General features: G+C 37.0%; 8 protein-coding genes and 1 pseudogene across 8 annotated transcripts; 5 read left to right on the top strand and 4 right to left on the bottom strand.

Annotated features, from left to right (window-relative positions):
• Positions 1-3,572: 3,572 nt before the first annotated feature.
• LOC103716327 (putative kinase-like protein TMKL1) lies at positions 3,573-7,557 on the top strand. The gene is made up of 2 exons (XM_008804284.4): positions 3,573-4,404; positions 5,563-7,557. Exons 1-2 carry the CDS (start codon positions 3,906-3,908, stop codon positions 6,147-6,149), a joined length of 1,086 nt encoding a protein of 361 aa, XP_008802506.2. The 5' UTR covers positions 3,573-3,905; the 3' UTR covers positions 6,150-7,557.
• A 2,966-nt stretch (positions 7,558-10,523) lies between these two features.
• Positions 10,524-21,326, bottom strand: LOC103716326. Its single transcript, XM_039120167.1, has 8 exons — positions 21,014-21,326; positions 18,435-18,614; positions 14,334-14,547; positions 13,952-14,118; positions 12,009-12,133; positions 11,278-11,338; positions 11,057-11,105; positions 10,524-10,903 (listed from the first exon to the last, which is right to left on the bottom strand). Exons 2-8 carry the CDS (start codon positions 18,600-18,602, stop codon positions 10,821-10,823), a joined length of 867 nt encoding a protein of 288 aa, XP_038976095.1. The 5' UTR covers positions 18,603-18,614; positions 21,014-21,326; the 3' UTR covers positions 10,524-10,820.
• A 1,753-nt stretch (positions 21,327-23,079) lies between these two features.
• Positions 23,080-25,642, top strand: LOC103716348 (annotated as a pseudogene).
• Positions 25,643-37,518: 11,876 nt separating this feature from the next.
• Positions 37,519-53,034, top strand: LOC103716325 (putative uncharacterized protein DDB_G0270496). The gene is made up of 14 exons (XM_039120163.1): positions 37,519-37,610; positions 38,459-38,666; positions 38,749-38,852; positions 42,912-42,984; positions 47,618-47,692; positions 47,799-47,909; positions 48,020-48,062; positions 50,375-50,471; positions 51,294-51,396; positions 51,493-51,588; positions 51,690-51,722; positions 52,233-52,332; positions 52,507-52,591; positions 52,679-53,034. The coding sequence occupies exons 2-14, from the start codon at positions 38,475-38,477 to the stop codon at positions 52,803-52,805; spliced, it is 1,239 nt and encodes a 412-aa protein (XP_038976091.1). The 5' UTR covers positions 37,519-37,610; positions 38,459-38,474; the 3' UTR covers positions 52,806-53,034.
• A 1,431-nt stretch (positions 53,035-54,465) lies between these two features.
• LOC120104395 lies at positions 54,466-55,099 on the bottom strand. The gene is made up of 2 exons (XM_039115397.1): positions 54,982-55,099; positions 54,466-54,832 (listed from the first exon to the last, which is right to left on the bottom strand). The coding sequence occupies exons 1-2, from the start codon at positions 55,085-55,087 to the stop codon at positions 54,558-54,560; spliced, it is 381 nt and encodes a 126-aa protein (XP_038971325.1). The 5' UTR covers positions 55,088-55,099; the 3' UTR covers positions 54,466-54,557.
• Positions 55,100-60,645: 5,546 nt separating this feature from the next.
• On the top strand, positions 60,646-70,751 carry LOC103716323 (peptidyl-prolyl cis-trans isomerase FKBP20-2, chloroplastic). Its single transcript, XM_008804275.4, has 7 exons — positions 60,646-60,934; positions 61,076-61,139; positions 61,238-61,470; positions 66,926-67,035; positions 68,125-68,233; positions 68,319-68,395; positions 70,451-70,751. Exons 1-7 carry the CDS (start codon positions 60,889-60,891, stop codon positions 70,568-70,570), a joined length of 759 nt encoding a protein of 252 aa, XP_008802497.2. The 5' UTR covers positions 60,646-60,888; the 3' UTR covers positions 70,571-70,751.
• A 656-nt stretch (positions 70,752-71,407) lies between these two features.
• LOC103716322 (uncharacterized protein At3g06530) lies at positions 71,408-108,724 on the bottom strand. Its single transcript, XM_008804274.3, has 39 exons — positions 108,397-108,724; positions 108,076-108,289; positions 107,887-107,982; positions 107,676-107,793; positions 107,414-107,587; positions 102,959-103,129; positions 101,163-101,218; positions 100,925-101,014; positions 100,699-100,847; positions 100,403-100,485; positions 100,166-100,294; positions 99,988-100,062; positions 99,454-99,622; positions 95,589-95,728; positions 95,377-95,484; positions 92,187-92,367; positions 91,843-91,943; positions 91,612-91,761; positions 91,312-91,468; positions 89,155-89,309; positions 88,888-88,969; positions 88,617-88,794; positions 87,366-87,441; positions 86,703-86,876; positions 86,510-86,569; positions 86,278-86,382; positions 85,123-85,212; positions 83,215-83,423; positions 82,918-83,128; positions 82,621-82,803; positions 81,959-82,054; positions 81,808-81,875; positions 81,360-81,717; positions 80,842-81,057; positions 79,894-80,580; positions 79,401-79,810; positions 74,972-75,224; positions 72,762-72,932; positions 71,408-71,887 (listed from the first exon to the last, which is right to left on the bottom strand). Exons 1-39 carry the CDS (start codon positions 108,554-108,556, stop codon positions 71,657-71,659), a joined length of 6,534 nt encoding a protein of 2,177 aa, XP_008802496.2. The 5' UTR covers positions 108,557-108,724; the 3' UTR covers positions 71,408-71,656.
• A 2,461-nt stretch (positions 108,725-111,185) lies between these two features.
• On the top strand, positions 111,186-122,067 carry LOC103716321 (nucleobase-ascorbate transporter 11-like). The gene is made up of 10 exons (XM_008804273.3): positions 111,186-112,093; positions 113,120-113,217; positions 113,301-113,471; positions 115,219-115,319; positions 117,468-117,603; positions 117,745-117,795; positions 118,016-118,303; positions 120,174-120,408; positions 120,614-120,894; positions 121,548-122,067. Exons 1-10 carry the CDS (start codon positions 111,346-111,348, stop codon positions 121,767-121,769), a joined length of 2,331 nt encoding a protein of 776 aa, XP_008802495.2. The 5' UTR covers positions 111,186-111,345; the 3' UTR covers positions 121,770-122,067.
• A 1,911-nt stretch (positions 122,068-123,978) lies between these two features.
• LOC103716347 lies at positions 123,979-125,049 on the bottom strand. The gene has a single exon (XM_008804308.2). It carries the CDS (start codon positions 125,047-125,049, stop codon positions 123,979-123,981), a length of 1,071 nt encoding a protein of 356 aa, XP_008802530.2.
• Positions 125,050-130,768: the final 5,719 nt, after the last annotated feature.

The following is a 130,768-nucleotide window of genomic DNA, read 5'->3' as shown; positions in this document are numbered from 1 at the left end:
ATAATGCATATACTCCTGGACAACTTCATGCGTCTATCTCCTCTCTCTGGTAAATTAAAACTAGAAATAAAGCATATACTCTTATCGAACCGCTCCGATCCAAATGCCAAGTTGGTGGTGGCCGCTGGAGTACTCGGCTAGTCCATCATATGGATCAGAGGGATCAGAATGGATTGTTGCACATCTCTACAACAATGCTCTAGTGGAGTCGGATGACGGAGGAATGGTTTCGGATGGCGCTAGCTTCAACCTGAAATAGGAAAAGCAAAAATATCTGCCCGCTGAAGCGTGTTTCGCGAGGAATGCTCTAATATTTAAGTCAGACATAACTTTCAGAAAATACAAGAATGCCTAAGAGTTATCTAAAGAACCTTAGACAACATGATATATAGACGAAGACCAAAATCCATCGTCGAATAATTGGGAGGCTATAAGTTGGTTAATAAAAAATGGCCATGTTGATGCCATCTGTGGAGAGAGATTGAGATACAGGGTGACTCAATGCACGAACTTTGGATAGGCTACACAAATCTAGATGGTGAGTTTTTATTGGTCGAGCTTTTATTGGTCGGTTCATCGTGCTGTCATAGGTCCAATATTGCGGGTACAGGTTTGGCTCTTGGTACAGGGAGTACAGGGAGCACATCATGATCGCTAGGCTTTCACCCACCTCGTTAATTAAACCTATTGTCCGAGCACCCACAGGATACCAGAATACTTTCACTCGATATCAATCCATATGATACCAGAATACTTTAACTTTCAGTCGATATCACGACACTTCTACTCTTTTACTTTTATCTGAGTCTCCTGGTTCATTGATTGCCACATCTCTTTTGAAGTTGCCGCAGTGCTAGAAGTGGTTTTTTTTTTTTTTTTTTTTTTTTTTTTTGTCTAGAGGAAACCAGAGTGCTAAAGATTACCTTTAAATCTTTTTGAGGAAAAATCAATATATATTAGTAACAAGGTTGTTGTGATTTGGGAGGTGGTCTGTGGAAAGTGTCATTTTATTTTTTTAAAATTCCAAATCAAAAAAAGTTCTGTATATATATTAATCATTTATCAGCTCTGCTAATTACTGCTTGACTTGTATATACGAAACCAGCAAATTGTTATCCTTGGTTTACTCTTTGGGTCAGAAGTAGAGGAAGCAGTTAAGCAAGGGAGCTATGAGGCAATTATGTTTGGATCTTTCTTTCAAGAAGCGACTGAAGAAGATTTGTTTTAACTGAAAAAAAGTAAAAGAAAGGGAAAAGGCTTAGTTATATAGAGGTTTTTATTTTTTTGCTTAGATGGGTGCTTCATACTATTCTGGTGTGAATACATCCAAGAAGATCAAAAAACTAAATATCCCTTAAAACTCTAGGTACAAATGCCTTCGAAGTTTAGAATAATCCACTGAAATGACCAGCCACAAAGGAGGCCATCCAGTCCGCATCGCCATTTTCCTCCCAATAAACGTGACTCGCCCCAAAAGAGATACATTCTCTCGCCAAGCACCAGATATTCTGAATTAGGGGATGTGACCCCGCCTTCTTAGCTTGACCTTGGATCAAACCAATTACCATCGCCGAGTCATCCTCAATTAGGAAGTTATGCAAAGGTTTAACTAAAGCTATGCTGACCGAACATGCACATACCCACATTGTAATTTAGAACTTGATTGAGCCAAATGTGTTTCTTGGGTAAAATTTGGATTTTGTCATTTTGAAGCCTTGAATAATCCTCATGCAACCGAACTTCAATGCAACCCAAACCTAACAAGCCCCATCCTACCTGTACCTAATCCCTAATATTTCCAACTCATCCTTCCAACACATCTCATAACTTTCTCCCAACTCATCCTTGCAAATAGCAATTCTAAGCCCGAATTCTTAGTTGTAGCATATGCCTATAAGTTCGAACTAATTTAACTCGACATGCTCCCTAAATTTTGTCATGTTTAAACATCAGAGCTAGGGTCAATTTTGGAGTTGATGTGGCTGGGTGGGCTTCATTTTAATTCGAATCGACTTAGAACACGATGCTTGCTTGCTATGTAGAACATGGTTCGACCCCCTAACCTGATGGCTAATGTCAATTCACTCCTCTTTTACCTGAAGTAGAGGCCTAGTAAGCTTTTAGCAGTCTCCAACTAACAAAATGAAGCCATCAACTGCGGCTGATCAATAGCATGACAATTGGAACTGGCCAAGGGTGTGTGTATTAACACAAAGTGGGAACGGCATGATAGTTGTCTAAGCTACATTTTTCCTTTTACAGCTCACGACTTCTCCTTTCCACCTTGGGTCTTCATTGTGGTTATTAAAGGCCCACCCTAAACTTATGATGTTCAATTTAACCCCTACAAACAAACCCACCCTACCAACCTCTCCCAAAGTATCAACTGAATCCCTCTCCTCGCCCAAGCCAGGAGCCAACCACCATCTTCCCCTTTTTAAAATCCCATCATTTTAATCCACAAACTCCATTAAAAGCCTCTCAAGCCATTTCTCTTGGTCTCCATTTCCTCCTCATGAAGGTTGGGTGGCAGGCCCAGCCCAGCCTAATTTACTGTATCAGTTTCCTGCCAGCTCGATGCATGTCCTAAAGACATTTGCCGGAAGCACCGTTTTGTGCAGTGCACCACAGCAACTCCTCCCTCTTAGGGTCAGTTGGTTGAAAATAACCATTATTTTCCATTATGATACTTGTTATGAAGCAGAAATAATTGCCATTATTTGATCTTTTCATGGCTAACCTGATTAAAAACACTGCTTTATCATATATACCAGTATAAAAATAATATTTTGGATAATAAAAATAATATCATCTTTTAACCATAAGATGTTTCATAATAAAAAATATTGGTGTTATACTACCATACTTACCAAAATAAATAAATAAATAAAGTGTTTTGTAATTCTTGATATTAATTCTTACATTTATTAGCAGTACTTGGCTAGCCTACCAGTGAAAATGTAAAATCAACCTGACTACTTAGGTGGGAGCAGGTTAAGTACAGTTCTACCTCTTTACCTCCATAAATAATAATAATAACAATTATATATTATATATTATATACATTATATTATATTATATTGTATATAACATATAATATAATATAATATAATACTACATAATATATTATATTAGGATTAGGATTAGGAATATTTTTGGGACAAAATAGAGAAATTATTTTTAGTCAATGGAAAATTAATTTACCTATCTTTCAGATAAATATTATTTTATTTTATAAATAAATGTTATCTATCAAAAATTAATTTGTTCATATGCTAAGAAAAAGTTGATCTGCTCCCCTATCGATATGCCCATTAAAGAACGGGCAGTAAAAAGTTAAAAGCATCTCTTGGAAGATGTGCGTGAGTGTGTATATATATATATATATATATATATATATTAAAAAAGATGTTTGCTGTTTATTTCCAAACAGCTACAAAGATCCCATTTCCAGAGGAAAATAGATTTTCTACGCCCGCTTGCCTCCGCGTTAAACTACCCACTGATCCCACCAATCAGTTCTTCCCACGTAGCTCCCACAGCTTTTTTAACCAAACTAACTCAACTCCTTTCCCTCTCGCACTCCTCTCCCTCTCTCTCTCTCTCTCTCTCTCTCGAACCAGAGTGGAAGCTTTTCTTCACTCCTCCCAAGGAACCTGAAAGAATCCCTGGGGTTCTCAGCAATCGATCCATCCACGCTTCCTAAAGGAATCCCCAGGGTTCTCTGCAATCGATCCATCCACGCTTCCTCCCGAGCCCGAAAGGTATCGACTTTCTTCTCCTCTTCGTCTCCTCCCAGATCTGAAGCTTCCAACCCCCTCAAAAACCTCGATCACATCACATTTTCCCCCAAAACCATCAGAACTGGAATTTTTCTGAGAACACGCCGCTCTTAAAGAGAAGAGATGGAGAAGCACCAAAAAATTCAGATGACTCTCGGTGTAATGTCTCCATTTCTAGTTCTGCTACTCCTTTATGCATTGTACTGCTGTTTCCGGAGGAGATTCGGGTGGAGAAGGGAGAGGGAGTCGTTGGAGGGCGGGGGATTTGGGTATGAAGAGGAGGAGGGAGTAAAGGAGGCGGAGGAGCTGATCGGGTTCGCCGGAGGGGAGCATCTGACGGTCCACGACATCCTGGACGCGCCGGGGGAGGTGGTGGGGAAGTCTGGCTACGGGACGCTCTACAGGGCTAGCCTCCAGCGGAGCGGCTCAGTGATGCTGCTCCGGTTCGTCCGTCCGGCCTGTGTCGGCCGGACCAAGGACATCCTCCCGGCGATCCGGATGCTGGGGCTCGTCCGGCATCCGAATCTGGTCCCCTTGAGTGCGCTGTATGTCGGGCCAAGAGGGGAGAAGCTCTTCGTCCACCCTTTCTACGCCGCCGGGACTCTGTCTCGGTTCCTCCGGGGTGAGTTACATGATCCGTTGGTGCTCTAAAGTTGATATTTTTGGCTGAATGTGGTATAATGTTTGCAACTTTATGCGATATTTGGAAGATATTGAGTATTTTGATTGAGAAAAAGGAACTTTTTTATTGGAATTCCTGGGTTGGCATTCTATGTTTTGTGCTTCATTCGTTTTTCTGGACTAAATCGTTTAACCTTCTCTCTCTTTTTATCTGCAATGTCCTTTTATTCTTCTTTTGATATTTTTGGCTGTTTTTGTTATAAAGATTGTGTCCTTATCTGATATCTTGAAGAAATGGAGGATATGGAACAAGATAAAGTTCATTTTTTTTTGAATGTTTGGATGGGCTTATTAATTATCGTGCTTGGTTCATTTATTGAACTTTATGATTCTATTTTCTCTTCTTTTATTTGCAATGTCCATAAAGAGCAATTCATTTCTTTGGTCTTTCCATTTAGAAGGTCATGATGCTCCTTCTGCGAATTTAGAGAATGTCATCGTAATTATTTCATAAATTCTCATAAATGTTTTGAGGAAGGGATTAATCATTTGGGCTTTTGTGCTATAGCTTTGCAGTATGAGAAAGAAGATCGGGAAAAACAAAACATGCTTTTAGAAGAAATGGAAGAACTGGATATGTCTGGAACTACAATATTCTGTTTGCTGATTAGTTGACATTATTTTTTTCCTGCTTGATTTGTTGACAAATTAAGCTAGATTTCAAAGTTCTCAAGCTGTTGTTTACAGTAGGATCATTTTAGATTTCTTCTTCTGTTGGCAAGGATACTGAGATGAGTTTTATCTTCCTTGGAGTTTCATTATTAACTGATTTTTCTTAGTTTTATTTATCTTTGGACATAGAACGTTTTTTTTTTTTTTGGTAAAATGTGAACTGTAAATGGTTAATTATGTCACCTTCCGTGCTATTGGAGAAAAGCCGGCCCATTTGATGTTTTTCTTCATTTTATGTTTATATATCTGGCTACAATGCTATTCCTGTGTCATGTCTTCTTGCCCTTCAATTACCGATCAACTGTTATTCTTTTGTGTGTGTGTGTGTGTGTGTTCTTCATCTCTTGATCTCCTGTTTGTTTCCTGATTTATCCAATTGAGCTTAATTCCAATTGTTAAAGGACCTATTGTGTTTTAACATTTACAGACGGAGTTGCTGAATCCCAAAGATGGGACGTTATTTATAACTTCTCTCTGGGTATCGCCAAGGGACTCGATCACCTCCACACTGCCCTGCAGAGGCCTGTTGTCCATGGCAATCTCAAGTCGAACAACATTTTACTTGATGCTGATTTCCAGCCTCGCCTCTCAGATTTTGGCCTGCACCTCCTCTTGAATCCAACAGCAGGACAAGAAATGCTTGAAGCCTCTGCAGCTCAGGGCTACAAAGCCCCAGAGCTGATTAAGATGAAGGATGCCAGCACGGAGAGCGATATCTACAGCTTGGGGGTTGTCTTGCTTGAGATGCTTACTCACAAGGAGCCTACGAACAACAAATTCTTGCATTCTCAGGATCTTCATCTGCCAACCTCCTTGAGAAACTTGGTACTCGAGCACAAAATCTCGGATGTGTTCAGCTCCGAGCTCATTAATCAGAGTAGGAAACAAAATTCCGCTAATGAGGACACTTTGTTGATGTTCTTCCAACTAGTGATGGCTTGCTGCTCTCCTTCACCTGCTTTGAGACCGGATATCAAGCACATTGTCAAAAGGCTCGAAGAAATTGGGCAGTGACAATTGGCAATCTTTTGTGTTGGCAGCAATGGAAGTGACAACTTTTCTTTGTGGTTTGGAAATCGATGACATTTTGTTAAGGAAGCCATCAAGAACCACAGGGATATTGACAAAAAAGATGGGGACTAATTTAATCTTTCTTCTGAGCAACCAACCTACATGCCTCGTGACCGTTGAATCAGGAGCCTCAGCAACCAGATGTGGTGTGGACCATATGTTGGTTGCCGAGCAACAAACAGTGCAGCAATCAGGGGATTCCATTGGGTCCTCTCTGATTCTACCAGTTGAACCACTGACATGTATAGCTTTTACAGATCAAATTGAAGAAGGAAGGACACACCACAAGCAGTGTGTAGAAGAGCAACAGATCATCAAGTGCTCGAAGAATTTTACTGCAGAATTCTTCTGAATCACCCTTTAGGCTCTGCTGAGAAATAGCTTGAACTTTGGAGTTGTCTGTGATGAAGTACAAAACCAACACAGGCCTGTGACATCAGTTTACTTTCATCTTTTATCCCAGATTCTGGGTCCGCTTCTTCTGACCGCTTCCCTTTGTGCTGAAGCATTATAAAGAAGAACCATGTGACAGGGAAAAACCAATCCTGGGCCTCTTAGCCAAGCTGGCTTGGCTGGAAGCTGAGGACCCCATCCCTTCTCTGCACGGTTTGTTTCGATAATTATGTCATCAGCCGAGGAATACTAACAGATCTAAAGCACATGAGCTTGCAGGCTTCTCTCTCTATCCCACAAATGGTGACAAGCAAAAATCAGTTGTTTAGATGGACAAAATAGCCAGAGATCAGATACTGAATTAAGTGGAAATTGTTGCATGCATTCGAAAGCCAGACTGATTCCAGGGGTGCATCTGGTGCTCATATGGCCACATGTATGCGTCAAGGATGATTGAATTTTCCAAGATTCCCTCTTAGATCTCCACAGTTGAAGGTTTGTCCTCACCAGCATCGAAACTTTGTCCTCATGGATGTTTGCAAGAATGCACTGTTGCCAACAACTATGTGGGTCTTATTACATTGTTCCAAAACCCCCACTTGTATTGTATACTGTGTTTGCTTTTCCCAATCCATCCTCAACAGTTCTGCCGACTGGATATTCTGTTCACATGATTTGGTCAGTTCAATAAGCTTTCTTCCTTATTATGGCGGACAGATTACGAGAAACCAAGTCTTTAAAGTAATAGCCAGGGTTGTCCACTCCTAAGTTACACAAGAATAATGTTGGTGAAATGGAGATCTCAGCCAGAAGATATATGCAAGATATATGCAGAAGATATATGCAAGATAATTTGATGTACCACTTAGAGGAGTTGTTGTAATGATGCTAATACCTCCATTCATGTCGTGAATGGGTGCACACAATTTGCAGTATAACATTTTAGTTATGTGGTTAATTGGCTGTTATGAGTTGGATATTATAGCCAAGAGAATTTTTGTACCACAAAAATAAAAAGCCAAGACATTTTTTTTTGGGACATCAGACCATGTCCAAAGCACCTCTCTAGAATGACAAGCAGCGAAGGAGGCGATCTAGTCTGCTACCTTGTTCACCTTCCAGTATACATGAGCAACCTGAAATGAGCCACAATCTCTCGCCGACCTATAGATATCTCTGAGCAATGGGTGGTCGTTGCCTCGCCGCTCTATATCCCGAATCCACTCGATCACCATAACAGAGTCTCCTTCCAAGAAGATGTTGTCAATTCCTAGAATACTCCTCACGTAAGTGATGCCCTCCCATATTGTCCTGAACTTTGTCCCTATAACTGTCATGTCACAGGTGTGCTGCTCTAGCTACAATCAACTTGGAGTTATAATTTCTAATCACAAACCCCGTCCCTCCTCTCTCTCTCTCTCTCTCTCTCCATTCGCTAACGCACTACAGTTGAAGTTTATCTTGATATGGGTAGGGCTTCCAAGACTTTCAATAAATCTATCGGCCAAGATGGGAGAGGCTTCCAAGTTCTTTCTCAGCAATCCTTTCATTTTTCATATTTTTGTTGTACAAAGCTATATCGATTTTTTGTATGAAAACAAAGGTATCGCCATCATCCTTTTTATTCTATTCTTAATCATTACGGGGCTGTTCTCCCTCCTCGTTATAAACTTCACAAACCTTGCAATTTCTATTTGATTTCAGACATTTGATTGGATCATTGGGGCCCTGCTTGGTTTGGGGCTAGCAAGCAAGTCTTCTCAGTTCTTTTGGTATGTGGCAAACCCCCAAATAAGATTCATGAAAATTTGGACTCTATTATCTTGGGTAAGATAAAATCTATGGTATCAGTTCATATAATATCTTCATATTGGCTATATTTTTAATTAATTTTATTTCTAAATTAATTTTTAGTTAATAAATTTCAAAATTAATACTCAGGTTTAATTGATAATCTCATATTTACTGTATTATCGAAGATATCAATATAATTTCAGTCTTGACCAATAAACAGATAAAATCCATGATATCACCCATACAATATATTCACATCAACCATTTTTTTTAATTTATTTTTAAGTTACTTTTTTAACTAATAAATTTTGAATTAATGATTAAATATAATTAATAATTTCAGTTTTACTATGTTTCCCAAGATATAAATGACTGGATCCAAGATCTAATGGTTTAAGTTTTTAGGCTAATATAAGTTCCGATATATGTATCTAGCCTTTTGTTTTGCCTTCCGTAGTATCAGCAGTGACATAAAAACTATTAGAGTGGATACAGGACAGGTAGACTTAGATGAAGCCACAAGTACTTGAAGAAGCAAGGCAACTTACTTTTCTTAGATTGGAACAATGACGCGATCAAAACCCATGAATACGCCACAAATTGCAAATGATATAACCTAGAATTTCATTTGCTTTCTTTTTAAAATTTTTAGACCATCAATATCCTTGAAATTCCATGACTCAAAAGATCGCAAATTTCATATTTAGAATAAAAATGGCATACGCATTATACCCACAACCAGTACGTGGTGAATAGTTGATAACACTGTGAAATTTGAAAGAAATGCTCAAGCCTACCTTAAAAAAAAAAAAAAAAGAAACAGACATTTTTAATAAAAGAGAAATGCTACTATAACGGGTTGCTGGATCCAAGAAGATCACAAAAGTAAGAGCTGCGCATGATATAAGGCACCAATTCATCCCTATTGTTGTTATCTAGATTAGGCTTATAGATAATTGAATATTCTAGGATTAAGGGTATCAAGAAATAAGGTTTTTTAGAAGTACCCATCTTTTTGTTGGCCCGACCAGTACAAATGCAATAGGCCATCTATCAAACCATTATGTGCTATTTATGTAGAGTGTCATGCATACAAACATTCCTCTGAACAGTTAACAGATTTTGATGTTTCTAAAGTTTCTTCTACATTTTGGCCAAGAGACAGAACCTTTTACTAATCAAGTATAAAAGCACCTGCAAGCATTTAAACAGAGCTCTGTGGCCTCATTTCTTTATCTGTCTTCATATGATGAATTATCCTCTCCAATCTCCCCTAGAATGTGGAAACATATATGAAACATGATCACTTCATCGACAAAATGTAAAGAAGCTCATCTTTTCCCTTTGCATTTCGGCATGAAGGCACTTGAACAGGTCGACAGCCATGGGAGGTGGCAGGTTCTCGGAATGTAGTCAGCTAATTGAACTTTCCATGAAACTAGCACTTATCCATGCTTGTATCTTTGCCTAAGGTGCATGAGAAGAAGCCAAATCTGTTTAAAACATCAACTTCGCGGCACTAGTTACTGTATGGTGCAAAAATAGTTTTGGTACAGATGCCTGTAGACATATCCCTCACACAAATTAAAACAAAATATATGCTTTCGACATGCGAGCAAAAATGGCTGTTTATGTCCTGCTGCCATGGAGGCCCGAGTTGTTCCCAGGATTTTAAATTTTTAACAAAATCTGAAATTGATGATTGATCAAACAACACAAGATACTTCTTTAGTAGACTCATGAATCAATTGCTTGGCTGATGCTCCCATTTTGCCACAATCTTTTATAGGCTCAAGCAAGAATTCCAGTTTCAAACACTAGCAGCTGATACAGCCAACCAACTGTTTTGGTTTCTTGATGCTGCTTACAAATCAAATACTAGCAGAAAGAGCATTACCCTCAAAAATTGACTCTTCATTCACATACTGACCATCCAGAGGAAGACAATTCCCATCTTCAGCCATCATAATGAACCAAATTTATGTAAGACACAGGAAGAGGTGTCAGGACGGACAACTTGTGGGGGAAGTATGGTGCCAATAAAGCAAATAAGATAAGCTCATCGTACTGTGGCCACCCCCAGGGGGAGGGGAGGGGGCTGCTCAAATTTTCCATCAAACAATACTCACAAGCCAAATATTTTGTCATGTATCTTCCTACTGGAGCTTGACATTGATCACATAATGGCTGTACACCAACTATTCTCTGACATAGAAATGTTTACTAACTTACAAATAATTCCACCGGATATTTTGAGGGCACTCAAGAAAATAAAGTTCCTAAGTGAGTTGGAATGTATCCATCAATGCAAATTACAAATAATGAATACCCTTTTGTTCCAAAAAAAGTCAAAGGCCGGACAAATTTTTATTCAGCATATGATTTTGTCGCTCTTGAAACATACTGTTCTCCCAAGGCACATAGGGTTCATTTGGTCGGCTTCTTTTGATTAGATGTTTGGTTTTCCAATGAGGTGAACGTGAAGTTGCCAGAGAATATTGCTTCTCCATCTGTCCGTGCAAAGATTGTGTTAGTGAGACCAAATTTTTTGAAGCGCGTTTTCTTTGCTGACGGAAATTTATCAGAACATTCTTTTTATATGAAAATGCTGCACAGAGGCTAGAGTCAAGATATGAAAATATCCAGCAAAATGAGTGATTTGCCTGTCAATGAAAGGCAGGTAGACTCCCTCCTTGTGTATCTAGCCATAGCCTAAAAGCACAAGAAAATTGAACCAAGTTTTTTTCAGCGAGTGGCAAATAATGACTAAAAGTAAACCCATGGTAGTCAAGAGTGGCATCAGACAAAAAAAGCAGGAACATGGCGCATCTATCTTGTAGATACCCGTGCAATAGTGAATAAAGAAGATAGACAAGGAACATGCCTGGACTGCAGTAGCAGCAGTATTATTTAATATCTCTGAGCCATCATCAGAAAAAATATTCCTGAAATAGCACCAATGTAAGATTTATCACAAATTGTTGAAAAAACAAAAAAATTGTTTGCTTTCACCAAAAAAATATGTTAAACTTTTGAAATAATGTCAATTTACAATGATTTACCTATCTCAACAAAAAAAAACTTTTGCATTAGATAATGATTATTACAAATATTTTTCAATAAAATCTGAAAAACAATTCAAATCTTTAATAAACAAATAATCTAGGCGCGTCTCCACATTGATATTATTATACATTTAAATATTTTATTAATATGATTCATTTTAATAAATATGAGTCCTGGTGCAATAGTAAAGTCACTTCATTGTACCTAGGTGTCACAGGTTTGAAACACGAAAACCACTTCTTCTGCATGCGGGGGCAAGACTGCGTTCATTAAACCCTCCCTAGACCCTGCAATGGTTGGAACCTTATGCACTGGACTGCCCTTTTTATGATTAATTTTAATAAATGATTGTAGAAAATCTTTTTATGAATTTATTTATTATTTTATTTCACCAAAGTTATACTACTTTTATCATTAAATTGTTCAAACTCTTTTCTTGCTTTATCCATTTAATATTATGTGTTACTGTGTGGGAACTGTTGACTTCCCAAACTTCCATAGATATTCCTGTTGCAAAATATCTAGATATGGTTGTAATAGATATCTCACCTCCATATCACGTTTGCAAGATCATCATGTTTAGCTTCAGGACTCATAGCAGCATCATATGCAACAATATTCCCATAGAATATCTTTTCTAGATCCTTCATCCACTTTGTCAACAGCAAGTTAACCTGCAATCCAGCAGTAATAATCCACAAATATGTTTCTAATTGTAAGATTGGGCAGTTATTAGAGCTATTAGGACCAGAAAATCATGAAATAACAAGAGAGAGAGATGCTGAATTAGTTTTTGAGGATCAGTGAGCATAACAAGATCCAATTTAGTTTAACTTCTTGACCTCTCATCTATTTCTTGGTTGCACAATCTTCAACTAATTTTAATTATGCACTTTCAGCACTCATTTATAAAATTTTATTAACCAACATTAACTTGCGCTTCCACATGGCTTTTATTTTGCAAATTTTGACCTGTTTACCATTTCAAAGCAGAAAAATTGTTCTTTTACTTAACTGGCCATCTGACTTTAAAACTATATGTAGCTAAGATTCCAGACTGCGATATTGCAGACTACATAATAATTATCTACACCAAATTCCACAGCAATACGAGTACAGATAACAAGTGCTTTTGTCAAAAAAGTACAAAGAACTCGCAAATGCAAGCAAAGATTGTCTTCCACTGTCAACAAATAACATTTCATAATCATCGAAAAACGTAAACTATGCAATCTTTTAAGGAAGGAAAGTCCTGATGCACAAGAGCATTCATTAATATAAAAGAAAGCATGAGCAAGATGAGCTTTGTTTGTTTTGCTTTATTTTATTTTCCACATCTGACATATCATAGACAAGGGCTAAGCTAAGTTGTTACAACACATGAAGTCGACAAAACTAAATCAGGTCGGACAGCTTTTATTAGCAGCAATACTACACAAGACATCCAAAAATAGTGTAACATAGCATGGGATGAAGCAATATTTCCTTGCTAGTAAAACATTACTCACTAACACATAAATATTAGTTCAGATGTCTACTCAATGAGCAATATCCAAGGTGCAACAGGAAACAAGGAGCACAGGGCTAATGTCAAAATATAGCACTGACCAATGTCCTTTATCTGTTTTATGGTACTTTTTCACAGAAAAAAATATACTCTTCATTATAATCATGCACATTCTGTTTACTCTACATGATAGCACAGGGCTAATGTCAAAATATACACAAAATAGTGTAACATAGCATGGGATGAAGCAATATTTCCTTGCTAGTAAAACATTACTCACTAACATATAAAAATTAGTCCAGATATCTACTCAATAAGCAATATCCAAGCGCAACAGGAAACAAGCAGCACAGGGCTAATGTCGAAATATAGCACTGACCAATGTCCTTTATCTGTTTTGTGGTACATTTTCACAGAAAAAAATATACTCTTCATTATAATTATGCACATTCTGTTTACCCTACATGATAGCACAGGGCTAATGTCAAAATATACACAAGACATCCAAAAATAGTGTAACATAGCATGGGATGAAGCAATATTTCCTTGCTAGTAAAACATTACTCACTAACATATAAAAATTAGTCCAGATGTCTACTCAATAAGCAATATCCAAGGTGCAACAGGAAACAAGCAGCACAGGGTTAATGTCAAAATATAGCACTGACCAATGTCCTTTATCTGTTTTATGGTACTTTTTCACAGAAAAAAATATACTCTTCATTATAATCATGCACATTCTGTTTACTCTACATGATAGCAGGCGCAAGAAGGATATCTATGAGTCGGTGGCATTGCAAGCAACATGACACTGCAAGATGAAGGATTCACGTACATGTACAGATTGGTCCACAACACATGATTTGTAGTCTATAAGCAACAAACTATGTCAAAACTCAAAAAAAATGAAAGGAAGTTAAACTGAACAGAAAACAAAAACTCTGTTACACTAAAAGACATCAGTTAAAAAGAAGTGATCACTAACCCCAGCCTTGGACACTCTCAACTCTAGATCATGATTGTAGATCTCATATAGGTATTGTCCGAATTGAACTCCTTCCTTACCCTCTTCTCTTAAGCGACGTAAGAAGAGCCACATATGAAGCACAAGCAAAGAAAATGTAGTTTTAAATGTTCTTTCCAAGTGAAATACTGCAAAAATATAAGTTTATAATTAATGTCTGGGAAAATCATAATCGTGCAATATGTACTGTTAACTCAGTAAAACTTAATAATAAGCGGTCAAAGTCAAACTAACATATATGTACATTGCACGAATGAGAGTCAATTAATGCAAAGATGAAAGATCAAATAAACGAAGGCAAATAAATGTTATATGCTAATTAGTGGTTACTAAGAAGGCACACCATCATAAATAGCAGGCCGATCGACCTGATATTTGATTCGTTGATATACCACATTTGCCCCTCTAATGGACTTGCTCTGCTTACTATAAAACAGCAATAGCTTGAGCATTATTCGTCGGATGCCCTCAAATTGTGGTTCTTCTACTCTCAGAGGCAAGTTCGGAGCCAAAGCCAGAGAACAGGGCTTTGACCAAAACAAAGCATTTAGTCCGACCTGTCAAAACATATGAAACTCCAGCTTCAGTGCATTCAAACACGGAGCCAAACATGATACGCTTTTCAAAAAAGAAAAGGAACATCTTTAATCCACAGTATATCAAAAGCATCGATAACATGAAATCAAAGGTTCAAAACTGCACAATTGAACTTGTTGACAGCCTGAGGAAGCAGTAAGGCTTCAGTCTAATATATAGCAGTTAACATTAGTTAATATAGAAGATCTGGTAACTTATAAAGCTTAGTTACGCTGATAACCTGTTAAAGTCCAAACAAATGAGTTTGTAACGAAGTTATTTAGCCACTAGTTCACATGTAGGACTAACTGAAGCAAAGAAAAACTAACAGAAGGGATACAACCAGCCAACACCATAATATTCCACTACATATGCAATTAATTAAATACAAGCAATAGATAAAGCTGATAGGCACAAATTTTGATGCGCCAAAAAGCTATGCTACAACACAGGAATGAATATGATTTACATGCACATTCATTACACAACAGAAAAATTGATAATAACAGTCTATTTGAAAGGATTAATACTAAATAACATGCTTGGAATGAAGATGGTACGATAGGGAAAACATGGGTCCAAATTCCTGCACCATGAATGAAAGAAGAATAACCAAAAATTTTAAGATAAATCCCTAAGTTGTTTTATAAAAGAAAATAAGTTGACCTTTTGGATCTGCATTGTTTTCATATAATCAGTCCTCTGTGATAATAGTTGTACTCATGTTGCAAAAGTATTCTTGCATAGCATCCTAGAATATCCACTCTTTTGCACATAATTCACATTGATGTATGAACTGGCAATATTGCATTCTACTGTGAGTGCAATTATCACAGAGTTAATCCTAACTGTAACTATCAAGCTTTAGACATGTAATTACTGGTTATTTAAATCCCATGGCGGTTTGACCATTATAGGTGTGTTACGAATACATACTCTTAAATAGACAAAAAAATTACAATTAGTTCTCAAAAATGCAAGGCCGTGAAATTAAGATATAATGTCATGATGCATCACTCACCACCTTGCAAGTCAAACATTAAAAAAGGGCATCTGAATGAACAAGGCTCCCGCTATTGCAAGGTTTAGAGAGGGTCATATGTATGCTACCTTATCCCCACGTATGGAGAGGTTATTTTCATATTTCAAACCTGTGACGCTCAAGTCACAATGGAACAACCTTACCATTATACCAAGGCCAACCCTCTTTTAGACCATCAAACATTAACAAATGAAAAGAAAAATAGAATTGTGGCCACATTAAAAAGCTCCTTAATATAGGCTTTAGGAAGAGTTATTACAAATATTAGTACAACATATCCACAGATTTAAATTTTATAAGTTATGTCAATGGTACTATAATTGTTGGAGATCTGTGTCCATCATTTCTATCTGAAGAAACTTTGCTATTGTTGGTATCAGTCAAAGGTCCGTGGTCCACTCTATTAATTTTGGGCCTCAACCTTGCCTCCATGAGGAAAACTGTTGCCACAAAAGAAGCACGACTTTGAGATAATATGTTGAAACTATGAAGCAAATACTTATTATATATAAGTGAAATTCTTTGTAATTTACTTAATGGTACTTTGTATATTGGTATGTTATTCACTTTTTCAATTCATTTCTTTGATGACTGGTTATGTTTATAAATTGTAAACCTTTTTCAATGCCTATTGAATTCAAGTCATTTTCTTCATTACTTTGTACTAGAATTCACAAATATATTGAACTTGGGCATTTCTTCATCATAAATTTGAAGTTAAGGGGTTATTTCAGAACATGTAACAATATTAAATTAGCTTTATATTTAGAAAAAGGGTTTTTTGCGTATATACCCTCTTAAATATTTGAATTTGCGTGAATACCCCCCAACATTGATATTTGCATGTATACCCTCATCAAACACGTGTTTTGTATGCATACCCTTCTTCTTTTTTTTTGCGTATGTATCTATGCCATGTAACGTTGTTAAGAAGTTAGCGGTTTAAAATAAAAATAACGAAAATACTCTTAATAGGTAAGCATGCAAAAAGAAACATTGATAAGGGTATACATACAAATAGCAATTTTGAAGGATATTCATACAATTTCACATATTTAGGAGGGCATACACGTAAAAAATTCTTAAATTTTTGCATAAATATCCTTCTAAATATTGAAGTTTGTATAAATACCCTCCAAATTGATATTTATGTGTATGCCCTCGCAAAAAATTATTTTTGTATGAATACCTTTGACATAGCGATTCAGCTGACATAATTAGCCAAAATTATATTTATTTAAATTAAAAATTAATTTAAATTATGAAATTATCTTTTTATTCCTGAAGCGGGTAACATGTTAACAAGTAAGCTAGAAATTAATATCTCTACCTCCTTTTACAAATTTTCTTATCTCTCTTTTACGTTTCCGTCCAAAATCAAAATCATTCTCTCGACCCCTTTCTCCACCATAGACAATCCTTCATAGTATCTTTTTTACATGAAAATGGCCAGGTCCTACCTTTAGCTTCATGAATTATTTAAAGAAAGGTGTTGTGACAGATTTTTTTAGTATATAAGATTTGCAATGTTTATCTTTTAGAGCTGTAAAATTTTCCGTGTGCAGGCTGGTGGCTAATTTAATATTACTGTGACAAGATATGCCCCATATACTAGATCTTGTTTTCTTCTAGAAAATTGAAGCTCCAATAAAAAATGGCTTAAGATACAAAATGTAAGGGGCGACCTTCTACCACATGGCCACAAAGGTTGTTAATAAATCTGAGAGGTTCTGAAGTCCTTCAATAAATTTTCTTGGGAATGATTGATGTTATTCTTCCACCCATGAGTATAGCAGTAGCAAGAAAGCTTGATCATTATAATCTATCGTATGCCTTTAAGAGATTCTAATCTTTTTTTATATTCTAATACATGCCCTTATATATGCATCTATAACAATAAATATTACAAGACATATTTCGATGAAATAAGATATAGTGGTTGTTATGAATGAAGAAGAATAAAATGGAATAATTTCATGATCAGTGAAAGAACTTTCTTAACTCCTTTTATTATCTAATTGTCAAATCAATCTTTTTCTTGAGCAATATTTCTACAAAAAATATTGAGCAGGTACTAGACAAATCTAAGTGTTAAAACAAGTTGAAACAGAAAAAAATAAAGTTAGAATTTTTTGCATGTAAACTCTTCCAAATATGTGAAATTGCATGAATACCTTTACAAAATTGTTATTTGCATGTATACCCTTATAAATATTTTTATCCATTAAGGATATTTCAGTTATTTTTAATTTCAAACTGCTAATCTCTTGACAATGTTAGATGGTGTGGGCACATATGCAAGAACATGCAAAACAAATATTTTATAAGGGTATATATGCAAATATCAATTTTAAAGGGGCATTCATGCAAATATCAATATTTAGGAGGATATTAAAAAAAAAACCTTATGTTGTTCTTGTGAATAATAATAACAAGTCCTTTTATATAAATTTTTAAGTCTTATAAAGTACTGCAACAAGAGCCTTACCAAATCCCTTAGTCGATCAATGGTTACTTTTACCATCCATGAGTAACTATCCACTCTTTTCAACACAAAAAGAAGAAAAAAGAAAAATGACCCAAATTGCCACTATTTAGCCTAACCCAAATAACCCAAATTTAATAATAAACACCAAAATAAAGCAAGGGCAATGTATCATAAAGATACACTTGCATAGTCATTGCTCACACAATACATAAAGATATCATAGAGGGAAAAAGGGCAAAGCACCACAAGCCAATAAAATGGATGAATAAAGGAGGAAATGAAAGCAAGGAACCCATGCCAATTTACCGCACAGCAAGAACCATAGTTTTTGCTCATACCTTTGGGCTGCTTGGAACGCGCTTGGGGGGCGAAGTAGGCGGACTCGAGGGAGCGGTAGCGGCAGCAACCTTGGCATAGCTCCGGTCGACAAGGCGAGCTCCCAATCTATTCTGCTGCGATGCGAGGGCGGAGAGATGGGAAGCCGCCCTTCTCCATATCGGTAACATCCTCTGAAAACCCTTTTAAGAAGAGGAAAAGAAAATTTAGAAGAGTTTCAGAATTCCAAATCAAGATAAGAAAAGTGGAGATCATATTAACTCGACCGGTACTAGTGGGAGGAGAAGAGAATGAAAGGTGCGGAGCTGGTACACATCTACTAGTTTTCCCAACTCCGACTCGAAGGGCCCGAATTGAAGTACTTTGGGTTTGGGTTAGCTGATAGGATCGGGTACAGGCATCATCCGACAACTCGAATCTTAACAAAATCTGCTCAAATCCGAGTAGGTGCAAAAATCCATCTAATCACAAGTATTCTTTGGCCCCATTTGGGAAAGCTGTCGGCAGTAGAGCTTTTGAAAGTAAAGCTTTTGAAAGTAGAGCTTTTATAAAAAGCTATTTGTTGTTTGGTAACTACATTTCTAAAGTGTTGTAGAACTTTAACATGTGTTTGGTAAACAAACTGAGAAAATATTTTTGGCATAACAAAATGACCATGAACAACATTATATAGTATTATACAATAGAGCATAATAAAACCTCTCCAATACCCCCAAAACACGAACAAAGCCACAACTAATAAAAGTTACTGAAGATTCCTTAGAAGTAACTTGCAATGAGTGACAGTGATTTCAGTCACAAAAAAAAATCTCTTGCCATATAACAACCATCCAAAAGAAAAATAAATTTGCAGTTTAATTTCAAGCATAATTAACTCAGCTACACCTTTCATGTTTCTATTTAAGCATTGGCAAGATATATAGGATGGAACAGTTTCATGTGTGCATGACTATTGTTTCGAAAGTCAATCAAAAGAGAGTCAACTGAGAGACGAGTGCTTCCAGATGCATCATGCATGCTGACTGCCTGGAATGAACCAGTGGGATGAGAATCGCTGCACATCTCAAAGGAGTGAAGAAGTACTCTCAGTACAGCATATATTACTGTTGGAACCAATGGACATCACAGCGGGTGCCTGAAGAAACAAGGTCTTAACTTTGATGGCAAAATTGACAATGCAGCAAGGCTAGCAAAATGTGTGACAATGGCAACCAGAGTTCTGCATTCTACTTTAATTTCATTCTACTTTCATGAGAGCATGCATTTCAGTTTTAGTGATAAAGACTTCTCAGAAGTCAGAACCTTCAGGCTTGAAAGATAACTTTAATATATGGTGCAAGTCACTCAGTCAGCTCTCACATGCTTTAATACTTGTAGATATAAAGTCCATGTGAGAATTGTATACAAATAGTTAAAAAATGATGCATTGGCATATGATTGAACATATATAGACAGTAGTTTGATGGTATTTTCAAAGAAGGATGCCCAAAAATGAAAGCAACTATAAATTCTATTCTCAGAACCATTAATTCTTTCAAAAGGTTGGCAATTTGAAGTATATGTGCGGCTGTTTCCAAAATTAACACAGAGTTAAGTTTCTATTTTCTGCAATACAAAAATGCAATATAATCATTTCAATGGGACAACCAAGAGATGAAAAATATAAATACTGTTTAATGAAGAAGAAAGTAGAATAACATCAAGACTACGATGAATAGTGCTGGTACCACACCAATGAAACCACAAGCAACCATTGAATTAGTTACATTGAAATCCATTCATTCACCGCAACACAAGAGTGGACAATGTTATGTTCATTGGATCATTTATCACTATTGCCCTTATGACCATGACTTCCAATGGGAACCCAATGGGGAAAAAAAGGGCAACAAATACATACATTGAAGGAATAAAAGATCGCAAGCAATGATATGGATTCCCAGAGTACATCGAAGCCAAATGTAATACATCTATTGAAAATATGCTACCGCACATTGCTGCATGGGTGATTTGTCTTCTTATCTAGGTTCTTGTATAATGCTCTCTTGACAGCATGGTCATTCTATTAACTCTTGTCTCAAATAGGGAGCTATAGGACTCCATCCATGACAGCTTTTCTTCTTTCAATTGCCCTGCTTTCTAGAATTCAAATTGTTCAAAGTGAAAGAAAGAAAAGGCGACTCCTCCTGAGCTTCACAATAACATTTAAAACTGCTAATTCAGTTCATTGTATGATCCGCTGATTCACAAAAAAAAAAATAAAAAAATCACACTCGACAGCAAAATATAAAAAAGAGATTTATTAATGTTTTCGACACTAAGGGAAATATGGCTGCCTTCAAAACAAAACAAAACAAAACAAAAAAAAAAAATCCAGGCTGCAACTCTAAATCAATAATAATCACACAGAATAACATAAACCCAATCCAAATACTTACTCTCTAAACTCGGAGAGTTCGTAAATACAGGAAAACCCTAACTTTCCCACGGATTCCCCAATTACACCCTCATAAGTCATATCCAAACTCCAGGAGTAAGAAACTAAATTAAAAGAAAACGCATGAAGAGCTTTCAAACTTACGGGCGAGGCCGTGGACAATCCGGTTATGCGCCAGAATATGTTGACAGGCCCAAATGAAACAGATCCCGATTGCTTCCTCGATTCCTTAAACCTCAGATGTAGGGTTCCAAGCGCCGGAAACCGGATTCCGGATTGCCCAAGGAATGCCCTAAAACTCCAGGAATGAACCAAGAAACCTAAACAAAATCCTAGAATTCCTCCTCCAGTGCCTCCAATCTCCCCGCTCCCAGAGATCAATGATCGAAGGCTTCCATCAAGAGGGTTTGGAAAAGAGGGGGATGAAAAGAGAAGCCGGGGGGGGGGGAGGAATATTTTGGTAAAAAAAATTAGCTCTCAGTCGGGCTTAAAAATATTTTTTCGGAAAAACTCCAAAACAGATTTTTTTTCTTTTTACTAAATATTTTTATTTCTTCTAAAAATACTAAGCTTTTCCAAATGGAACCTTAATACCCGGGGCAGGCTGGGTAGGCCAGCTTGCCCGTCATCCGCTCAAATCCAGACCGGCAGCTCAGGATGCCGGTCTAATAGAGTCGGTCAATTTTTTGGTTCAGTCGAACAACGTGTGAAAATGGTCAAGTCGGTTCATAATTGAAGTTCGTTTTTAGGGTACATAAACTATTGGATTGACCCGAATCCTGCAAGACCCATGGAGCCTAGGCTGAAATATCCTATAGATGGGCCCCTCCCCCTCCTCCTCCTCCTCCAGCCAAACCCCTCTTCCACTTTTGATTGGCCCCTTTTCGTCGAGTCCATCGCTGCCCGCCGCCCCATTTCTAACAGAGCAGGTGATTGCCGGTCTCTGAGGCTCCAACCGCTGTGCCACTCGACCAATCATAACATGCTCCACCTCTACCTTGAGGCCATAGCAGGGGAGCACCTCGAGCTCTCCATTGCTATCGAAGTTGACCCCGAACCAATCTAGTCATCTGCGGAAATCTATTATGGTAGGCATACGTCTCATTAAGTTGTAGGGAGAACCACGGGTATCGGACCCTCCAAGTAGAAAAAATCTAAAATTATTATTTTCTCACAAAAACACTCTCAATTATATTATATTATATTAATATTTGATAATTATATTATATAATTAATATTGGCTATATTAATACATATTATATTAATATAATATAAATATTTAATATATTGATTAATAATATTTAATAATATTATTATATTAATATATTTATTAATAAAAATATTAAATATTAATATATAATTAACAAATAATATGATAACATTTATTTTTTTATAATTATTTTTAAAATAAATAATTAAGGGGTGTTAGGAGGCCAATCGGATGGCGGGACCCATTTCTAGAGAGCCAGTGAGAAGAATCTGTTTACTCCGGGCCCAAACCCGATGGGCTCTGGCCGATCCAGCAAAGAAAAAGATTGAAGTCCACGGAAGGGCATCAAGGGATGGCTGGCGATGGAGGTGGGTTTGGGTTTTCGGGATCACAAAGGAACAGAGAAAGAGCGGGAGACCTGGTGGTGATGGTGGTGTTGAGGGTTGGAATGGGCTTAGATGGGAGAGGGATTATAATTGTCATTGACTGTGAGAAACAGAGGGAAGATAGACTGGAAACTTTCATCTGACACAAAAGGAAAGACATTTTTTGTGTTCAATGCTGGAATTATTCGTTACATACTATTTGCTGATGGACCAGAAATTTTCTTCCGAGACAAAAGGAAAGACAGCTCTTTTGTGTTCAAAGCTAGAACTAGTTGTTATGTAATCTTGAAAATTTCAAACAGCAGAAATTGTGCCAATCATATATTTTAATATTAATCAAGCTATAGAAAAATTTTCATAGTTCAGTTTGCTTGTGATCCTTTATTATACATTACTGGTAATTTTTCCTAACTCACGGCAGAATTTCTCATTTTTAGTTTGCTATTTTTCAAAATTGCCTTTTGGATTGTACACTCTTGAAAATCACTACCACGTCACATTACCATGTTACCTTTAGATCAACATTTCCAGATTTGTGATTGTATGTATATTTGTGTATTTATCAGTTTAAATAATCTTCATGCTGGTCGGCATCTGTTGCTTGTGAATTGCTTCATACTAATTGATTTCTACTGTTAATATGCTTTGATGAAGGAAACAGCAAAGAATCTTGTAAGGATGAAGATTGCTCTAATAATTTGAAGGGAGAGGAAGATGAGGAGTGGCTACAAATACACAGAATGCATCAAAGGTATCTTCTCACATTCGCATGGGAGCTATTGTAAAATTCCTCTAGCCTCTTCAATACAATATATTCGGCTGAGTTCATAGGATACAATTCCAGAAGAAATATTATTTCTTCCCAATACTATAAAACTGATGAAGAGCAACAAATGCACTATATAATCCAATTGGAATCTGGTTTGGCAAGTATACGCTATAAATATACTATTCAACAAGAAAAATAATATAACAAAGCTTTTATGGCAGAGTTCTCATGCCGGTGATAGTCTCCATTTTCAGCTGTTTATTTTGTAAATTATTTTCACAAAGCAAGCTGGAAAGTTTATCATGTTTCATATTACTTGCAGAATACCACAATTCAGGAATAACTCGGTAGACAAATGGCAGAGGAAGACACAGGTGACAACTACTGGTGCAGCTGCTTTTAAAGGCAAATTGCATGCCTTAAATCAGGTATTCTTAAAACTATTTGATGGACAGTCTGTATTTATCACAAAATTTCTAGCTTCGACCGTTTTCATGTTCCTTTCTACCTCCCTTCTACGAGTGCAGAACATTAGTGAGCAATTAAGAGAGTGATTAAGAGAATGCAATTAAGGAGGTCTTCTGTTGGCATGTTTGGAAAAGTAAGTTTCTCTTAATATCTAAAACAATACATAACATTTTATTTTCTCTATTTCTCCAGTTCCTGACATGGACTGCTTCCAATATGTATGCGTCACTGCAGGTTCCTGAGGAGCTTGAAAGTAGAAAAGAAGAGGTCTCAGCTGATCCTAAATCTCGATCTGTGCATTTATTTTAGTTATCGTTCTGTTTTCTATGAGGCTTAGGAGTTTCCAGTGGCTGATTTACGAAACATGAACTGTGAAGAATAAAATGGACACTTACTGTAGCACCAAAACAATTAAAATAGATATGCATTCAACATCAATGGGACTCCTGTTGGCCCTACTCAATCCTGTTTCATGAACTTTTTGTCATTAGTTATACCAGGCCTCTGTTCTACTTTGAAGTCACCAAAGTATTTGAATGGACTCGAGATGCATCTACCAAAGTATTTGAATGGACTCGAGATGCATCTAAGCTCAGATTGCACTTAGAAGGGCATCTGGGAACTTGATGATTTTTTCAGTTCCTGTATCAGCATTAGCAATACTACCAAATATTTCATTGTAGTACCTGTACATGGATTAACACTAAAATATCTTTATTCCTTGCTTTATAAAGTGTGCGCATGTTTCAAAAATTCACAGGCTTGTTCTGATGCATTCTTATTTTATATATGTTGATCCAATGTCCAGGATGGGAATGTTGATGGAGATCCTGAACTTCTCGATGACTCTGAATTTTACCAGCAACTCCTGAAGGAATTCTAGTCATGCAATCTTGCATCATCTGGTCAGTGCCTGTGAGGCCTTTCATTCTGCACATTCTTTCCCTGCAAAAGGTAAATTTTAATAGCAGCTCACGAAATTATGCATGAAAAGAAAAACCTTAAATATTTAAAGTTTGGATTGTAGGCTATCATATCATGTTTATTCAATTGCATCCTTGGGTGTCGTTATTTGCAGAGACAGCATTTTATGCTTTGAAAAGATTGCAGCCTAAGAAACTCAAGGTAGTTGACCGTCGTGCTTCTAAGAGCCGCAAGATAAGGTGATCATTTGTAACAACCCAGGACCTTACCCAAAATGGCTAGCCGGAAGATATTATTTGGGTTTCTTGATCCTATATAAGTACCGAAGATCTACCTAGCAAATAATCGATGTAGGACTAAACACACGCCCGCACGGATCCTCACATACTCCCCCCGTTCAAGCCCTGACGTCCTCGTCAGGCTAAGGGTTCAAATTTATTCAAATCTAATCACAAACACCACGATTGGCCCATGGTCAGCTCCGATGGATCCGTGCTGCAGTGTCCCCTAGTCCACATAGGTTATGGGCTTGGTCCACTCTGATACCATTTGTAACAACTCAGAACCTCATCCAAAATGACTAGCCAGAAGGTATTATTTAGGTTCCTTGATCCTGTATAAATACTCAAGATCTACCCAGCGAATAACCGATGTAGAACTAAACACACGTCCGCACGGATCCTCACATCATCACTATCATCATTCTTTTACTTAGAGACTTCCATTAAAGTTCTTAGACTGATTGCTACTCATTGAAATCTATGTTCAGGTACAATGTTCATGAAAAGATTGTTAATTTCATGGCTCCAGTGCCGGCGGTTCTTCCTCCTATGGCCCCAAAATTATTTGATAACTTATTTGGCATGGGAAATCAGAAGTCAGCCACTGTAGTTTAATCTAGCTGTGGGAATGCCATGAGATGCAGCAATCATTAAAATTACAATACTTGTACCTCTCTCTAGGAAGTGTGATGCTGCAATTTGTAAAATATAGATCTGTAATAAATTTAATTATTTTTAGGATGCTGTCATTGCCAACTAGTTTTGCTTCTGTGCTATGATCTGTGTTTGAACCAATCTCTCATGCAGACATTCAAATACGTCAGACAACATATCCAACTCATACATTGATGCGGTGACTGATATTTTGATAAGAAGCGCAATTAACTGTCGATATAGATATCAAAAAACCAACAAAAAACTAATGGATTTAGATTCCAATTTTAGTCTTTGGCCATAAAAATTTAATAATAAGTCAATAAAAAAACAAAGGTTAAAAATTTCATGCTGATACGTACCTAGTGATAGCTTAGCTTACATGAGTAGGGATAATGATGATATTTCATATATAATGTAAATAAACTCTGCAATTTTCTCTGCTTCACTTTCAACTTCTAAATTATCTAGATGCTAAGATAACAAAACCGGGCCTTGATTATGGCATTCTTTTTTAAAGTGTGAGTAGAATTCATCCTTAGTGTTTCGGCCTTTCCATTGGCTCGAATCTCTTCCACGTCATCTTTTTCTGGATCTTTTCTTACAAATAAAGGGAGAGAAACTCTTAAATTGTTCCATGAACTGTTGGATTGCTTGAGAATATAGGCCAGGATGAAAACCGTATCCTTAAATACCGTGAGCTTTGTTAACGGGGAATTCAAATACTATCTTAGAGCTGATGTGAAACGGTGGCGTTGCTTCCCGATCCGTGCGAGCCCCCAAATTAGCTCGTCTGTTTTGGACTTCCTGGTTTTAAGAGTCAATGGCATGCTAATAAGATGCGTTGAAAACGTAGTCGCCTAGCTAATAGTAATGCCACTGAAACAAAAGATCTATTACTTTCCTTCTGCAATCCGCCTTAGCTATTTATTGTATATCAGCAACAGCATTGAACATATATAGCGCTAGCTCCATGGATGAGAGAGAGAGAGAGAGAGAGAGAGAGAGAGATTCCTGTTCATGAAGAGATGCCAGTATGCTATAAAGAGGTTCATGTCTACCATGTCCCAGGAGGTGTCTCAAAAAAAAAAAAACAAAAAAAAAACTGAAAGTTGAAAACTTTGAATCCCTATTATGAGGAAATATCAGAAAAAATAAAGAACGAATTTAACATAATTTCCTTCTCTTAATGAATTGGCGATGGGACTTCCCATCTAAAAACAAAAAAAAAGGAAACAAATTTAACGTAGTCCGTAATACTCATCTACCCAGATGAGCCATCAAGGAAAGAAGGCAAAGGCAAAAAGTACAGCTGAGAATGGTCATCCCAAAGGTCCCGGCAACTAGTTCTGTAGCCTCCAAGGTCTCGGAAAGCATTGCACTTCTCTTGAGACTAGAATCATACTGTTTTTGATAATACCAGCCCTCGCCACCATTGCACCACCTTTGCAATCTCTCCTGCGTTCTCAACTTCACCATTCTCTCTCTGAGCGCACCCATGTTCGCATCAACGATGCTTATTGACGAATTCCCTACCAGATCCAACCCCCACCCCCCCCCCCCCCCCAGAAAAAAACATTCATCAAGTTAGAAGAATGAAGGGAAAATAGTGCTTGAACTGCTTATCCCACCATTTAATGGTCAGTTCAACTTTTAGGTGATGACACGATCGACTTACCTCCATCTGCTGAGCCGTGAGCTCTTGTTTGCAGCGCTAGACAGACCTTGCTTCTAGGAGTCAGTCTTCCAAGGCCATAGAAGGAAGGTAGAGAGGCTGCAGCCATGGCTTTTCCTGAACTACTATTTCAATGATACCAACTAGGATTCATTTCTCATACATATACACGGTTTCCAAGTGTGACCAAGCTAGATCACGGCACCACTCCATCATTAAATAATGTTTCATGGTTTCCAGCTAATCAATTAGCTGTGGTGTGATAAATATATTTCTTTTGATATAAAATAATAGCTTAGGTATCGGTTTCGGTCAATAGGTCATGCGTTGAATCCAGTTGGCCGTAAATTAAACCATACTAAATTCACTGTCTGGCTGTTGTTTCCGCCACCATGGAGGGACCAAGTCAACTCCCAGATCGATCTGTTCGAGGGATCACTCTGGGTTTGCGGTCACAGCTGTTGCATTTGATGAAGAATACGAGATTATTCAATAAGTTCACTTTCCCCTGCGATTTATGAACAACGGCCCTCTCATAAGGGACGGCCGGACCGCGTATTGATTGTCTTCTCTGTTGCACTCCATTCTCATGACTCATTCAAGAGGAGTCGAATCTGGTTAAAATGGAGGCAAGACCAAATGGAAGCAAACAAAAGTTGGTATGAATACAATGTGGAATGATATGAGGCTGTCAGCCCTCGGCAGCGCTCTTTGTTTGTTAAACATGTACTCCTGCTACTTCTCTATGTTCCACCAGCTTAAACAAATCAAGATAAACTTTGGATTCATGCAAACAATCTACGTCGTTTGATGATGAGATCGATTTATCGCAATGTGTGTCTGCTGAGGGATCAGCTCCAGATTAGTTTAAGAGGCTTCCTTAGCAGAGCAAATGAATGCACTTCCAGTCGAAGGTTCTGAACTAAACAAAAGCTTTCGAGAACAAAGACCATGCGAAAATGTGTGATCTTATTGGTTGCGCAAAGTTTTCTGCATCCAAGCGAGAGGTCCGCATAGGAGTTAATAACCGGAGGTGTACACGAGGACAAAAATAGTATGAAAAGAAGAATGGTCAAAATTCTAAGCATTTTTTGAATAGAAATCATAAGCTTGGTAGTCTTATCTATTCTATGATACTAAGATCTTTGGACACAATACGGGGGACTCGAGGCGGTGGGATGATTCTAAGAAAGTCTAAATTTTTTAGATTGACGCACGTACATGCATGCATATATATATATATATATCAGATTTTTATCCAATGAATATTATATATATATATATATATATAATATTCATGGGATAAGGGCCTGCTATTTATAGTCAAGTTGACCATTCAGAGATTATGATATCAGATATTTCATTTACACTTGTAATTTAGTATAATTTAGTTGCCTCGCTCTTGGGACAAGGCATTAAAATAGGCTGCTTATGTCCATAGATATCCCTCCAGGTTTCAAGTGCAAAAAACTGATCAAAAAAATCCTCTAGGATCCGTTAAATCCGAAAAACACGAGTATTCTTCTTGAATATGTGGCGGTGAGACCAATTTGGATCCACTATATTGTGTCAACTTAACAAAATTGGTGCTCCAATGGCGTGACTTTGGTTCGGGAATATCGAGGAGACTATAGGCCCATAGTATATAAATTGATACTTATGCCAACCAATGGAAGATGATATGCAAATTTTTGCGGCCTAAAAGGCCACACATAATTTTCACTTACTATTATATTTTAGAATTTTTTTTTGCATACATACCCTCTTACAAAAAACTGATAAAAAAATCCTCCAGGATCCCTTAAATCCAAAAACCATGAGTATTCTTCCTGAATATATGGCGATGAGACCAATTTGGATCTACTATATTGTGCCAACTTAACAAATTGATGCTCCAATGGCATGACTGTGGTTTGGGAACATCGAGGAGACTATAGGCCCCATAGTATATAAATTGATACTTATGCCAACCAATAGAAAATGATATCAAATCAGACCAAATACAAATTTTCACTGCTTAAAAGACCACACATAATTTTCGTTTACTATTATATTTTAGAATTTTTTTTGCATACATACCCATCTAAATATTGAAATTAATATGAATATTCTTCCAAAATTGATATTTGTATGTGTACTTTTATTAAATATTTGTTTTGTATATATATCTTTTCCTTTGTTTTTTTTTCTCTGCATGTGTACCAACACTATTCAAGGCCATTAAGATAAATTATATTCTAATAAATTATATAAAATTACTATATATATCTAAAATATTAGCTATTAGTTTTTTAAAATAACTGAAATATTCTTAACAGTTAAACATAAAAAAAATATTTATTAGAATATATATATATAGAAATTTTGCAGAAAATTTATATAATTTTGTATATTTAAAAAATATACATGAATATTTTAATACTGAAACCAGTAATTCTTGTTACACCAATCCAGTACTGCTTCCTGAAGGATAGGATGCTTTTCACTAAATATATAGGAACCGGAGAAGTTTGGATATGGACATTTGAACCTAATAAAAGTAAGCGCCGATGGCATGCATACCATATAGTAAAGCAAATTCTCCCCCCTTTTGGAAAGGAAAAGAACGACGCGAAATGAGAAGACTGTGAGAGATCAATGAATTGACTCAAGCTGCAAGTAGTAAGAAAAAAAGAAATCAGAAAAGATTCGATCAATCTGGAATGACGTGGAGTTTTGAGTTCCGAGCCTGGCCAGCAGCGTCAAGTAATAATATGTCCAGAACATGAGAAAACTAGCTTTGAGTTCCAAGACGGGCAGCAGCGTCGAGTAATAATATGCCAGCAATCAAATGCCTCCAGGGCATTGCGAGAAAACTACTTATCAGAGGAACTCAAAGAATCACAGAGGCAGTAGCAAGACCTAACAAGTGCTTTTGAAAATAGGATTTTTAGATTTAAAAATTTTTAAATATTTTTTTTATAAAAAAGCTATTTGATGTTCGATAACTACATTTTTAAAATTTATAAAATTTTGATATATATATTTGATAAACAAACTGATAAAAAATATTTTTGATATAATAAAATAACCATTAAAAATATTACATAATATTATACAACAGAATATAATAAAATATAATATATATTAATACATAAATATATAATATAATATAATATTATTGTAATATAATATAATATTATTATAATATAGTAATATAATATTGTATACTATAGCATAATAGTTTTATATAATATTTGTTGAGGTTGGGCTTCGGCCCGCGCGTCCAACTCTACGGGGGGATTTTCCGCCCTCCGACCTCACCATTGATGAGGTCAAGTGAGGTCGGGCTCCAGCCCATGCGTCCAGCGCTGCAGAGGGATCTTCCGCCTTCCGATCTTACCATTGATGAGGTCAAGGGAGATTGGCCTCCGGCCCGGAGGCGACTGCTTCTCCTCGTAGCTATTGTCTGCTTTGAATGGGGTTTTATAGTCTCTTCCCAACGCACGATTTTGCCCCTCAAAAGGCACCTCTGAAGAGAAAGGGGTTGCCCTCCTCCATTTAAGGAATAGACCGCTCCGCTATCTAGTCAATGTGGGACTAAGTCCGAGACCGTTTATTCCCGCAACAATATTAAATTATTTAACATGACATATCAATGTATTATGATATAATGTAATATAATATTATATTTATAGTATTGAGAATCTTAATGTTATTTTGATGTTTAAGTATATATACATTCAAGAAAGAAAGAAGCGATACATACTCGATACATCCAGGATACACTTTTTTACTACGTTTAAAAAAGACTCTCAAGAACTCATCATAGGATAAATTTTTTAGAAGAACTTGGGTAAAAACCTAATTTTCAGTTTGACAAAACTAAGAGTGAAGTTTTCTTGACAAGGGGCAATTCTATCTTTTTACTAGTCAAAGAAATGAAACTTATATGTGCCATTTATCCTAGGTTCATTGGAATATCTTTTTATTGATTTAGTTAGCTAAACTAACCTTAAGATGCAAAAAAATCAAGGTTAGAGTCGACCCTAGCAAGTTTGGAGTCGACTCTGATACAATTGGCACGTTTTGGCATGCTATGGCATCCTATTGAACACTTAGCACAAAGTTAGAGTCAACCCCAGAAGAATTGGAGTCGACCCTGGCACTTCTGGCACACTTGGCACAAGGTTTAGGTCAACCCCAAAAATCAGCGTTGAAGATTGAGTCGACCCCAACAAGTTTCATAAGAAAGCAGTTCTCTGGATTTAGTGTCAGAGCTGACCCCAAGATAGTTGGAGTCGACCCCAGGCAAGGTCGAGTCGACCCCAATTAAGCTCGAGTCGACCTCAACTTGAAACATCAGAAAAAACAAGTCTCTAGATTTTCTGAGAGGGCCGACCCCAGCCAAGCTCGAGTCGACCCTAAGAACAGTTAAGGCGATCCCAGCCTGAAAGGTCAGAAAAACAACTCTCTGAACTTCCTAAGAGAGCCGACCTCAGCCAAGCTCGAGTCGACCTCAAGAAGAGTTGAGCCGACTGTAGCCTGAAATGTCAGAAAAACAACTCTCTGGACTTCTTGAGAGGGTCGACCCCAGCCAAGTTCGGGTCGACCCCAGAAAAACATGAGTCGACCCCAGCCTATGGAACAGTAACTCGAGCCAACCTCAGATTTGCTTGGATCGACCCCAGCAGGATTGATAGCATGACGACTGGTTCTGCAGATGTACTTTTTGGTGCTCCAACGGCTAGAAACGACTAGTTTCTCCATTCCAACAGCTAACAAGTGACTAATAGGGGTTGAAGAAGTATTTAAGGGACACTATTCATCAGGAAAATGGATCTTTTGCAAAAATCAATAGTGCATTCAAGAGAAAAGAAAGTTCAAGTGTTTTTTATCAATTTGCTTCATTCAAATTCTGAAAGAAGGTAGTTGAGAAGTCTTCAAGTGTCTTCAAGAGCTCTACCAACCCTTTGAGGAGTGAAGCAACATTGGCAAAAAAGAGAAAAGCAATCTACAAAACGATAACTATTCTCTTACCTCTTCTTTAAGTGCATAATTGTATTACTTACTCATTTAAGAGCTTTAAATTTCTTCTCTATTTCTCTTTGTAAGGTTTATTGGTGAGCCCATAAAACTAACGGTGTAGGTTGCTGGTGAGCCTGTAAAACCAACGGTTAGGTTTAATTGGTGATCCCGTAAAACCAATTATAGGATTTTTGGATTGTGAGCTCGGTAAAACAATCTAACTGTAATCTGAAAGATTATAGTGAATTTCCAAGGGGACGCTTGGGGAGTGGACGTAGGTGCTTTGGAGTGCACCGGACAACTATAGCTCTTTTGTGTTTGCATTGTGTTTATTTTGCTTCCACTGCACTTATATACTTAAACACAAGTCAAAACAATTCACCCATCTATCAACTTGATTAAGGTCATAAAAAATTTAGAAAACCCAATTTGCCCCCCCCCCCCCCGGGTTGTTATCTTGGGCAACAAGTATAATACAATAATAAAGATATAAAATATTATAATTATTAGCATAAATTAATTTTTCATAATATACCATAATATTAAATTATTTAATATAACATATTAATGTATTATGATATAATGTAATATAATATTATATTTATAGTATAATACAATAATAAAGGTATAAAATATTATAATTATTAGTGTAAATTTATTTTTCACCCTTCTGTGGATTTTCAGAATTATAAAGGAACATTTTGTGTAATTGTTATATTTTATCATGGATATTTTGGTAAAAAAACAGCTTTCCGATGGGGCTAAAAGTGCTTTTTCGAAAAGCTTTAAAATGGAGCTTCTTCCAAAAAGTTGTTTTTAGCTTTCTGAGAAAGCTAAAACAACTTCTCAAAATTTTTATCAAACACCTCTATTTCATCTAAAAGTATTTTTGGAGTACCAAAAAGTACTTTTTGGTCCTCCAAAAACTTTTCTAAATAGGCCTAAAGTCTCTCTAGCTTGAGAATGAGGGCCTGCAGGTTTCAAAGGAAAGGTTTTTGATGCAAAAAGAAAAAAAGACCCAAAGAATGTGGAGCAAGCCAAGAGAACTTTTGCACCAAAAAATAAAAAGCCAAGAATTGCAGTAAATCCATCGACCAAGGTGGGAGAGGCTTCCAAGTTCTTTCTCAGCGTTTCCGCAATTCTTTCTTTTTTTTTATATATATTTTTGTTGTATGAAGCTATATCGATTTTATGTATGAAATTTCAGACATTTGATTGGATCATTGGGGCCCTGCTTGGTTTGGGGCTAGCAAGCAAGTCTTCTCAGCTCTTTTGATATGGGGCAAACCCTGAAATAAGATTCATGAAAATTTCGACTCTATCATCTTAGCCATGATAAAATCTATGATATCATTTCATATAATATCTTCATATTGACTATATTTTTTAATTTTTTTATTTCTGAAATAATTTTTAGTTAATAAATTTCAAAATTAATGCTTAGGTGTAATTGATAATCGTAGATTTACTATATTATCGAAGATATCAATATAATTTCGGTCTCAGGCAATAAACAGAAAAAATCCATGGTATCGGCCCATACAGTATATTCATATCAACCATTTTTTATTTTTTTAATTTTTAAGTTAGTTTTCTAACTAATCAATTTTAAATTAATAACTAAATATAATTAATAATTTCAGATTTACTATGTTGCTCAAGATATCTATATTTTGGTCCTATAATACCAGCCCAAATCTCAAAAAAAATAAAAAAACAATAGTTCCTTCCAAATTATTACTCTTACCATATTGGCTAAGATAAATCAAGACCTTAATCCATCCCGATGTCTGTCACCCAGTAAGATAATTCAAATTCCGGGATCTTAAAACTTTCTTTTTTATTTTTTGGCCAAATATTCACTTTTACTTGCAACATTTTTGAAGGGAGGTCACATGGTGCTGAGAAACCAAGTGAAATTTTCGTTCCATGAATAAGTAATATAAAGAATGAGGATTCATATAAGTGACTGGATCCAAGACTCAATGGTTTAAGCTTTTAGGCTGATTTAAGTTCCGATGTTTTGCCTTCTGTAGTATCAGCAGTGACAGAGAAGCTATTAGAGTGGATTCAAAACAAGTACACTTGATGAGGCGAGGCAACTTACTTAGTTTGGAACAATGATGCTATTAAAACCCATGAATACACCGCATAGGCACAAAATTGCAAATGATATAACCTAGAATTTAATTTACTTTCTTTTTTTATTTTTTAGACCATCAATATGTGAAATCTAGCGAAACAGACGCCACATATCTGTATAGCGGATCATACAAGCATGCAAGGCTACAGATCATATCAAAACAATAATAATTTTTAAAAATTAATTTAATCAAAGCTCATCAAAGTGGTTCTTACTATCATAAATAGCAGGCCGATCAATCTAATATTTGATTCATTGATATACCACATTTGCCCCCCCTAATGGATTTGCTTTGCTTACTATAAAACAGCAATAGCTTGAGCCATTATACGTCGGATGCCCTCAAATTGTGGTTCTTCTACTCTCAGAGGCGAGTTTGGAGCCAGAGCCGATGAACAGGGCTTTGACCAAAACAAAGCATTTAGGATCGGGCACGGGCACCATCCGACAACTCGAATCTTGATAAAATCCGCTGAAACCCGAGTAGGTGTAAAAATCCATCTAATCGCAAGTATTCTTTGGCATTACATCAAACAGATAGCGTAGATAAAAAGTAAAATATGTTCATGTGCTTCTTCTTCTTTTGGGTACAACGGCAGCTCATATCTATCGGATATGAATACGATCAACAAAATCAGAGAACAAATGGCTACAGAAAGGCTTTGGCGTAGATGTGTAGTCTATCCAGATAAAATTTTTCGAGTGATGTGCAGCAAAGGAGGCAAACCAGTCCACAACATAGTTTGCCTTCATATAAATATGAGCGGCCAGGTGAAAGTCACTCCTCCAGAAGTCGGCATATGTCATGGAGCAGCGGCCTCTTCTTCTCTACAGTGCACCCCTGACCTCGGACCCACTCAATCACAGTGGTCAAGTCTCCCTCCAAATGGATGCAGTTCACGTCCAGAACGCATCTCGCATAGGTAACGCCCTCCCATGCTGCTCTGAGCTCGGCGCACGTAACAGACGTGTCAAGATCCACTACCCCCTGCTGCCACCAGTCTGGCGTCATGATCTCAGATGACAAATTCTACGCTTCCACATCTCCCTCCCTCAGCCACACTGCCATCAAATTTCATCTTGAGGAAGCTAGGGGTTAAGAGCATCCAGAAAACAAACACAATCTTGAGCACTATGGTAGCTGAGCGAGAGCCCCAGATTTTTCTAGCTAACCAGTCTGGCTTCAATGGTGGAGCCAGAAGAAGGCTTCCGGTGGTGGTCGATGGCAAGGAGGTGGCGCTGGTGGTGGAAGGAGCGGCAAGCCAACGTGGAAGAGGGGTTGAGGAAGTGGAGGAGAAGAACGGGCACTTGGTGATTGTGGGCCTTGGTCGGCAGCAGCGGTGAGAGAGACTGGGGGAGAGATTCACCTGGGAGATGGCCGGCGGCTGGCGTTGGCCTTAGACGGCGACCGTGACCTTAGATGCGAAAATGAATGGGGCATGAGGGGAGAGCCTGATGAACACCGGGGACAAAAGAAATTCTTTTTCTTTGCCGGATCTTCCAGAGCCCATCGGGTTTGGGCCCAGAGTAAACAGATTCTTCTCACTGGCTCTCTAAAAATGGGTCCCGCCATTCGATTGGCCTCCTGACGTCCCTTAAATATTATAAGTGTTTCTTTGGCTGGAGTATATAGATTATAGGATTACCTCCCAAAATTTATTTATTTACAAAAATAATTATAAAAAAATAAATTTCATCATATTATTTGTTAATTATATATTAATAATTAAATTTTATTAATAAATATTAATATAATATATTATTAAATATTATTAATCAATATTAATATATTAAATATTTATATTATATTAATATAATATATATTAATATAGTCAATATTAATTATATAATATAATTATCAAATATTAAAATAATATAATTGAGTACGTAGATGACCAAATTGGTTCGGGGTCAATCTCGATGGCGATGGAGAGCTCGAGGCGCTCCACTGCTGTGGCCTCGAGGTAGAGGTGGAGCATGCTATGATTGGCCGGGTGGTACAGCGGTTGGAGCCTCAGAGATCGGCAGTCGGCTGCTCTGTTGAAGATGGGGCAGTGGGCGGCGATGGACTTGACAAAAAGGGGCTAATTAGAAGCAGAAGGAGGGTTTGGCCGAAGGAGGAGGAGAAGGGCCCCATCTGTAGGATATTTCAGCCTAGGCTCCATGGATCCTGCAAGATTCGTGTCAATCTTATGGTTTCCATACCCTGAAAACGAACCCCAATCACAAATCAGGGGACCATTTTCACGAGTTGTACGACTGAACCAAAGAATTGACCGACTCCATTAGATCGGCATCCTGAGCTGCCAGTCCGGACTTGAGCTAATGACGGGCCTAATTCAGTTTCTGGTTGAGGCCCAAGGCCTGATTCAATTTTTGGAAGGACCTACTTGATTGAAGCTAATCCAATGCAACTTTAGATTGGTTGCATTTTTTTCCCCTTATATAGCATTTTGGCATTTCATGGTACCAAGACAAGCCAATCATTTCAACATTGTACAACAAAGATTTAACTTAATAAGTTAGTTAAAATGGTTACTGGCTTAATGTTTTGTGATTATTATACTACAAAGACATACGTAGCTATTTTATTTGTATTTAAATTAATTTGCACTAAGAGAATTTATAAAAGTCTACTTTTTTGTCGAAATTCTTATCCCCTCCCATTTTTCTATACCTCCAACATCATCCACCACTACACAACAAAGAACCTAGCATCCGACCTACCTTTCAATTGGACTTATTGTACTCATATAGGATTAATAAACTGTCCGTCACAAATCACTTCTGTTTATTTTCCATTTTTACTTTGCATTGCTTCATCAAATTTATTGGAATTAGGTCAATTTAAAAACCATTAAATCATTAACTCCTAGCTATATTATTCCTACAGCATAGTATGCGTAGCAACAGCTGAGGTTCTACTACCATGAATGTCACAGTTGGTCTGGGCTTTTCCTTCAACTTGATGCCAAAACTGTGAGGGCCCGGTCCATTGACCGGCCTGCACACAGTTGAGCCAGTGGGCTAGCCCAACCTGGCCAGCCTAAGGGCCATACTCGAGAATCTCTCCAGGGGCTATAAAAGCGCCCCCCCCCCCCCCCCCACCTCCGCTCCCCCCCCCCCCCCCCCCCTCTCTCTCTCTCACTGTTTCTCTTCCTCCTTCCTCAGAGATAGGGTTTCTGCCGCCGGAGAGGGGCGTTGCAGCTCATTCCCGGAGCAAGGTAAGGGTCTCCGCTCTCCTTTCCTTTCTGCACTGCCTTTCCTCCTCCCGATCCACTCGGGAGGATAGATCAATTTAAAAAAAGAGAGAAGAGAAGAAGAGGAAGAGGAAGAAGAAGAGGAAGAAAAGGAAGAAGGGACTCACCGCGTGTGCGGACGCGAGCGTCGCCGGCGCTGCTGGCCTCGGCCGCGGGCGCCGCGACGCCGCAAGCCGGCCGCGGCGGCCCCGCTGCGGGCAGCCCGGCCGTGAGCTCCGCGGCCGCCACGGGCTCTCCTTCTCCCGAGCTCTCTCTCTCTCTCTCTCTCTCTCTCCCCCCTCCTCGGGAAGAGAGAGGGCCGACTGCCGCAGGCCGTGGCCGCCGCGAGTGCCGCGGGCGCCGCAGGCGCCACTGGCCGGCACCCTCCCGAAGGCTCCGTTCGCCCCTCCCTTGGGTCGTGGGTGAAGGAGAGAGAAAGAAGAAAGGAGAAGAAAGAAAGAAGGAGAAGCTTCGGGAAGAAGGAAGGAGAGAAGGAAAAGAAAAGAAAAAGAAAAGGGAAGGAAAAGAAAAGAAAAGAAAAAGAAAAGAAAGAAAAGAAAAAAGAAAAAGAAGAAAAGAAACCCTGGCTATAATAAAAAAAACCCTGGCTACTCGTTATCTAAACCCTAGGCTACAGAAGCAAAACCCTGGAAGAGCCTGTGAGACGGGTAAAAGTCGTCACCAAAAGCCTTTCATAGGAGTTTTTGACCAAATTCTTGAAGAACAACTATCGTTCACAAGAAAGTTCAGAAATTTGCTTATGATCTGTTCTTTTTTTGTAAGATTTTTCTTGATAATTTCTTAATTTCTCATGGTTCTACGGTTTTATCTAGATTCCTTGAACTTAGAATGAAGGCAGCTTCGAAGCGAGTCAAACGAGTAGATGATGATAGTGAAAGCGGCTCAGGAGCCGAGAGCAATCCAGAAAGCGAGATGGAATTGGATCCTGCGCAATTGAAAGTGGATGATGATGATGATGATGGCAATGATGATGCAAGTGAGAGTTTCTCTGAAGGAGAGAGCAATCAAGAAAGTGAAATGGTATGTCAAGTTGACAAAACTTCTGCTTTTGTTTGCTCCTTTTGTTGCGTTTCTGTTTTAAGTATTTTGAGTTGTGGACCAGGAGGGAGAGGATGATGGAAGTGACGCGGAGCACACTGAGGGACAGAGAGATGCAGAGATGGATGAGCTTGAAAAGGAGTACCTCAGTCTTCGCAATGAGGAGCAGTAAGTCATTTTTTTCTTGATCTATAACTTTTTGCACATACTGTGGTAGTCTGGAGATGCTGTTCCTTTAATTTCTTGATTTATTCTCAGTATAAGATGGCCTTTCTTTGGTGCATTGTTTCTTGCTTTTTGTTTTTTTTAGGAAAAAAGAAAGAAGTGGTTTAGGTAGGGTTCTGAGTGAAATTTATCAGTTTTGGAACCTGGTTCGTCCTATAGCTCACTTTTAAACCAAAAGACCTGCATAAGATTGTATTATGGTACATAGAATGGCAACATCTGAGAAACCATTTTTTTATAAGGATGAAGTTAAAACTACTTTGAAAGATTGGATCTGCAGAAGGGTTGAATGTGACTATACATTCAACTTTTCTACGAACAATTGTACCAACATTCCCAGCTTAGAATGGGACAGGGGGTATTACCTGATTGATATTTGACGAGGAACAATTACAATGTTTGATCTAGGCATGTTATTCCTGCAATAGTTTTTCTGAAAAGTGCAAAACTTTGCCAAACTTACTCAGAATAATTGAAGTAGCTTTCCAACTACGCTAAACATTTCTAGGATTAGCATAATTAACTCCCTCAATGTATTCAAATAATGGAATCACAGGCATGTATATCGAATTTATAGCTCATGTCAACTTAGGTACCATAAAATTAGTAAATTCGAAATAAATTATGTAAATTTGTGAAAAATGTTGGCTTTGCATTCCCGTAGATATTGAGGTGAGTTCCAACAGGGAAAAAGAAAGAATAGTTGGCTTCATAGAAAGAAAAAATCGATGGATGAGTCACCCATCAACTTCAAACAATTGGAAATTGGAGACTTCCATGTTGCTCTAACAGCAAAATCCAACTGTACAATCATCTAGAATGGACATCTGCATAAATCAGCTACTTGAAGGAAATGCAGTCTGGGAAGGTTGCCAAATTCTCCCTGGAGCAGCTTAGATTAGATTAACAGATTATGTTGGATAAAAAATTATAGAACATTGTGCTGATCTTCCTTCAAGACAGTAATAAGGGGTTTGGATCAAATTAAAAAATAATACATGCAAAAAGTCATCATATATATAGTTGTTCTGCTTTATGCAATCAGAAAATATGATTGAAGCTGCCCATGAGACTAATGATCTTTTATCCATTGTTTGCTCACATTCAATCAGAAAATACAGTAAATTGTTCAACTCATTACAGGCTGACCAAGAATAGTCTTCACCATTTATGGTGCTCCTTTACAATAAAAGTCTAGATTTTAGTATTTTAGTTTCCGGAATAGGTCTAAAATATTCACTGCAAATCAGAATCTCTCCCATTGCGATTAAATAATCAGAATTTCTCTCTGGTTGCAGTTAAATTTCTGTGGAAGGAAACATTTTGATTTTGTGCAAAACTATTTGATAAGTGTTTGTGTGAGCATATGGGCTGTGTTTGGACATGGAACAGATAAATAGGGGGCAGATAGACTTAACCATTTATAACCACCTCCTAACTAGCTAATCAGCGGCTAATGCTATCTGCTGTTTGGTTGACATTCCTAGGGTTGTTGGAATTAGTTGTGGAAAAAGTGAAAAATTAAAGAGATGTAGCTTTAACAAGCTTAAGTAGTTAATTGTGTTTCACCCTCCCCTATGAAATAAATTTACCCAGGTTATGTGGCTTTTGGGGCCTTTGGCCAAATAGCTTATTCCATCATTTTTTGGCATGCGTCTGGTTAGTTAAATTGATAATCTGACCTTATCCACCATTTAATCAGCAACTGAACACAGCCATGGATTTTGGTGTCCGGTTTCAAGGAGGAGGGAGGTAGCATATCAGGCCCTTTTGCAAATATTTTGTGGTAGATTGAGTCCTTGGTTATTCAAGGCAATTCCTCAAGCAAGATGGTAAAAAATGAGCTTCACCATCCATAAATGGTAGTTTTTCCCCTCTGGTCATAGGTTTAGCCCAGCCATTTATAATCTGCACCTTATACAGCAACTTCCTACATCCAATTGTCTTTCCCTTGCTAGTCATTGTGCCCAAGAAAAATCTAAAAAGAAAATTATCGGTAAACATAATTATAAAATTCTATACTGTGAAATACCGAGACCTAATCCTATTCTAACCCTTTGACCTGGTTGTACGAAGATTCTCTTTTTTTCCAAGGGAAAACATTTAAGTTAGAGAGAGGATCCAAACTCCCAAGGGGGCGACGGAGGCAAAACGCCCAATTTGTTGAAAAGTATGGATGTGTAAGCCTTAATTCAATTTTTATATGGTTTCAGCTGATTATGGGCCACCAATAAGCTAAGGTCTGCCTTTGAGCACTTTGGAACCATTTCCCCCAACAAGAATTGAAACAGGAAAAAGCCACTCATTCTGGAGCTGTCATATGACTATGTTTCTCGGTCACTTTGATATCATTTGTTGGCTGGGTAGACTAAGATTCTCGAGTCAAGCAAAAGACAAGAATAAGCCTGGCACATTCATATACCTGAACACAAACTACTAACCAAAATTAGACAGAACATGTACTTTAATAATTCTTATCAAATACAATACATTGAATACAAGACTTTTGAGGATTCTTCTTAAAATCATCTTTAGCCCTATTTTGCTAAAAAAATCAAATGAAATTTTACATAACTGCAAACTTCAATCAGAGGTGATGGAGCACCTTGCCGGACATAGCGATAAAATAAGGAATTTTGCGAAAGAGAAAAACCCAACCCCCTTTCCTCCACCCAAATAAAGGTTTAAAGAAAAGCAATCCAAGCCAAGTAGTTACAGTGCACACAAGAAAATAAAATCCTTTTTTAGAAAGAAATATGTAACATATATGTAGGAGATGGAAACTTTCCGAATATTAGCATCTAATACGTCAACATATACTGCTAGTGTCATGCAAATGCGAAATTCTCTGCACGTTCCCTTCACAATGCTTAGATGTGTACCCAATATGCAAAACCTTTCAAGAAATTTATATTCTGCACACCTCAATTGTTATCGATGCAAAAGCTCTAATCCATGCTGGCAGCTTCTTATTTGAGTCTCACCAACCTGTGGCATGGCACATGCTGCTCTCCATTTCCTTGTGGTTCTACTTTAGTGTGATAGAATATAGGGACTTATGACTTGTGGGCAACATTATGGAAATACATGAATTAGGTATTTTTACCAAGTTGTCCATGATGTACATTATACCAGACTCCAAAGAGGTAGAAAAGCTTGTAAGCTACAGTGTTGGAAGAATGCTTCCCGCATAATTTCTCTGTTTCTTTATAGATCAGTATATTGTCTTGCAGTTTGTTTAATTCTTGTGATGGTTGGCAAGAAATGAAACCATTTCTTGCCTTTTTTTTTTAATAAAAACAACTAATGCTGCTATATAGAAAAGGGAGGGATACTGAAAGAAACTACATCTATGGTCAACTATGTCATTTACAATATCAAATGATTAAGTATTACATAAGTAAAATTGTCCTTTAAAGTAGAGTTACACATTTAAATTAGAGTTGCACAAACATAAACCTATTAGTCTGTCATTGTGGATCTTTAAGTGCTATCTCTTTTTTATGGTTCAGGTTCATGCTGCTTCACAATTGGTAAATGAAAATTTGCGTTGCATATGCTGCATGCGTGCATGCATGCATGCTCCTGTCCTGGCTTTTTTGTACTTAATATGCGCAAGAAAGTCACTTTCTAGAAATAAGAAATATGGAAGCTTATTAGTTTGTCATTAATTTGTATGTCTGAGGTGCTTTCTATTATGCTGTCAACAAATGTAACTTCTGTGCCTATGCTGCAAATAGTAATTGCTGATATTTTGTTTTATTATTTGTTTACTTAATAATTCATTGGTAGGTTTTCACAAACATTTTTTTGATGCATGGCACTTATTTCATCATTGTCCATGCTGCAATAGTTTCTGTCTCGCATCTTTTACAATTCCCCATAGATTATGAAACTTGCTCCACAAATCAGTGGGAAAATGAGTGTAATCTAGCCTGTTTAGATGTTCCTTGCCATGAGTAAATCTTATTGAAATAATATCTTCCATATGGTGTCATTTAGAAATCTTTTGAAGAGTTTGAAGCGTCATAAGGATGAAGATGCTCTAAAAGGACAAGCAGTAAAGAATCAAAAGGTATTTATGTTCACTGTCAATTTACTTTTTACCTTGCTTGCTTCCAATCAGATTATTATCTGTTCGACTTCTCTGTATATGCAGGTGTTGTTATCCAAGTACATATAATAATACATGAACATAAACCAAATTATTTTAATGCACAAATTGAACTATAAACAGTAATTTTTTTTTGCGAAGTTAAAAGATGAGATTAGTCTTGGTTCTAAAACAAGATAAAGTAATTTGTAGTTATCATCCCGAAAGCAGTTTTTTTATTTGTGATTAATAAAAGCAAGCTCTATGTGTTATGAAATTAATGGTTTATAGGTGGTGAATATTAAGCAAAGCTCATGTATTGATAGTACCTTTTTTATGTCTACATGATTCTCCTACATAAGTCTCTACAAAGTCCAAAATCAACATATTTTGATCTATCTCATCATTGATGTGAATTGCAGTAAGGCTCACCCATTTCCGGGACTTGGGTTTTTCTTCTTTCTCCTTTCCACCACATGTACATAGAATATTACCAATTGTGAGAGGGAAAAAGGGAGAGGACTTTAATTTTTGTCAATATAGATTTAGTCACATATCATTTAAGAAATTGTAGATATGAGAAGACAAATTAATGCAAACTAATTGGGATAAGATGTCAACGCTTGAAATTTTTGTTGAAATTGAAAGACTGACCAAAATGGACTGTTTTGGTCTAAACTATTCTGAAACTGTTGGTTTCATTCAGTATTAGCTCAAACTACTAAAGCCTTTGCTTAGATTCAGTAAATTTGGTGGTTTCAACTAAACCAACATATAACGTGCCAAAAGCACCATTTTGAGGTTTCTCTTGATACAATGAGTTGATTTTGCTCATGGATGATAATAAACTATTTAGGAAGTTTAACAATATTGTAGTCAAATTTTGCAATTGTACAATCTTTTCAAGGTATTGACCGACCTTTTTTACATTTCATGATGTATAGTAATGTAAGCAAAAGTAACTAAAATTCACTAACTAGGTGGCTTTCATGCATGCATGTAGAGTTGGGCACTGGGCCGGGCCGCCCACGGCCCGGCACGAAGCGGGCCGTGCCTGGCACGGCCCATTTAAGGGGGCCGTGCTGGGTCACGGGTTTCTGGCCCGCGGGCCGAGCCCGGCACGGCCCGCTTCGGGCCTGGGCCGGCACGGCCCGCTCTTGGCCCGCGGGCCAAGCACGGCACGGCGCGCGGACCTAGCCCGGTCCGGGCCTGGGCCGGGCCAGGCACGGCCCGTCTCCATAAAAATTAATGCTTCATAAATTTTTTTAATAAATTAATACATATTGAAAACTAAGGATTTATTAATATAAAGCCACCTTAATGGTGGGGGGTTTGGCATAGACCCCTACCAGCTTATTAATTTAAATCAAAATGGTACATGAAGGGAGGTTTGGACCTTGGTCTGACCTCCAGAATATAATAAGAAAGGGCCGAGGTTTGGACCTTGGTCTGACCTCCAGAATACAATAAAAATGTACAATTATAAAAAATTAAGAAATCTTACTAATCATCAGTGATTCAGTGAATCAGTATTCACTCTTCAGTAGTGTTTGTATCATCATCATCAGAGGATGTTGTATTATGTCCACCTTTATCTTGAAGTCTTGCCTCAGCATCCAACCAATCTTTGAAGCAGAGAAGCATCTCCACCGTTTCGTCCGTCATCCTACTCTTTTCGTCAAGAACACGCCGACCTGCACTAAAAGCGGATTCCGATGCTACCGTGGACATCGGCACAGCTAAAATATCGCGTGCAATTGCAGACATAACAGGATATTGATTTCTAACACTCTTCCACCAAGATAATACATCTAGATTCTCTATTTGATTTTCATCATATGCAGATTGAAGATCATTTCATAAATAAAATTCTAGTTCACTACTTAAAGATGAAGAAGATGAAGATAAACTTGAAGCATGTGTGTGTTTTCTCTGTGCAATGAATGAAAAAATAGATGACGAACGAGAACTACTAGAAGAAGAAATAGAGGTTTGTACGGAAAATCTAGATCCACGAATTTTTTCATCATATATAGCATAAATATCATAAAGAAGTTGTTTTACCTCATTTTTAGCAGGTTCAGGATCTTGATTCATATTTTCACAGTATGCATCAAGTAAAATTAGCACGCCATTTAATTTAACTCTAGGATCAAATACAGCAGCTGAGTTATGCATAGGACATATCTTGTCCCAATACTCATTCCATTTAGATTCCATTAGGTCAATAATAGGCATTAAAACATCATCATATCTATGTTCTGCAAATTTTTGACTAATTATATATGCTTGTTGTAAAAATGAACATGAAGTTGGATAATAAATACCAGAAAGAACATTGGTAGCATTATAAAAACTAAGCAAAAAATCTTCCAAAATTTTTTCTTTATTCCAATCAGTTTCAGTCAATGTAAAGCCTAATCCACGATCATTAATATATGCACTTAATAAGTTTTTATATGGATATGCATCATGTATCATGCTATATGTTGAGTTCCAACGAGTAATTACATCAAGTTTAAATTTTTTAAAACGTTTACCATGATTTATACATAGTTCCTTAAATTCTTGAAGTCTTGATCTTGAAGCATGAATAAAAGAAACTGCATTTCTAATTTTTGAAATCACATCTTGAATCATGCCCATGCCAGCTTGAACAGAAAGATTTAAGATATGACATGCACATCTAATATGCAATAAATTTTCATCTAACATGGGATGCAATGAGTCTTTTAATAATGCAACAGCAGAATTATTATTAGATGCATTATCAAAAGTAATAGACATAATTTTATCATTAATATTATATGAACATGCAGTTTGATAAATGACATTTGAAATTTGTTGCCCAGAATGTGGAAAATCAAAAGCACGAAAAGCAAGAATACGTTTATTTAATTGCCAATCATTATCAATATAATGAGCAGTAATGACAATAAAACAATTACTACCTACAGATGCTGACCAAATATCAGAAGCTAATGAAATTTTTATATTTAAATTAGAAAGTGTTTCAATTAAACTTTGTTTCATTGCTAAAAAGTTAGTCATAGCTACTCTTCTAAATGTACGCCTACTAGTTCTTTTGTAAGCAGGTTGTAGGTTTAATTGAACATATTCTTCAAAATTAAAAGATTCACATAAACTAAAAGGTAATTCATCCTTAACTATCCATTTTACAAGTGCTTTTCTTTGATTTTTATGATTATATGCAAAATTACCTACAAGTAATCCCCCTTGTATATTAAGGGTACTTTGAGTTTGAGCATGAGAATCATGCATCCTATGACTCTCTTGATGTCTTTTTAAATGCCCTGTTCCCCCACTACTACTACAACTATAAAGTTTGGCACATTTTTTACATTTAGCTTTCCAGACTCTATCAACCATAACTCTATCAAATTCATTCCATACAGCACTAGTCCTCTTACGAGAAGAGGTTTGATCTTCACTCGGTTCACTAGTTCTAGAGGAACTAGGAACATGGGGTTGGGGATTAGTTTCTTCTTCCTCAGAAACAGGAGGAATGCCAAACTGACTTTTCTCAAAAGATGACATATCTAAATTGATGAATTCAAAAAATAAAAACTAACCACAAGGAGGAATTGAGTAGAGGGTCGGAGGGCAGAGGCAGAGTCGAGATTCTGAGCTTCCTCTTGTGCTCTCAACAGGAGTGACCTTCTCTTCTCAACAGGAACCTCCTCTTGTGTAGCACTTGAACACTTGCTAAATGCAAACTAAAAATTAAATTGCTAGTAGAGCACTTTAGAAGAGAGAAATAATAGTAGTAGAGAAGGAGAGAATAGTTGGTTTGGTGTGGTGAGAATGAGGGAGGAAAGGGCTATTTATAGAAGCCCAAAATTTTTTTCCCAAAATACCCCTCAATTTAGCCGTTTTTGGACTGTTGGGAGGGGCAAAATTGGAATTTTTCCAAAATAGCCGTTGGAAACGGCTATTTTTCTCCCCCCCTCTCCAGACGGGCCTTGCCAAGCACGGCCCGTTTGGAACCGTTGCGGGCCGTGCCAGGCACGGCCCGTCTCGTGCCGTGCCCGGCCCGGCCCGCCAATAGACGGGCCTGGGGCCGGGCCGGGCTACTGTTCTGTGCTGAACGGGCCGTGCCCGGCACGGCCCGTTTAGACCTCGGGCCCGGTGGGCCTGGGCCGGGCCGGCCCGGCACGGCCCGATGCCCAACTCTACATGCATGCATATATGCATATGTATGGAAAAAGTTAGACAATTTTGTTTCTTCACTAGGTAAGATGCTAGAGTTTCAAATTTGTTTCCTAATCATTTGTGTCTAGCTTGTATCCTTTTTTTCTATTGTTTAATATTTGCTGGAGTTCTTTTAAATAAATCTGATTGTTTTCTGTAACATTTCTGACCATCTAAATTATAAATAGGGTCCAATTATATTCCTGCTATTTTTCTCACTAACTAGATGGTTTTCTGTGCCTTAGTTGACTTGTGATTTTTATGTGCCTTAGTTTCTGCTATAGTTTTGTTCATTATGATATTACAATTATATTCATGTTCCGAACATGTGACTTGTTGCTTCTGTCTCATATCAGTATGCTATTTCTGATCATTAACCTTTTATCCTATTCTTTTTTTGAAGGCTCTCTGGGACCGAACCTTGGAGGTCAGGTTCTTGCTGCACAAAGCATTTTCAAGTTCAAATAGACTGCCACAGGTGTGATTTACATGAAAGCCCACCGCAAGAAAACCTCTTAAGCATTTTTTTGGATCGACATTTTGGTATTTAGATGACCTAGTAGTTATGATGACGTTTGTATCAGGAACCTATTAGATCCTTATTTCACAATTCTGATGCGGTGGTTACTCAAGCATATTCGGACCTGATATTGTCATCCAAGCAGACACTGAATTGTATGTTGGAGCTACAGGAGGTATAGTTGTTTCACCTCAGGGGTTTGTAAAACAAATGTATTATTAATTAAAGGTTCAATTCGTTGCTAAAACCTCTGACCTGGTACTTTGTGGCTAATAATGTTTACAGGCTTTGATTGAGCAAAACCCTTCAATTGTTCAAGGGACAGATGGTATGATTTGTAATTTTGCAGTCTTTCTTGCTTCTAGTTTGAGTCTTCACACGTGGCATATTCTGACATGGTGCCTACTAGCTCTGTGTTCCATGATGATACTGTTGTTATCCCTGTGATATTTTCATGGAACTACTACTTCTACTTCCTGTCTACCCATGTCGGAACTCCTTATATTGTTGTCATGAACTGTGCTTAATTAGAATGGTCAGTTGTCAAAAAGCTAAACTGATTTTTTGCAATATGACTTGCTTAAACTGAAGCAGCTCATTAGGATTGGGTAAAGTCTTGAGTAATATCTCATAATTTATTTAACTATATTTTTAATATTGTGAGAGGAAAACATGAAATCTAATTGTAAAAATTGGAGAAAGGTCCTAAAATTTGTTTATTATCTTTGTAACAGAATTTTAAGGTAATTACTGTATGCAAGTTTTAGGGGAGGGGGTTTAACATTTTGACATTTTGGATAATACTTGTGTTATATATCAACTTATAGTTTCTAGAATTGCAAGTTATGAATAATATGCATGACAAGTAGAAGCCATGTAACGTGTATCTTACTTGTTTCCAAATAACAGCATCTCTTTCACTAATACAAAATTTTTGGACCTTTAGAATCTCCAAACCATGTATAGTTGTTTTTCCAATTGCTAGGTAAAATTTACTAACCACTATTATAGAATTATCAGACTAGATCAAGGTGACTTAAGTTCAATTGGTTCATGAAAGAAGGATAAATTCAATCCAATGTGATAACCTGATGGATTGGTAAGAACCCAATCCAAACATGAAGCTACTATAGACTAATGCAAGGTAAATGTCTGGTATAATTAGCCATGAAGAGTTGGTGTAGCAACAGAGAGATAGGTAATCACAGATTATACAGTGGTGGTCGGGGTAAGTGAAGGGGTGGGACTTGGATCGATCTAATCCTGTTACTGATGATGATAGAGGCAGCCAATAGAAGCACGAAAAAATGGTTTCCTGCACACACACACAAGGTTTGATTATCTATAAGAGGGAGCAAGGGATGGCTGGTGATGAAGGTGGGATGGGTTTTTGGGATCACAAAAGAACAGAGAAAGAGTGGGGGACCTGGTGGTGATGGTGGGGTTGAGGGTTGGAATGGGCTATAGGTGAGGGGGATTATAATTGTCATTGGGGGTAGGGGCGGAGGTGAATAAATGAATGAATAAAGGTAGAGGGAAGATAGAGGGAAGTGATGGAGGGATGAGAGGGAAGATAGAGGGAAGTGATGGAGGGATGAGAGGTAATGCTGACAGGGTGACTGGGTACTTTTACGATACATCTGCATAGTAGCCCCAAATTCCTTTGCAGGGTCATTCGCTTAAACAAAGTTATTTTACATATTTGTGCATAAAAATTTCTGTGCAGGCACTAGAATCTCTTATCTATGCTGCCTGTTTATAGCGTCATATTATGTGTTACATTTTCCTGGTATTAAGCCATGCATGTGCTAATAAGTCATCTTCACAGGGGCAGTGTGTACTGCAAGTCTGAAGCCTGCATAAGAATTTTTCTGCATGCTTCCAGAAGATACTCCACCTGATTTAAAACTAGCTAGTTCGTCATGTTGCTTTTTGACTCTTTTTGCCCTTTGATTTTACCAACTGCTGGATGCCAATAGTGCCAACACTTTTCCAAAAGAGTGAAGACCCACCTGATCTCAATTTTACTCATAAACTTTCCACATCTGTTCCTGACTTGAAAGGATTTCCTTCCATAGCAATTATCACTTTTTCAAGATAGACTGGAAACTTTCATTTGACACAAAAGGAAAGACATTTTTTGTGTTCAAAGCTGGAACTATTCGTTACATACTATTTGCTGATAGACCAGAAATTTTCTTCTGAGACAAAAGGAAAGACAGCTCTTTTGTGTTCAAAGCTAGAACTAGTTGTTATGTAATCTTGAAAATTTCAAACAGCAGAAATTGTGCCAATCATATATTTTAATATTAATCAAGCTATAGTAAAATTTTCTTAGTTCAGCTTGCTTGTGATCCTTTATTATATATTACTGGTAATTTTTCCTAGCTCGGCAGAATTTCTCATTTTTAGTTTGCTATTTTTCAAAATTGCCTATTGGATTGTACACTGTTGGAGATCACTATCACGTCACATTACCTACCATGTTAACTTTAGATCAACATTTCCAGATTTGTGATTGTATGTAATATGTATATTTGTATATTTATCAGTTTAAATAATCTTCATGCTGGTTGGCATCTGTTGCTTGTGAATTGCTTCATACTAATTGATTTCTACTGTTAATATGCTTTGATGAAGGAAACAGCAAAGAATCTTGTAAGGATGAAGATTGCTCTAATAATTTGAAGGGAGAGGAAGATGAGGAGTGGCTACAAATACACAGAATGCATCAAAGGTATCTTCTCACATTCACATTGGAGCTATTGTAAAATTCCTCTAGCCTCTTCAATACAATATATTCAACTGAGTTCGTAGGATACAATTCCAGAAGAAATATTATTTCTTCCCAATACTATAACACTGATGAAGAGCAACAAATGCACTATGGGCTCATTTGGTTCGTGGGAAAAGAAGGGGGGAAAGTGTGGTCAACGGGAAAGTAATGAGATGCCTCTTGTTTGGTTGGAGTTTTCAAAGGAGAGAGAAGGGAAAGTTGTATTCCCATGGGAATGTGATTCCTACATTTCATGGGAAAGTCTTTCCCATGAGAAACATGGGAAAGTTACTTTCCCATGAGGCGGGAATCACTCCATTTTTACTTTTTCCCAAAAAGTCCCTTCAGCATTAAAGAAGCATTAAAGAGGCATTAAAAACCTAATTTTTATTAAGGGCATAATAGGAATTATATATAACTTTCCTAGGAAAGTGGATGGCCAACCAAACATAAGCACCTTGGAAATTTGTCAATTTCCCATGGTCAACCAAACATGCCAAAAGTACTTTCCTAGGCATCCTCTTCCTAGGAATTTGTTTCCCAGGAATCATATTCCTAGGAAGGAAAATGCTTCCTGCGAACCAAACGAGCCCTATATAATTGAAGAGGAATCTGGTTTGGCAAGTATACGCTAGAAATATACTATTCAACAAGAAAAATAATATAACAAAGCTTTTTTGGCAGATTCTCATGCCGGAGATATCTCCATTTTCAGCTGTTTATTTTGTAAATTATTTTCACAAATCAAGCTGGAAAGTTTATCATTTTTCATATTACTTGCAGAATAGCACAATTCAGGAATAACTCGGTAGACAAATGGCAGAGGAAGACACAGGTGACAACTGGTGCAGCTGCTTTTAAAGGCAAATTGCATGCCTTTAATCAGGTACTTTTCAAAACTATTTGACGGACAGTCTGTATTTATCACAAAATTTCTAGCTTAAACCGTTTTCATGTTCCTTTCTACCTCCTGCGAGTGCAGAACATAAGTGAGCAAGTAGCTGGTTACATGAGGGATCCGAGCAGAATGATTAAGAGAATGCAAATAATGAGGTCTTCTGTTGGCATGTTTGGAAAAGTAAGTTTCTCTTAATATCTAAAACAATACATAACATTTTATTTTCTCTATTTCTCCAGTTCCTGACATGGACTGCTTCCAATATGTATGCGTCACTGCAGGTTCCTGAGGAGTTTGAAAGTAGAAAAGATGAGGTCTCAACTGATCCTAAATCTCGATCAATGCATTTATTTTAGTTATCGTTCTGTTTTCTATGAGGCTTAGGAGTTTCCAGTGACTGATTTACGAAACATGAACTGTGAAGAATAAAATGGACACTTACTGTAGCACCAAAACGATCAAAATGGATATGCATTCAACATCAATGGGACTCCTGTTGGCCCTACTCAATCCTGTTTCATGAACTTATTAGTTATATCATGCCTCTGTTCTAATTTGAAGTCACCCAAGTATTTGAATGGACTCGAGATGCATCTAAGCTCAGATTGCACTTAGAAGGGCATCTGGTAACTTGATGATTTTTTCAGTTCCTGTATCAGCATTAGCAATACTACCAAATATTTAATTGTAGAACTTGTACATGGATTAACACTGAAAGATCTTTCCATCTTTATTCCTTGCTTTATTAAGTGTGCCCATGTTTCAAAAATTCACAGGCTTGTTCTGATACATTTTTATTTTATATATGTTGATGCAATGTCCAGGATGGGAATGTGGATGGAGATCCTGAACTTCTCGATGACTCTGAATTTTACCAGCAACTCCTGAAGGAATTCTTAGAGTCATGCAATCTTGCATCATCTGGTCATTGCCTGTGCAAGCCTTTCATTCTGCACGTTCTTTCCCTGCAAAAGGGAAATTTTCATAGCAGCTCACGGAATTATGCATGAAAAGAAAAATCTTAAATATTTGAAGTTTGGATTATAGGCTATTATATCATGTTTATTCAATTGCATCCTCGGGTGTTGTTATTTGCAGAGACAGCATTTTATGCTTTGAAAAGATTGCAGCCTAAGAAACGCAAGGTAGTTGACCGTCGTGCTTCTAAGAGCCGCAAGATAAGGTGATCATCACTATCATCATTCTTTTACTCAAGGGTCTTCCAATGAAGTTATTGGACTTATTGCTTCTCATTGAAATCTATGTTCAGGTACAATGTTCATGAAAAGATTGTTAATTTCATGGCTCCAGTGCCGGCGGTTCTTCCTCCTATGGCCCCAAAATTATTTGATAACTTATTTGGCATGGGAAATCAGAAGTCAGCCACTGTAGTTTAATCTAGCTGTGGGGAATGCCATGAGATGCAGCAATCATTAAAATTGCAGTACTTGTACCTCTCTCTAGGAAGTGTGGTGCTGCAATTTGTAAAATATAGATCTGTAATAAATTTAATTATTTCTAGGATGCTGTCATTGGCAACTAGTTTTGCTTCTGTGCTATGATCTGTGTTTGAACCAATCTCTCATGCAGACATTCAAATACGTCAGACAACATATCCAACTGATACATTGATGTGGTGACCGATATTTTAATAAGAAGTGCAATTAACTGTCGATATAGATATCAAAAAAAAAATAATATATGGATTTAATACAATTTTAGTCTTTGGCCATAAAAAATTAATAATAAGTCAATAAAAAAATAAAGGTTAAAAATTTCATGCTGATGCCTGATGATAGCTTAGCCTACATGAGTAGGGAGGATGATGATATTTCATATATAATGTAAATAAACTCTGCAATTTTCTCTTCACTTTCCAACTTCTAAATTATCTAGATGCCAAGATAACAAAACCGGGCCTTGATTATGGCATTCTTTTTTAAAGTGTGAGTAGAATTTAATACAATTTTAGTGCAATTAACTGTCGATATAGATATCAAAAAAAAAAAGGATTTAATACAATTTTAGTCTTTGGCCATAAAAAATTAATAATAAGTCAATAAAAAAATAAAGGTTAAAAATTTCATGCTGATGCCCGATGATAGCTTAGCCTACATGAGTAGGGAGGATGATGATATTTCATATATAATGTAAATAAACTCTGCAATTTTCTCTTTACTTTCCAACTTCTAAATTATCTAGATGCCAAGATAACAAAACCGGGCCTTGATTATGGCATTCTTTTTTAAAGTGTGAGTAGAATTCATCCTTAGCGTTTCGGCCTTTCCATTAGCTCGAATCTCTTCCACGTCATCTTTTTCTGGATTTTTCTTACAAAATAAAGGGAGAGAATCTCTTAAATTGTTCCATCAACTGTTGGATTGCTTGAAAATAGAGGCCAGGATGAAAACCATATCCTTAAACACCGGGAGCTTTGTTAACGGGGAATGCAAATACTATCATATAGCTGATGTGAAACGGTGTCAGGCGCTGCAATCCCAAACTCTGCTCATGTGGCCCACCAAATTAGCTCGTCTTTTCTGGACTCCTGGTTTTAGGAGTTAATAGCATGTTAGCATGCTAATAGCAATAGCCCAGCAAGGACGTCTATTTTTTGTTTTTGTCCGCTAGAAACTTCCAAGCAGCTGTTTGATGACTATTTAATTTGGTACATACATTAGAAAATGGAAACAGTCCATCTACCATCTTAACACATGCTACTAAAACGAAAGGTCTATTACTTTCCTTCTGCAATCCATCTTAGCTATTTATTGTATATCAGCAACAGCAGCTTTGAGCACGTGAAATCAGTTTGGGCATGATCTTTCTTAGACGGTTCGTTATCACCTTTGTTATAATTTTCTACGCGACGTTACATAGGAAGAGAGATAGAGAGAGAGACTCCTGTTCATGAAGAGATGCCAGTATGCAATAGGGAGGTTCATGTCTGCCATGTCCCAGGAGGTGTCTTAACAAAAGAAAGAAAGAAAGAAAAACTGAAAGTTGAAAACTTTGAATCCCTATTATGAGGAAATATCAGAAAAAATTAACAACGAATTTAACATAATTTCCTTCTCTTAATGAATTGGTGATGGGACTTTCCATCTAAAAACAAAAAAAGGAAACAAATTTAACGTAGTCCGTAATACTCATCTACCCAAATGAGCCATCAAGGAAACAAGGCAAAGGCAAAAAGTACAGCTGAGAATGGTCATCCCGAAGGTCCCGGCAACTACTTCCGCAACCTCCAAGGTCTCGGAAAGCTTTGCACTTCTCTTGAGACTAGAATCATATTGTTTTTGATAATACCAGCCCTCGCCACCATTGCACCACCTTTGCAATCTCTCCTGCGTTCTCAACTTCACCATTCTCTCTCTGAGCGCACCCATGTTCGCATCAACGATGCTTATTTGCGACGAATTCCCTACCAGATCCACCACCCCCCAACAATGAAAAAGAAAAAACATTCATCAAGTAACAAGTTAGAAGAATGAAGGGAAAATAGTGCTTGAACTGCTTATCCCGCCATTTAATGGTCAGTTCAGCTTTTAGGTGATGACATGATCGACTTACCTTCATCTGCTGAGCCGTGAGCTCTTGTTTGCAGCGCTAGACGGACCTTGCTTCTAGGAGTAAGTCTTCCAAGGCCATAGAAGGAAGGTAGAGAGGCTGGAGCCATGGCTTTTCCTGAAGTACTACTTCAATGATACAAACTAGGTATCATTTCTGATACATATACACGGTTTTCAATAGTTGACCAAGCTAGATCACGACACCACTCCATAATTAAATAATGTTTCATGGTTTCCAGCTTATCCATTAGCTGTGGTGTGATAAATTTATCTTGATATAAAATAATAGCTTAGGTATCAGTTTCGGTCAATAGGTCATGCGTTGAATCCAATTGGCTGTAAATTAAACCATACTAAATTCACTGTCTGGCAGTTGTTTCAGCCACCATGGAGGGACCAAGTCAACCCCCAGATCGATCTGTTCGAGGGATCACTCTGGGTGTGCGGTCACAGCTGTTGCATTAGATGAAGAACATGAGATTATTCAATAAGTTCACTTTGCCCTGTTAAGGTGATTTATGAACAACGGCCTCATAAGGGACTGCCTGACCGCGTATTGATTCATTTAAATTAAAGAAGATTGTCTTCTCTGTTGCACTCCATTATCATGACTTATTCAAGAGGATTCGAATCTGGTTAAAATGGAGGCAAGACCAAATGGAAACAAACAAAAGTTGGTATGAATACACTGGAATGACATGAGGCTGTCAGCCCTCGGCAGCGCTCTTTGTTTGTTAAACATGGACTCCTGCTACTTCTCTATATTCCACCAGCTTAAACAAATCAAGATAAACTTTGGATTCATGCAAACAATCTACAAATCGTTTGATGATGAGATCGATCGCAACGTGTGTCTGCTGAGGGATCAGCTCGAGATTAGTTTAAGAGGCTTCGAAGTTTTCGGGCCTTATGAAGTGGATGCATCTGAGGCAAAGGGTTAGAAGATTTCGCTTTCTCGATTGCAGAATTGTTGTTTATATCCACTATAATGCAGATGCAGACATAGCCTCGCAATATTTTGTCTGGTAAAACCAGAGGTGACCTTGCCACCCTGTTACTTAAAAAATTAAACACGAGAGAAGTTTCTTTGTTTTTTTTTTTTAATAATCGGAGAAGCTTCTTCGCAGCTGCCGTGTAGATTCTAATTATAGTGCTGTATGAAATTAAATAATCTGATTCAAGAGTTAGAGAAGGTGAAACTTTTCTGATCATGGATAAAATAATCTCAAATGCTATCATCGTGATCTGCTGAAATTCTGCTTAAATTGAGGATTCTAGTTTATTTTATATTCACATAAACTTGAGAATTCCAACCTTCTCACTGCTAGACCAACTTTTTCTATCTGACAAAGGATTCGATCCTGTGATGGAGCCCATGCTTTTCTGTTTGGTCAATTCAAGGAGGGTTCCTTTCAGAGCTTCAGCTAGGATGGATGTGAGTCTAAAACGGGGGGCCATGGATCCTTGAATTGGAGTCAGAAGTCGACAGTTACATCAGTAGGCCTTGAATTGGATTCAATAGTCTACAACTACACCCATATTCCCTCTACTTCAATCATAGAAAAAGGTGACACGTAGCATCTTCAAATCTTAGGACCGCAGGATCAAAAGCCACTCTAATCCCTCCTGCTCCTTGGTATCTCCTAAGTTGAATTGAAGGCTTCAAATTATGTATGGTTAATATGGACAAGATCGTTCTATATCTCAGCCTCATCCAAAGATCATTCTCTCTCCCTCTCTAGAAGTTAGGCCAAGCTGGAACATCAACATGATACTTGAGCTTAAGAGAAGCATAAGCATTGAAATATTGATTCACTGCATTTCTTTCCCCTTTTTTTTGTTTGTTTGTGTTGAATCCTAATCAATTATACCTTGAAGATAGACTTGGCCATACTTAATAACTCTGTATATATATAGGACCATAAAATTTGTTATAAGGTCAACAAGTTGTGGGCATGTGTAAATGCACTTGAGAGGGCACATATGGATGCTGTCATCTTTCATCCAATTAAAAATTCTTTACTAGTGCAATTGTTTCTGCTGTCGTTTGAAGAGATTTAGAACTGAATCAAACTTTTTCTTTTTAATATAAGAGTATTTAGTGATATGACAGATGAAACAAGTAATTGCTGGTAGATAATACAGGATTAGGGGAGTTTGCACTATAATATAATAAAGAGATAGGCCAAGTCATATAACATTAAACACTACCTCGTGGTCATGGGAGATTATAATGTTTAACAATCAAATAATTTGATGTTTATGTTGCTTAAATCTTCCTACAAGCCATCGGGGAAATAGTTTCAATATAGCTCGTTCCGAAGTGGTGGAAGAAGGGTGGTTCTTTTGCCTTATGCTTCCTCAACAGTCTAAATAATAACAGAAACAAAAGAATGAATATATATATATATATATATATATATATAGATATATAGATCAGTGGTGATTAGTGAATTTGGCAAACTGATGAATGGTTTTTACAGGGAAACTAAACGAAAGACGAATGGAAATTTGAATATTCCTTAGCAGAGCAAATGAATGCAATTCCGGTCGAAGATTCTGAACTAAACAAAAGCTTTCGAGAACAAAGACCATGTGAAAATGTGTGATCTTATTGGTTTCGGCATAGGAGTTCATAACCGGTGGTGTACACAAGGAGAAAAATAGTATGAAAAGAAGGTCAAAATTCTAAGCATTTTTCGAATAGAAAACATAAGCTTGGTAGTCTTATCTATTCTATAATACTAAGATCTTTGGACACAATACGGGGGACTCAAAGCGGTGGGATGATTCTAAGAAAGTCTCAAATTTCTATATCTATAGCAGGTCCTTATCCAATGAATATTATATATATATAATATTTATTGACTAAGGGCCTGCTATTTATAGTCAAGTTCACCGTTCAGAGATTATGATGTCAGATATTTCATTTGCACTTGTTATTTAGTATAATTTAGTTGCTTCGCTCTTAGGGCAAGGCATTAAAATAGGCTGCTTATGTCCATACGATATCCCTCGAAGATCCAAGTACAAAAAAACTTTTTGCTGCCTAAAAGACTATGCATAATTTTCACTTGTTAAATTTTAAAATTTTTTTATATACATATCCTCCTAAATGTTGAAATTAGTATTAATACTCTTCTAAAATTAATAGTTATATATATAGTTATATCAAATATTTGTTTAACATGTGTATCTTTTTTTTTTCTCTCCGCATGTGTATCCACATTATCTAAGGCCAATAAGATATTAGGGCTTTAAAATTAAAATAATTGAAATATTCTTAACATGTAGACATTTAAAATTTTGCAAAAATTATATATAATTCTATATATTTAAAAAGTACATATGTAAGTGCCGTTGGCATGCATACCTCATAAAAGGGAAACCCATCCTACTCCAATCACACACAGAAAAAAGGCAATAACAAGGAAATGTGGTCAACAATGACGCGAAATAAGAAGATTGTGAGAGATCAATGAATTGACTCAAGCTGCAAATACGAAGAGAAACAGAATTTAGAAAAGATTCGGTCAACATGAAATGACCAGGAGTTTTGAGTTCCGAGACGGGCAGCCGCATCAAGGAATAATATGTCAGCAATCAAAAGCCTCCAAATTATGCACAGAAAACTACTTGCCAGAGGAACTGGAAGGATCACAGAGGTAGCAACAAGACCTAGTTGATGAGATTTTGCTCGAAATGGCGGACAAGAAGAAGCTAGATGGAGCAGCATGTATGTGAGCAATATAAATAGAAACTCGTGCAAGTCTCTCTAACCAAAGAACAGGTCTGCACATCCACGAGGAATATTCTTCTTTTTTTTATACTTTTTTACTTTTTTTTGATTTAACAAGATATGCTTATATTAGAGTTATATGATATACCATTTTTACCACAAAAAAAAAAAAAAAACAAGAAAAAGAACAAGACATGCCAGCTTCAAAGGAAAGGTTTTTGATGCAAAAAAAAAAAAAAAAATCCAAAGAATAAGAAGCAAACCAGGTCTCACTAGATTTATTTGGTTTGCAAAAAAACAATTAATAAAAAAATAAAAATATATTTCGTATTTAGTTATTTTGAGAGATGTTGTGAAAAATAATTTTTTAATAAAAATAAAATTTTTATATTTTATAAGAAAATTATATGAGACATGACAAAGTTCTTTTTTATGAGCTAAGAATTGTGATGAATTTATAAAAGAGCATCCAAATGGCTGGCTGCACCGAAAAAATCTGGTTCCCTGCCAATTCTGAAGTTGTTGACTGGTCCGGTAGTGCATCAGCAAAGCTATCGATAAGCTCTCTGCCAGTAGAGCAGACATTTCAACTAACATGGCAACTCTTACCTACCAAATTAAAATAGCATATCCTCCATCCCAGTTCTTCTCTGTCATAATTAGCTTTCATACTTTAATGCCTTCACGGACAGCTCTTTTAGCTTGCCTGATGGCAAAAAAAGAATACAGAGAAGACTTCTGATCATTTGAGTTGCTAAAATGGGCTTTGTGCCACGGGCCACGGCTATCATTTTAATTCTGGGAAAGAACTGCATCCAATTGAAACTTTAAAGACTCTTCTAACTAGGTGAATGAGAGGATACGGCGATTGTTAATCAAAAAGATCAGTCAGAGAGGTAACAGCTATAATCTATCATCTTAAATCTACTCCACATCTCATAATAAGTAACCAAGATATAAAAGTGTCATAACCATCTTCATTACAGCAGCTAGTAAAATTAAGATGCGGCTTTACTATCAAAAATTCTTATATATCATGATGTTGGATTATGAATAGAATGTGCAAGAAAACACGACAACTCCAAGAACTTATATAAGAGGTATGTATAGATAATCACCATACCTATGAAACAGAGAAAAAGATCCAACACTAAATCCAGTTCAATGATTGCAGGCCTCATATAAACAAATTTGGCCCACAGCGCCACCGTGGTTCATAGTGCTACATGCCATTGGGCTCAAAAAAAAAGAAATTTTTACTCTCTTTAAATTTATATTTATTTTTCTATCCTCATAAAACAATATTTTTGCACAAATGCCCCTAATACAATGATTTTTCTAACACCGTTAATAAAAACCATATTTATTTTAATTAAAAATAAAATAAAATTTTAAAATTACTTTTTTGTCTCCTATCGTGATCGCGTTATAAATATTTCTTTTTGCACATCTACTCATTAAGAATATTTTAGTCATTTTAATTTAAAACAGTTAATTTTTAACGGCGCTAGATAGCATAGGTACATATGTAAAAATAAGAATAAAAAAAAGAGTAAAATAGCAAAACAAGTGTTTTACGAGGGTATGCATGTAAATATCAATTTGAAAGGATATCCATGAAAAAAAGCAAAAAAAAGAGAGAAAGATTTGTATTTTAAAATTATTGTTGATTTTAATAAAAAGAAAAGATGGCAATGACGACAGGTTGCCTGGAACCATCATATATGCTACCCACCGGGCACACCGGTGTACTGTGATGCAATTTAATCAGTGCCCTTGTGTCATCAAACGGCCAGCCCATGTGAGTGAAGAAAGCCCATCAGCTTTGGAAAAACGGGAACAGAGGCAATCAGACGGCCCAAACGGCCAGCCCATGTGCGTGAAGAAAGCCCATCAGCTTCGGAAAAACGGCAATCTGACGGCCCAATCAGCCCCACTGGAGATGGGGAGAGGATAAAGTCACGAAGAGGTGGTTGCCGCGGCTTGCGAAGGAGAAGCAGGCTTGCAGCTGGAGCTGCCACCCACCCCTTCTGGCCTTCCGTCCGCTGCGAAGGACGGAAGAAACGATTCCACGGAGATAACGCCGGATGCCGCCGCCGTCGGTGGCCTGAAACTTTACAAAGAAAGGGGGAACAAAGAAAGAGAAAGAGAAAAGAAGAGAAGAGAACCATGCAGATTACTATTTCTTCTCCTTCTCTCTTACCTTCACCTCCTAGTACGTCCCTCTTTCCCTCTATCTTCCCATTTACATCTTCCCTTCTTTCGTTTTTTTGGGCTTCTTCTGTGGGCACGGATTCTCATGTTTTGCGCAAATTGATATAATTCTTGGTGTTATTATACGATTTCCATGTCGCAGGAAAATTTCTACCGATAAAGGTAGCCATTGGGTCTTCTAAATTCCAAAAGAAACAGGCACAATGGTAAAGAAATCCTCACGGTTGGCACAAGTTGATGATTCTTGGCGTTTTTATACTAATTGACTGTGTTGACTGTTTGATGCTTTGTTTGTGAGAAATAGTTTCTTGGGGGGCGAAGAAAGGAGTGTTGGTACATGGAATTGGGAGGAGAGTAGAAGCCGGAGAGCTATCATTGCGCTCTCGTTTGTTTCTTCGGGCCTCTTGGTGGCATTAGCTGCCTCTGGGAAGGTGAAAAGTAGAAGCCCGTATGATGAGAAACGCTTGTTTGAGCAGAACAAGAAGATGCAGCAGGCAAACAATGCGCCCGAGGACTTCCCAAATTTTATTAGAGAAGGTAAATCTTGATTCCTTTTGCCATTCTTTTTATATGCATGCATGGATAAAATTATTTATTGTTGAGGGGCTACTCAAGAATCAATTCTAATGAATGTTTCAAAGTTGAAGTATGGTTAAAATGATAACGGAGGAGGACTATTGCTTTATGAACTATCTTGATGAGACATTTGCAATAGTTTAGTAGTTCATGTGATGTCTTATTAAAAAAAAAATCAGGAGTAAATTGGAGAATTAGTATTAGTAGATGACACGACTCACATGGGGTAGTAAAACACCATTAACTGCCAGCTTTTTGAGGAATATTTACTTTTTGATTTTGGAGATTTTCGTTTGCTAGAGTGCATTTAACCAGTTGCTCAAGTCCATTTGGATTATGAAGACCACTAATATAAGAAATTGGTTGCCGCATATTAGAGGACTAATGACAAAAGGGATGGATCTTCCTCACACTTATCTTTCGTGGATGTTTTTGCTTTAGTTTGTAATTTTCGTTCTACTGTTACAAATATAAGTCGCAACTTAAGATGACTTTGTCTAATTATTAATATGAAGTTTCTGAACAAGTAAAATCTGCATACTTTTGGACTTCTTAGGATATTTTGCTTCCTTTCAAATTGCAAGCAACTTTTCCAGACTTGGATGAATCAGACATCCAAGCAGGTTTGGCACAAGACTTAATGTCCTAGGGCCTGCACCAAGATCATTTTGCTGGTGTAGTGCTAATTGACATTTTTTTCTCTTATCATATAACATGTTATCCTTTAGAAAACATATGATGCTTCACTTATTTTGGAAATAACATTCTTGGCATCATAAATTTGTTCATGTTTTTGCCTGTTCATTTATTCATGAGTTTGTATAAAAAAAGGATAGATGCAGAGGCAACGCACATAATATCATGGCTCTAAATGGAAACACAGAGGTTGATGTACATCATTTGTCATCTCTGGTGAGTCTGGAGCCAAAGGCTTCATGGGTTTCAGTTGTTAAGTTACAAACTTGAGTCCACAAAGGGAGCGTTAGTTATTTTGTCTGTCCAAGGGAATGCTCAACAATAGTCAATTTAATTATCACCCCTTATCTTTAATATCTTTCTTAAATGTGCTAATACCCAATATCTGCAGAACTAACTTGAGCCGCTCGGGTCGGGACATACCGTACCAAACCAATGCAAAAATAAGCCGGTTTTGCAAGTTAGTTTATTGCAGCACATAAACTGGTTAAAACTGGTATGGACCGAACAGAATTGCCCAGTTCAGCCCTGTAACACCCCGATTCAGCTGGGCCAAACCAATCAGGGTTATAAGTACCCCTCCCCATCCCCCTAAACCCTATCCCGACTTCTCTTTTCTCACTTCTCTCTTGCTCTCTCTCCTGCTCTCTCTCTCTCTCTCTCACTGTTGCTCACTCTCACCATGCCCAACTTCTTGCTGACAATCTTTGCCTCTGAGACCTTCTCCATCGCCACCGGCTTCTGCTTCATTGGTGATCCACCTTGAAAACCCCATGTAGTGGCTTAGATCTAACCCGTGGCAGTCATGGATCGATAGGATGCTGGACCACCTTTCCTCCCACCCTCTCTCTTTCGGATCTAGGAAAAATTCTAGATTGGTGAATCAGAACCTGACCGGCATCGGCATGCATATTGTGTGTCAATATGTATGGTACTATAACATACCAACCTCGGGTCGCAATACCGATTTCACGAATCTTGTTAAGACCTTTAAAAAGGTACATAATTATCATTAAATTCATTTAACTATTATCTCTTTATTAAAAGTAAGTTATACAAAAACAAAATGATGACTGTTTTTATTTACCTTGAAAATTGTTTATCCCATTTCTCACTTTGCAAAAGTGTAAGCCCTTATCTTTTTTTTTTTTGAGAGAGAGAGAGAAAATGGAAGAAGTAAGTAGCTTCCCCCTATTTATTGAAGTAAGTAATTATGTAGAAGAGTGGAGAAGAGAGGAAAGGTGATTGATAGGAAACAAGTAAGAAAGGCCAAATGCAACAGAATCGGTCCACATCAGTAAAATGATTGTTGCACCAAAGACCCTAGGCTGCTGCACAATTTAGCATGACCCTCCATCAGTATCTTGGAGCATAACTTCTCCCAAGGGTCGAATGTGTGTAGTGTCGTTAGAAGAACAAAATAAATGGATGAATTCTTCTTAGTGAAAATTCTTGCATTTCTTTCTTTCCAAATCTCCCAACATAGAGCCGCACAAGTGTAAGCCCTCGTCAGCATTAAATGTTAACCTTTTGGCAGATGCCTCAATATTATTATCCTTGCCTTGCCTTAAGATGTGAGCTTTTTAGACCTTGAAGCATAATTTTTAATGTTTAACAGGTGTTTCGTATTCCAAAACTCGAAAAAAGGATGAGAAAGTAATTTGTGAGACAATATGCCTATGATTGTACCAAATACCAATTTTACTAAGTCCAACAACTTCTATTTCTCCAAAAGAAAGTCATTTTATTGTGGTTAATGTTAAAAGATACCATCTTGTGATACTTTACTTACTAAGATGGACCATGTCCTAGCACGATACCATAGATTTTGTGTTAATATCCAAATGTTAAAAATGCATACATCAATCTCCTATTAAACTGCATCGTTAGACTATCACAAAGCAAGCACCTCTTAGTGGCACATAGAGCCTTGGAGGTAAAGCCCATGTCTGCCAAATTGTCAGGAAGATGACAAATTTTTCCATTAAACATGAGCAGCAACTAATTGATTTGATGTTGTTGGCAGTTATGTTAGGATAAGGCATAGCTAGAGCTGGAGATCTGATATAAGATAAATGAGTTTCAATTGAAGTCATCGTGGTCATCCCACATGACCCTTCTAACAAGATGAGCACATCATGGAATGATATGTGCACCTAATTTTTTTCATTGCTTAGTTTAGTATTGGGTATCCATGTATTATATGATGGTAGGAGTAAGCAGCCATAACAGTAGAACCTGACACCTGGGTGGATACAAGGCAAGAAATAGACGTGGAGTAACATAAAGGATCAAAGAAATCAGGTTCTTCATTGAGATTACTAAACCCAAAATGGGTGAAAATAAGAGTAAGAAATGATTCATCAACAAATCTCATATAGGAAAGATCATATTGACACCTAGAAATGATTTGCAAACCAAGAAAGGGAGTAGATAGACATGCAAAATGGGTGAAAAGTTTTAAGAGAAATTTAAGATGCTAAAGTTGTGTGCAAAAGAGGGTCGGGAAGAAACACGAAATGGAGTGTTTAAACTTACATGAAATAAATACAAAGAGCATAGAAAGTATTTTGAATAAAAAAAGAGTACATTGAATTTGAACAAATTTGGATTCATTCAAGTCATATGAAGGGCATATTCTACAGAAGAATTAGTAAAACTCAAATGAAAGAACAAAAAAAAAAAAACCTATTTAAAAGATTTGGATCACTTAGTTTCCCGAGCTTGAAGGAACTATGACTTTTCTTTTCCGGTTCCATTTGTTCAATTGACAAGGCGTCGCTTAACTCATAATATTCTGATAGCTGATAACTAATTAAATACAGTTTTGTAAGCCCCCTGAAGGAGGCTGTTATGACCCCCAAAGTTATTAGTGCTCAAAGTACTCAAGAAACTTGTTTTCAGACGATTAGGTTGTTTGGTACCAATTACTTTACAGAAGCATTAAAAATTGAACTTGGTATTATTAAAGGAGATTGATGGCTGATGTAATTATCTCTGGTGCATCTATCACACTGAGCCTTTTTCAATTAAAGCTTTACTAAGTCTGATGGCAAGTAAATAAAGTTGCATGTGTGCAATAATTCCACTATTGAGGGTAGTAGCATAGCATTTAGAATTATAAAAGGATATGGCCCTCAAATACAAAATGTGAATGCAATAGACAACTAAAATAGATGGGACTATTCCATTTTTATTCTTTAATTTAACATTTGTGAACGCAAGTCGGGATGCCAAAACTTGTTATCCTCCGTTCTCTTGATTCTTCAAAGTCTAGGGTAATTTTGAAGGGTTGATCCTTGGTTGCATAAACTTAAATTGTGAACAACCAGGTAGGTTTCAGTACCACTAGTTACCTAGGTTTCACAGCATGACCCCAACGTTGCCTTGGCCATGCACTTGGAAGTAAATGTTACAAAGTTGACATTAAATTAATCCAAGGAATGTGTAATTGTCTCGAACCACCTGGGGCATACCGAGTCGTACCAGCAACTGACCGGGATAGTTCCGGCATTCAAAATGAGAAACTAGTGAAGGAGGGGGAGAAGGAGAAGGAAAGAGAGAAGGAAAGAGAGAGAGGGGGAGGGAGGGAGAGGGAGGGAAAGAGATGAAGGGTGGGACGGTCGGGGAGGGTTGCGGAGGGGCGGAGGAGAAGCTCCACCCTCCGGACCTCTATTTTGTTCAAAACAAGGGTCTCAAATAGGGTTCTTTTTTATTTTAAAAATATTAAGTAAAGTCGGCAAGGGGCTAGCCATCCACCACTCTGCATCTCTCTCCCTCTCTGCCCTCCTCTCTCTCCCTTTTTCTCTCTCCCGTTCTTCCTCTCCCCCACCCTCTCTACCATGTTTGGACCGCGCTTCACCGACCTTTGCCATTCCTCTCTCTCCCTCTCCCTCCCTCCCCCTCTCTTTTTCTCTCTCCCGTTCTCACTCCCCTGCCCTCTCTGCTATGTCAATACGGGTCTGGCATGGGACAGCACGGGGGTGTACTGAACCGTGCCGCCGGTCAACCGGTACAGACCTCGGTACTGCTACAACGATCCTTGAATTAACTGCTCCAGTTAAAGTTCTGCTTAGTCATTCCCTATAACCTTCTAAACTAGAGTTGCATTCCATAGCAAATCCTATTTTCATGGATTAAGGCCTGGGCGGTGACGGTTCATTTAGTGCAATTATGTGTACGATAAATTTTGAATATTAGTTGTTTCTTTATTTGCTTTCACATGCTGAAAAGTCGATGTTGCTTACTTAACTTTCAGTTAACACATGCACAATGGTTGGTGATGTTTCTATATCTCCATTACTCTGATAAACCTCTAATTGAGCAGAAATCCAGCATATTGGGAAACAAATTGGAATGGGTGTTTCATATGTCAATGATGAATATGCTATATGGTAGACTATTGGAGACCAAAAAACAAGCAAAAAAAAACAAAGAAAGAGGGGATGACACACTTAGAATGGATATATATCTCGTCATCCACAAGTCATGGTTGAATAATATTTGCAATGATGTCGTATTAAAATATCTCGCTAAGTGTTATGGTGCCTAAATGGTGATAATTGATATGCAAAATTTCTGTGCTCTACCTGTTCATTTTATTTCCCTGTTAGAGGTGTCCATGCTGGATACATGTAAGCTAGGTCATCTAAATTTGATATAGAGAGACATTATTTCTAGAATCTATTAGACTAACTCTTGCCCATGGAACATAATTCAGGTTTTCAAGTCAAAGTTGTGACATCTGATAACTATGTAAAGCGTGACTCTGGACTGATATATCTTGATATACAAGTTGGTAAAGGTGATTGCCCAAAGGATGGTCAACAGGTTTTTCCTTTCATTGTCTTGTAAGAGTCATAATTTTATTATGCTTATTAATGTTGTTGATCAGAATGAAAGCAGAAAAAAAGGATGTCCTCTTCTCTTGCAGAGATGTTTTAAGAATTCGTTCTGTGACTTTAATAATGATTCAGTTTACTTATTTTTATGTGTTAAGTGAGTCTACATGTCATTTTTTCTTTTGAGGTGCAAGAAGACACTGCCGGGGCCATAAAATTTGATAGAGGGAACGCAAAACTCGTTGATTTACATTGATGTGGATCACTGGCCCCCTGTCATCACAGTACATGTCTTCTCCTACCAGCTACTCATATAACAAAAGCCCCTTTTCCAAGTTCCAACTCCCCATGTCTTCTGGTTTCCTACATCAAGACCTCAGTTCTGATGGTCCTGCTGCTCTTAAGTTCCTTTTTTCAATCCTGTACCTGCAATAACGACCCCCTATCAGACAGTCGCACTTGTCAAAAGTTTCTAGGACAAAACAAGTAATATATATATGAGTCATAAGAGAAAAAAGGGCTAACATAAATGTAACACAGAAATCTTGCAAGGAAAAGTTAGATGCTGGTGTGTTACTCTTCTGCTGCTCCATAAAGTATATTTCAGCCGATTGACCTGTCACTTCAGCACTGCTCATGTATCAATTTATATTTTCCTCCCAGTGCAGTGTACATTGTGAAACAAAATCCGAACAAATCCCTTCTTCCCAAGCTCTTTATCCTGTTATTTCGTATTTGTCATGAGCTTAATGATTACCTTTAGTACCCTGCATGGCTTGGCTATAATCCAAAGTCCTGAGCCTGTTGTTTCTCTCCCTCTGGAAATTTGAAGGGACATTGCATACTTCACCCTTCAAAATGTGGCTCGTACAGGCCATAGTTGCCAAAGTACGGAAGAATATCTTCTATCTGATGTTATGAATATCTGGGAATCAAGCTTTTGAAGATAAATGAGCATTTTCACCTGGCTCTGTGATCTTTTGTAGATGTTTAGTTTAGAGATTTCACTATTTTCATTTGTAAATTCTTCTCCTAGGCCTTAAAGGAGGTAACTGACGCTGGTTCCTTTGGATAATAGGTGACATTTCACTACATTGGTTACAATGAATCAGGCCGTCGTATTGATAGCACTTACCTGCAGGGGGCACCTGCCAAAATTCGGTTGGGCAATAAAGCATTAGTCCCAGGCAAGACTGTTAGGCCCAGACGTTGAGCCATTTTAGCATCTTCTTGTACATATCTATTCATTAAATATGATATAAGTCAATGCAGGATTTGAAGAAGGAATACGAGACATGAGACCAGGGGGGAAGCGAAGAATCATCATCCCTCCGGAACTTGGCCCTCCAGTAAGTCCTATACTTTGATGTTTTCTGTAGTTCTTATTCTCTGTTTTTTCATAGGATAAGTATATAAGGTTGTTAAGCTGCCTAGTCCTGTCTATGCTAGTTTCAGGCCTGGAATTCTCTTGCATGGATGGTGTCTAAGTTGATATTTTCATTTTTTTGTAAAACATAGAGATCAGATATTTTAAGTAAATTAATGACGTGCTACTGTGAAAAGATCATTTTTCCATATATCAAGTACTGGTTTATATTTCAATCAGAATTTATAAGCTGCATATGAACCATTTCATTCCATTTCCCTTTTCTTTTTGTCATCAAGGATTTATTAAAGCTTCAAACATGTGGCAATTCCACATAAATTTTCTTAAATGTGTTCCTTTAATTGTTAGAAGTCCAATCTCTCTCTCTCTCTCTCTCTCTGCGCGCGCGTGCGCTCGTGTGTGAAATATACACAAGATTTTAGAAACTTGACTTATCAGAGATTGTTCTGTTCACAGGCAGAACTTCTTGGTTGACATAGCTTACTTAAATTACACCAAAACAACCCCATGTTGGGAAACATTGCACAAACTCGTGTAGTCAAGTGACCAGTCTAGACTAGCAACATCATGATTGATCATTCTGTTTTGAGCCACAGCCATCAAACATGTTCTACATCCACACAAACATTTTTGGAACAGCATATTCACCTCATTGCAGCAATATATGTGTTTCTCCCATTAAAAGAAAGGCTTTAGCTAACCTCCCAACAAGAAATCCATAAGCATTCTATACTCATTCCTATAAATCTGATGTCCTCTTTCATATTCTGGACAAGATTTGATCAGATATATGAAACAGACAGGCAAAAGGAAGATCAATGATTAGAGGATGAAGAGGAAGGCATCTCAATGGAGCTTGCTCTAATGCTATGGCTATCTTCAATATGGTTGATACAACTACTGACCGATGCCTAAATCTTTTCAAGGAGTGACTGTTTGTTGGTTAAAATTCCTGGAACAAAATCCCAAAAGGGAAGGTAGGAAAATAATATATTAATGATAAAAGAAGAGATAGGAAGAGCAGAAGGGATGATTAGCAAGAGACAGAAGAGAGGAAGATGCATAATAGAGTGCACGGCTTGAACCCTTGGTTTTGAAGAGAGTTATAGGTTCTGATTGCTACCGGGAACAAAAGTGAAATAGTGTGCATGTGTTTGAGAAATTTTGCAGAATTGTAAACATTATGTTTTGGTGCTTAACTACTTGACATCAAGTTCTGGTCCACCAACCATAATATTTTCCAAGAAGTTTTCTTCCCTTGGAGTGTTAGGTTACAAATACTAGTAAGTTTGTTATGATATATGGCTTACTGAAATTGAATACTTATAGAGTGGCATTTAATGAATCATCCCATGATGAATTCCCTGTATTCTCTATTTGTTCAATTGTTTTATTTGGAGTCCTTACTTTGTTATCATCACTTTTCACTGCATGACATGCTCTCTAGTACCCAAGTCATCATACATGAAACAAACAATAGTATACAATATTTCTGCCATTGATCAACGAATTCAATGTTTTTTAGGTCCTAACCTAGCTACAAGCAGAAGTTACACCTTTTATCATTTTCTTGTTTTTTTTTTTTTTCCCCTAGATGTTATCAGAAAAATTCTCTCAAATTTTCTACATTTGTGAAGGATAATTCTGCATTGAGCCGATTCTCATAAAGTTTATGCCTCCAAGCACTTTGATTTTAGGAAAAAGTGCTACCTAGTTTGCTGTGAGACCACTGTGAAGAATATTTTGTGAGCATCTGAATGTAGAACTAAATTTTGATCATGGCTTAGAATGATTTTTAGAAACGCAAGTCATGATTTTTGCAACACCAAGTGTTTGATTGTGTGGTGAAATCTCCTGAAACACCTAAATTCATGAAATTCAATATGTTCCATCAGCCAAAGAAAACAAGGACTGGGATAGTAATTAATGGGTATAACTCGAGCAAGCAGCTCTATTGGTTGACAGGTCTTATGCTAATATCAGTTAAAAATTCTGACGATTATACTTTTCATTACAGGTTGGACCTTCTACATTCTTCAGTGCAAAACAATTCGAAGTTTTTGATGTAGAACTACTCAATGTGCAAGACTGTCAACGAAGAACCATAGTGTTTTACTCTGATGTCGTGTGCAACTGAGCAACCTTCATAATTTCCTTGATAGTTAAATGAAAGTCCTATCGTGCTAATTAATATTGTATATTCTAGTTGACCGGAGAGAGGATTTTTTCCAAAAATTTAGATATCGGTTTGACAATTATGTTGCAAGGCGTATAAAGACTTCTTGAGCATAGTTTCTATGCCACATGAGCAGCTGAAATTCTTGTTATCATCATCCTCCTCCTCCATACGTGTCCAACAAACATGGCATCAGGTGTAGAGAACCTCTAAATTGAGAAGACCCTATGGAAGGATTGGATAAATCATACCAACCAGCAAATTTTGTCAATGTTTTAGGTTTCCCATTGCGTAACCTGTCAACGATCCAAGGTCCACTCTCTTTAACCCACCGCTCAGCTTGCCCAGCTTGTATGTTAACATTATCACGAGTCATAGCCATTAAGAAATCTAAATTGCAACAGTCCAGCTACCCATCATGGACAAGACATGATTTGGTTCGTTTTAAAAGAAACCATCGATATTTTTTGCATTATCTCTGCAATCAACCGGGTCCTCAAAGTCTAACATCCTCGGCTCGCATGTTGCTAACATGTTCTAATTTGGTAACCATCAAATCCCAAGGGAAACATAAACAGCAGTATGTGTAAATTATTCTCTGTATAATTCTAGTCACCAGTCTCCCGAGTTCAATCTGAAGCCAAGTTGAACTGTTCTAGACAGTTAACCTTTTGATTCGACCATAGCAAAGAATTCAGCTACGCATTTCACCTCACCATTGAACTATTTTAGGCCCTCTCCGACCTGTATAAGCTATGCTGCCAAAAGGGCTACAAAGTCAAATAGACGATTAGGAGATTTCCATCAAGAAATTAACTTAAATTTTTAGTCAAAAAAGCTTGGTGGGTTAATTTACATTTGATCTCTGATAAAGAATTGATTAATTTACATATACTAGTTTGTATGTCATCAGAAAGATGAAAAATTCAGAAAAAGAACTAGAATAATGATGGCAGTGAGGTAGCTCTTTCAGGCTGGCTCCACCTGCAAATATGCTCGACCTTTTACATTTGATCAATGAAAAAAGAGAACGAAGTGTTGAACTTCTCAGAGGTACTGCCGAAGGCTTTCACCACTAAGGGTCTCCATCTCCTTGAGAATCTCTTGGGCTAGAGTTTTCACAGGAAGCTCCACATCCTCAAGCAGTTCACCAAGAAATGGGATCGTCTCGGGCAAGAACACCAGATACTCCTCTTTTAAGTGTCCTACCAAGTACTTGACGACCTTCAAGCCTAGAATCCTTGGGCGGACCTTCTCATTCCTTGTCTGCATTAGCACCTGCCAAAACAAGCAGACAGATTAGTTTTTACAAACAGCAGCATCCTGCATTAAAATAACCAATAGTATCTATGTACTAGAGATCTGATGCCAGGGTGAGAAAACAAACTGAACCTTGAATATAGTCTCTATAAGATGGGATCAAAGACAACATTAACCAGTTAACATGAACTTCCCTCAAAATTGAGTTAATGAGTCCAATAACAAACATTTTGCTGTCTATTAGTAAAATAAGTTAACAAAGAACATGAAATATAACAAGGTAACTAGAAATGACAAAATGGTTACAGAGTCTCGACACCATTCCAAACTCCACGCACTGAAAATATTTCTAGGGAACCTCACAAAAGATGACAACATTAACCAAAAATGGCTTATTAAAACCAGATGATTAACTGCCGGCCATTCTACAAGTGAGTTGCCTCCATTACTATATGAAAGTAGAATCAAGGTGGTAGCATTTTTCATATTCTTCGATATGCCAACCACAAAACCAAATTTATGACAAAAAGTGGAATAAATCTCGCTTTGCTGGCTAAAATTGGGAATAGGAATTTCACTTCCTACGCATGTAATATCTTTACAAAGAACAAAATGACCATAGTCTCCATCAACTAATAAAACTGTGAGCTTTCTTAGCTTTCTTACCCCCTCAAGGAAATTCGCTAGGTCCCTGACAGGTTCTGAAATTCACTAGAATCTTTTTCGCTAATAAATAAACATTTGCAATGCGAATAAGTCAGTGAATTAGCTCATGAGAACTGTCTTTTCAGAAGCACAAGGACATGAAGCTCATCATTTATTATATATTCCAACAAGTCACAATGCACATTAGAGTAAAGAATAGGACTCCACAAAATGCATCTATGCTCACCTCATGGTTCAGTGGCTTCCATAGAACATCAGAGCGTGCCGTGACAGCCATCTGTCCCAGGCACAATACCAGTGATTCATCAACTTCTTCCACAGCAGGAACATCCACCAATTGCTCAACATAGGCAGGGGGTTCCACCACAAGCTGTGAAACAATAGGTCTCAGAAGAACCTGTAACAAGAAGGAAAAGGAAACCATTTAAAATTAGAACACTTAGTATTTTTTCTAAAAAAAAAGATATAAATGATTTTAATTCTTGGTGCTACAACATTCCATCTTAATATTTTTTTTTAAAAAAAAAAGATATCAATGATTTTAATTCTTGGTGCTTCAACATTCCATCATCATCATTTCAAAGTTAATTGAAGGGAAACATATACCAATTATTATCATATCATGTAGTTTAGAATAGGTGCTGTGTACTTAAGCCAAGTGTAGTAATGTCCCAAATGTCTTGCATGGCATGCTTGCTTGTTTTGACATTGAGTAAAGAACCAGTTGATAAGTCACTAATACAATTCAATTAATATATTTCAACAAAAATTATTGAAGTAAAAATCATGGTATTATATCTTGGCAATCAACAGTTAAGTGTTCTAATATAGAGCTGAAACTGATCCAAAACCAAGGCCAGTTTTGGCATTTGGTCAGAACCGATCCTGTGTGGGGGGAGAGAGGGTTTCAGCAATTGTGCAAAAAGGAATAAACTTGGAATTTTACAAACTCACAAAATTGGAAGCATTAAAAATTTAAAATATTCAATTTACAAGGGAAACAAAAAAAATATGTAGAAAGAACATTTTCAAGGTTTGGGGGAAATCTTAGCTGTTCCCAAAGTAGACTGGACCACCCAATGACTGCATTAGTAAGATATGAGATCGGATTTCTGAAGCTTAAGCTCAAATCCATCTCCCAAGCTTCCAAGTTTGAAGCTAAAAAAGCTCATTACAATTAATAACTCCCTAAAGATCTCCTAAATCTTCATGGACAAATATTCTGGATACAAAGTTTTCTATGTGACAGACTTGCAACTTCTTCATGAAAGTATATATTTTTACAAAAAAAAAAGGTTCTTATTGTTTCATTAGCATGATCGATAATTCATATCCTATAGGCTCACAATTTTATACACATCCATATTGTCATGAATTACATTGCCAGCAAACAAAGGAACTATATATCACATAGAAAACGTGAAACAAACATTTTTAGCATTTTATTTTGTTGGAATAATTTTTTGATAATGTCAAACTAAACCAGGCACTGATAAATTAGACAAAGATTTTGAATGATACAATACAATCTAATGATGCCTACATTTTCCATACTTGTTTTACCCAACAGCATGTGATCCTCCTGTGCGAGCGAAAGAGTGTGGGACTTGGTGTTGTTTATACTGTGTAATACCTATTTCTCTCTGTACTCTTATATTTTCTAACTTTTATCATATTTAAATTCCTTTAGATCTTTTGTTACTTCCAGATGTCCACTGCTGCAACTTGAGACAATAATGGGGAAACAACCACAAGAATATGTTTGGCTCGGCCAAACTGAAACCAGCTCATGGGCCCTGGTTGGGAATAAGCAAAGAAAATAAACACTTCAATTAACACGCTCAAAAATTTAGATTATGAGCATTTGAAAAGTTAATGCAAGTTCTATATAAGGTGCCATTAACAAGGCACTCCACATATCTACCTTAAGTGTTGTGCTGAAGACAGCATAAGTACTATCTTAAGGATCATCCAACAATTCAATGTCCAAGTATTTAATTTTCATTCCGAAATTATTTTAGAAAGTGTCCAGGCATTAGAGTAAGTTTAAAAAGTTGTAAATCCTATTTATCTTACCATGATTTTATTTTCAACAAAGTCCGAAGCTGGGATTCCCATTGAAAATTAATAAATCAAGATTTGGCACTAAAAACTTGCCTAAAATGGCAAGAGTTGAGGTAGATGATACTGTCAAAAACGTATAGCAAAATACTTCCCCTAAAAGCGAAGGCTGATTATAGATTTAATGACAACCTTTCAGGTTAATAAAATAAATCCATGTGAAACGTAACTTCTACTACACCTATATAAGAAATCCAGAATTTCTAATGGAGAACAATTCTAAATTTCTTAGGGAAGAGAAGGATATTATGACATGAACATATATCAAAATGCGGCTGTATGTTTTTCAGATATCTAAATGGTGAAAAGGATAACCTGGAAGTTAGAGGAATCCAAAAACTTCAGGTCAGTATCATAGAGGAAGCACTGGTATAAGGACTTTAGAATCAGTGCTCTCAAATGCCATTGCTTTGCTGACAAAACATTATCCTGTCCACGATTATGTGTGTCCCCAACTTTGGCCTTTTTCCTCTTTTGTGTTGAAGTAGGTAAACCTGCATCTTGATCTTCAGTTAGATATCGTATGCAACCTTCAAGCAAGTACTTGAAGTAAGGTACAAAAAGGGACCTGCATTAAGAAAAGATGTCACCTGGATGTTAACATGAAAAGGGGGGAAAAATAAAAAAAAGAATAGACAATAAAGAAAACATTTAACTGACAAGAATCAAACTTCATTACCATCAAGATTAAGCAAACCAGCTCCTAACATATTATGGTTATAACAGATGGACATATTACTATGTTTTATATATTGAAACCCAATTGCTAGGAATAAGCAGGAAAATGACATTAGTAATTAATCAAAATCAGTCAGAACTTATAGCATAAAATGTTTTCAGGAACTCAGTTGGCAATCATGTTTACAGTCCTAGATTGCTTTCTACTTTAAAGCTAGAGGAAGCAATTGCAGGTCAACTACTTTAACTGAAGGAAATATTTCAAATACCAGGAAAGGAGGTGCTATAGCAGTCCCATTTCTCTGAAAGATCCAGCTATCATTATCTGACTTTCAGGGGTTCCCTTCATTATTGGAGGGAAAGATTGGACAACTTAGTGCCACATGTCTCAACATAATTATGGACAACTGTTACTAGGAGAAATTGTGTTGGTGAGAAACCTTGGCAAAAAATGGGTATATAAATGGAAAAATGGGAAGTATCACCTGTGTCAATCGAAGGACAGGATTCTGGAGCACATACTCTTCCATAGTAGTTTCAGGCAGGCCACTCTCGCATAGTAGTTTTAGACAAATCACTGTTCTCAGATGCTTGTCATTAGTTACTGTAGATGCACGGATTCTTTAGAAACACTGCAGCTAACTACCTTAACCCTAACCAGTAAGCCTTATCACATTTATATGGCCATATTGCCGTAAGATTTCAGAACATCTATGGTATTGAACCTTAATAAGAAGGCATCAATGTGAAATTATGACAAAGACTTGGATAAACATGCTGCACCAATAGATATAGCAGACAATCATCCTTCGTGGTAGATAAATTATGAAGCTACATTGATTTTAACCAGTAAGTCCTGTCCTATCCATATAAGATCAACTTTCGAATGAGTATTTAACAACCAACCCTCAACCACATGGGAACCCCCTACAGATATTAGTTTCAAGGCCCTAATGGACGGGTACCATTCAGCGCCATATCATGCCGAACACATGCTAAGCCACATGCCAAAGCTCATGCTATAAAATTAAGCCCGTGGCGAACTAGGACATACCACCAGAAACCTAATACAGGTACAACACATGGGTACATACACCGGAACTCTGACCATATCTGGCCAATGCAGTACATGCGATACAACAAGAACAGGCAAGACCATATCATGGTACTTGAATCCATAACTAGATTTAACTTCCTAGGTCAGATAACAAAGATGGGCCAGCCACAACTCTTAAGAAGGTATACTGAATTAAGAAAAGCTACCTTCCTAGATAAGCTATTTATGCTCATACAAAAAGGGATAACCCTCAAACATACCCTTGACAAGAAAGGAGTCATAGTAGAGGGGGAATGATTAGACTAAAAAGTCTTACCTTTCTAGTTTAGTTTAAGCTCAAACAGAAGGGGACAACCCTCAAACATACCATTGATGGAAGAAGTCTTAGCAGAGAGGAAAATGATGATATCTGAAAAGGAATTTTTATACATCTTCAGTGAACCATGCTATCTTGCCACAGGTGCGAATGTATTTTCCTATCAGAATGTTGTCTTTTCTCTGTCTAGCCTCTAATGGACCAAAGAAGCAAAAGAAAAATAAAGTAATAGCGCAAATTCAAAGTGTAAGAATATTTTAACAAAGTTGAGCTTTAACAAAGTGAGAAACTAAATTAATTAGCTTAAGCTGCTATGACAGAGGCAGTTCTCTTGTTCAAAGAAATTTAATCATGGGCGTGTATTTGTTGTAAGTGCACCATACAGATTTTCACTCAAAAGGACTCAAAATCTTCATTTCTTAGTCGCAACGGTCTCACACCACGCAAGAATAAGGAAACTTTATTCATAAGATATGCTATACTTCAGGAGCTCTAAACAGCCAATATTGGAACTACACCACATAACTCAAATTACAAAGAATGAAACCAAACTCTGTGCTGGTCTATGCTCAATAGCAACTACATAATATAACTCAAGCTCATCAGATAGTAAATAAAGCATAATTTTGGGAGTCTGATCTAATATGACTCAGACTACCTAGTTTGCTAACATTAGCCTGATTTCTTGCTAATATAAGCATCTGGCAAAGGAATATGAGTGCCAGATTCTCTGATAATGTAACCTATACCAAACAATGGTGACTAACCATTAAATATCTTCTGATATTAGACTGTCACATTGGATCATATTGTTGGTTCCCACATTCTTATAGTGCCCTCTGGTTAAGTCGTTCTGGGGCTTCAACCTACATTGGTTGTGACATGTGACCACCACCTATATCATCTCTTTAGTGACAGGTCTAAAAAAGGCCTATGTCACTGAAATTAATTGTTGGAAAATTCATGGATAAAGCTAGCATCCTTAGAAAAGCTGAAAACTCCCGAAGTGTGAAAAGAACTAAATGAGATAGTAAAATTGGTCAGCTAAAGTTTTATGAACAAGGACAGAATCAGTGCAACCCAAAAGGCAAGTTTTTGTCTAAGAGTAACAATCAGAGACAGAGGCAATGGTTTCCAGAAGCAAGTAATGGAATCTAAAACTCCATCTAAGAGAAGGGTTCACCATTCCAACATATTTTGAATCACTTCAATCGGTGTTGCATGAAAATGTACAGGTTTTCCATAAGTCTGTCATAGTGTCAAAACAGTCACCAATTACAATTTCCCCCTCATGCAAGATATGAGTGTGAAGTAGTTTTCAGCACCTCTCTCTCTCTCTCTCTCTTCAGGGGTGGGAGGAATGGGAGTCATAAACATGAAATATTCATGTTCTAAGGCTTCCTAAATGCACTAGTTGGAATCTAAGTTTGCCTTAGAATTTCCTTGATCCAAAAATAGAGAGCTACAGGACCCATGTTTTCAAGAATCCTCTCTTGGCTGAGTTGAAGTTCCCCTTGACCCTTTGCATTAAGGAGATCATCTTTCACTAGTCAATTTAAGTCTGTGGATTAGGTTTCTAAAATACTTGTAGAAGGACCAAGTTCTACACATACTTCAATGACTCAACAACAAGACATCAAATCATTGTATCAGATGAACAGAAATGAATTTACAAGAGAAAAGACTTGAAATTATCTAAGGGTTCGTTTGGTTGGGCTATATCAGATTACTGGGTACTCTGACGATTCCTAAGAATCATTTATCTAAGAAAATAATTGCAGGATAAAAAATTACTTTGGAAAATGGTATCAGAAAAAGATTACTATATTTAGTTAGAAGTAATCTTATATGAAAATTTTGCCAAATTTCCAACAATGCCCTTAAATAAAGGGTCCAAGAATAACATTTTTTCTCAATCCATTTGTTGGGCATTTATGGCTCATTTACATAAATGTTATCAATATTGGCCATTTCGAATATTAAAATATATATAAATGCTGTTTAATTTAAATATTTTAAATCAATTATACATATAATAGAAAATGTATTTCTTATTATAAATAAATTTTAATATATTTAGGTATATAAATAAATATATTTATTATTAATAAATCCTATGCTACATTTATTGATAAGTAAATATATGTTAATTATTTATTAATAAATAATATTTATTCATCAATATATTCATATATTTATAATATATTAATATAATTTTGATATAATATTATTAATATAATATAAGTGAGAATTTTTGTAACGAAATGATATTTTCAGATTACCTCATTTGGTAATCAAAACAAATACCACCCCTTGATTGTATTTGTTTTACCTTCAAAAAATAGATATGGGATCTACCATTTGTTTTACCATCTCTTTTGTCTCCTTTTCGTACCAAACCTAGTAATCTGACATGGGATTTATTTTCCCATGCCAGAGTACCCCCCAACCAAATGGACCCTAAGAATATTACGAATATTCAAGAATCAAGTAGGTTAAAGAACTTTTGAATCACAAGCTATCACAAAGGACCATCCCCAACCAAACCCTGCAGGTGATAGAGGAACATTTCTTTCTTCCCCATCAACAATATTCCAGGTAGCATCATGGTCATTTTGCGTCACTTCGGCAAAGAAAATAGACACCATAATCAGAAACAGAAACTGGGAAAATCAATATGCACGAGGGCTTACCTATGATGCTCTATAAGTTTGCTCACCAACATATAGAAGGAAATGGTTCGTTCCAAACTTCTGCTTTTCGTAAGATCGCTTCCTTCAAATTCAGACTCTGCCCATTCAAGACTGTGAAGGAAAAGAGGCCTGAACATGGTCTCCGTAAGTTTCATTGTCAGAACAATCATGGCATGGATGACACTTTGTTCTACCACATTTATGTTCCTGACTGATTGTGGGCATTGGCGGCGAAGATCAAGTGCTATCAAGCACTGTTCAAATAGCTTTGCATGATAAGTTCCTATAGATGACCTATCCATAGCACCAATCATACTAGATAACATTTCAAAAACCAAACATAGGCTTGATTCTCCACATTTGAGAGAACTGGAGTATATTTGCAGCAGAGGTTTGAGCATAAGGCGAACCTGCAATGTAAATATTTTCATGAAAATTAACAAGGGTAGGTAGTTGTACAGTATCTGATAAATATTTATGAGCAAAAACTTACTGGAATTTTCTCTGACAAAAGCTTTCGGACTGTAGCAGCTTTCAGTTTCACTTTCATATCTAATTCTAAAGAATATTCCGGATGAAGTACCAAAAGATCCAAGATATCTCCAAAATATGGATTCAGAAATCCATCAAGCTTTTCTACAACTGCCTCCAAAGTGACAAGTATGGACAGCAAGAGAGACACTTTGTGGCACGTAACTTCCTTAGAAACATCAACTTGGTTATATTTGGAATTTCCAATGGGGCAATTGGAGATTTCATGAGCTCTGGCTATCATATGCTTCATAACAAGGGGAAGATGAGATAGTGCTTTGGAGCCAAGCACGCTGATCAAAGCACCTGTGGTTCGAATGCACCCAGAAGAAAAGGTCAAATTATCGGAGCCAATGTGCTTTACAATAACTGTGAGGCATGTGCCGTATATTAAGTTATCAGATGGGAACTCTTTGGCCAATATTTCAAGGGAGGAAACTGCAGCAAGCTTCACAGGACTGTCTGAACCGTCCATGGTGTTATCAATCAACTCAACTATTTTTAAACACAACTCATTGAACGATGGAGCGGAGCTTTCATCTATATAAAGTGGAAATGCTATAAACTTCTGCTTCATTTTTTTCAACTCCTTGGGATCCTTCTGAACCAAACTATGGTCCTTAACAGTTTCAGATAGTAGTCCAAGCGTCTGTTCACAAAGTTGACAATTAATCAATTAGAGTCTTGTAAAAGAACAATTCACAGGCATCCAGATTAATATAGAAGATAATCATCAAGAGAAATGCTGGATAAGTAAAAGCATTTGAAATCATTAACAGAACAAAAGGTGAAGTTGTCTTCAGTTTATAACTTCCATTCCTACTACAATTAAATTTTCACTTCATGCCAAGCATGCATAACCACAATGTGCATATTACAGAAGAATGGCTCATGTAGCTGAATAAATTACCTTCCTTTTCACCCTTCCATCTGCATGCCCCAGTAACTGAGTTATTCCTTTGAAGTATGCAGAGGGCAACATCCACCTTGTAATAGTTTTTAGTACTTTATTAGCACAATCTTTAAATGCTTTTATGACATCTGAAGTGATGCTGACTTGTTTGCATCTCACAGTGACAAGTTGCGAGTGCAAAACAACCTGCTCCATAAGTTTTCCAAGTGTAATCTGTAAAATTACATAATTCATCAACCATATCATTGGAAAATTGGCCCAGAATTTTTACATTGATAATGAACAGAGAATTTAAAATTAAGAATGACCATAAGTGAACCGCCAGCTTCGCTGATGCAGTACTCGCTCAATGCAACAGGCATGCAATGGCTATATTCTACTATACAATGGTCTAAAATTCAGTTATTAGCTCTGCATATCAAGGTCAAATAATGATGCTTCTGGATTCAACAATTCTGAAACAGTTTTCAAGCTAAAATTGAACTTTGATGATCCTTTATACAAGAATAACGTACCTGCAGATAATCCACATCTTGCCCAGACTCAAGCTCAAAAACCAATTCAGTATCTTGCAACTTATATAGAATAAACTGCATAGCCAAATATAGTTCATGCAATAGCCATTCCTGTTCACTATGTGCTCTTATTTCTTGCAGAACCTTTACCAAGCAAGGAAACCATATTTTACAAGAATACTTATCGAATATTTGTGCTGCAAATTCATATTCCCACTCATTGAGGATTAAGGAGGATGAAGAAAAGAAATCATGCAGATCCCTCAGATGTTCAGAAGGAAATTTTGTAATCCGTGAAGCCAACGAGTGGAAAAGATATACAACAAGCACACCCAAGCTACCTTCTTCTCCTAATGTCCTGAAAAGCAATGTAATACAATTTGTTAAATAACTTAAGCAAAGTGCGAAGAAGAAAGCCATCTAAACCAAAACTTGAATTTCTTGGTACCTCAGAAGGTACACCATTAGAGTAAGTCTTCGGTGTTCCACGACATCTGGCAAAGCTTTTATGAATATCTGAAAGCAGCAACCATGCAATCAACAGGATGATAAGAAAGGCAAAATCAAAGTTCATGTGAGGACTTGCAACATCTTAATACCTGAAGCAGCTCTCCTACACTGTTGGTCTTTGATAACCAACAAGGTACCAGTGCTGATATCATATCCTCCAAAACTTGTTGGGAATGACTGTCATTCTTTGACATCAATGAGAAAAATAAAGTGGGAATTAGTTAATTCCTCTGTTTTGCTTCTTGTATTACTGAATCATCACTAATAATCAAGTAAAATTCTAGATTATATTGTTTTGGAAGTCTGGACAACATAATACCTAAAACATGTTAGTAATAGCTGAATGTACACGAGATCTTCAAGACAAATTAAAATAATGTCAAACATATCACTTACATAATAAGGTTACAATTTTTAATTGTTAGGTTTCTTGTATATAGTTCATTAACCGTAGCATATAGTTCATTAACCTTAGCACACAACTTCATTAACACTGAATGTTTTTATACAAAAGAAGTCTGACCCCAGGAGTACATACAGAAAGCAATCAATATACAAGGACTAATGGTGTTAGCATCAATCTGCAGTAACCACCAATTTAACAATTTTTAGTAGCAGTTATTTTCTTACAGAACTCTCCTACATAAATGTCAATATCTTCCTGAGGCCAAAGCATTTCATGGAACACAACAAAATTGAAAGCCATCCAGATGACAGAAATAATATTCAACTTAGAGATGTGATGACCAACCTGCTTTACAGCAGATTCTCCAATTACAGTAAATATATCAACGATATGTTCTGAAATCCATCTAGAAGAAACCTTTGCAACAGATGAGAGCAACAGGAATACATGATTGCGAGTTGCGACATCCCTAGCAGTATGGGCACATTCAATCAGAAGATTCATGTTGACCTTATCAAACATGTCATCCTGAAAAATAAATGTAAAATGATATAAAAATTAAATGTTTCTGATAAGGAAGAAGCAGATGATAAGAAAGAACATGCTAAACTAAAATCATCACTACAAGAAAATAATAATTACTTTTATTGGATGATCCAGTAAAAGTGAATCACTAATATCCTTAAGAATTAATAATGTTATTTGTTGAGCTTGATAGACAGCACTGATGAGGGACTCAGGAACTTCTGATAAGGCTCCGCTTCCTTTTTCACCTTGACCAATCAGACCAAGAAGCCAATCATTAGAAAAAAGTTTTTCTAGAGCCTGGAAAAGTGGTTGTACCAAGGATTCCCTGCAAATACAGAAGCAACCGGTGAGATATAATGGTAAGACTAGAAAAAGGAGGGGGGAGGATTGACAGGTATGGTTGGCACAAACCTTTTCTCTATATTCTTCTTGAATAACAAAATATCAAGAAAAGAGACAAGAATGGACAGTGTTGGTTCTTCTTTACTAAATGTATCTCGAGAGATGCCAAAACTGAAATGAATCAGATTTTTCTTTCTCTTCACTCTTTTTGAGGAGCCAATCTCATGACCTTGTAAGAGAATAAATTCAAGAAACCTAACTATGGTTGAGTGGTTGATCTGCCAAAGAAAAAGCATAACCATCAATTATATCATACAGCATAACCAGCACTTTAGACAAGGGTAGCAACGGACTCCAAACAAGAAGCATAATGCTTGGAAGTGAATCCAGTATGTTGTTTAGTACTACTGTTGATTTACATTAGTCAAGAAAAACAGATACAATTACATCAATTAACGCAAAGAACAAGCAAACGAGAGCAATGGAATAACGCTAAGAAAACTTCTTAACTCTTCTGTAACAACTCTAATGTATGAAACTACAAGTATGTGCCAAGCTTTAGCTATGGGGCAACATGCCATGACTCATTTCTAGGAGAGAGAGGCACAGAACCATCTCTTAATTCACAATTCATCATGTATACTTTTCATATTAAACTAGCTACTTCATCAGAATTTTCTTCCCACTGAATGAAAGTCCTTTTTCATGTTGTATGCAAAAAAAGCTAGAGTGCTTCAATAATTATTCCATTATATTCCAACACAAACTGAAATATGTGTAAGTGTGTAGCAGAGAGTGTAATTGATGGAGCACAGAACAACCTACAGAAAGATCTTAAAGACCTCAAACACTCTAGGTCCAAATACATATGAACCAGTATTGAGAAAATATGAGCAAGTTGTTGAAGAACTATAACAGGTATATAAAAATTCCATGCAATATGATACAAGATTCATCAAAACATACATTAATTAGAATAATTAAGTGAATAGAAAAATAAATGTCGCAATGATTAAGTCTCCAAAAAAAATCTCATGCATGATTCTAGCATTTAGTTACTAACGCATATCAGCATGATGTCCATGATCGGTTGAAAAATAGCAAGTCTTCCAGTACCCATTAGTGACTTCAACGGTAACCTTCAATTATCAATATATCAATTTATTACAGCAACAGATGCCAGCTTAGTCAGTGAGTTGCATCAATCAACAAAATCAGTAATGAATTATCGTATCCATTACACAACCTTGTAAGTTGGCAACATATTGCATGTGAAAGCTCTGCACTAGATTAAAAAGTAATATTTAAATGGTTGATGATAATAGTCCCAAGGCACTCCAATCAAAACATATAAACAAGGATTATACACTACATGAAGCAGAAGTTTAAAAAAAAAAACATCTTACTTTCACCTAACATCTTTGCTTACATATTAGTTTAGTCACCTATCATGCTAGGACTTGAGAAATTGACAAACGTCCAGAGCCCAAATTTCCCTGCCCTCAGTGAATGTGTATAAAGAATTTACATAAGATACTCATTTTCCAGGTGGTTTATGTCAGCAGCAATGGAGTTTCCCAGATTCTTCTCCCAGCACTATAATTTAGTCCAACCTAGCAAGCAGTCTTTAACATGTAGCATCATTGTATGTATCAAAAAGGACAAAATATAGGACTCCTGTACTGCAGTTCTCCTATGCAGACTTTTGTTCTAGCATTACATTTTTCAGCTAGAATCTAGACTGCACAAATTTCTTGAAATGAATACTAAACATATCAAACTAGATAACCAACAAAAAAACCTTTCCAAGTAAACTAGGTTTGCTAACTCATGATAGCATGCATTTAACAACAGAAACAAAATCAGTCTTATTAAAGTTGAAATATAGAAGGCTACAATATGATATACCAAAAGCAGAAGAAACTCGACTACATAAAATCTCAGCAAACAGAAAAGTTTCTTATAGAAAGTACGCACATTTATTCTCAACAAAGCTTCTCTAGCGGCATTTCGTATGTCTCCATTATCATTCCGGAATAGCAAAACAAGGTTGCCAAAAAGCTGATCCTGAAAAATTATATAAATGTCAGATCATCACATGAATGTCAGTTCACAATCTAGTACATGTCACTGCAATTAACATGCCAACAACAATTATATAAATTCCTGCAATGATTCCCAAACTTATTTTCTAAGCAAAAGATGGGAGATATTTGGGTATCAGAAGACAAAAAGAAAGAATGGCAATCCAGAAAAGACTACCTCCAGACCAAACTAGCAAGGTAACTATATATTCTCCAGAATATTGCTAACAAACAAGCTTGACAAGAGATTGCTGACTCTCAATTTAACAAACAAGTACAACATGTACAACATAGATACAACCACTTTAAGCTATTACTCCTAAGGATGCATGGAAAGACATGGAACAATGATTCATTATGTCACTAGGTGTTTGAATAGCATGTTCTGCAATGCCTGTGGATTTGAAGATAACTTCATACTGATCTCTCACATTAAATAACTTGGAGAGAGAATAAATGGTGAGGGACAAGACATCAAGAGAGAGAGAGAAAGGATGCTTATAACAGAAAACAAGAAGAAATATTGATTGCATAACAAGTGAACACTACATGTAATGGACAGCATAAGGAATCTAGAGGCTGAGAACAACTGAACAAACTTAGTACTCTATCTTGCATTTCCCATATTAAATATATCCAGTCTCATACCACATAACATAATGACATGTGCCCAACTATCTGCAACTACATACTTTCTCCAGGAAAAGTTGAAAAGTTGATGATTGTTTTCATATTTGTATTTTTGGGTTATCAAGAATTAAATTTCAAAAACACCAATCCACTTCAAGTAAAACATGAATCTTTTCTTATATGTATGTTGCCTTTGCATGTCTATCTGCAAATTATTTGATATGAATATGGCACAAAGTCATGGTAAAACCACAGTATCACCATCAGAAGTTACTAGCTAGTTCATCAAAAGAAAAGTTTATGTAGTGCATACAAACAACTGCATAAGAAAAAAATAAACGCTATGGGTCTTATGGCCCTGAGCTTATTAGCTCAAAGTACAGTCTGACAATATGGACTAAAATGATTCAGCATATACCTGTCTTTCAGTCTTCAAACAACCATACATGGCAGGTGTCAGAGATTGCAAAACAGTAACGCATGGTCGTACAACAGCAGCATCATCAGGAGACGAAGCATCCACCTGAAAGTCGCAACATTCAAGGAGATAAAATAAAGATAGACCAACTAGAATATCGACATATATGATAAAGCTGTCGCAAAAGAATGAAATCACAAAATCAAATAATATCGATGGCCCTTCAACTTACTCTTAAACAATCTACGATGTCAGCATCAATATGCGCAGAGCTTGATACTGGAACACAAACCTGCAGAAACATTATAAACATTAGAAGCTTGACTTAAAGCATCCTAATAGTTAACAGGCGAGGCATGTTAAAGGAGGAACCACAGTACAATACAGTGTGAAAGGATAGTTTCAGGTAATACTGTTAAAATTACCTCCAAAAGCAAGCATAAGGTCTCTACTTCAGTCTTTGACAGTTTTTGCTGCACTTTGTCAAGTCCAAAGTGGTATTTATTGCGTCTTTCCAGAAGTGCTAACAGTAATGATGTGACTCCTTCTACATGTAATATTCTATCTCCCATTCCTTTGAGCAATGATAATACCATTAGCTGGGAAAAGGTATAAAATTCATTAGCTTTCTATATGGACCATTTTATATATAGCTAAACAGTAAGAAAGTCGTTACATTTATATGCAAGCAATGCACAATTAATTTTATAAAAAAAATAGAAATTCTTGAATGGCCAACAAATAAAACCATGGTCCACAATCTCAGTACCGGGTACCATATCGGTACCTTATCGGTTCAGTATGGTACGATACACTCCTATACCGAAATAGCTCTCTAACCATTCTTAATTTTTATATCGGTACGCCCTGGTCCATATTGATACGCTTCGGTACAGACCAGTACATACTTTGGTACGTTTCGGTATGCCTCGGTATGGGGCGGTACGCCTCAGAACGGATAGTACGGAGCTCGTACCAACTTCAAGTTAAGTTTTCATACCGATTTCCTCTCGGTATGGTATGGTATACCATGTACTGCCAGCAGACCATGAATAAAACTCATTGTATTAACCCAAACTAAGACAAACCTTTCCATAAGAGGAAAATCTGAGAGCAAAACTCAAAATAAAAAGCAATATGGCATCCTTTGTAGGCTGATCAAACCTGAAAAGAAAACACAGATAAATTGTATATTAGGATGATAAAAGGTCAGACAGCCAATGATAATATGAATATCTTTTTTCAAGAATAGCCAGATTTCCAAAATCTATGCATGGCATGGATGGAGAAGTTCATCCTTAAGGTCATAAATTGAATAATTTTTTCAAGAATGGTCAGATTTCTAAACTCTATGCACCAGCATGGATGGAGAAGTCCATCCTTTCCAGTAGATCGCAATAGCAATCAGTTAATCATCAACAATGTCCTGATTCATTGAGTGTCAATTTTACAGAAAGGTTCCAGATTGGCCAAAGAAACAAGAGGAAAAAATAGATGAAGGTTAATGCAGAATTTGTCTGGAAGATTTTTATTGCAGCAAACATGAAGCCAATAAAATAGATTAATATGAAAGTTGCAGCAGTGAATCTTTAGACTTGTAGTGTGATTTTGTGGCGTGTTTATATAAATGCCTTGTGACTTGAAAGAGGAAGGTTAGAGTATGAATCATTATGTTTTGCTGATGTAAGTTGCTTGTATTATAGTCATTCATAATGAAGTTCTGTCAGGTTGTATGCAGTAACTCTGAGAATTCACAGTGATGACCTCACCCTAACAAGTTTTCTGTCAAAGTTCACAAATTGCTTTATACACCATGGCAATTTAAGAGTAATAAGCGGTGCATATCTACTTAACAATAACCTGGGAGTGATGACATTATAGATCTGCATGTGGGTTTAGGCATATAAATAGCCATACATGTACATGTCAAGGCCAAAGCAAAAAAAAAATCCATTGGTGACACTGTTCTTTTTGCTCCTTTACTTTCTAATAGCAAGACTAATCATGATAAGCCTATAATGCATAAGACCAATCCTACACCTTCCAACCAGCACATTACAAGAAATCTGATTGCAGATATACATGCAAAGAAACTAAAAAAGTAACACCACAGCATGTCACTCCACTAGTATTACCTTCATACTAGATGGGAAATAATTCATCTAAAACCCAACTAACAATTCCAGAAGACTGTCCAATAGTAATGAATATGATATGGAAATCATAAAAGCCATGAAAACTAGCAAATGACCTATACAGTGTGAAGCCACAGCATACCGTGATTTTCAATACATCAAGAATATTTGGGGGGAAAAAAGGAAAGAGAAAAAGAGGTTAACCTATTGTGAATGCTCTCAGGAACTAAGAAGTTATGTCCAGACAAGCTTAGCATTGATGTCAAATATGAAGGAAGAAAATTCACATCCGAGGAAATCAGCTTCTTTTGGCTCACTATAGACTCTAAAAAGTCCCCAAAGGTCGGTGATGATACACAACGAGGCAATATGGTATCATTCCCTGCCAGTACAGCATATTATAACAGTCAGTTACTCATGAGAATCATTTAAGTTCAAGATGTAAAAAAGAAAAGCCTGAAAAGATTTTAAAAACCATTTCTTAGCCGAGAAACATCAAAAAGCCGCCACATTTTGTAGAGTCCTTCAACGCAATTCACAGCAGCTGTTCTTACATCCTACACAAAAAGCCAGTGTTGACTCTATAGTTGGAAAAGAAACAAAAGGTTGCAACTGAGTGTAGATGATCATATTCACATCTAATATTCAAAACCTTCATTTTTTTTCTTGAAAAAAACCCAGATTTTCAACACTTTGTAAGAACTGGAAACAAACAAGAAGCTCCAAGAGTCAAAAGCAAAACCTTGTCTTCATTTGAAAGTGGAATGAGAAGTGAAGGAAATCCCAATAGAAGCTGTAAATGACTGTTTTCATCAATGCCTCCTTCAGATAATGCACTCATAGAACAAATAGTAGAAAACAAAAGAAGGCTTTCAACTTGAATTTCAACAGGAACACCTGCAAGGCCAAAGGATACTCAGAAAAAGACAGCTGATGTCAAGTTCTATATAGCATGTTAAAACCCCAAAAAAGAACTCTCAATTACAAGTACTGTGTAGGCATGCAGAATACAATGAGCTCCCACTTGTTCCTTTATGAGTAAAAAAATAATAATTTACTTATAATGATTATTATTCACCAAAATTAGCATTGTTATTGCAATGATCTCTGCTCCCTGGTCTAATCATATTTTGCAGTGAAAACATGACAAAATTTGGAAATGAATGCACCAAAAATCAATGATAAAATATTGAAGAAATCAGGATAAGCCAAAAATAAGATTTTGTAGAATCAGTCAATGAACTGGTTTAAATTTTGTAACGATCAGTTTAAATAAGTAATCCTAATTAAAAGAACTGGCTTGAATGGCCAGAATATATTGATATAAGCTCTTGAAGCCATTGAATACGAGCAACGCACAGAAATCAAGAATATAATGGCAATTAATTCCAAAACTCACTATTTGCAATATCTTTTAAATTGCTATAGTACAATGACCCATAAAAACCATAAACATAACAATGAGATCATATTATATGACACATCTCCAACTTGGAACCTTCTATTCTAGATAGCAATAGCCCATCAATATAATAATATATGAGAGGCCTGGATATCCAGGTTGAATTTTCAAATTTAGTCTCAAACACAACTAGGTATTGGTTCAGAGTTATAGTAACAAAACACAGGTACACATAACAAAGTCCACTCAATGTTCTGCATTCAGTACACTGCTAGATCCAACATAAGCGCAAGCATCAATTCATCTAGGCTCACTTTATAATTTCTACATATCAAGTGTGAAGTTAACCAATATTGTGATATGCACACGCATGCACATGGTTGGTCCTAATTTTACAGTTTCTACATATCAACTAGAGAAATACTGTGATACTCTCTCTCTCTCTCTCTCTCTCTCATGCACACATGAGAGCACCTTCGCACTCAGCCTCACAGACCAATGTGCAGAATTCCACGCCCCGCCAAACAGGAAAAAAAGGGAAAAAGAAAAAAAGGAGTAGAAAACACACAAATGCACAAGAGAAATTACACCCCGTACCCACTCGTTAGGCTACCCAGTAACATGCATACACAAACATTACTTTGTGAATCCTTTCTACTGTGGCAGGAGGGGAGGGGGTGAGAGAGAGAGAGAGAGAGAGAGAGAGAAGGGGGGAAGGTAGGGGGTAGAGATACCAGACTCAATATGTTCCAACATAAATGCTTGCGGTGGTCGAGAAATATAGACAGGTGACATATATATGTGCATCCTATCAAATATATAAATGCATATACCTCAACAATTTATTCCTCGACCACTGCAAGCATGACAGAACAAATCCAATCTAGTAGCAGGCATACCCATCTCCATAGAAACAAAAATAAAGAATCTGCAATGATATAACACAAACGTACGGCAATTTCAAAGGCCATTCCAGATCCCACAAGCCAAGTCAAAAAATATATATTTTATGTGAAATATAAAAAGAAAAATTAAGCTATCAGAAAGCCCTTTAAATTAATTTGGATAAGCTAAATCCAAAAAAGCCCTTTAAATAAATTTGAATAAGCTAAACCTTAAATTAGAATGAAGCTTTACAATAAACAATCATACATGAGTAGAAAGTAAACACAGAATGACAATGGTTCAATCCAATTACACGAGATCATCCTGGAAAGATACTATAAATAGAAACATATATTTTCAAAAAGAGCATCACAATAAGTAAAAAAGGGAATTATTCAAACAAATCAGTAAAGAAATGCAAGATAAAAACTGCTATGGCTTTTTTGGAGTTTCCAAATATGCAGCTGTTGTTGCGGATGAGAAATGAAAGAAAAAGAAAGGTAGAAAGATCCAGAGAAAGGATATTTTGCAGTAGATATTAGTTTAACTGTTTGAGACATTACATAATTGAACAAGTGCTAGGTAAAAGGAAGATTATTTATCATCACAAACCTTCTTCTGCAAAATATTTCGAAAGAAACTGAAAAGGAGCTTTGCTGCAACTAGTCACAAGAAATTGAAGATGCTTTTTAAAAACATTCTTCGACAGTGAAGTTACGAAGAAGACAAACAATTCATTTAGTATAGAGAGCCATTCATCAGTAACCGCCTGCATGTAAAAGAATGTAGATACTCGTTAACAAGAAGACCAAATCACCAAAACCTAGAATGGCAGCATTTACTTCAAGCATCCAAGGCTTGTGTTCTACTGAAATTCTGGGGAAAAAAAGGTAATATTAAGAATCCACACACCGTGGTATTCTGTTTAATTATTTCCATGTATCTTTTCAGTAGGCTCCAAAAAATGCAAATTAGGATTTTGACATTCAAAATGTCAACATCAGCATTCAGCAGCTGGTTCACCAATCCTATGCAAGATTTATCAAGTTTGTCCAAGTTGAGCTGCAAATAAGGTGCAAGAGAATAAGAATAAAAATAAAAATTAAAAAAATATACATAAAAAGTCTGACACTACAGATATACCTCATCAACAAGACTAAAACCACCCTGAGGTTCCATCTCATGCCACTCATTCTTGAGTGCAGAAAAGCAAGCTTGATATAGCTTCAATAGGCTCCCAGATTCTAACAGCATGAGATATAGAACACTTGTTAAAAGTTGTCACATCCAATAATTAGGCAACTAAAATAGAGCAACTGCATGTGCTGATTCCAATTTCAGAAACAGGTCCTTAGTAGCAATGGTAGATATATGAATCAGCACGAATTAGCAGGACAACAACAAATAAAAGTTAATTCCAAATGTGACAGAAAATCATAGCTGGATTTAGGTGCTCCCAACAAATCATTAATAATTAATATGCATACCTTCATTCTGCACCATTAGTGCCTGTAACATGATGAGATAGAATAAACTCTTTGACAATCCACCACAGTTGCTGCATTCAACCAACCACTGCATATGCTCTTCAGGATTTGTTGCAAACATTTCTGCTAAAGCTCCAATAGTTTTCATGTTCATGGAAGTGGCATGAGCAAATTCCAGATTCTGCATTAGGTTTACACTTATCACAGTTTAGAATATGCATCGTTAACAAGTATGACGAAAAGAAAACACATGCAAAACAAGATGAATACAAATGCATGTAGATACACATACAAAGATATAATGCACATGCACCCACGATATTAAGATACAATGACGTGCTGCATTGAATTTTATATGGGCATTCTAATCAATATTTCATTCTTCTTTGTTGTTTATACAACTTTTGCCCATCAAGTTTCAAGAAACCAAATTGCTTCCAGGCTCCTGTCATGTAGTCATGAGCCTTGTTTCGTTCTCAGGGTTAAAAAAGAGTAGGAATGACCATCAGAATGGGAGGGAATGGAAAATAAGGAATCGGAATTGACGTTATGAAAGAATGCACAGGAAATGAATAGTGATTCCATTCTAAAGTTCAATTTAAACAGTAATATTCTAGAGGGGAATCAATTTATCAATATTCTGAATATATCCTTGATTAAGGAACACAAACAGTAACCATATTTTTAAAATTTTATCTTTAATTGAATGATTTGTATTCATAATATACCCCAGATAGCACTAATTAATTCATACAAAGATATCTTCTGTTCCCATTTTGTACCATGCATGCTGACGACTAATTCATATTAAACATATCACTTACTCCCAAACGAATACGAATGACCATTACTCGCATCTAATTTGGTTCAGAGGAATAACAAAGAATTGTAATAGGAGCCACAATGGAACAGGAATGGAACATGAGGACTTGAAATCAGCATTTTGTTCCATTATTTGGGATGATTCACGAGAAGAATTAAGATATCAAACAACCCACAATAGCAGATGATATTAGACAATTTATACTAATCATGATCAAAAAAGCACACAGTATCTGAATAACATATTAGATAAGACAAGTTGACAGGTGTATCTATTTATAAACACAACACACAACACAATCACAACATCCAAAATACCTTTAATCAAATCTTAAGTCTGACAAACTTCATCACTATGCATCAGGTGCTCCCAAAATATACAATTTTAATGGCATCATGTAAATATTCTGATTTGGTTTATGCTTTAAAAGCATCCAAATAAGCTGAGTTTTTACATGTTTTAACATTTAAAGATCATCAACACTGGTTTGAGTTCTCAACTTGTGGCTTAAATATATTATAGCATGGTAACTCTAGGTTTTATTTATTTTGTTCACCTGATGCAAGGGCAAGAGACCACCAAATACATCATTTTTAGTGTTTTTTCTTCTTGGAAGATCATGAACAACTGCATAAATCCTCAATTTAAAATGCCTATCACAGATTTTGCATGATTATGATTTTTGCCCCAATCCTCCAGCTAGAATATATAAATTTTTCAGTATTTATGAGAGGCCAAGCAGAAATAGAGCCTTGATAAAACTTCATTGTGCCGCATTTTTTAACAAGTCCACTTTGAAACCTCCAACATTTTATCGGTTCTAATTTGATCAATTACACAACTAGACATGTATGAGCCACAAGAATGTCATGACTCTCACCTTGACCAAGCTGTCAGGTAGCATCCTTTTCAAGCAATCACAGAGTTACACTTTATGTTGGCTTTTTTCTTGCCACAACATTAATCAATATGATATCCAGACCTGCTTCACAAACTCCTCCCTTTGGGTTCACATTTTTTTATGTTTTTGTTCCCTTGTCCTCAAAATCCAGAAAAGGTGGGAAGGGTTTTGCTTATGTCTCTTTGGCATTGGATTCTGTTTGCTCAAGGAAACAGGTGGCATTCAAGCTCTAGCGGGAGCGAACTCCAAAGAAAAGTTAAGAGGAAGAGTTGTAGGTACGAGGAAGGGATTAAGCAGGACTTAAGATGGTCATATGCCCTCAATAATATATATATATATATATATGAATATACTAACAGTTATCGTAAGCATTCCTCTATTTTTGAGAAAAACATCATAGTTTAGGAATGTTTTTCCAGTTTTATTCTCTCTACAAAGGGGGAATAGTTTTGCTTTACTTGTATAGTTTTGCCATCCAATTCCAATGGAAGAAGGATAGAAAAAGAACATTTTCTTGCAAAGGTAGGTTATTCACTTTATGGAATAAGAAAACAACATATGAACAGGACAAGAGGTAGGAATTTGAGGGCAAGAAAAACTCTCTCGTGACGAAGTTGGGTGCCGGCTTCGTATCACAGGGCATACAGCACTGCATGGAGGAGAAAGGAAGGGGGGTGCTTGGAAATTCAGATAAAGAAAAGAGAGAAATTACAAAGAATCAGGATAAGAATGGTAGAGAGATTTGAAATGCAATGAAGGCAAGAGACTTGTGGGAGATAGTTCATCTAGTCATGACAGAGATTCGACCTCAAAGCTTGAGATGTAGAAATAATCCTGATACAAAAACTGGATTGTGATATGAGCAAGAGATATGTGTGAGAGAATATTTGTATGTTCAACAACTTAACAATCAAAAAGCTATGGGTGCCCGGACAGAGTCGACAATCCAAATGCTGGATTGCTTCTGGACAGAAAGGGGTGCTTTTAATTATAATATAGACAAACGATGAGATCCAAGCACACCCCAAAACATTTTTACTCACATTCTTTCTAAAACGAATTTCAAAGAAACTAGAATTCTAGGCATTTTCACATATCACAAATTTTATAAATCATATGCCATAAGGATATAAAATACAGATATTCCATGAAATGGTCCATGGAAATAATTCAGAGCATGCTAACAAGAATATTTTTGCATGAATTCAAGCATTAGTATTTGGGAAATAGACAGCAGGATGGAAGCGAAGATGAGAAGATAGTGAAAAGGGGCAATCTTCAATTGGTTACCAACCCTTACTTCTATATCTGAGCCATGACATAGTTGATATAAAAGTTTGTAACGTCAATGTTCAAGGATGATACACAGCTTACCATCAGAAAGCTTACAGTAATCAAAAAGATATGCATACAATAATCAAAGTATGATAGTAGTCATCTGAAGTTCATACATTCAAGGTATTTACCTTCATTTGATCAGAAAAAGATGAATCACATACAATTGAGCTTTCAATATAAAATGGCCATTCTACTTGCTTAACTAATTCCAGAGCCTTCAAATTCACCCTCCATGTCTGTGAAGTACGGAACGAGGACAATTTAGTAATCATAACTAGATATGCATCATGAAAAGAAAGGTGTACAGGAAGATAACAATTGAAATAGAACGAAATGTGACCTTTGGAAGAACAAGAAGCAAAGGGAATATAGTGGTAGCAATTTCCTTTGAACAATCTAAGTGATGCGATCGAAACTCCACAACCAAGCGCTCGAGGCATGATACAGCAATATTGCAAGCTCGTGATGTTTTAGATGTATCTAAAGAGACAAGGAAACGAATGAGAGAGATAGAAGAAAATGGATGCATATAAAATGAACATTACAAGAAAGTAGCACATAGTATAAGAACTCCTTCCAAGCAATGCAAAGTTCATTGATGACTGTGATGAACAACAAAAATTATTAAAATAATTAAAAACTGCAAAAAATTAGCAGACAGCATCCATCACCAAGGAAAAAATGGAATAAAAAGAGGAAAAGTGCAAAGCAGCAGCATTGTAATATCCATCACCAAGTAAGTTATTCTAAGAAATTATCTACAAGGATTTCTAAGTCGCAGAAAATTTTAATATAAACCTCAGACACCAAGCGGAAACACCTATTTGACGTCTCAGCAACTATGTAAGAGCAATTTAAAAAGGTTATCATTGTTCTTATTTTTATTGGCCCAAACCAAGATTGAGTACTGCATCTTGCACCCTTGTCTGTCAGCAGCCAGGAACGTACTTCTAACATGTCATACCAAGTCCAGACAGAAGAAATGTAGAGAAGTCACCTATACACTAATAATACATGAGGATATAGAACCCTTTTTTAAAGGGTTTTTTGCATGAATACCCTCCTAAATATTGGATTTTGCAAGAATACCCTTCCAAAATTGATATTTGCATGTATATCCTCGTAAAACACTTGTTTTGCTATTCTACCCTATTTTTATTTTTATTTTTGCATATGTACTCATGTTATGTAACGACGCTAAAAGATTAACGGTTTTAAATTAAAATGATTAAAATATCCTTAATGGATAGACATGCAAATAGATCGCGATCCCGATGGTAGGAGAAAAAGGCAGGGACAATAGCAGAATTTTAAAATTTTATTTTATTTTTAATTAATATAAATATAATTTTTTTTAACACCATTAGAACAACCGTTATATTAGGGCCATTTGTACAATAACAAAGTTTTACGAGGGTATACATGCAAATATCAATTTTGAAAGGATATTCATGCAAAATCTGATATTTAGAAGGGTATCTATGCAAAAAATCCTTTTTTAAAACTGAACACTATATTTGCCATCCTTGGAAATAAACATGTTCTAAAGCTTTAAAATACATGTCACATGTTGGAATTAATTTTATTTTACGATGACATCAATAAAAACATGAACCTCATTATTAGCAGCTATGAACAATGGTTTTATTTTATGACAACAACAACTAAAGCATGAATTTCATTATAGCAGCTATTAACTACGATATGATTTAGTAATGTCCAATTCCTTAACTAAACAGTCTCTCCTATTTACTAGACCATGTAAATCATATAAAACATCCATTACAAAAGGACCAAATTATCACTTCAGCGAATGATTTCAATCCCTCGCTGGCAACCCTAACAAAGTGGGATTCCTCAAAACTTCTATCTAGAATCACACTCTTTGGCACTAAGAATACATATCTCAGCATACTTGAGAATGCATTCTGATAGCCTGACACTGAAATCAAGATAGAACAAATGCCCAATCTGGAAATCACACACAAATAAATACGAACAGAACAACAAAGCACAGATGCAGATACAGGATATGAATTTGACAATATACAAAAATGCCAATAGGATAAACTTTGAAACATAGGAAGCTGTACAACTGGATATATCGATGAACAAGGTTTGCCATACCGAGTGTACCGTACCATATCATTACCAAACCGGTACGCAGTCTCATACTGTACCGATGCTCGATACAACTCACCCTCTTGTACCGAACTGCATACCAATATTGTAATAAGACGATACCAGTATCCAATACCAAGGCGGCGAACCTTATCGATGAATATATATTTTATGCATACATCCATGCATAATATATGGACGTAAATATAAATATATATACATATGACATAAACACGTATGTAAAGTGGAAGAGATCAAAATTCAAGTGGACAAGCAAGAGGCATTGAATACTGAACCAGGGGAAATTTCCAATAGCTTTTTCTTGCACATTTAATTGCTATTCCATTAGACCGTATGTCAGCAATTTCTTAAGCTAATATTCGTTTTGGCATTCAAATAGATTTTATGTTGTTTTCTTATGTTATTGCATGCAAAGCCTGTCCACTGATTTCCGCCTCCTCCTAGAATATCCACTCTTCACACTCCTATAAGTGGTTCCAACTTTACAATAGCTGGTCCCCTTAGTTCAGCACTTGCTCTAAGGTAGGAAAAAAACAGCTAGAAAGAACAAGAAAATCCACCAAAGAGAAGTGGAGATTGTATTTATCTAGTTGCATAAAATGATTAAAGGAAAGAAAAATATCTTATCAAATAGATGCTAGCTATTTATGCTTCCCTTAATGTGCCTCACACTTTTAAACCTACCATGAATATTGTACATACATAGGCTTCATACTCATGCTAATAGATTGTCAGAACTTTCCAATTTTTTGTTTGCAAAGTATTTGCAAGATATTAAATGAGTAGACTGTAAGCATCTCTACTTATTAAACATATACAATGCCAATTCCTTTACATGGATTGATAAACATCGTCGGTAAGTCTGCTGAAAGACTCCTCAAATCTCCACTCTCTACACCTAATTACAACCCCCCCAAAAAAAAAATAATAATAATAATAAAATAAAATAAAATAAAAAACCTTTAACAACCGTGCTTATCCTGATTCACCCCTAGCTCTCTTGAGAGAGAGCAACAAGTTCACTAGTCAAAAATGGGAATGTATTTAGCCAGTTAGACTAAAAAAACATGACAATATCACATCTGATGGACTATAGATGTTCATGCTCCCACTTACATGCATTGTATGCATCAAGTGCTAGCATAGATAGCCACTTTGCTTTTCTAAGATTGTAAGAATGTGAAACCCTTTCGACAATGTTCAACAGTGTAGTTCCAGCAGTGTGCAGTTCAAAACATCATTTAACTGCATTAGCACTGCAAATAACAGCTTCAATCAACCAACCATAGAACCACATTCAAATAACATATATCTTCCATGCAAAATTGACAATAGAGAGATACATGAGGCTTCCAAGCAGAACTGCTGTAGACAATTATAAATAGTACCTAGAATTTAGTAGCAATAAGATGATTGGCAAGGATATCTAGTCAAAACAAGTCTCAGAAAGACTACCATAAGGATGCAAGTTATGCGGACAAAAACAGCCAACCATTGACTTTTGTTATAATATACTCCAGGCAATGGACAGAAAGCACAAGCAAGAAACTATGAATAGATTTCATCATTCATCGCCAATCACTAGAACAAACATCAAAAGTCATATCCTAAAGAAACCTGAAATGAAAACAAGGGCAAGAGCTGGCTTAGGTATGGAAGAACAGATATAGTTTTCTAACAACTTTTTAAGATTGGTTAGCGCCTAGAGAATGTCTAACTGGAATAACATCAAATATTACCAAAAGAAAATTATGGTTGACAAAATAAGTGGTCTTATTTTCTTTTCTGAAGGTGAGTTTGATGTTCTGCATCTTTGGATACGCATGGATCTGGTCATCAAACCAATGATAATCAATGGGAGCAATACCAGGTTCTTGCTGACGAGATTAGAAGAGTTGGGGACAAGGTGAAGGGTTCAATGGAAAATATTGAAGTTGGTAAACCACATCAGACAGAAGATCTCAGCTATTATCATGCAAATTTGACCGACAAGAAAAGATATATAAAAATATAAAATTGATAAGTAATACAAAAAGATTGTAAAGGACATGGACAGTACTCACTTTTATTAAGTACATCAGTGCATCTGGAAAGAACATCACGATAAGCTTTGACAAGACAAGGAGCATCAACTATCCCAGCCAGTCCATCTATGGACAAAGCCGCTTCAACAACACTTAGATCATCATCATGAAGCCCACGTATTACTGCATTTGTTAAATTTATAGCCTTCTGCGCCATTTTTGAAAGAAAAGAGGCAGAGAGCCATCAATTTTAAAGATCAAATCAGTTAACACACAAGAAACCCAAAGAGCTGATATACATATAAAACAAAAAAAAGCAAATACATAGATCAAACAAAACAAATCTAAGTCACACAAAGGACATGGTTCAGTTACAGTTTCCTGTGAACTAGCAATCATGCGACGTGTATCACAAGGGGACATAGATCTGGGTTACATGTGGCAATTCAAAGCAGTTGTCGGTTCTGACCTATGGCTCCCATGATATACATCACAGTTTCTAATTTTCAGAATTGCAAACTAAACAGCTTCCTACAGCAAATGTTCCATACATTAACAATAACAAGAAACTACCTGTGGATTAGCTGCCATACTTTTCAGGACACCAGATGCAGCTATATTTGATAGTGTAGCTCGACGAACCGCCACCTAGGCCATATTGATGAGAACCGACAATTGGAAGGGCAGTTAACATCAATAAATTAGCTGAAGAATTAGTTTTCCAAAGGTGACATTTCAAAAGAAACAATACCTTTGGATGTTCTAAAGAGAACCATATTTTAGGATCAGAGACCTCCATTGGGATGTCTAAACTTCCATTGAACATCTGGGATAGTGTTTCCAAAATGGACTGCTCATCACCTGCATCGATTTTGGAGTTCTGGTGTACACAAGCAAGACAAACTTAAGACCGTGCAAGGCAGAAGAAGACAGTGCAATAAAAATGCAACTGCGGTAAGAAAAGAAAAACCAAAATACTGTGACAAACCTCAAGAAATTTGCAAATAGCTCCACGAAGTTCACATGGGTAGTGCTTATCAATCACAACCAAAATTTTCTTTGCCCAGTTACCTAATGTAAGTGCCACAAAATCAATACGAAGTTCAGGATAGCTATAAAAAGGAGGGAAACAGAAGAAGAGTAAAAAAACACGTGCTCATATCAGATACAGGTAAAGATTTGGCATATAAACTTTGAAATTGAGGGAAAAAGGTCGACTGATAGAGATGACTCATTCCCAAAAAAAAAACTTCATTCCTTATAACAAATTTGTAACATGGATACCTGCTTCACGTAAACTTGAATTCTCCAAGCCCCGTGACATTTTCATACAATATGAGAGCACCTTAGAAACAATCTTTCCAACAAAATCCTTTAAATCTAGAGCCTCTATCATATTAATCAGTTTAATGCAGCAGGAGTCATCTGATGTACTGCAAAAATAAAAGCAATCAGTTTCCACACAATAGTGAAAACAACAATTGGAAGAACAAGTCAAAAAAATAAGCACCTATATTCAATCAGTGACTCCAGATACAGGCCCAAGAACCTCTGAATATTGAACTCACTGGACAATCCAGAAAGTACACCAGGAAGATCCCTTAAAAAGGGCAAAACTAGGTCATTAGAAGTGCAGTACAAAAAAATATAAGGATTAGCAGTGCAGTACAAAAAAAATATTAGGAAAGAAAAACTCCGTAGTTGACCAAAATATTTCTCCTTAAGAAAAACATAGGTTAGAAACATACCTTATATCCTTCAGAAACATCAAAGTCTTCTTTGGAAACAACTGCACTGACTGTGACTGGATTTGAAAAGTCAAATCAGTCCAAGAGATGAGTATAAAGTTATGAATGGGTCATACATGATTTTATATTATGGAAAGTAAATGACAAAACGGACAAATGAACAAAGGTTTTAACCAAAATGCCATATAAAGAATCAGCATTAAGCCTATCTCTTATAATCTGAATTATGGATGAGCTTTTTACTACTAGTCAGCAAGATGTACCATGATTTAAGTTATAATATTCAGCATTACACCAACTCCAAACAGCTGGAGCAAAGCTTAATAATTATGTAATGGTCATAAGAAAATTGCAAGTTTACAAACAGTTTTTTTGAAGGATTTCATTAAAATATGACAACATGTATGGGTGCATATGCAAAAACCTCCATGTGATTTGCTATTACATAAAATATTTTAGTAAATTATATATTAAATGGGTAACTTAAGAGGACGACATTTGCAGGGAATATCATTATGACAGAGATATAGCTCATACTTATAATATAAAATTAAATGATTAATATACAACTTTAGAATGGCCAAGACATATCAAATGCTCCAGCAAAAAGGAAAAGGAAACTTACATTCATGCTTACATCGAAGAATGGAATTTGAACAACCCACCTCTGGATGAAGATTATATTTCTTGTATTGATGGTTAGAAACTAGAAATGAATGCTTAGGTCATTTTTTTAGAGGGGTGAAAGACAATGTTGTACGATACAGAAAAGTCAGCTGATCAGATTTATAAATCACTGACTAGATCTACATGCTCAAACCTAATTTTTGACCTAAGTAGTTGGTAGTTACTATCAGATTTATGGTAAGCAAAGGATCACACTAAGTTGCACCCTTAAATAGGCTAATTATAACTAACTCTTTAACATGAGAAATTCTCATGGAAGCAAAAACGCAAGAAAACATAAAATAGTATTGGTTTCAAGATAGCAAAATCTTGAACCCCAACTATTAAATGACAGAATTATAACTACCAAAAAGCCAAAAACAATGCAAATGCAAATAATGGTTATACATCAGCAAGTGACATTAACCCACTAATTATAATCAAGGAGTCTGAATATTTCATGCTATATCAAAACATATCATGAATTGTAGAGAAGCTCCAGAAACACAGGCTATCATGCTGAGACATGTCTCAATCTACCTAACACAAAGGACATCGCAGAGAACCAAGCATCACTGACATGCTCATTGAGCTTCTGAATATTTGCTAAAAAAATCACCAACTAATTAAGGACACAAGGAAAATAGGAGAAAACAAGATAAGAATGCTTATGCTAATTCATTGAAGCAGCTCAGTTTTCAAGTTGATGTCGTATTTGAAGTATTACAATGGAAGATTGAAGAACAAGTGGACAAATGCATAAAGGCAGCGATTGTAAGTTACTCATTTCCTGAAAGAAGAGAAATCATTCACAGGGGAATAAGGGGGCAGCAGAAGGGGGCTTTAACAGTCATTGATCAATATGGATATCCAGGTAAAAGTTATTCCCTCATGATATACCAGCATCCAATTGCACCTACAATTCTCACAGGAGCACTTCTAGTTGTGCAAAACAGATAAATGCAAGAGATTACTTTTTCAAAAACTGTGGAGGTATTAAAGGGGTGAGATCCAGATAATCTCCTTTACATCCTCCATTTTGTTGTCCTTCCAAAGTCAACAATTTTATACAAATAATTACAAGTAAATATGGAATGGTGTGCTCCAGATCAAATACCACCGCTTCATACCTGCACAAGGCTAATTATAGCCATTATCATCACACGAAGCCATGGTAAGTCCACTGATAGATTTGCATCATGCTGAGCCATTCGTGCAATAAACAAAACCAAATTTTGGCAGAGTTTAGGTGCCAATGTTGCTCTAGTTGCTAGTAAACCAACAACCATCAATGCACCAGCCTGCAATAATATTTTGGAGATTTATCAATAGTAGAAAATTAAAACTTTTATTCTGTTCAACAGGAGATGACACATGAAAAAGAAATATCATAAGTATGAAAACAACTATTCCCAAAAATTTAAGATGTAATATGTTAATAGCATTTGATAATGCCCTTTATACAGTGCTTCACATACCAAAGCATGGAAATCCATAATTTAATTAGAAATATATGTAATGCAAAAACTCTAAAAATGAAGATAAACTAATGTACCATAAAGCAACACTAGAAGCATGAAGCCTACTAACCACCAATATGATGCGACAACTGGAAAGAATTGTGCTGGTGCATAAGCTTGCAAATATCTATACCACATAATGGACCAGAAACTGTAGTATAACGCCATTTTTTTAACAGACTCACAGTCTTTATCTTATCTAGATAAAAAGAAGCTGACTCTTTTATTATCCAATCTTTACAACTCCCATCTGTCTGGTGGCATCATCTTCTCAAACTGCAGCTAATGTGAGCAATAGATGTTCCTGGCCTCAAATGAGTACTTCAAAAGGCCTAATTAGGCATCCCGGCATAGCAACAAATAGAATTTTAGACCCAAAGAAATATGGAGAAAGAGTGAGAGCACCCCAGCATTGATTTAGCAGCCAGGAACACCACCCAACAACCTGCATATGCAATTGCTCTTACCAAGATGAAGGCCCCTATAATAATCAAAGTGGTGAAGACACCAGTCATTGCACCTGCAGGGGGAAATTGTTTCCCTATCAACCAGACTGTAACCCACCAAAAACTATTCCATTTCTATTCATTGCTTAGTCTCTTTCTTCAGCTAAACAATTTTCTTATTAAGAATCTTCTGAAAGTAGAGACTCTAACATGCCACCACCTGTTAAAGTTCTTGCCCCATGCATCTCCTAGCCTACCTACCAGACATGTAACCCACCAAAAAACTGTTCCACTTTTGTTCCTTGCCTAGTCTCTATTTCGAGCTAAACAATTTCCCCTCCGTGTCTGAAGATGGATCGTCTCAGAGAGCATCACCTTGTAGCCAAATTGCCCTGTGATGTCCTCATTGACATCCTATCTCGGCTGCCCGCCAAATCAGGATGGAATATGTTTTATACTAGGATACTAGGATTTAATATTTTTAGTTTGTGAGGCTTGATTTAATAATGGACATGCCATTATTATCTCCATCTTAATTCACAATCCATTCGCCTGAAAGAAGATTGCACGAGTCTTTTGGAACGGGACATTCAGAGGAATAGTAAAGGACGGAAGTCTAACGATGTATTTCTATCAACTTCTACATTTTTTCATTCTATATTTTAATCTCCCTATAATATCTTTTTTCCCATTCCCATTGGTGGGGGGCACTAGTCGGTGTTGCCAACCCAGGGCAGGCTGCTGAAGCACATGGAAAAGGGAAAAAACTTGAAATGGGAAAAAATGATCTGACAGAAATAAAAAGCGAAGAAAAAAAAAACGAGACATGGATTTTTTTTCCCTTAGGGTTAATTATCTCCTCTGGTTGAACTGGCCATTAACATTTGTCTTTTGTAAATACCATGTCGGAAGCCCCGCATACTCAGAACCTCAAAGTTACGAATGTTGAACCTTCTTCCGAGCCTTGCTCTTGTTCTCACATCTTCTTCCTAATGTTCCCTCCGTATATCAAAATCAATATAATTTCCTCAAGTCTATTGTATCATGTATCTTTCAATATGCAATAACCAAATAAATATCTAACATTTATTTGGAGGTAATTTCTCCTACCTTCCAAGCCAACTTTTTATCGCTCAAGTCTGTTTGTTTGGTCCAACTTCAAGTAACTGAATAGGCAAAGTCCTATAGATGACTTTGCTTGCCAATCAAGCCCAAATTTGAATATGCATAATGTAGGGAAAAAAATCAATACTAGATGCATACAATGAATGCAATGAAAGTGAGAGATTTATCTTCTTCTACGAATCAAGATGCACAAGTATAAATCAGTAAGCACCATGATGCATTGCCATGCATGTGAATCTACCATATACACAAAACCAATCCTCAAAGTCCATTCCAAAAATCAGGTAACAAAATTGAATTTGAATTTTAGCCCCTTAAGCAACCTAAAGGGGGCTGATTAAACAGATAAAGGCATGCACCACAGAAATGCATTGACACTAATGGTACTCAATATTTTTCAAGGTTTGTAAAGCATCTAGGAGTCAATAATGATATAAGCTAAGGTAAAATAATTTAATTAAAAAAATTCAGTCCATTGCATCAGGCACTGTATCACTAGTGATAGATAATTGCCCCTGAAAGATGTTAGATTAGAAGACAAACATTGCCCTGATGAGATTTCCGTGTTTAAGGTTCCCACGGTGGATCGTTATAGTTAAGGGTGAAATTCATTTTTCCCCATGAGAGAATGGATTGATGCTTTGTGTTGCCTTAGAGAGGTTTCTGTGTTATGCAGTTATGTGATGTGCCTTTGAACTTCATTAAAGTAATCAGAGCTTTAAAAATCCTGTGAATATGCATTAGGAGGAAGAGGACAAGCATAGGCATATTAATGGAATGAGAATTAAAATTTATTTTGTAAATAAAGGGTCTCTAATTTTAATCTTTTTTAACTGGTGGGTATCAATGCCACATTCTGCCATAGATAATTTGAAGATAAATGAAGTTATATAAATGTTAAGTCTATTACATAGTACCACAAATATGAAAAGGAAGACATTCAAACTTTTTTAAAGTAATCAGAGCATTTGGAGAAGGACAAGCATAGGCATATTCATGGAATGAGAACTAAGATTTATTCTGTAGATAAATCTCTATTTTTAATCTTTAACTGGTGGCTATCCATGCCACATTCTGCCAAAGATATTTGAAGATAAATGATTCTATATAAAGTTATAAACGTTAAGTCTATTACATAGTACCACGAATATGAAAAGGATCATTAAAGTAATCAGAGTTTTGAAAGATCCTCTGAATATGCATTACGAGGAGGAGGACGAGCATAAGCATATTCATGGAATGAGAACTAAGATTTATTTTGCAAATAAAGGGTCTCTATTTTTAACCTTTAACTGGTGGCTATCCATGCCACATTCTGCCAAAGATATTTGAAGATAAATGAAGCTATATAAATGTTAAGTCTATTACATACCACCATGAATACAAAAAGGAAGACAACCAAATTTTATTAGAGTAATCAGAGTTATTAAAAAATCCTCTGAATATGCATTAGGAGGAGGAAGCCAAGCATAGGCATATTCATGGAATGAGAACCAAGATTTATTTTGTAAATAAAGGGTCTCTATTTTTATTCTTTAACTGGTGGCAATCCATGCCACATTCTGCCAAATATATTTGAAGATAAATGAAGCTATATAAATGTTAAGTCTATTACCTAATACCCCAAATATGAAAAGGAAGGCATCCAATGTTTTCACAAAAGAAATGAGTTTCATGCAAGGTCCGCCATACCGACAGTACCAACATACCGGTGGGCACTGGTACCGGTACGGTACCAGTATCGTATCGAACTGGGTCGCACCGAATCGGTTCGGGAACAACACGCGCAAGAGCGCGCGGGGCGCGTGTGAAACGTGTTTCCGCACGTTTTTCTCGTTTTCCACTTAAAACCGCAGCCCGCAAATGCATTTGCCCCGCGCTGTTTTTCTTGCGGGACGCATTTCCCGCGTGGGCGCGTTTTCTGTGCGGAATTTCTTTTCTTCCCGAGCCTTCTCGTTTTTTTTTCCTCTCTCCTCCGCTCTTCTTCTGTAAGCAAGCCCCGACGAGGATCCTCTCTCCTTCGTTCTTCTCCCGCGAGCAAGCCCCTATGAGGATCGCCCCGACGAGGCCCGGTACCGATAAGCCTCTTCTTTCTTTTCTTCTCCTCTTTCTCTTCTTCTTCCTCTTCTTCTTCTTCTCCTCTTTCTCTTCTTCTTCCTCTTCTTTCTTCCTCTTTCTTCCTCTTCTTTCTTGTTCTTCTTCTTCCTCTTCTTTCTTCTTCCCCAACCGGTTCCGACCCAGAAGGGGTCGCAACCGATTTTATATGTCGTACCAGACTGGTGCCTATCGGCACCGGTTCGGTACAGGCTTAACCGACCAAAACCGATTTTATATGTCGTACCGGACGGGTGCCTATCGGCACCGGTTCGGTACGGGCTGAACCGGTCGGTTCAGCATACCTTGGTTTCATGTAATGATATGTCACAGATAAGGCTCTGATGATGGAGAAATGGCACAAAGAATTACAAGTGTTGTATAAACTTGCGAAATTCACCTTGTGGTCACGACCTCCCTGCATAGAAGGGTTAAGTCCATCGAACACGAATCCCAAAACCCTCTGCACAGTATCTGTGTCGAGCTCAGGAATCACACCTAGGGCCTCCACAATGACTGCAGTACAAAAACAAATTACTGGTCTCGAATGCTGGAACTCTTTTGTCGGTGATGCCTTGAAAGCAAAACAAAAAGAAAAATCATTCATTAACATATTCCACAGTGTACAAAAGCAAATGATTTGCAGCAATTAAATTACATACATAGTTGCACAAAGCCTCCAAAAGCCCTTTATCACGAATGCACTGTTGCACAATGACTTGTCTAGGAGGAGGAGCACCCGAGTTTTTAACGCCCTCGAGAAATGCCCATTTATTATTTCTGCACCAATTCGTTGAAAATGTCATTGAGAGCTACATGTCAGTAAAAAGATAAGATTAAAAATTTAAAATATATATATTATCTCATGCTCACCCCAAGTCCAGCAGCTGGACGATCCGAACAAAGGCATGAGTGTCATGGTAGGGTAATGCACAAAGAACCAGCTCATCCATGTTGAACACATGAACCCTGCCCGTTCCAGTGACAAAAGATTTTTAGCTTCGAGAAGATTAATGAAGCAGCAAGTAGATTGATAAATTTAGCGGCAAGAAAAGGATGTACTGGTATCGTCGAACAAGGTACTCTAGGGTCCTGAGAGCCGCAGGGAGTTGCAAGTGCCCGGAAAGCAACCGCAGGTATGAATGTATCGACTTGTTGATCTTTTCTTCTTCTTTGGGAACCATCTTCTCCCTGTCCAACTCGAGACTGGTCTGGCTAAAAAGAGTATCTTCATAGCTTCTAAAGCGGCCATCAAGATCAACAAGAACCTCCAACCCTGCAATTCGATGACAGACGGTAAAATCAACCAAAAGAAGAAAAAAGGGGATCAAATCAACACCATAGCTCGATCTTGAAATCAAGAAAGGCCAGGAAAGGACTCGCCAGATAAGGCTATTGGAAGAATCGTTCTGAGATCGATGTCCGCGGCCTCTTTCGGATCAAAGATGACGGAGGGGCGAGTCCGAGGCCTTCTGATCGGATCTGGGGCTCCCTTCAGGACGGATTTGATCGCCTGAAGCTGTGACGCGATCGAGGAAGCCATGGCGGATTTGGGAGAGGAAACGCGCGAGGGAGGGCGGGAGGGAAGTAGGGATAAAGGTTAGGGTTAGGGTTTTTGCGAGGAGGCTTCTTGGACTAAAACGTCGGAAACGTCTTGGAGCTCTCGAGTCTCCGCATAAACCCTGAACCCCAGGCCTAACAAAGAGAGAGGAAAGCTCGCCGAGGGAGGATCAATCGACAAAAGGGGCCGGTTTAGGTTTCCATGCATGAAGTGAAATGACCTAAATACCCATTATTACGAAGCCGGTTTGGTGCTTCTTCGGATTCGAACCCATTTGACCCGGAAAGCGGTCGGTAAGGAAGGAGGTTGGGCCGTTACGCACCGATGGTGCGTGTGGGGTCAGGTCGACCCGGACTTGATCTGAAACGAATTGATCCGACTAGACGCCGAACCGAGTTCGACCCGTCAGACCGGGCTTGGGATTCCCTGCAACCAGGTTTGGGGTAGCGTACGTGTGTGGCCGTGTGGAGGCTCCTTCTTGGATATGATCTTAAAGGTTCTCAAGTTAAACTTGATTGGAACATCAGATGGAAACAGTTACTCCCGCAAAAAAGTTTTTAACTGCTGAGACATTGTCCTTTTTTTTTTTTTTGTTTAGGAAGAAGGGGAAGGAGGGAGGAAGAGGCATGCCCATCCCTGCATAGCAACCCCCACTGGACTTCACCTCGTCAGAAAAATATTCGATACTGGCATAAATAACCGTATATTAGGCATGCCGGCCGGTTTTATTCATACAGTCCCCACCCGTGGATCTGGCTCGTTATCCTTTGGGACTCCGGCATGGTTACCCTCCGTATAAGTACGTCACACGTAGCACCACTGAGGCTATCAGCGGACCAATAAGTCCTTCCAAACCACGCGTCCGAACAGAGAGCATCCGGTCTCTACAATTTAATCGACGTCTGCGGGTTTCAAACTCGAAACCGTTTAGTTGAAAGTAAGGCCCAGTTCCACTGAGCTACCTCCTTCGTCTCTAAATAATTGCGTCAATCCTATTTTGCCACACAAGCACAAGATCGGTTGGTATGTATGCGGATGCGTGTATAACCCCACTGCTTTTAAGAAATATAGTGGGTATAAAATCTCCAAGCATTGAATCCTGAAGCTCTTCTAAATGTAGAGGGAAGTCAAAATTTTTGAATAATATTGGTTAGCGTTGGCATCTCCCCTATTGCTAAAAGATTAAAAAGGGAGGGGGGTGGGGCGGGAATCATTGCCTTGAAGATAAATGATTCTCCGGGTAGAGAATGATGCAAAACAATCCAATCGCAAAAAAGGTCTCGTACACAAATAGATTATAGGTTTTATTTTTGAGATTTGGACGGAAAAAATTGGAAGCTAATCTCTGCCGATCATTTAAACTTAACTAATATAAGTGTACTATATTTCGAGCAGGACAAATACATGTAAATTACAAAGGCTTTCCTTCCCCACATGGAGCCTCTACCTTTTTCTTTTTAGTTCTTTTTCTTTTATTTGCTACAATAGCATTTTGATATTGATAGCATTTTATTTTATCAGGATTTCTTCATCAAAGTAACTAACTAAAAATTTAACCAACTTCAAAAGGAAACATTAGTCATGTTTCATTTTCAAATGCTTCCTTTTAAGAGGATATTGTCGCACAAGCATGCATATTTCTCCGAAAGGGATAACATTAATTGTATTTTTCACATATATACCCACTTGCTAGCATGAAAGTCCAGATTTTATAACTTTTATATTTTATAGTAACGGGAGAACACACACAGATATATATATATATATCTTTGTAGCTATTTAACGATGGCTGAGTTTGTCTTATATATTTCCATAGACTTAACAAATTTCTTTAAAGGAGTAGTTCGAGCATTATCTTGTCAAATATTGTCAAATACAAGTTTACGGATTATAGTTTGTTGCTAAGAAACATGATATTGCTCATCAATATGAATCTCCTTTTAAAGAAATACATCATGTAATCATATAACAAATGAGATATAGCACCTTTTTTTTCCTTTTTAAATGTCGGAAAAAAAAGAAGCAATCCATCCACTCATTTGGTGCCATTTTAGTTAGTGTCAACTTTTTCTCCTATAATATGATACAATATAAGCTCTTTCCACCAAATTTTTTAAAAAAATATCAATTTTTTTTATTGATTACTTTACCAACTCCAAATCAGGCCTTGAACTTGAAGTGGATCTCCTATCTATACAATAATCTATTTTATTGAAGAAACAAATAGATCACGAGGGCGTCTTCTAGAAAAATTATATTTTACATGATATGTAATATGTAACCATGCATGCAGCTAATTACAGCCCCTATTTTTGATATTGGAGCTGAGGGCTTAGTGGAGGATATAATTTCACCATGCTAAAGTAGTGCGCTTCATGAATTAATAATCCCAGGCTCCCGCTCTCTCCCTCGTTTAACTTCCAAAACCAAAGCCCGTGCCATCCGTCGGTGGCACACTAATTCCCGACGCACGAGTCCAAATCTCTTGCTCTCGAACGTTAAAAAGCTTAAAAGAAATCCAACCACCTTTCGAACGTTTATTCCACGGCGACAGCGAACGAAAGGGACACCTCACCATCTTCAAAAACGGGAGAGAGGGACACCTCACCGCCTCCTCACTCCATACTCCCCCACTGCCACCGAAAAAAGCCGCCTCTAATCCTCGCTTCCTTCCCTTCTACTCTTCTCCCACTCTCTTCGGCATTATTCCCTCGTTCCTTTTTCTTTGAGGTCGATTCCTCTCTCTCTCGTTCTCTCTTTCTCTATCGTCAATGGAGTCTGGGTCGAGCTCGGAGGGCTTCGGGAAGGGGAAGGAAAGGCCGAAGGGGCGGCAGAAGCCGGGGCCATGGCCGGCACAGATCGAGCCATTCGTGCCGCTGACGGATCACAATCCCAAGGAGCTGAAATCCTGGGCCAAAAGGACTGGCTTCAACCCCAATTTCTCCGGCGACACGACGGTGAGTAGCATCGACGAGAGGGACCCCGATGAAAGAACTGAAGCTCCGGTGGCCGCCGCCGCCCCCGCCGCTGGCGGAGGTGGACTGGATTTGGAGAAGGGTCTCGGTCGCCGTGGAGAAGCGTTGACTAAAAGAGCTGAGATCGAGCCGATATTGGGCACGAGAAGGACTCGGACTGAGAATAGGGGAATTGAAATTAATCCAGTGCCCAGAACCAATGACGATGTCGAGAATCTGGATTTTAATGATGATGAAAGGAGGGTTGAGAAGGATAAGAAGAGGATTGGGGTTGAGCTGGTAGTGAGATTGAAAGATGAGATGAGGAGAATAAGGGAGGAGCATCCGGTGAGAGCAAATAATGATGGTTTGAATGTTAATGTCCGTGGGAATGGGGGACCCGCAGTTGCTCCGGTGGCAGTTGATGAAGATTGGAAGAAGGATGAGAAGAAAGGTGGGAGGGAAGTGGAAATTGACATGTTTTCCGAATCTCCCGAGCCAGAGCAACCGTCGACTTACAGACCTGGAGGGCTTCGGTGTGGCATTACAGATAATCCGGGTCTCGGTTAGTGCATTGCCCTTATCTTTGTGTTATTGGTTTTCTTCATTCATGCAATCTTTGTCTTTGAAACTGGGGAATTATTTTACAATCACTCAAGCAGTTGCTTTCAATGATTTTTTTGTTTTGTTTCGTTCTGTTTTTATTTTTTTTAGAGAAGGTTTCAAAGAAATTGGACCTCTCTGTCAATTCACCTAGTTTCGAGTATGCATGTTTCATGTGGAGATTTTTTAAAAAACAAAAACTTCTCTTGTTATTTTTGTCAACTTCAATATTTTCATGGTTCACAGGCATGCATTAGTAAGCTTGTGGAAGTACTGACCCCATGGAATGCCGTACCGGCCCGTACCGGCCGGTACGGGTCGGTACGTACCGGTCCGGTCCTAAACCGGTACCGGAATGACAAAAAAACCGGTATTTTCCGATTTTTTATCCGAACCGGCCGGTACGGGCCCGTACCGGTCGGTTTGGAGCCCGTACCGGCCGGTTCGCACCAGTACGATTTTTTTTTTAAAGAACCACAGCGCCGCGCGCTGTGGTTTTTGAAACCACCGCGTATCGGCCGGTACGGTACCGGTACCGGCCGGTACATACCGGACCGGACCGGTACCGTACCGGTCCGGCCGGCCACCGGTACGCCGACCGGTTCCGGTACGGCGGACCTAGTCTGACCCCGATGTTAAAAACTCAAAACAGTTTGAAACGAAAGTGAAATCCCTGTCTTCAGTTTCTGATTTTTTTTCTTGTTTTAATACATGACCTGGCAATCCTCCGTTCTTTCACATGTTATAATACTAACATAAGCCTTTTCAGCCGATTGAAATGAATTATTTTCTGCTTTCCAGAGGAAATTCCCCATACAACTCAGATGAACTTTTTAAGTTTCATATATATTATTCCACTTTCTTCTTCAATGAATATTCAAAAGCCGTACATTTCTGGAACTATTGAAATTCTGACTAGGATCTTTTATCAATAATAAGAAAATTTCTTTTTATCACTGACAATTACTGATCATGCTTGTTATTGCAGCGGCTCTTATCTTTTATGGTTTGCAACATTATTTATCATTGGCTGGTTCACTTGTGTTCATTCCTTTGATCATAGTACCAGCCATGGGTGGTACTGATGTAAGGGTCTTCCTTTACAATTCCATCATCTTAAGCAACATACTGAAGTTTTGAAGATTGACTTATAGCTTTTGTGATCACAGGAGGACACTGCTAATGTCATTTCCACAACATTATTAGTTTCTGGTGTTACGACAATATTGCATACCTTTTTTGGTACTAGACTTCCACTCGTTCAAGGAAGCTCCTTTGTATATCTGGCCCCTGCTTTGGTGATCATAAACTCCGAAGAGTTCCGAAATCTCAGTCAAAATGTAAGTCTCTAGTTCTTATGATAACATTTACCATGTCGATCTATTGTTATCAATTGCTACTTTTATATGTCAAGCCCTGTACAATTTGCCAGTCATCCAGAAACTTTGCTGCTGTAAAAAAATATACCATTTTCATAGACCCTTGCAGAATAATTTGATGATGCCCATGCATGACATAAGGGGGAGGACTTAGACCTGTTGACATTATGTATATATCATGTTTCTCTTTGGGTGAGCCCACCATGTGAAATTTTTAATAATGGGGTTAAAGAGTGCGGAGACAGGGTTCGAACTCAGGACCTCTACTCTGATACCATGTTAAAATCATCACTTGTCCCAAAAGCTTAAGCTTATAGGATGAGGTAGATTTATTTATATATTTTATATTTTCTGACACTCTTGATGTTTTTATTCCAACGCTAAAGCAAAAAGCCAACATAGGACATCTAATGAGGACCCCTTTCCAAGCACAGGAAGCTGGTATCGTTAATTTCCTAATACATGAGGATGACTCACTAGGCAAAAATAATTAGGGCAAAGTGGTCAGATGTTCAACTTTCCCTTTGAACTTAAAGTCTGACCTTACTCCTAAGCAAAATTTCAATGTGATCTTACCACCAAGAAAGTGGCTACAGTCACACCCGAGATGAACAGTGTCATGCCTGAGCTTTGATGAGCATCTGGTAGCTTGGCAAAGTTCAGATAATTGTTGATTCACCCCCTTTGTAGGAATGGGTAGTTTCGCTAGTTTGCCTTTTTCATGTCAACCATGGGCAACCAAGAGTCTAATAAAATGTACCTATATCATCAAGAGAGAAAGCAAGTGGTCTCTCTGTCATTCTAGAATTGCTAGGGGAAATGTGAAGTCCTCTTATGTTAACCATCCTAAAGCAGAAACCTCCTTGTGAAAGGCCCAAAACACTCATAAATGGTCATAAGTCTCCCTCGACTAGTTGACTCGTATGGACTGGTTCAACCACTTACCAATATTCTTGAACTTGGCTTAGTTGAGAATTGAGATCAAGCTCTAATCAAGTTCAAGCTTAAAGTACTAAGGACATCTGTTTTACATGATCGGATTATCAACCTTGATATTGACCATCAGCAGTTAGTCACACTAAGTAACTACTTGGCCTCATTCAAATATGGAATTGTTTGATAAATGATCAATTAACCTTGTCCAACTAGTACTAGATACTATTTTCAACCGAACTTAGCCCAAAGTTCATTGATTTAACCCAAGAAAAAAAAAAACAATCATGCAGCCTCATTAAGACAAACCAAGTTCTACTTGAACTTGGACCCACGTTAAGAATTTTGTGTCCTAATTCAACCAAGCATGGTGCCTCTAACTGAATCTAGTTTTACTTCCATAATCAGACTTATGTGCCACTCTTATGCTAGAAGAATAAACCATAACCTTCGTAATGAGCAATTGATCATCTTAGCATTTCCTTTCCAGTGCACATATGCCTGAAGAAGCTTGTTTGTTATGTGACCACATAAATAAATTAGATTTTTTCCATCTCTGTATTTTCTCACAATCCATGTACTTCAGAGGTAATTTTTTTATGAGTACGACTTGTAACCAAGCGATAATAGTGACTTGCTGGTTGACTCTGAAATTCAGATGCTAATGTAATATCCAACTTTTAACATTTCAAAAAATTATAAACTTTGCACTGGGCAACAGTCCTGCTGTTATTTTGCTTGATGACATCACGTGCTTTTGTTTGGTCACATGCAGAAGTTTAAGCACATAATGAGGGAACTACAAGGGGCCATAATTGTTGGTTCAGTTTTTCAGACAATCTTGGGATACGGTGGCCTCATGTCACTTCTTCTACGGTATCTTTTAAAGCTAAATTGTATTTTTTTAAAAAAAATTTTGATTATTTATTCTTGAATTCCAATGTTGTTATTTCTAGCATGCAATTTTCTGTTTGAGCCAAATGCTTTTAGTGATTTGTCGTTGTCACTGTATTTCATAGTTTAGGTGGGTAACCACTGCTATCAGTAAGTTTAGAAAGCAGGAGTATCTGATGTTGTTGCCTATGAAGTAATATGTTGAAATGTTTAGTTACAAATAGTTTTCTCTTTTCCTGAAAAGTGATTGTCATAAAATACATGTAATACATCAGTTCAGTGAAAAATGATAGGCAGTATAATTCACACTGATCCACTGTTTGCAATTACTGTTAGCAGAGTTGGTTGGAACCCCTCCCTCTCCCCTGAGTCTTGCCCTTGGATTAGGTCCAGGGTTCAAATACTGGGTTTTGCTTTTTTTAAAAAAATCCATTGTTGGTTTTGTGTGTATGCGGGAAGGGATTGAAAGCTTTCGTAAGTGGGCATTAAGTGGAAATTTTGCTGTTGAATGTAACTTCATCCTTTTCTTGTATATCTGAATTTTATATTTCTTTTTGAATTCAATTAGTTGTTCTCTAAGACCTTAACCGTGTGTTATATTTTAAACTTTTTGGTTGTTCTCAACAACTCGTGGTCGCAGTAAGTTATTCTTTAGAATGCTTAAGGTGCTCCTTTGCCATCTAAGACTGATTTTCTTTTCCATTTTCTTTCATCATAAATTTCCCATGTCTGTTGATTATCCTCCTGTAAATTATGGTACATGATGTCACCTAAAAGAAGCATATTCTTCTTTCATTTATTTTGTATTATTAAAGAAGTTTGCCATCATAGATTCTTTTTTTCCTGACATTATTTCAAAAGCATATATACACAACTTATGACTTGCAGACCGAGACCCAAACCTGACTTGTTTGAAACATGGGCAGTAATCTATGAACATAATCAGGTCCAATTAAATACCGAATAACCTAAACCTAGTACAAATGAGGTTGAATAGGGTCAGATTATCATATTGGGTCCAAACTTGCAGCTACTAGTGTTGACCAGCTTTGGCCAACATACTTTTGAAGGAAATTAAAGCATTTTGGCTAGTCTGGGCAGAAACTGGTCCAATCATTTCATTACAGGATATGGCCTGAAACCAATATGTTAGAGCTAGAATTGTATGTGTACTAGAATAAAGGAAAAAAAAATGATAGCATTCCCTTTATAATGCACCTCCTGATTTTATAATTCCCTTTGTGTTTTGTTAATTCTGTAGATTAGCATTGGTGTTTCTTATAATAAATAATGTGGTGTAAACTCCGAGAATGAAGTGTAAAAAAAATTATGAAATTTTGCTACTAAATCTCTAGATATCAATTGGGGCACGGGTGATTTAACTTTGTCTTACAAAGCTAACCTGGGACCTCCTTCAAATTCATACTCAAACATAGTTGTCATGGCTTTATGTATTCATAGATTTGCTCTAATTTTGCGTATAATGGACAATTGAGTGTAAACTTGATTGATGCAACTTGCACAAGTATCATTTGAGAACTTAATGTTGATAAAAAGAACATACTAGTGTTTGTTACTAAATATAAAGATCTCCCCTTTTTTGAAAAAAAAAAAAAACTATAAGAAGTCTCTGTGCCAAACTGAATCTAGCTTTGCAACAACAAAAGTAAAGTGTAAAGTTAAAAAATGTGGTGCTAATAAGAATATCATTCAGTATTAAGAAATGTTTGCCATGCAACCTGTCATTCCCTCGGTAAGCCATTCGAGAAATGAATTGAAGTCAGCATTCCCTCAAAGCAGGAGAACATGTGGGAAATGCTTTAAAAATTACAGGAAAATAAATGAATATATCATTCAATATTAAGAAATATTGATCCTATTTCCTCACTGTTAATTTTTTTAATTGCCTGTCTAGCTTCCATGTCATGCATTGATTTGTATGTCCATTTTCTGAAGGGGCACCATATTTACTTCTAGTAGACTAAATTTGTTCTGATTGATTCCAAATAGGACACATAAATATTTCAGAATTTTGTCTTATTTTGGATAGATGCTGCAAGTGCGGCACTTAAGTTTACTATGACCATCTGGTAAATCAAGCTTTATGTTTTTTTTTGGCTTATGTCACAGGTTAATAAATCCGGTGGTAGTTGCACCCACTGTTGCCACAATAGGTTTGGCATTTTTCAGCTATGGATTTCCGCAAGCTGGAACTTGTGTAGAGATCAGCATTCCCCTGATTTTATTAATTCTTATTTTCACTCTGGTAAAGGATTGGCAAGCCTGTTATACTGATTTACATGTTGCAATCTTGTGAAACATTCTTTATCATTTTGCTTTTGTATAATGTAATGAAATTCAGATAATGTGCAATAATGTCCATTTCAACACTCTTTTCTAATTGCAGTACCTTCGAAGAATTTCCTTCTTTGGGAATCATGTATTCCTTATTTATGCGGTATCTTCCTCAACCTTTTTGTTTGTCCCTTTGGTGAACTTTTAAACTCATGAATAGCATCCACAAGACCCATTTTCCGCACATTTAGCTTCTGGCTAAACACTATATGTCTGACTTTCTCTTGCAGGCCATCTAAATTAATACAGTTTCATAGAATTCAACTTTAATATAGCTTTGTTGGAAGTGATGCTTACAATCTATTCACATTATTCACTGGCAGGTTCCCCTAGGTGTTGTAATTGTATGGGCATATGCCTTCTTTCTGACAGCCGGTGGGGCTTTCAACTATAAGGGCTGCAGCCCAAATATACCTAGTTCAAACATCTTACTGGATGCTTGCAGGAGACATGTAGATACTATGAAGCATTGCCGGACCGATGTTTCTAATGCATTGAAAACTGCTGCTTGGGTCAGGGTTCCTTATCCATTCCAGTGGGGCTCCCCAACCTTCAATTTCAAGACATCTTTCATTATGGTCATTGTATCACTGGTCGCATCAGTTGATTCGGTAAGCACCATTTAAAACATCGCTTGCATTATAGATATACTTGCATGAATGCATATTGATAAGCACTGGCTTCATGACAGTTTCCAGTGGCAACTGATGCTGAAGGTATTATTTACTATGAGAAGCTCATGTCTACAATGAAGAACATATGATTTATAATTTTCTTTTCTGAGGTTACTGTTGAAATAAGTCACCCAGACCAAAATGGGAAAATGATAGATTGATTTCCATTTCATGTTGTGTCCTTAACAAATCCGCCACAAGCATCAATACATTGGCCAACCAAGGGATGCCATTTTTAGGTTAGGAGTGTAACACTTTCATCAAAGTCCCAATTTAATCTTGTCTTTGCCCTTTTTCTAATATTAATCTTTTCTTATTTATGGTGACAAAATAATTAAATCAAGTTTTGACATTTTATTTTGCACTTTCATGTTTATTTTTACCCTTTGAATTGGGGCAGTAGTACTAGGTTCTATGTGATTGTTGCATGTTAAACATACAAGTGCAGCTATAAAAAGGATAAGGGCATTTCGACTCATGGAAAACATATATTGATCTTGATGACCCTTAGGATACACCTATAGATTCCCAATAACTTGTTTCTGAAATTTTATCACCACAAGCTTGATCCCTACATCCTAGGTAGTAGTAACTGGTTCATAAAGCCGACCTTAAATTGTTGCAATGAGGCTTGATGGTTATTGCTATTGGTTTACAAGCCTTATACCAATATGGTTCTGATCAAGCTCTTCCACGATCATTACTTTCCAAGGTAGCAAACTGTCATTTGAAGACATTCTCTTTTTTCATTTGATAGCTTTTATCCAGGTAGCTATGGACTCAACCAGCAGATAAATTCACTAATTTCTTTTTCACTCAAGGATGCATGGTACACACCAGTGTGGCCTTGGACATTTTGTAAAACATCTAGTGAGAACACACATGTAGAACTGAAGGCTTAGAGTTGTTGAGCTGAGCATTTGAAAGATAATGCCTGCTCAACATCAAGCTGCGGTATTATTAGAGGCTTTCATTATCGGATTGTGATGTTAATTCCTTTTTGCAATAAGCGATCCCTGTAACCTGCAAGAACAGGATTCCAACAATTTTTGAATTTCTGATCTTTTAGTTATTTTTTGCTATCAATTAACAACATATCTATGGCAACTTGAAGTTGGGAGTTGAGTAAACTAATACAATGGGAGTGGTGATATAAATCTCTTCAGCTACAGGTTGATTATAGATCCTATCAAATTCACCTTTCTTCATGCAATTGTTAGCTATGTTAACACATTAGAGTTTTATATTAATTCCATATAAAGAGCTTAATATTGAATCCAGATGAATAGGGAAAACTGCACATTTGAAATAAGTTGACAGAAAACTTAATGCAACTGGAAACAGAAACCTATATCCTTATCATATCTGTCTTTTAATATAATTGATTTGTATTTTTGGTCCTAATTGTGGGGTTTATGTAGTCTATTTTTTAAGTTCCAGTCACCCCATCTTATGAGCATCAATTCGTAGGGTAAATAGGCGGTTATACAAACATATCTATGTTTTCAGGTGCCAAGTAATTTTATTGAGCAGTTATTATTTTGTCTCTTAGAATGTTTATCACCTTTTTTTGTGCAAGGTGAGATCTCACCATGACTTTTTTCCTCTTGCATTACAGCTATTTACCTGTAGTATTGTGCTTATGATACTGATGAGAGTAAAACAAATATTACAATAGACATGCTTTTGTTTTGTGACTTAACCCATTTATCTCAGATGACATTCGCCCCAATCTGATGATATTCAGTATAAGAATTGAATTTCTGCTTGAATTTCAATGTAGTTATACTAATTAAAAATCCTCCAGGTTGGGTCCTATCATGCTACATCCATACAAGTCAACTTAAGGCCCCCGACACCTGGAATTGTCAGCAGGGGAATAGGCCTGGAGGGGGTTTCAAGTATTCTGGCTGGACTCTGGGGTACAGGAACTGGATCGACAACACTGACTGAAAATATACACACCGTTGATGTTACTAAAATGGCAAGCAGAAAAGCTTTGCAACTTGGAGCAGCCTTATTGATCCTCTTTTCCTTTGTAGGTAAGATGCTGCGTGGTACCTAGGCATCTTGAAATTCATTTTTCATTCTTTATATAGGTAGAATCCTCAGAGCAGAAGTTCACCTATGTAATATACAAACAAAACAATTATCAGGCCTTGCGCGATTGCTCATTAGGTAACAGGACAAGAATTGCATCGTATTTTGGTTACAGATTTTTTTACTTTTACCTTTTCTTTTTGACAGGAAAAATCGGTGCACTCCTTGCTTCTATCCCACTTGCCTTGGCTGCTTCCGTTCTGTGCTTCACGTGGGCTCTGATCGTAGCACTTGGCCTATCAACTATGCAATATACTCAAACTGCTAGCTCTAGGAACATGATCATTGTTGGGTTTACCTTATTCATCTCTCTCTCCATTCCTGCATATTTTCAACAGTATGAACCCAGTTCTAGCCTCATACTTCCCAGTTATTTTGTACCTTATGCGGCTGGATCAAATGGACCAGTCCATACGGGCAGCAAAGGGGTAAGCTTTCACAGAAAGACCTTCAGGCACATTCATGAAATAATGCATGCATGAGTTTGCATACTTACCCAAAATTACAAACACCATTAATTGTCTAATTTTCTAAGATGCCCTCCAATCTCCATTGGTGACACGTGTGCCTCATCAGCATTATCTCCTAACTCATTCGTGCAAATAATATTGTAATAGTAACATGGATCTATTAGCACTTTGCCTGCCATCCTCTACTTTGTGAGACAAATTCATGGGCCATAAATGAGGGAAACAATAACTAATAGGCAGTTCAGTCAAGCATCGGGGGCTAATGCTAGAGCTGATCATTTGTATAACATGCTATTAGCCCACCTGTAAGACTTGCAAAAAGTGTTCATTCATCCAGCAGTATAAATAATGTGATGTGAGGGTAACTAGTTTCTTAAACATCTAGTATTAACATTGTTGAGCACATCAACAATCTGGTACTATTACATGTCAGGATGGAAGCATCGGACTCTGTTTATGTTCATGAGACTTTGTTACAGGTATAGTTAAGAAAAATGAAGCATGAACTGCAATACATAGTGCACGAACTGGTCCATCTTGTAACGACCATCTAGTTTATTCTGGATCTTATTTGTACTGTTTCTTACTAATTAGTTTTATGATCTGTGCAGCTAAACTTCGCATTGAATGCTCTCTTATCTCTCAACATGGTGGTTGCTCTCCTTGTGGCGTTTGTGCTCGACAACACAGTTCCTGGTAGCTGGCAGGAAAGAGGGGTTTATATCTGGTCAGATTCTAGGGCACCAGACCTGGATCCATCTTTTCTAGGACCCTACCTGTTGCCAGAAAAAATAAGGCGCTACTTTGGGTGGGCTAAGTGTGTTGGGTCATAATACAATGTCAAGCCTATGCCGCTGATCATGTGTTGGCTGTATTTATGTTGTTCAGTGTTGCAACATTCTCTTCATTCTTAAGATAATTTCGCTAAAGAGGCTATTTATTTGTTTATTTATTTTGGTTACACTTTTGCGTTCGCCTTTTTATACAGAAGCTTCAGAAGATTCACGTTGGTTTTTATGCCACACTGAGGAGTTCTGTCTGCAGCTTTTGATCAACATTGTGCTGCCAATTATGTATAGAATAATTTGATTTACGATCATTAATAGCAGATCAGATAATTGCCATTTTGTCCGTCATAGACTCCGGCTATGTTTTTATAATCTGTACTCTAATTTTGTGAACTTAAGGTTAACATCTATCTTGAAAATCTGGAACAGGGGACGAGATTTTCATATGTTTGCCATTATGGTATAAATTAAAAAAACAAAGACTAATAGCTGTTGCTTATCTTATTATTTTTAAAATTAGATTCTCTTACAAAAAAAGAGTCATCTAATTGAGGTATGATTGATAACTTACCAAAACAGAGTTATATTCTTGTACAAGAAAATAAAAATTCCAACGAGTGAATCATTAAGTGTGGTTCCAACTTCCAACTGCACATGGAAAGCTAAAACTCTCGTCCTTGGCATTTATTATAATTTTTTATATGATTTCAATATTAGTTATATGAGAACCAATAATGAATATAGAAAAAATTGTATAAATTTTTTTCAAAATTTTGTGATTTATATTTTTATTTAAAATATTGTATTTTTAATTAAATTTCGAAAATTACGAATTTGTTGCAATAGAGCCAAACATCCCTATGAAGTCTAACACCGTCAGCTACGGATATGAAATTATTAATGCATCCTCAGGTCTTCATTCCTGCAAGGATGTTAATGATATTTTACATCTAACGTTCTCGACTCTCAAAATTGAAATATCCTAAAAGTAGAAGAGGGATGAAAGTCATGAAACCTTTCTCATAGAATGAGACAAGATATAAAAAGATAGGAAAGAGGATTAAAAATAAGGACTTTGAAGTTAAAAAACTTCCAAACATTGTGTTATTTTATCTTTGTGACAATTTGTCCAAAGAATGTGAGATTATGATCGTTCGTAGCATAAATTGCATTCTTTGATGTTGGCTAATACTTCCAACAGGCAAAAGGAGCGCGTGATATACTTGTGATTTGTGAAACTAAAGTGGGAGGATGTTAAAAGTTGTGAGAATGCTTGTATTTTTAGCATGTTTCCACTTTATCTAAAACTATGGTAAGGTGCCTATATGTTTTAGGAAGACAACAGGTTAGGTGCCACTGAAGTAGTGGCATCAACTGAAATAATGGTACCTGTGCATGTAGTGGCCCCGAAGTGCAACATATATCACTTTCATTTAAGGCTGAAAATGTAGCAGCTAGCAAGCAGCATTTACTAGTAGTAACACACATTTGAACCATATTAAATGATGTGTGTGCATTTAGTGAGGATGCTGCTACCTATTTGCACCTATCTCTCTTCCATCAATCCAAAGAACATTGTTATCTCATTAGAGCATGCAAGCTGAGTTGTTCAGGTTTTTGTACTATATGAGTGAATATTTTGATACCATACATTTTTTATATGCATGCAGTCATTACCTCGGAAATTCAACGGCAAAATCAACACAAAAACGAGCAAAAGAGCAGTTCTAAGGAGTCCTCTAGGCAATCTATGGCATGTGAAAGTACAAGGCAATAGTGAAAACTTGTACTTTGGAGAGGGTTAGCAAGAGTTTGCTCAAGCCCATAGATTACATGCGGGATTCTTTTTGGTGTTCGATTATGAAGGTGATATGGTTTTTAATGTCACAGTATTTGATCTGAGCATTTGCATGAAAGAGTACACTCCTGTCAATACTAGCGAATCCAATGCCAAAAATCATGCCGATGATCTTATCTCTGCATACAATTTGGAGAGAAGTTTGTTCCCTAGTCTCTCTGCAATTACAAATAAAAGGTGGGCTCGAAGTTACCCAAATAAAAAGATTTTTTTTTGAGGGTTATATCAGTAAAAATTCAAAACAATGACTCACACCTTCCTCAAAATCCCTTATTTCTGTCATTTTACCCTAGTTCAGCTAAACTAAAAATTAAATAAGCATCTGAAGTTGACTATTTACCCACAACATCGCGCGCTAATGGGCGCTAGAATTTTCAGCTGCCGAGCTTCGCATCTTCAGTAGGGCCGTAGGGAGTTTGCATAGGAAATCAAAATCGGATAACCTGAAGGGTAGCCTTTTTGCAACTCCTTCAACGCCCTTTTTTTGATATCGTAGCTATAGATAGAGCTATTCATCACAAAAACAAGCGTGTCGCTGTTGATCACCGTAAACGAGTGCACGTCTCCCGGACTTGTAAGCCCCATCTCCATCATGCTAACTTGATATTTTTCAACCCATGCTATGGTCCCTTGATCCCGAGACATCGCCCACAGTTTAAAAATTGAAGATCTCCGGCAACTTATCAAGCACAGAGATTTCTCACCCCACCTTGCAATCCGAATCTCATGGCAATCAGACGCCTTCGTTGCCTCTCTCGGGATCGAAAGAATCTCGGAGCCCTCCTCTTCGATATCAAAGGCGACAATGTACGGGGCCGTATGCATGTACGGCCCACAAGTTGAAGCCAAGTACACTGTCCTGCCGCAAATAACCGGATACTCCAGTTGCAGATCTCTTGGACCTCCATCGACCATCTTGTGGAACTTCCATGCATTATCCGCCGAGGCGTAGACCCTGAAACAGTAGGGGGAGTGCCAATCTGGCGGCTTTGTGAAGCAGACCAGCTCGTAGCCTCTCGACATCCGGTCGACGGCGACGCCGATGCATGACAGGTCGTGATGTTCTTCGCCGGTCGGGGGCGGGATGAAGCGCAGCGTGGCGATCGGAGCCACCGGATTGCAGACGCACAAGCTGCCTAAGATTCTAGACTTGTTTGAGCAGAACACGAGACCGTTGGCTGAGGCCCGGACGACCCTTTCGGCGTGCTGCAAGAACCGGAGGCCTTCATTGGGTATGCCGGCATGAGGGTCGAGGAGAGTGAGGACGACGGGGCCGTAGTATGGCCGAGTGAAGAAGCCCGAGTCGGCTTTGGTGTGACGAGATTGGGTAAGGAGGAAGTGATTGCATGCAGAGCGACGCAGAACGTACCGACTGAGGGTTCGGAGCTTGATGATGGCTTTCGCTGGGAGGAAGGAGAGGATCCCGGCGACTTCGTCCTCGGAGAGGCGTTTCAATGTGGAGGCCATAGCTGATGATGGTTCGCATGGCCAGAGCGAGGGTTATTTATAATATCCTGTGGATACTCCCAGTTCGAGTCGGAATCTAGCGATGCAGTCCGTGATTTCATCGCCCACCGTCCACGTAGATGGATAGATCATAAACTGAGGAGGATCGGGACAAAGGGTACGTGGCAAGGGAATCGAAACTCCCACTTAGGAAAGGGATGCAAGTTTGTATTAATATCAACTACCTTCCATCATTAGCCGACAATTGGCTTCAGGTGTCGACTTTATTCATCACTTGTGCCTGGAATTCGACCTTCAGTAGTAAGAACCTAGGAAATCTATTCCTTTTTTCTGTCTCGCTGGACCCTTTACTCACTGTTTGGTGTGAAGTATGCATAATTATTGAACTTCTGTTTTTTGTTATTTGTTTTTTTTTTACCACCTATGTCCAGGTGCGTAGTTCTGAGTGCCAAGGAAGCTGAGGACAAGTACATAACATCTGTTCATATCCAAAGACATGTCAAACTGGTCAAGAATATCATCTCAAAAAAATTTAATTCTCGACGTCTTAGGATTGCCTCAAATTTCAATTCTATATATTTTAACAAGGGTTCATCTGAAGCTGCTTCCCTTGCAGCAGGTTCACTTATTGAGGTAATTTCATGTTCAATATTCTTAACCGGTTGCAATTTAAATCATCTCCACCCAATTAGTTAGAAACATTCTAAAATAATTTCACACCATCTCTTAACTGGACTAGTTACTGAATTTTATAAAAATAAAGCACCTCAGTCAGCTGCATTCTACTCTTATAAAATAATAATGGTACCTTCTAGGTTAACATCAAATGCTGTTTTTGCTTATTCCTCGAGTAGGTGTCTGAAAAGGTGGCCAAAGGGGATTTGGATTCTGCTATTGCCATTGTGAGGCCTCCTGACCATCATGCAGAACCTGATGAAGCTATGGGCTTTTGTCTCTTCAATAATGTTGCAATTACAGCTAATTTTCTCTTGAATGAAAGGGTATGTAATAATTTTTGTTTGCAAATTCTTTACCAAAACCCAATTTGAGGGTGGCATCTCTACAAAATCAGCCAAACATGTAGCTATCTGATCCTGAATAATGAACAAGTAGACTATGCTGTTTTATTTTTTGTGAATGTTAACTCGTTGTGAAGTGATCTCATTAACATGGCTGTTCATAACAAGCATATTACATATTGTAGGTTTGATTTTGGAAGCTTTTATCCTGCTCGTGATGATGGTTCATATTGCATGATTGGTGAAGGGCCGGGTGCAGGATATAACATCAATGTTCCTTGGGAGCAAGGACAATGTGGTGATGCAGACTGTATAGCTGTCTGGGACCACGTATTGCTTCCTGTGGCTGAATCTAGCAATCCTGACATTTTAATGATTTCTGCTGGATTTGATGCAGGTTATTTTCTTTTTACTTCTGTCGAAATTAGTTTTCTTTTAGTGCATGCCTGCAAACCATCTATTCAGTTCAGGATTTTGTGCCATATCTATTATTGGCGTGCAATGGAAATTGTTCATCTGGATGCTTTTGCATGCCGAATTTTCTGAACAATATGTGCACTTGTATAGATGCACTCACATAGATCTGTTAATATTAGATTATCTAATCCACCAACAAGCGGATTGCATAGCAAAATTCAGCATTTTGGCTTTCCAGTGTTTCTTCATGCAGCTTTAGGCCTAATGGGTTGTTTCAAATTGTTTAAGCTTAGATTTTTCAGCTTCTCATGTGATTTCAAACGGTTTCTATTGGAACAATCCCAAATTGGAGAATTTGTCTGTTAAATTGGATCAATTCAGATTGATACAATTAAAACATAATAATTATAATTATAAAAATCAGAAAAGAGGTCTTAGACAACTTCCGATATAAGTTTCTCTATTGTGATGGAATGAAATCCTCAACTTATTGGATTAATGGTTCATTGGATCAACTCAAACAATAAATTTGAAAGTTATACATACTCCATCCAATTAATGCAAGACGAAGTTGCTAATGATGTAAAGATAAGCAGTCACATTTGTAGATGGAAATATTTACTAAATCACTTGACAAAGCGTGTCTTGGTCTCTTGGGTCCTCATTCCTAGGACTAACAAAATTCAGGTGGTTTCGCTGGTTTCAAATTATGTTTTTCACATTACTTTTTGGCGATGCTTTATCCTAAATTGGTGGAAACTAGGCTAGCATGATCATTATATTTGAAGGTAGAGACGAATATCTTTCGGTGTTTGCAAATTAATCAAGCTTGTAGTACTGTTGGACTTCTGCTCTCGATGTTTTTACAATGGTTCTAAACAGTAAAAGGCCATTTTTGGTGAGAAACAGTCATGTAGCTACTGCATGATTTTCTGCTGTGATATCCTGCAAGGCTCAAGCTCATATATGGTTTACTAGTAAGATGCTTTCACTCAACGCCTAGCAGAGGTGCATATAATGGTATTGATAACCTAGCAGATGGGAAGAGCTAATTTCATCTGCCCTTAATTTTAATGAAGCAACTCAACTCTCATATAGCATTATTTGTTTTGAAAACATTTTTCTTGTTTTACTAATTTGCTAAATTCACCAATTAAAATCAATGTGTTGGGCTGAGTGTTAAACAATTTATTTAAGTTTCTTTCTTCCAAAATATTTTTCTAGTGTGCTTTTTCAACAGCTATTGATGATCCACTTGGTGGTAGTTGCATCACCCCATATAGATATTCACTCATGCTGAAAAAGGTGAGTAGTTTCTACAGTCTTTTTTTGTCTCATAAAAATTTTAAAATATATCCCACAGAAATTCCTTAACAAGTATGAAAACATTTCTTGTCTTTATCATGTTAAATTTTGTGACGTTATATTAATTCTCCATCTCTACAGCATCAATATTTCGCTGCTGCTACTTATTTCAAAAAAAAAAAAAAACACTGTTACTTTATTTTTATTTGAACCATTCTTGAAAGCCTCTGTTTGTGTATTTAAGATTGTCATGTCTCCACCTGCACTCTCTTACAGAATCCAGTGTCTTCTGTCTGAACTATTCTAATCTTTAACATTTACTTTGTAAGCTGATGGGGTTTGCCCAAGGAAAGATAGTGATGGCCCTCGAAAGAGGTTACAATCTTAAGTCTATAGCAAATTCAGTTCTTGCTTGTGCAAAAGTTTTGTTGGAAGAAAAACCCTTAGTTGGATCCATAGAGGTACAACCTTTAGAGTCCACATGGTGTGTCATACAGGAGGTATGTTGCTTGTTTATCCCATACATATTTTTTGATTGGTTTCATGTCCTTATTGAGATATATGCCCTTATTGATGTGGTCCTCTTTGTCCAGGTTCGTCATGAACTAAAGACATTCTGACCGGCATTGTCTGTTGAGTTACCACAAAAATTATTGGTTAGCAGTAGGAGACCTTGCTCAATTGAGGTGCAGAATTTTCTTTTTTAGTTTCTTCCTTTTTTTTTGGTTTTTTGTTTTGCTTGAGCCAAGGCATAATGGACTCTGGAGAGCTCATCATGGCTAACATATCAAATTTGAATTATTAAGCCTCTTATGGATTAATCATGTGTTTGTTTTTTCCAATAATATAACTGTGACTTCAAACACATCTAATCAGATGTGATTTTTTAGTGCTTTCATTTTCTACTATCCCCCCAGACATTTTATTATTTTAACTTTCTTATTCAGTACTAATAATCAAAATTAAATTATCAAGAAAATGTAAATTTACATAATTAAAATTAAGCTTGTTATTTTTTTTGATGGTTTTATCCGCACATTGTGTTTTGATAGTTTGTGAATTAGACTTAATTAATTTCTGGAAATATATGTCAAGGTTTTGTTCACCATGAATCTTGTGCTACCGACAATGTTAAGTCTAATAATCGGAATTTCTTTTTATCTTAAAGAATATACTTCTGACTTGAATTTAATCAAAGCTAACTTAGTGAAGAAGAGGCATCCTAGAATGTCTTTTATCACACCTATATCATTCAACAGTAACAGATTTCTTCTTATGCCCATGCATCCAAGTGTTGTATTAGTTACAAACAATATGCATACCATGATACCCTTGATCAATATGGGCATAACGCCTGATATTTTAACTATGGGAGGCAATGCGTTGAGTTTGTCAAGTTCGAGTTAAATAGAGCCAGGTTTAGGACTAGTAACACTCAAGCCATACCCAACCTATTTGTACAATAACTGGCTGGAAAATGTAAACCCCATACCCGACAAATTTATTTTACATAAATGCATACCCATGCACTAACCAATTTAAATTTTTACTCATCAGTCATACATATAATTGAAAAATAAAGCAAAACATGATATGCAATGATCACAAACAACAATCAAATTTTAACTTCAAAGATATCATCAATAAATTTAGAAGTTTTATCTAAATTAATAAACTTAAAATTTTTTACTATATGATAGTTATAAACTAATTAAAGATAAAAGTAGCTAAAATACAAACCCCATATCTAGAACCCTTAAGGCTTGTTTTGTCCATATTTAGTGAACCGGACCCCATAAAAGAAAAATATAGATAATATCAACTATGTTGGTTGGCCGTACCGGTACCCATCCAAATATTCGACACTGGATCTCAACTTATTTATCCAACTTTTGTCCATTCTATTAGAATACCGATTGAATCGCAGTTTATGTAAAAAAGATAAACAAAATTAGGGATGAAGAAGGATGGCCTACATATGTAGAGTAACCGGTTCATATAAAAAGTTTTATTTATTCTTTTGTCAAACCAAGCAGCACTCCATTAATTCTCTGATTCCATATAAAGGAGATGAAACCAAATGAACAAAAGTATATTTACTGCTGGCTTCAGAAAATGGATATCAAGAGGATGATCAGTGGTGGCAAGCAAGAAAAGAATCAGGCCCAAGAGCAAAAGGGAACACCAGCGGAGGTATGGAGGGAAAGAAACAGAAGAAAGGAGGTACAAGATGACATCTGAGCATGTAGATGACTATGACAGCAGAACTTAAGCACAGAAGGGACTAATGAGGCCTACTATAAGCATGCTTCAAAGAATCTAGTATTTGACATATGAAACATGAAGAAAATACAAGGCATTAGGTGAAGGGATCACTTAGAAAAAGGAATGATCAGGAAATGGAATCTTGCTTGACAGACCCTTTCTTGCCTAAAGTTCCCTGGTTAGAAATTCAGTTTGATTCTTGGAAGATGGTCTTCAAGAGTTCAGGTTGACAACCAACAGTAAAACCCTGCTGAATCAACCCATGGAACTTGATCAAATTAGAGTTGCCCTCCACAGCTGAGCTCAACCTCAACACTAAGTAAATAATGATGGTGATATGTTTTGAGAAATCCTATCTATAGAACTACTCAACTGGAAAACGAACAAAAAATCAAGGAGGCCCGGATCTTCTCAAACTATTTCAAAATATATCTCAAAGTATTTAAAGATCGCCAAAACATGGAACTGGCATGTAGGGCAGAATAGGATCCTAGATCAGCATCAATGTTATACTGCCACCTTTGCTGGCTAGATAGGATGACGGACACCCAAGAGAAAGCAGCATGACTTAGGAATTTTTCTTAGAATTAGTTTTTAGTTAACAATTTTCTACAATAGATAAATAAAATTCGTTGAAAACAAATAAAAAATCAGATAAAAAGAATAGTATAAGTGCATAGTGCATTACCTCGTTGCTTCAGACCGGTCGGTCG

Source organism: Phoenix dactylifera, chromosome 2 (genome assembly GCF_009389715.1).
Source record: "Phoenix dactylifera cultivar Barhee BC4 chromosome 2, palm_55x_up_171113_PBpolish2nd_filt_p, whole genome shotgun sequence".
In the NCBI taxonomy this organism is placed as follows: Eukaryota; Viridiplantae; Streptophyta; class Magnoliopsida; order Arecales; family Arecaceae; genus Phoenix; species Phoenix dactylifera.
The sequence above is the reverse complement of the archived record's forward strand: the minus strand, read 5'-3'. Positions and strand labels throughout refer to the sequence as shown.

Coding starts and splice junctions, on each gene's coding strand:
- LOC103716327 (XM_008804284.4), top strand. CDS start 3,906: ATGGAGAAGCACCAAAAAATTCAGATGACTCTCGGTGTAATGTCTCCA. Junction 4,405..5,562: donor TCTGTCTCGGTTCCTCCGGG/GTGAGTTACATG, acceptor TAACATTTACAG/ACGGAGTTGCTGAATCCCAA.
- LOC103716326 (XM_039120167.1), bottom strand. CDS start 18,602: ATGTTACCGATATGGAGAAGGGCGGCTTCCCATCTCTCCGCCCTCGCA. Junction 12,134..13,951: donor TGAGAGTGTCCAAGGCTGGG/GTTAGTGATCAC, acceptor GCTGGATTGCAG/GTTAACTTGCTGTTGACAAA. Junction 11,339..12,008: donor CTTGCAAACGTGATATGGAG/GTGAGATATCTA, acceptor GTGCTATTTCAG/GAATATTTTTTCTGATGATG.
- LOC103716325 (XM_039120163.1), top strand. CDS start 38,475: ATGAAGGCAGCTTCGAAGCGAGTCAAACGAGTAGATGATGATAGTGAA. Junction 38,667..38,748: donor GCAATCAAGAAAGTGAAATG/GTATGTCAAGTT, acceptor GTTGTGGACCAG/GAGGGAGAGGATGATGGAAG. Junction 52,592..52,678: donor TCTAAGAGCCGCAAGATAAG/GTGATCATCACT, acceptor ATCTATGTTCAG/GTACAATGTTCATGAAAAGA.
- LOC120104395 (XM_039115397.1), bottom strand. CDS start 55,087: ATGGCTCCAGCCTCTCTACCTTCCTTCTATGGCCTTGGAAGACTTACT. Junction 54,833..54,981: donor TCACGGCTCAGCAGATGAAG/GTAAGTCGATCA, acceptor TGGATCTGGTAG/GGAATTCGTCGCAAATAAGC.
- LOC103716323 (XM_008804275.4), top strand. CDS start 60,889: ATGCAGATTACTATTTCTTCTCCTTCTCTCTTACCTTCACCTCCTA. Junction 61,471..66,925: donor CCCAAATTTTATTAGAGAAG/GTAAATCTTGAT, acceptor AACATAATTCAG/GTTTTCAAGTCAAAGTTGTG. Junction 68,396..70,450: donor CTCCGGAACTTGGCCCTCCA/GTAAGTCCTATA, acceptor TTTTCATTACAG/GTTGGACCTTCTACATTCTT.
- LOC103716322 (XM_008804274.3), bottom strand. CDS start 108,556: ATGGCTTCCTCGATCGCGTCACAGCTTCAGGCGATCAAATCCGTCCTG. Junction 100,295..100,402: donor CTATTTGCAAATTTCTTGAG/GTTTGTCACAGT, acceptor TGTGTACACCAG/AACTCCAAAATCGATGCAGG. Junction 95,729..99,453: donor CACTGATGTACTTAATAAAA/GTGAGTACTGTC, acceptor TTGTCTCTTTAG/ATACATCTAAAACATCACGA.
- LOC103716321 (XM_008804273.3), top strand. CDS start 111,346: ATGGAGTCTGGGTCGAGCTCGGAGGGCTTCGGGAAGGGGAAGGAAAGG. Junction 117,604..117,744: donor TAATTCTTATTTTCACTCTG/GTAAAGGATTGG, acceptor TTCTAATTGCAG/TACCTTCGAAGAATTTCCTT. Junction 120,409..120,613: donor GATCCTCTTTTCCTTTGTAG/GTAAGATGCTGC, acceptor TCTTTTTGACAG/GAAAAATCGGTGCACTCCTT.
- LOC103716347 (XM_008804308.2), bottom strand. CDS start 125,049: ATGGCCTCCACATTGAAACGCCTCTCCGAGGACGAAGTCGCCGGGATC.